Source organism: Mustela lutreola, chromosome 15 (assembly GCF_030435805.1).
Source record: "Mustela lutreola isolate mMusLut2 chromosome 15, mMusLut2.pri, whole genome shotgun sequence".
In the NCBI taxonomy this organism is placed as follows: Eukaryota; Metazoa; Chordata; class Mammalia; order Carnivora; family Mustelidae; genus Mustela; species Mustela lutreola.
Window position 1 is genome coordinate 54,003,679 of NC_081304.1, and position 144,179 is coordinate 54,147,857.

At 43.7% G+C, this 144,179-nt stretch overlaps 1 protein-coding gene across 1 annotated transcript; it reads left to right on the forward strand.

The window, feature by feature from the left end:
- Positions 1 to 8,036: 8,036 nt before the first annotated feature.
- On the forward strand, positions 8,037 to 103,051 carry HS3ST3A1 (heparan sulfate-glucosamine 3-sulfotransferase 3A1). Its single transcript, XM_059149342.1, has 2 exons — positions 8,037 to 9,671; positions 100,272 to 103,051. Exons 1-2 carry the CDS (start codon positions 9,073 to 9,075, stop codon positions 100,891 to 100,893), a joined length of 1,221 nt encoding a protein of 406 aa, XP_059005325.1. The 5' UTR covers positions 8,037 to 9,072; the 3' UTR covers positions 100,894 to 103,051.
- Positions 103,052 to 144,179: the final 41,128 nt, after the last annotated feature.

Below are 144,179 nucleotides of genomic sequence, written 5' to 3' on the forward strand. Positions count from 1 at the left end.
AGGGAATCCATTGTCCTAAAGTCTTGAAAACGTGGGATTAAGCGAAATCTGCCTTTACTGAAAAGTCATCTCAGGGCGCCTGGGTGGCTCAGTGGGTTAAGCCGCTGCCTTCGGCTCAGGTCATGATCTCAGGGTCCTGGGATCGAGGCCCGCATCGGGCTCTCTGCTCAGCAGGGAGCCTGCTTCCCTCTCTCTCTCTCTGCCTGCCTCTCCATCTACTTGTGATTTCTCTCTGTCAAATAAATAAATAAAATCTTTAAAAAAAAAAAAAAAAAAAGTCATCTCAGAAACTATCATATGATAATATTTAACAGGAATCCCCCAGACTTCTTCATAGTGCCCTGTCATAATTTTTGTTTGTTTCTCAATCTGGAACAACCACTGCAGTCCTCTCCCAGTGCAAAACTCATACTCCTTCTTCAACAAGGACCTTCTAAATTCCACCTACTATGGGAATTCCTGGTCATCTCTCTATCTGATTTGAACTTTCAATAACCCACAGTGTGGAAATCACAAATTGTTAGTCATCGTCTCACTCGCAATTGGGAAAACCATTTTTCCCCCGGTGTGAGGTGAGTGAGGACCACATCTGACTTAGAGGACAATCGAGAGTCCCTGTGACCTCGTTTCCAGCCTGCCTCATCATTTGCTAAGAATTGACTCGACACCAGGGCTGTATTTTCAATTCTGAACGGGACTTGACCCAGCTTCCATTCCGGCTTGTCCCTTTGACCGCTACCTACCCCACCCCATCTCTCCAATCCTGCTGGCACATCACCAGGTCAATTTAAAGCGAGGAACCAGCCTACATGACTGCAGAGATATAGAGAAAAGCCAACTGGCAAACAAACACCAGACCAGCCAGGGATGGACCAATTCAATGGCAATACTTCGGGTCAGTTCTAACTTCTGTTTCTCCTTCATCTGCTGTTTCTACGCTGTCATGTTTCTTGCTTTATGAGATATTTTAGATTTTCTCTTCCTCTTTGTGCCCCCCTGCAGACACTGTAGTTTGGGATGCTATGATTTCAGGGTGAGTATTTATTTAATTTCAGCTTCTTCGCTGGCTTGTCTGCTTCAAGATTTTCTACCTTATCCAGCATTCAGATCTCAAAGTCATTTTCTAAAATGCTACCTTGATGAATCCTGGGGCTGTGAACAAGAAATCAGGCACTTGAATTTGAGGTATGAAGATCCTGGACCTTCTTATTTATTTATTTATTTTTTGTCTCTTTGTTTTTCTCTGTTTTGATTAGAAGTAAGCCCAAATATGTGGGACCAGGTAGTTTTATGTCCAAGCAGGGATGTATCAACCTTCTATTCTCTTAATATTGTTGTGATTGAAATCAGTTCTGAGAAGCAAAAAAATATTCATGAATGATAAAGCTTTTAAAAACTATATTGGAATGATGTGCACGTAAAAGTCAGAACGATCCGTATATTTGTTGCATAAGAGTCATTGATTATTGGGTTTCGAAAGCAAGAATTTCTATAGCATAGTTAAAAAAAAAAAAAAAAGCAGTAATGTGTCAAACCTCTCATCAGACAAGTACGAAGATGACTTAAAATATCCAGATTAGCCTACCTGTGAGAGCTACACTTTCTGGAATCAGGCCAGGTGGTGAACAGTTGAGGCCTGGCTGGTATGTGGGGGCAGAAGATGAGGGACAATCCGACACCTGGTAGGTCTCACCTCACAAGCACACTAGGTACAGTTCAGGGTCATTAATAAGATCACCAGTGGGAACATCTGGTCATGTGGCAAGAAATTCTGTATGGTGCAATAGGAAACGAGATCTGATTCTCTTGAGGCAAGATATGCTGCCTAAAATCTCAAAGAACATTGGACAGAACAGAATTTACTCCAGTGTGGAGATGAATCAGGACTCAGACCAATTCTCCCAGAACTGACCACTTTCCCTGGCTCACCTTTGTTTCCTTTGATAATTTCTTCCTCAGGCAGGTTCTTCCCTCCTGGAATAAAGGATGGTGGCCAGCAGCTCCAGATTATGTCCTGCCCACCTAGGGCAAGGGCACAGATTTCCAAGAATCCCACCCAAGTCCTGTCCTTGAACCTTTGGGTCTGGCTTATTTACTTGCATTTTGGAAAACTAGGTGCTGCCCTGACCGGGAGACAGATTGCTCTGACATTGAGAAAGTTGCAAGGGGTGAGTTTAGCGGTATTGAGATTTTTATGGCATGAGTGTAAGAAGGAGTTTTTGCCAGCAGGACAACCTGGATGCTGGTTTTAGAAAAAGGGCAGACAAACATCATAGGTGACCACTGCCCTCCTACCTCTGGTACGAATGGTCAGAGGTGCTTTCTGGTCCTTCGCAGGACCTTGTCACAGGCAAACTTCATCCTGGAGACTTCCAGCACCCATCTAAGTGCCCATTCACATTGATTAAGGTGCTTTGTCCTCAAAACACTGTCCCGCCTTCTGACAGGAAATTGTTACAGAGCAGCAATGACTACCATGCTGACGATGTCTCCTGGGATGAATCAAGGTGGGTCAGACCTATACACCCCAAGTACGGCCCATTGCTAACAGTCCTTCAGTCCTCACGTTCCCCTTTCTGATGAACAGTGCATTTTTTAAAAAAGATTTTATTTATTTATTTATTTAACTCAGAGAGGCACAGCGAGAGAGGGAACACAAGCAGAGGTGGTGGGAGAAGGAGAAGCAGGCTTCCCACTGAGCATTGAGCCGGATGTGGGGCTCCATCCCAGGACCCTGGGATCAGGACCGGAGCTGAAGGCAGATGCTTAATGACTGAGCCACCCAGGTACCCCATAACAGGGACATTTTTTGAGGCTATTTTTGACCGAAGTTGATCCCGAGGGGACTTTAAGATAATTCCTGGATGCAAAATGTCTGAGGCAAGTGTTGAGAGGGAGACAACTGAGGGTAACAGCAATGTTGGGTGAGACCATGATAAAAGGAACATGGCTTCTTATCTGGTGACGTCATTCTCAGGAAGGGTGAGTCCCCCAGAGAAAATACAAGAGATGCGTAGTTAAACAGAGACTAGCGTAATTCAGAAGCCCAAGTCAAGTCATGAGGCTACCAAAATCACACTTCTGCTTCTAGGAAACTTTTCTTAAGTGAATAGATAAATATAAATGCTTTCTTGGGGGCTAAAATCAGTCTAAATAAAGATTTGGTCCGTTATTAATTCAACATTTACTACCACCATTGGTTGTGTCCACCACATTTGTACTTACACGCTGCGATCCCTGCTCCCAACCAATTCCTCAGGACCCATTTTGAAATCCACCACCTTCCCCAAGCCCCTCCCCACCTAATTACCAGCTAATTGTGGACTGTCACAATGGCTCTGTTCTAGGAGGGTCAGTGACTGGGCTGGCGCAGCCTGCCCTCCAGTCTTGACCCTGCTGAGAAAGCTTTTATGGGAAGAAGTCTTCCTAAGAAAGCAAGTGTTTTCCTGTTGATCTCCGCAGATGTCCTATAAAAGTAGACTCTCAAGAACTCACACAACGTCCTCAGCATCTGGCTGCTGCTTTCTTCTCTATGGTCATTTCTGGGTCACTTCTGGCTCCCTCCAATGGCTTCCCCAGGCCAAGCCCACGCTTGGTTCATGCTGAAACACAGTTAACCACACACAGCGCCCTGTCTTGACTTGACCTTTCTGTGAGGTGCTCTCAGATAGGAATGCCCAGCTCCATATTTTCCTGGGGTCATTAGTTCGTCCACATACCTTTACTGGGCATCTCCTTATAGCAGTTGATACTACATAGGAACGGTTTCAGGCTCTGTGGGGTGCTTACACTCTCATGGAGAGACGTAGCACAGGCGCGCTCTGATAACATTACAAAGCCCCATAAAATCTGTAGGGACACTGTTGGGGACTGGGAGAATCTGCCTGGGGAGATTTGCTCAAAGCAAGGGTGAGGGATGGACCCGAAGGGATCTTTGAAGATGTGTTGTTCCAGCAGATAGCTGAAGGGTGGAGGGAATGCGTATTATAGGGAGAGACACGGTGCACCTTGAGACAGTAAGGGGAGGGCATAACCAAGCACTGACAATGAATTTGGTGAACACAATGTCAGGTACGTGAGTTGAATACAGTGCCAGTTTGCATTCTAAGGACTGTGTGTATGTGTTTCGTCTCATTCAGGTTATAAGCTCCTAAGGCTCCCGTTTCCCCGTTTGTGGGACATACTCTGCTCTCTGGGATGCGTTTTACTCCCTGTTCCTGCACCTGTTACGTCAGTGGGCTCCCAGCCTCTCTGGCTTCCATGCTGGTGTGGCGAGCGGGGTGGGAAGGACACGGCAGGAGGGCTGGGAGTAAGGGACAGACAGGAAAGGAGCAGGACAGTGGAGGGCCATAGGAATGTCTTCTGGGGTAAGGGAAGGTTAAAAAAAAAAAAGGTCCAAACGAGGTACCCCAAGTTGAGCATTCGTGGGTCTGTTATTACAGGCTAAAGGATGCTATCTATCTATATTGTCCACACTGCTAGAGTGTCTTAGTATTTAAAAAAAAATTAAGATTTTTTTTATTTGTCAGAGAGAGAGCGTGAGAGACCATGAGTAAGGGGAGGGATTGAGGGAAAAAACAGTCTCCCCACTTAGCAAGTAGCCTGATGCAGAACTCGATCCCAGGACCTCAGGATCATGACCTGAGCCAAAGGCAGACACTTCATCAACTGAGCCACCCAGGTGCCCCAAAAGTTTTAGTATTTTTAAAGAACTATGTTTAATTGGGTGCCTCCGTGGCTCAGTTGGTTGGGCGGCTGCCTTTGGCTCAGGTCATGATCCTGGAGTCCCAGGATCGAGTCCTGTATCGGGCTCCCTGCTCAGTGGGGAGTCTGCTTCTCCCTCTGACCTTCCCCCTCTTGTGCTCTGTCTCATTGTCTCCTTCTTAAATAAATAAATAAAATCTTAAAAAAAATTATGTTTATCTATCTCATATATACCTATCCACCTCTCTCTCTATATATTTATCTCTATATAGAAAGAACTTATGTATATAACACTATATAGAAATGCATATAAATAACATATATGATATAGAAATAACTAGCCAATATATTAATCATGGTCATCTCTGGGCAATAAAAATGGAAACTGGGGATATGATTTGTTTTATTCTTGATACCTTTTCATGTACCGCATTTTAAAAATAGCACACATTCTTGCTTCTGGGGCAAGTAGGAGAAAGGCATCTGTAAAGATGTTCTTCCTTCTAAAATGTAAACCCTCTGTGGGTGGGGCATGAGAGAAGATAAGAGGGGGTCCTCTGTACGGTAGAGCGAATGGGTTTATGGGATCCAGGGCTGGGGGAGGCCTGAGGGTAGGCACTGAGTGAGGATGCTGGCACAGGGGTGGGTACCCACTAGGGAGAGAGAAGAAGGAGGCTAGAAGTCAACCTCACCTATTCAACCCTGAATACAATATCAGCTTCTATGGTAACAAAAGCTTTTCCTAGCAGAACCTATCACTTTTTTTGTTTTTTGTTTTTTAAGATTTTATTTACTTATTTATTTGACAGACACAGAGAGAGAGATCACAAGCAGACAGAGAGAAGGGGGGAAGCAGGCTCCCTTCTGAGTAGAGAGCCTGATGCGGGGCTCGATCCCAGGACCCTGAGATCATGACCTGAGCCGAAAGCAGAGGCTTAACTCACTGAGCCACCCAGGCACTCCCACCTTGTCACTTTTAAGGAGTAGCTATGCACTCTAACAAGGAAGGATGGAAGAAAGGCAGAAGTAAGGAGAAATTGCAACACAGTCCATTGTGCTCTTTGGTATTTTCATGGTATGTTCACGTTCCTCTTGGAAAGCGCCTGTTTAATAATGATGAGCTGGAATTGTTTTCCACTCTAGTAAATGCATCGAGTGGATCAAAGACAAAGCATATTATGATGAGTCATAGGGCAGTATGATTCTCATAATGTTATCCGAGACTTTAATCAGTATTCTCCATGTCCTTCTCATGATCAGACATAACGCCACATTCTTCTCACCTGATGTTTGGTCAAGACTCTTTCTTTCCCTCTTTCCCTGAAACATTGTACTTCCTTTGCAAATACACCCCCCCCCATGAGTTATCCTGATTTGAATGTGCTGTTTTCTGTTTAGATGCTGAGAGATACATGTCTTTCACCAAAAATAACATCACCGTTGATGTTGCCCAGCATGGCAGCCAGTAGCCCTCCGTGGATACCGAGTATCTGAAATGTGGCCAGTGCCCATAAAGATGTGTTGTGAAGGTAAAATACACACTAGATTTCGAAGCCTTGATAAGAAAAGAAAGAACGTAAAATGATCATTTTTTTGTATTGGCTACAGGTTGAAGTCATGTTTTTAGACGTGCCAGAGACTATTAACATTGACTTCACCTGTTTCTTTTTTCACCTTTTTCAAGGTGGCTGGTAGAAATTTCAAAGTTGCCTTTAAGGCTTGTATTTGTGGCTCAGAATTTATTTGGGAGGCACAGTGCTGCCTTAGACATTGTGCATAATCCTGAAACCGTGTCTCCTCAACAGTGTAGGTCTTCAACGTTCCTGTAAAGAAAATACCTGTTTGAAACGAGAAAGCATAAATGCATGATCCTGTATCCTGTTGGAGCTTTGGAAGGGAATGTGGAGACCATCATTTTCCCAAGGAGGAAACCAAGGCATGTTTGTTGGCGTTTAGGAGACTCTATAGGCTTTCAGCTTCATTTTAAACTGGACTTTGTTTTTATGTCTTCCTTCTGCAAATCAGACTGAAATATCTAGAGAAAAACTTCACAATATATTACAGCGCAAGACCGTAATAACACAGAACTGGTTTGTCGATATCCAATTTTAGGACACAAAGAGACAGCAGACCCTGGCAGTCCTCGCTGTTCATCCTTGTAAAAGTTCATTGCTTTAAGGCATCGGAAGCTAATAAGCTCTTGGCTGCTTTGTAGAATACGGTGGGATTGGTACTTCATAAACATAGAACCACGTCTGGCAAAGGCACAAATACACCAGCGCCACCCGCCCACAGAGTTAGAATCACTGGATGTTCTTTAAAAGGGTCGGTAGGACTCCCCTGATTTCCACTTCCATGGTGAAATAGAGCACAGGGCGCAGGAAGGCAGGCGAGAAGAAGGCTTGGAAGTCCCAGCAGCGGGCAGCTTAATTCCCTGTGAGGCCCAGGAGCGGTGCTTGCTGGGGGGGGGCGGGGGGGGGGAGTGTCTGGTCAGCGTCTACACTGGGCCCAGAAAGCTGCCAGTGTAACTTAAACGGGTTGGTGCCCAGCGGTCAGGCTACCGCCCACATTGCCTGGCGTCCTGCTGAGACAAGGAAGCTAAGAAATCAGCAACAAATGGAAATGGAATAAAAAACCACCCCATGCAGGGTCCACGGGCCACCTCCCTCCATTAAACAGCAAGGTGATTTGTATCCCTTCCTGACCTACTCTCCGAGGAGCGCGCGAAGAGGATATAGGGTCAGGGGAGGCAAGAGAAAGAGGAAACCGCTGTTTGGGAAAGGATATTTAACTCCTTTACCCAGACGCGTGCGCACACGCCTGTGCGCGCGCGCGCGTCCACACACACCCCTACAAACCCACACGCTGGTACACACAACATAAACAAATTCCTTCATCAAAAGGCATATGGATGTGAAATCGGAGCTTTTTTTTTTTTTTTTTTTTAATTCTTGATTTCTCTCCTTGATTCGTTTATTGGTTCGTTTCCTAAGAGGTTGTTCCTTTCCAGGTCCTGGAGAAACTCTCGATCGTCCTAAACTAATACAAGGCAAAACCGGCAGAAGGAAAGACAAAATAAAATACTGCCGAGAGGCTAAAAGGCTTGCCTCCCGGCCCGCTGCGGACAGTTGGGAGTAGGTGCAAGCCCGAGCGGCCCGGAGGAATTCAGTGCGCCCCAGACAAACGGGGGCGTGGCGTGCCTCGGGGACTGGCAAAGGCCGCCAACAAAACTTCCAAAGGGCCGGGGAGGTGGCAGGGGGCGGGGCAGGGGGGTAGGATGGAGCGACAGAGGCGGGAGCAGGGACTCCGAGGGAGTCAGGGCTGAGCGGAGGCTGCGGGCTGGGTCGGGTGGAAGTCAGGCCCCCGGGGATCCGGCCGGCCCTAGCTGTCACTCAGACTACCCTGGAGCCCCCGCAGACGCCCCGCTCGCCGGAAAGGGGGCGAGGCAGCGGCAGTGCAGGGAGGGTGGAGTGGGGAAGGGGCGTCGCCCCGTTCGCCCCCGCCCTCTCCGATTCATTGGGCCGACGCTGCGGGGTCCGCGCCACCTTTTCTCCATCCCACCGCGTCCGCTCGGCTGCGCTCCTCCGGGGGCCGGTGCGGCCCGGGCCGTTGACGTCACCGCCAAGTTTGCTGCCCTCCGCGCCCCACGTGTGGCAGCGGCGACAGTCGGGAGGCGGCGGGGGAGCGCCTGCGAGCGCAGTGGCGCGGCCGTTGACAGGTCTCGCGCCGCCCAGCTCCGGCACGCCGCTCCCAGGTGGAGACCGAAGGCAGTTTGGAGCAGCCGGGTGCGCGCGAAGAGGGGTGCACGGCCCGCCGCGGGCCTCGGGTTCCCGCTGGGGCAGAGAGAGTCGGTGGGACCTCGCAGCGGGGCGCAGAGGGCGCGCCCGGGCGGCCACGGGCACGAAGGAAGGGACAATCGCTCGCAGCTGTCTGCAGCGCACGGAACTCCGCGGCCCGGGAGCCTTGAGTGCCCTCCCCGTGACCGAGCGAGGGATGCAGGATCGCTGAGCGGAGACCCGCGCCGAGAGGCCGCTCGGGGCCGGCGCTGAGACGCACGCCTTCGCGGCCGCCGCCGCCGCCAGGACCCCCGATCCGGCGACTCTCAGAGAACCGGGGCGACCCCAAGGCTCTGGACTCGGGCGAGTCTAAGACGATGGTTTCTTAAGCACCGCACCACGACCCCCTCCCGCCCCCTCGACCGGAGGCAGGGATCCCGCGCGGGACGCCGGGGGCTCAGTTCCCCCGGGGCAGCTCGCACGGCTGCAGGGACGCACGGGCGATGCGGGGCCCCCCGCAGGAGGTCGCGGCACCCGGCGGAGTCCCGGCCTAGCATGGCCCGCGCGCGGCCCGACGTCGCCTCCGGCTAGGATGGCCCCTCCGGGCCCGGCCAGCGCCCACCCCGCCTCCGCCGAGCCGCTGTCCCGCAGCATCTTCCGGAAGTTCTTGCTCATGCTCTGCTCCCTGCTCACGTCCCTGTACATCTTCTACTGCTTGGCCGAGCGCTGCCAGAGCCTGGCGGGCCCGGCGGTGCGGCTGTCGGGTGGCGGCGACGAGGCGGGGGCCCCGGGACGCGGCGCCCTGGCGGGAGGCCCGAGGGAGCTGGCGGTGTGGCCGGCGGCGGCGCACAGGAAGCGCCTCCTGCAGCTGCGGCAGTGGCGGGGACACCGGCTGCCCGCGCTGCGCGACGACGGCGAGGAGGCGGCCTGGGAAGAGGAGCCCCCCGGGCTGACCGGAGGTCCCGGCGGCTCCGGGGCCGGGAGCAGCGTGGCCGAGGCCCCGCCGGGGACCCTGGCCCTGCTGCTGGACGAAGGCAGCAAGCAGCTGCCGCAGGCTATCATCATCGGCGTGAAGAAGGGCGGCACGCGGGCGCTGCTCGAGTTCCTGCGCGTGCACCCCGACGTGCGCGCCGTGGGCGCCGAGCCCCACTTCTTCGACCGCAGCTACGACAAGGGCCTCGCCTGGTACCGGTGAGCGGTGGGGCGCAGCCGAAGCGCGGGGTGGGGGGACCCCCGCTCCCCTCCCTCTGGGTTTCCTGCAGAGGGCAAAGGGTCCTCAGTGGTTGCTTTAGAGTTGAGGGGTCTCGTCCCCCCGCCCCGTGCCTTCTGCTTCCAGGGAGGTGGGTGTCCAGGAAGACGATGGGAGGGAAATTCTGGCCTTCGTGATTTTTTGTTTAGTCCTGGGGACTTCCTTTCCGTCACACAGCCAATGCCATCTTTTCCTCCTGCTCCCTGAAAGTGACCCTGTTGTTAGCTAAAGGGGGGAAAAAGGAACTTCCTAAGTGAGAAACTTGTTCCCCGATTATTAGCCTTGCAGTCTACTCCATGCGCTCCCCAGAACGCCTAGTTTTTCTTTCTTTCTTATCTGCGGAACTAGCCCCTGCGGCTCCCGCAGTCTTTGCCCTCACGTGTTCATTTACCTTGACCCTTGGCCAGATCATTGTCCAGGGTGGTGAGTAAAATCGAGACTTAGTAAAAGTGTGAAGAACTCGATAGAGTCTAGGTAGTTGGGAAATATATGTCCGCGTAAGTGCCAACAGCCAGTCAGGCTGCTTTAAGGAGGGGCTTCCTGGATAAAATAACTTTTGTTTGTGGTGAGGAATGAGTTTTGGAAAGTGTTCTCTAAATTTAAAGGGAATGCTACCTTGTGTTTTTGGCCTGGCTGAAACTTTCCTAAAGATCTTCAAACAATTCTCTTTACACAAGAGGTAGCCAATTTTTTTTTTCCTTAAAAGAAGAAAAGGGGGAAAAATAAGTGTACTAGTTACATTGTGAAAAAGCCTCCTAATAAAAGTTTAGGAAACAAGTCTGATTCGGATCTCAATCTTAAATTTGCCAGTCTTCTCAAATTTAGACTACCATTAGTAATGGAATCAGCCAAACACCAATAAATCCTGGTGTCACCTGGATTTTATTTGCCATAAAGTATTGGCTTGTTTCTTTCCTCTGAGAACAACCAAAAATCACGTGGCCGGAATTTTCATTTTAGGAAGTCTCATCTTGTTCATTAAGCATGCATTCTCTGTTATTTTAACTGAAAGGACATTGGGAAAGTGATAGCACAATTTAGATATATTTCAAAAGTCCACTAAACAAATAATTCATCTCCCAAACAGAAATGGACATGATCTGACAAGTTTATTTACTTGAGCCTGGTCAGGCCTACCCCCAGGTTGATTTCGGGAGCCGAATTTACAGTAACCCAACTTAGGAGAAAACATTGGGTCCTAAAAGTCAAGTTCAAACATTAAACACTTTTAAAACAGTAACTTTCCATTTGTTAGAAAGAAAAACAAACAACCTTCCTCAATATAGAATATATATCATTTAAAATCATCAGGCACTTAAAAAATCCCCCTGTGTTTCTATCATTTATGTTGTATCCTCTGGGAAGTTCTTATAAAAATGACCTGTTGAATCTGAAAACAACAGGTCCTTCTTTTTAGCACAAAGGCAGCTCTGTTTTTTCCATCAAGGACACAAGAAAGAAGTGATTAAAGACCCCTAAAACTCTTATCTATAGCCGTTTGCATTGAATTGGGCCTCGTATAGTGCTGGAAAGGAACACATTTCAAGTCAGTTTCACAAAAGGCCTAAGACAATGTTTGGCTGTGAGGTGCCATTAAATTCGTGAAATATTTAGTACTAAAACCCTTTATTTTCGTTTTGCCATATAGACCCTATTTCCACAAAGTAGGATTGTTTCTTCTTATTCCAGAAATGAGTATTTGAGGGCACAGGATATCTACAGACCTGGATCTTATTTTCTGTGAGCCTTTCTAAGCTCATGTAAAAGAAGGAAGGTTTCAAGGTAACTAGAAACACAAGTACTAACCAAAAAAAAAAAAAAAAAAAAAAAAAAAAAAAAAAGGGGGACGAAGAAGAAAGGAAAGAGTTATAAACTTTTAGGTCACTCTCTCTTTTGGAAACTAGATGCACGCTGTAAAGTAAATCTCTCCTTGGATTGTTTCTGCTGGATTCCAGCAGAAGAGTGTTATAAAGCAATTTATGGTAGTTACAAAAATAACTGTACGGTAGACTTCATGGTTTGCTGAATTTAATTTTCTAAGTGTCGGAGCAATGTCTTTGTTTTACCTTTTGCAATGGTTTTTATTGGATGCATAAATTTAAGTTGAACTCAATTACATATAAAACTCTTACTTAAAAAAAAAACCCTCCACCTATGCAGCCTGGATTATACAATTATTTAATGAAATTTTGCCACAGTTCTCTTTCATCTTGGCTCTGAACTTGGGAGTTTGATGTTTGCGAGAGAAACTGAAGACTATGAAAAAAAAATCTCTTGTACGGAATACTACTTAAACCTATATTAAGCGCATGTTACTGCTTGTGTTTAGCTAGTATTTACAGTTAGGGATTTAGTGAGACCTTCCTGAGTTAGCCCCAAATTTGTAAGATGGGATTTTTGACCACATACTGCTGACTCCCTGCCCCCCCCCCCAACATGAACAGAAAGAAAACGGCAGCGTTTGCACCCTGAAGTGAATTATGGAAGAAAAAAGTGTGTAAAATATTTTGTAGATGCTCATTGACATGGGACAGTCCTATATGTCCACGCGTGCGTTTTTTCCCCTGGTGACATCTCACAGTTGGCCATAATAGTTCGTTGTGGCAGTGCCCCCTACTGTCCAGACAAAGGGAGAAGTGTGTTGCGAGGAAGGCAGAGGGAAAAGCCTTGGAGAATGAGTTTGAGAATGAAAACAAGGAGGACACCATGGCTGGGCTGTTTTGGTAAATTTCCCTTGTAAATTTCCACTGTGAGAAAACATAAAGTACTTTTCAAATTGCACTGGGAGACCAGTATAATCAATTTCTTTCTTCCAGCAGGTTGGTCGTAAAGGCAAGAAAGTGAGTTCTTTTCAAAATCCCTTAAGAAAGGAAGTTACTCTGAATTGGTTTAAGATGTCCTAATGTTATTCTAGAACAAGTGAAAACAGGCTGATATTTATATGCCAGGAAATTTATTAATGATCACAGGGGATGCTTCACCCCAGTCTTCTGCATGTGAATGAAACTCCACCCTGATAGGGTTTTAAAAAACATTCCACATTACTTAATTTAGCAGACATGATACCAGTGCAACAAATGTTTGTGGCTTGCATGTCATGGGAAAGCAATGCTTTGCAGTGAACAGTCTGCATTTCCATTGTATGGGTGAAGGGTTCATAAAGGAACGTAGGGGATTGTTGCATTCACTTTAAAACTCGGGATCCTTTTCTGGAATGTCAGATGCCTCTATGGTAGTTCAAAAGCAGGTTAGAAGTCATTAAGAAGGCCTCCCTCTCCCTGTGTATTTCTGCGCCAGCAAGGTGTGTTATGTTGGTTTTTTTTTTTTTTTTTAAATATTTTATTTATTTATTTGACAGAGAGAGATCACAAGTAGGCAGAGAGGCAGGCAGAGAGAGAGAGAGGAGGAAGCAGGCTCTCCGTTGAGCAGAGAGCCCGATGCGGGACTTGATCCCAGGACCCTGAGATCATGACCTGAGCTGAAGGCAGCGGCTTAACCCACTGAGCCACTCAGGCGCCCCATGTTGGTTTTTTTTGTTGTTGTTAGACAAACGATACCTATTTATAAAGTATTGAAGATATATGTGTACCCACACATATATGTGTATATATAAATAACGCTATTATTTTCTATAACGTTTCCGTCTCGTTTCGAATTTGGGGGCAAGAGAGTAAGTGTTCCGTGTTTCTGAAAGTGCTAGCACTTTATGTGTTCATGTGTTTTCTTCAGGAATACTGGATAATTTGAGTGGAGAAGAATATCACTAAAATATTTTACTGTATAGCATCCAGGAAGATCAAAGATCACTCAACTTGGGGTTTAGGAGTTGGTTCTCTTCTCCCCCATGTCCACCCCAACGCCATCAAAATTATAAAATTTTCTGGCCTCTAATGATCATTGCCTTGTTTTCCAAATCCACTGAGGAGGCAGATGGAACAGAGGAACTTTCAGTTCCTATCAGGAGAAACCGGCCTTTCTTAGCAGCTGGGAGCAGCTGCAAAGTACCTCCATGTACAGTTTCCCACCCTCCCAAGCGACGAGCCCCTTCTGCACGAAGGGGTGGAAATGAAATTCGAGCCAAGGGAGCTGCAGAGTCTGGCCACCCATGCAAGGTCATAAGGACTGAAGTCCAAAGAGAGCTCTTCTGTCCTTAGAGAAGAGTTAAGAACAGTGGAAAGGGATGTGGGGTGAGGAGGAAAGCGGGCAGAAGTTGCTTTGGATAGCGAGTCTAGGGTGCTCGTCTACAGGGGGAGAGGGTGCAATTTCTCTTGGGCATAAGAGTTCCCAGGAGCTCTCAGGGACGATACACTCTATCCCCCCAGAGGCTGCAAACAGCTCCTTTGAGAAGCCACCGGGCTGTCATTTTGTTAGCTGAACATCTCCGCTCTGGGCTTAGCATCCCAGTAGATGCCTCCCAGCAATACCAGTTCAGACAGCCCAGTTCCCGTGAGTATGTGTGTGTGTCCAAGTGTGCGGGTAAGAACAGGCACTGCATAGGTGTATAAAGTGATGGAATTAGGAACAGGCAAGTTACTAAGTTACTGTCGAACTCCCGAGCACTATCAGACACTCAGGATATGCAACAGGCATATGCAAACAGCAACAACAAAAACCATGTTTGTTATGTCCTGGAATGGGGAATACCTCGCATGCCCCAATATTCCTGTATAACAATGAGATTTATCGTGTGCGGATACGTTTCATGTGAAAGGCATAACTGTCTTGGAGCAAAAAATGCTCCATAATATGGTCCTCTGCCCTCCCCTTGAAAAGAGAACCCTCCAGCCAAAATATGTGTCTCGTATACATAAGTCTGTTGATTGGCCAGCAAGGCATACATGCCGGATCTGTGTTTCGGAGGGGGTCATGGGAATAAAATAATAAGCCTGTGCAATTAATGACATGAGGGGGCTAACCTTACATAGACCAGATGCTCACATTGCGAGGGGAAGAGTGTCACAGAGCAAACAAACCTCCTTGATATAAACAACGAAAGGGCCTCCCATCTCTAAGGGGGGAACCATGTGAACAACTGCAAATTGCAATTAACCATCAGTCCAACTGCCGGGTCCTGCTGGGAATTTAATGCATTTAGCACTTTTCCTTAGGGGGAGGACGTCTTCCTCCCCCAAGTAATAGTAACTTGGCTGATAAAAAGTGTCCTTTCGGGGTGCCTGCGTGGCTCAGTGGTTTAAAAAGTGTCCTTTCTTGGTACGTTTCCAGGTGATCCTAGACTCCCTGCTTTTCGAAAATTGGTTTCTGCTGGGGTGATGAGTTACAATAGTGAAAATGAGATTTCTTTCTGAAGCTATGCCTCTAATAGGGAATCAGAGTGGTACTGTAACTGCATAATGTTATAACTTCCTGCTCCTCGCATTTGTGACAGTGTCTTAAGGTGCTGCACAGCACGTTTGCTAATTTGATACAGTTTTAAGAATCTTGGTGGCAGATCGTGATACAGTTAACAGGTAAACCTGTGTGAAACCAGAACTGAGAAATTGAGGAAATGCAGAGGTCAGTGACCTGACCTGAAGCGTCTTCCCAGTTGCTGGTCTCTGGTGATGCAACACTTGATTTTTTTTTTTTTTTTTTGCATTAGTCAGAAAAGTCATGACCACTGTGCTGCCCCGTGATCCCTTGAGGACAGTATCCCAAAAGTCCAGGCTTGACCTGTTTCAGAAGCTGTCAGATGACAGTAAATGTTAAAAAAAGAAAAAAAGAAAAAAAAGAGGGAGTGTTCATTATGAATGAAATTTAGTACTTGCCACGAGCTGTGTGATTTTCTTGCACAGTTGAAAAATAGAATCCTTTTTTGCAGACGGTGGAGGGCAGCCCACTGTGGAGGTGACATGTAGCGCCACCTAGTGGGAGGGAGAGTCAGCAAGGGACCAAGGCGGAGGCTTGAACTTGGAAAAACCTCAGTTACCAGAGAGAAAGTGCTGTCTTAATTAGGGAAAGCGGGACAGGTCACCTTGGGTAGCACCTGGAGTGCGGATCGCCTGTCTCGCGTGGCTGAGCTGTGCTTTGCCTGTCTGAGCTCACTTCTTCTAGGCAAGGAGTTTATTCTTTGGAGAGAAATAAAAGAGACTTGCCTTCACCATAAACCTCAGAAACAAGATATAAATGATTAGGAGATTTTTATTAGAAATGCGCATGAGTGAAAAGGAACACCAGATGCCCCAGATTAGTTTCGTTAGTGTGTCTTGCCTCTGTTTCTGAAAGCCGGCCTCAAATGAAAATACTTCCAGATGATTTTATTTTGACAGCAGTAATGCAGCCTTATTCCTTCCCCTGCGGTGTACAGGCTCTAGGAGAGTCTTAGGAGAGTCCCCAGATTCCTAACAGGCACCACATAGAAGCATGTTTAATCCCGAATGCACGGAGACACACTATGAAGTTCCCACGCACAGGGGATGGTGTCACAGGAGGTTGCTTTCAGAGTCCCAAAGAGAGAATCCTTCCTGGGACTGCAGCTCCTCTGTGCCCCGGGGAGGGCAGGTTGGGGGACAGGGGCGGTGGTCAGGTGAAAGTTACGCAGGGAGGAGGGAAAATATAGGAACACTACAGAGGAGATCCTGGCAGACCCCATTATAGCCAGGAGTTAAGGTTAACACCGCCTTTTTATCACATGGAGATCGTGCAGATCAGAGACAAGAGACTAACCACTAGTGACTAAACACTGTGTGCCACCCTTGATTAGATCCCGATGGAAGAATGGGAATTATAGGGCTAGTTTGTTCATGGAATGATACCAAGCTGGGGTTTGATCATGGTACGAGAATAATGTGAGATGCTAACTTTAGGGGAGTCTGGGTGGAGGGGTATCTGAGAATTTTCTGCACTTTTTTTTTTTTTTTTAATTTTTGTAGAGAGAGAGCGCACGCATGAGCAGGGGGGAGGGTCAGAGGGAAGATGCCCAACAGTCAGGCGGCTCAATCCCAAGACCCCGGGATCATGACCTGAGCCAAAGGCAGACGTTTCACCAACTGAGCCACCCAGGTACCCTGGTGGTTTTTTTTTTTTTTAACTGTCTTGCTATCTAATACTCCTTTAAAACCAAATAAAAAATAGCCACATCCACAAAGAAGAGGGAGGAGATGCCTTATGGCATCATGGGCGAGGGCTCTGATTGCAGGACTCCTCTGCTCTGCCCACCGGCTCCCGTCTCTGCCCTGTTCCTTCTTTCCTTCAGAAGGCCCCCGGCGTGGGCCTGCCAACACCGCTCGCTTCCAGACATGCTGATCCTTCCCTCAGCTCATTCCCCAGTAGAACCGGCTCCCGGCTCCCCTCCTAGTCTCCTGTCCCTGAAACAAACACAGAGACTGTTTCATGTTTCCTTGCTTCTCTTCTCTTAGGGCTGGTGCATGTCAATGTGAAGACAAAATAAAAAGTCACCCACCCCGACTGAATCCTGCTTGTTCTGAAACTTTGGTGATGTCCAGGACAGGTTTAGAGAGCACAGAGAATGGCAGTTAGGGGTCACAGGCAAATCCGTCGTGGGCGTCTGGCTTTTTGGCTGCAGCATAGGAGAAGCGGTTGTTCAGTAGGGAAGCTGGTCATGGGGCTGACTGGTTACTCTCGTGGCTGAGGTCTGGCATGTCTCAGATCTTCTTGCCAGCTTCCCTTTTCTGTCTGCTCACTTGACCTGGTGCCTTTGGTTTACACACCGTGGCTTAGGGGACCAGGCGTGGGAGCAACACAGACACGGAGCGATCCCAGGTTTCAAGGACAAGGAAGGACCGGAGAAAATCTAGCTTCTAGAACACTGGAGAACCAGGACCTGGGCACCCAGGGGGGTTCTTTCCGCTGGGACTACTGAGCCTGGATGTCCCGCGCACCATCAGATTCAAACATTCCGCGTGGGGGACACCCTCCTGGCATTTTCTGCTTCTGGTTTTAAAAACACAGTTGTGCATTGGAGATTCCGGTTTACCAGAGTAATGAAAATTTCCCTTGAAACATTGCCTTTGATATTTTTAACAACTGTAAAAATAGTGTTATCCACATTACATCTTTACTTAAGCAAAACAAAATCGGGCGTACTGACTCTTGAGACACGAAAAACCTAGTGTTTCCTTTTAGTCGTTATTCTCTTTCCTGATTGGATCAGTTTTTTTGTTTTTTAGAGACCTAGAGAGTGGTGGGGAGGGGCAGAGGGAGAGGGAGGGGGAGACTCCTATTAAACAGACTCCACAGACCCCAGCACAGAGCCCCACGCAAGGCTTGATCTCAAGACCCTGTGACCATGACCTGAGCCAAAATCAGGAGTCAGGAGGCTTAACCAACGGAGCCACCCCAGTGCCCCACTGACTGGATTAGTTTTATGAACCCGTTTTGTGCAAAGAGCAGGCTACTAATGCTTGTGTAGATAGGACAATTTCTGTGATTGAATACCATTCTCCACTTGGGTGTTGGCATCTTTCCATCATAGTCGCTCTATACTTTTCTTCGTGCGTTTTGAACCTTTCTTAAAAATGGCAAAATATTTGAACCTTGAAATGGACATTTGATGAAATATCTCCTCCTAGTCTCTCGTCCATTGATTTCTGCTCTGCTCTTTCTTGCCTTTCTTCTGCTAACTTTGGGTGTGGAGGTTCTTTTCCTAGTTTCTTGAGATGTCACGTTAGGTTGCTCATTTGAGAACTTTCTTTCCTCTTAACTTAGGCACTCGTTGCTCTAAACTTCGTCTTAAACCTGCTTTAAGAGTATCTCTCCGTATCTCTCCATATCCATAATATTTCCAGTTTTCCCCTTGTTATTGATCACTAGTTTCACACCATTTTGTTGGAAAAGATACTTGGCATGGTTTCAGTCTTCTTAAGTTTGTGAATACTTGTGTCGTGGACCAGCACATGATGCGTCCTGGAGAACATTCTTCGTGTGCTGGAGATGAATCTATATTTTTGCTACTCTGGTTGGAATGATCTGTGTATGTCTGTGAGGTCCAGCTGGTCTAAAGGATCGTCAAGGTCAGTGTTTCCTTTTTGATCTTCTTTCTGGACGGACGATCTTTTATTTTAAATGGACGGGAATGATTTAGTGACGTTTGGTGAGGCCTTACCTTGTGCTGGATGTTACCGCATGTAGTCTGGATATCTTATTAATATGATGACTGTTATTAGATAAATCCTATCACTTTTTGCCTTCTAGAGATCAGGAAAGAGAAGCCCAGAAAGGTGAAGTAATTTGTCCAAGGTCATACAGCCAAGTCAGTGGTAGAGCTGTGCGGGATCCTGGGCCAGCCCCTCCCCACCAGGGTATTTTGATGGGTTCTCAGAATTACCCCTTGTGGTTCTGCCAGTGGCTCCAAGATTGTGGGGATGGAAAGGCTGCCCATAGGATGGGACATGTCTGATCCTGGTCTTGGACCTTTCATTAGAAAATTGGGCAACGTACCAACATATGGTTGGAAAAATAAATTTTTCAAGGTAGTTCTAGACCTTTGTGAATCTTTTAATCTGTATGGAAAAACTAAACCACTTGCGTGTTTGCTCAACTTCTCTCTCTCCATTTTTTTTTTTTTTTTTTTTAACAAAAGTAATCTGATGACGAAGTCCATCTTCCTGAGCATAGCAAAATCCTGGCCGTTCACTTGGTCCCCCCCCCAACCCGTTAAATACAAACAATTTAACTATGAGAACTAAAAAACAAAAAAACAAAACCTCTTAACTATGAAGTGGTCCACATGAGTAAGTTTCCTCCTCAACGGCTGTATGGGAAACCCAAGATGGTGTTGGACAAGCAGTCGGAAGGCTGGGAAGGCTGCTTGCTGCGTGTGGCAGTTGGGGCCGAGTGAGCTGGGGGCTGTGTCTGGTGGCTCCCCTCATCCTGTCATTATGTCCCGTCCCGTCATTGCCTTTAAGAATCCACTGAACACGTGCCTGGTCCTCCTGAGTAAGGCTGAGTCACTGCCAACGTCCTGATTTCTCACTGTTCCCTGTGTGTGTACATTTTTTCTCCCTCTCTCCCTCCCCCTCCCATTCTTCCTTCCTTCCTTGATTTTATTTATTTGGGAGAGAGACCGAGAGAACAGGGGTGAAGAGCACGGGGAGAGGGAGAAGCAGACTCCCCATGGAGCAGGGAGCCCGATGATGCTGATGATGCCGGGGCTTGATTCCAGGACCCTGAGATCATGACCTGAGCTGAAGGCAGATTAACCGACTGAGCCTCCCAGGAGCCCCCCTGTGTACACCTTTTGATTGACGTTTCTTTTTTTTTTTTAATTAATTGAGGTATGTTAATACTGCCCATCAGGGCACAGCCTAATTGTCACCCCAAAGCATGATTCTGTCTATCTTCATTATTTTATTAATCACCATCATCTAATTGTTTTGCTAGCAGCCGGTCATCATGAGCACCAAGCCCTTTACTCTAGCGGTCAGGTCATTGCTTCGTAAGACATCACTGGTGATGTGAATTTCCTTTGGTTCCAGCCGGATAGGATCATAGACTTCAAAGGTTGCTGGAGTCAGAGGGTATCTGGGAAATAAAGATTGTCTTGTTTACAAAGGGTCCGCCATGCCTTGCTCAATGTTCAGCTAAAAGACAAGAAGGGGCTTCTAATTCTGCACTACCGTTCTGGAGAGTACAATTAAGAAACAATTTGGGGCGCCTGGGTAGCTCAGTGGGTTAAAGCCTCTGCCTTAGGCTCAGGTCATAATCCCAGGGTCCTGAGATCGAGCCCCACATCGGGTTCTCTGCTCAGCGGGGAGCCTGCTTCCCTTCCTCTCTGCCTACTTGTGATCTCTGTCAAATAAAGAAAATCTTTAAAAAAAAAAAAAAAAAAAAAAGGAAAGAAAGAAACAATTCTGTGTCCAGAAGATACAAATTCGGTTTTGGAGACTTGGCAACTATGACAGAAAAGTTCCAGAGAATGGAACAAGTTACAGCATTACATTTTGCTCTTTCCAGAATGCATGATTTAAAGCATTGAATTGAATTGAGTCAACAGTCAATTTGTCTTTCAGTGGCTGGTTTTCATCTCAGATGACTTACTTCCCCAATATTTTGGTGCATATAGATTTGGGGACCCAGATAGCATGATTGGCTTGTGGATCCTCATGAGTAATTTGTATTTTATGGTTGGTGCCTGCTTGGTAAAGATTAGTAGGGAAAATTGTAGTACCGACAGGAAGAAGTTTGCTTTTTCTTTCTTCTTCTTCTTTTTTTTTTAAGTTTGCCTTTTCTCTCTTGAGTGTTCAGAGTAGGAAGTAATCAATCAAATTATGAGAATAAAATTCCTTTACCCGTTTTCAGTGTTCTTACTTGGATTAGATCTCTCCTTTCGATAAGAAATATCAAAGTTGCCAGGCTGGTTTGAAGGACCAAGTCAAAAACGATGAATGTGTTTGGTATGGTCATAAATCTTTGCAGATTCTTACAAAGTTCATGTAGTTTTAAAAAAGAAAACCAAACCAAAAAATGGGTTAAGCTATAACCAAAGCTAATTGTGTGCCTCATCATCTTTCCAAACAGGAGCCTCATCTGTTCTACCTTGATAGGTTAGAAGGTTGTGGCTCTAGGAAAATGCTACAGAGATGACATTATTTTATTTCCCAAACACAGCTTTTGAGCAAACAAAATCTGGCCTCTGTTTCTTTTTTTTTTCTTTTTCTTCTTTTTTTTTTAAATTTCCTGGTAGACTCTTAATTATTCTTGTTATTTGATCAAATGCTGTGGGTTTTTCTTTGCTTGCTTTCTTTCTTCTTCCTTTTTTTTTTTTTAGAAGTAAAAGAAGAAAAGCTACTTGTTTTTCTTTCTAATGAGATCTCACTCTTTCTTCTATGTGTGGGAGGATTTGGGATACAAAAGTATCTGTTAAAAAAGTCTCCCCAAAGCCAGAGGGTTAGTAGAAAGCCCTGCTATGGTTTAATGATGGAAACAAAACAAATTGGATCTGTTTTATATTTATCTTGGGGGGAGGTCATGGGGAGCTAATGCCTGTGATGAAAATTCTTGGGATTTTCAGGTGCATTTGCCCTGTGGCAGAGGGTGGGGAGTTGGCAGGAATCGCTTCTCAGCTTTAGCTGGTGGTTACCAAGTAAGAAAGTCGACTCATTATTGCCATGCCCTCTGATTTTTCAGAATAATCTCGGAATACTGACTTTTTAAAAAACATAATTGAGAAATGACATAATGATCATGAGAAACCCAAAACAGTCCTAAAAACAAAATTGTATGTTGGGGGGAGCTGGTTAGTCTCATCTGAAGGTGAATGGTGGCTAGTTAATAACCTTTGGTCTGCGGTGGAGATGGAAGAAAGACCATCAAAAAAGCTGGGGTTAAACCCAGAGTTTCCTAAACTGTGAGTCATAAGACATGAATTTATAATAAAATCCATAGTTATTTTTTTTAAGATTTTATTTGACACAATCAGAGAGGGAACACAAGCAGGGGAAGTGGGAGAGGGAGAAGAACAGAGAGCCCGATGTGGGGCTCGATCCTAGGACCCTGGGATCATGACCTGACCCGAAGGCAGGCGCCCAACAACTGAACCATCCAGGGCACCCCCATTGTTAGTTTTTTAAATAAAAGGCACTACGATAGGATGAAATAGGAGTGTTGATCCCATATAGTAATAAGCAAGACAAGGGTTATCTTGACAAAATTGGTTCCGATGTTTATATAGGCATAGATGAGTGGGTGTAGAGAGGGTTAGGTGTAAAATGTATTTGTTACAGTGCCTCTTGATGGGGAAAAACGTTTGGAAGATGCTGGCTAATGTGAGCAGAAGTCCTGTTAGAGAAATCCAAAATGAATGTGCTTCCGGGTCTCTCGAGAAACTAAGTGGGAGTCGTGCTCCAAGCTGTGGAATCACCACCTTAGGCTTCTTCAACCTTGTTATCTCCAGGGCGTGAAGCTCTCTGCCTGCCTCGAGAGAGACTGACTGCTAATTTATGAAAAACTGGCCCTTGGGTCAGAGGTCAGCAATATACTATCAGAGGGCCTGATAGTAAATATTTTAGGTACACACACACACACACACACACCGAAATGCCATGGGCGGAAGCTCTCAACCCTTGAGCCATACTTTTGTCCTGGAAAAAGCACCCTGAGTTAGTGAATAAATGAACAGTCTGGACTGTGTTCCGATAAAACTTTATTTGCCAAAACAGATCTTTGGCTCACTGCCAAAAGTTTGCAGCCTTCAAGGGTGGGCGCAAGGCTTCGAACTGGTTGATTTCCCTTTCTTTACTTAATCTTGTTACTGGCTGGTGAGTGGCCTCCACCGACCTTCATGGCCGCCATGCGCGCATGGTGTGGAAGTAACCTTGCACCTGAACCCAGCTCAGACAGAGCAGAGCTCCTCCTACCTGCAGAGCAGTGAACTGCGGAAAGTTGGGTGAGATCTGCAGGTTTAGGATGGTGGCATTTCACGTCAACGGAGCTGATCATACACTCAACTACACACATTTTTTTTTGGAAGAGAGACCACATGAACAAAAATCAAAAGGAACCTTTGGTCATTTTTCCAAAAATCTTAAGAATCTGTTCTGATGTTTCCTTGACCTTGTACTTGAGTGCATTTTCTGTTGATAGATCTACCCCTGTGTCTCCATTTTCCCTTTAGTCTTCTGGGTACCCAGTGCATCCTGCAAAGCCTTTAGAGGGAGGACACCAGGAGGTCATACTTCCCCAGCTTATCACCGTTAGGAGAAAGCATCCTGCCTTGTGGTTGAATTCAGTATTGTCTTTGCAGATGAGGGGTGAGACATCATGGCTGGAACCAAGCATGGGGAAAGAGTTGTGAGGATTAGTAATTGGTGTGTGTGGGGAGATGGGCTTTCTTCTAGATCAGCGCTAACAGAAATATAATGGGAGGGGCGCTTGGGTGGCTCTGTCGGTTAAGTCTCCGATGCTTGACCTCAGCTCGGGTCTTGATCTCAGAGTTACGAGTTCAAGCCCCACATTGGGCTCCTTCCTTGCTGGGTGTGGAGTCTACTTAAAAATATATATAATATATTTATAATAATAATCAATGTCAAATTAAGTATTTATCATTTAATGATAAATGATTAATATTAATGATCATTTATTGATTGTTAAATTAGATGGCAATTTATATAAATAATTATTAATATTATAATGAATATTATACATAATAGTATATATATAAATGGGAACCACATTGGGCATATTAAATTTTCTAGGGGCCACCTTATAAGTAAGACTTAAGGGGTGAAATTAATTTCAGTAATATTTTGATTGAAAGCCAAGATGTCAGAAATATGGTAATTTCAACAGGTGATCAAAAACAAAGCCTTCTAGATGAGCTATTTTGCATTTTTCCTGCGGAGTCTTCCAAATCTGTGTGTTTGATGCTTGCAACATGTCTTCCTGAGCCCCATGAGGCTGGTGGCCATCATATTGGACACCACAGCTCAGGAGGCAGGAACGGGGGAGTAGGTAGTGGGGACTTCTAGCGGAGGACTGAACAGATGACCTCAGGTTCTGCTGTGGAAAAAGGGGGAAGATGCAGACAGAGCTGGGTGGCTGTCTCAGAATCCAGAGGACAATGACGGAGGCTTGATCTGGAGCTGGGCAGTGGGTATGGGAAACGGGAGAAAGATTTGCCAGAAATTTTGGTAGTAGGGATTAGAAAACTTGGTGTGGGCCACAAGGCATGAGGGAAGGAGGAGAAACTGGAGGGTATTTGAAGATTTCTGGCTCAGGTGTATTCCTGAGGACCTGCGACGGTGGTAAGGAGCATGGGAAGAAGTAACGGGCACCGATGAGAGCAAACATCTGTGTGTTAGGCATGAACGGGAAGGGCTTCAGGGTAATAAGCAGGAGCTCATGAGTGAGGTCGGATTTGGGAGCCACGTAAGGCATGACTGCTAAGGTTTGGTCAGCCATCACACAGCCGAGAGGTGAAAATGTGCAGCAGAATGCAAGGAGTGGGGCAAAGAGAACAGGACCAGGAAAACGTGTTTATATTTTTTAATTTTTTTTTTTAGATTTTAATTATTTATTTGGCAGACAGAGATCACAAGCAGGCAGAAAGGCAGGCAGAGAGAGAGGGAGAAGAAGGCTCCCCGCCGAGTAGAGAGCCCACCAGATGCAGGGCTCGATCCCAGGACCCTGGGATCATGATCTGAGCCGAAGGCAGAGGCTTTAACCCACTGACCCACCCAGGCGCCCCCGTGTTTATATTTTTATCCCAAGAGCATATAGTTTCTATCATTTATGCTGTGCATGCAGGAAGTGTAGAGTGGGAACTATTAATTTCCTTTGAGACACATTAAAAAAGGTAAGAGGGTCGATGGATAAGGTGATGATACAAATAGAGGTTTTTAAGGAAAATACATATTTAGGATTTAGCTGGAAGGCAGAGAGCATTTGCTGCAGCATTCCTTCCAGTTTTTGCGGTGTCGAAAATTTTCCCCACAACATGTTAGCCGTAGAGGGGATATGTTTTACGATCAGCGGTATCAGATGCTGTGAAGAGGGGGAATAGAGGTTTGGGATGATGGAGGAGTGTTTGGTCATCAGGTAGGAAGTTACTGGTGACCCTGCGACCTGGTGGGTGGCTGTCACATGACAGACGCCAGCCAGTGGTAGGTTGATGAGTACATGGAAATGTGCCACAAGATGCAAGGTAGGTAATGAACTTGGGCCCTGTGTCTGTCTCCCTCTTCTTGTCTGGAATGGAGTCAGCGAGTGGGGTCTTCGTACAAGGCTTTCTGGCCATGACAGAGAGTCCTCATGTAGCTAAAACTGCCCTTTGTGAAAGGAGGGCTTAAAACGTGCTCAGTGGGCTTTTCGTTTGGTGGTTGTATTTGTACATCCTGCCTTCTGCCCGTGGTTACTTAGGTGTGGTGACCTGATCATGACTTTCTTTTATCAGAGGCTCTTAGCTAGGACTTTTTGTTTTTTAATGGATGCTTAAGGCTCTCAGCATTGATTATGGAACACAAGCAGTGTTGATATGCCTGTTTTCTTGGAAATCTTGGTAACTTTCCAAGGTAGTGCTGCACCAGCCTACTTTAAACACCATTGCAAGTGTGGAAGGGAAAATGGACTTGCTTTACGAGCCTCCTTTCGCACACTCGCTTGAAAGTTCCGTCAGAGAAGCAAGACATTTAACAGCTTCGTGTTTCCTTGCTCTCTCATCAACGCTGAATTGTTTTTTTGAGTTTCAGCCATCAAATTGTCTTCCCCATCAATGACATCATCTCATTTTTTCACTGTGCACACCAGGTAACAGATGAGTCGTGTCTCTCTCCTGATATTGTCTCCATGGTCAGATGATGATTCTTTAAGCCAGGGGTTTCCAGGAAATTTCCTGAGACCCTCAATTTACTCCCCTTTCAGTTTCCCCCATAACTGTTGTCCACTCGATCTTTTTCAAAAAGAAACATTGCCCCTGTTTTTGGATACTGAATGGCTACACAGTCTTCATAGGATCTCATGAACTGTGTCATCTATGTACACATTATCAAAGCCGGCACCCAGGGTTATTCTGTATGGTGATGCTAGTTTAAACATAAGGCATTCGGAAAGATAAGTGGTATTTCAAATGTGGTTTCTTATAATGATTGATTTCTCAGAGAGAGGAAACATGAAAATTACTAATCAAATGATACGATGTATGAGTCATGCACTGCAAAAGGTGATGTTTATGAAATGCTTAGAAATCCATTGGACATTAACCTCATTCACAGTCAGCATCAGATGGATACATTTTAGTTTGGCTCTATTTTTAAAAGCATGCTTATCCTTCCTTTATAAAAAAAAATACAGAAACAAAAACAAATAAATAATAGTTCATTTAAAGGACTCTCTCCCCATATATCAGCTTGAACATGTGAATTGTGTGTGCCTGTTACCATAACCATTGGAAAGGTTGGGTGAAATCATTGCCCTTCAAAACAGGAAGTTTTTAAAAAAATTGAAAAGTAGTGAGCTATGGAAGCAATTTCGGTATAATGATTTGGACGTTTGACTTAGGTATGCCTGTTATCACAATGTTGTAGAATATGCTAGCTTCATGTTGAAGGGTTGGGCAAAATCATTTTCCTTGAAAACAGAAAGTTCTTTTTCTTCCTCCCCAAGGCCTCTAAAAATCTGAACTATTGAACTCAGATTTGAGTAATGATGTACGATACTTTGCCAAATGAGTCGCTTCCCTTTTTATAACATCCATCAGGAAAACGAGGAAGTGTCTCACCGGACAAACTGTTTCCCAGGAAAAGCCTTTTTGTGTGTTTGCTTAAGTCAAGGTAACTTTTTAAAATCAAAGGAAAACTTGATATGGTTCTCGGGTGACATTTACAGAGCGAAAAGGCTGGAGTTTCTGGCTTCTCTTCTGTAGCCACAGAGAAAGTAAGACAGTAGTTAAAGGAAATTAGTGTCGTTTGTAATCAAAAGAAAGCAATTTGCACTGTTTCACAGCATGTGTTCATATAAAAATGACAGAGATAAGAGATATTTCACATATTTGTGGTTGTTTAAAACGCTGCTTCAACAAAACATCAAATGTATTTTAAATATTTTTGTGTGTGTGAAAAATCTGAAATATTTAGGCTCAGAATGGCATGACTGGACTTGACCGTTATTATATTCAGTTCCTGTTTGGAATGCATGGAGCTCGCTAGTACTAAATCGCCACCCCCTGGAACGTGAGCTTGTTTATTTTTGGTGCCCAAATAAATACCTTGTTATTAAGAAAAAAAAGCGTCCTGTCGTAAAATCTCATCATTAGCATTGGAAATGACCCCCGGGTTATCTAGTGCAATAGTTATCTGATAGACCAAAGTTTATTAAAACAGCTTCAGGGCTCTTATCAAGGAGTGCGGTACAGATAGGGCTTCAGAACATTGATAAAACACAACTTCTTTGAAAAGCGAAATATTTAGTCCCTCCGTTGCTGTTTTTGCAGACACAGCTGTCAAGCTGATTCACATTTGTTTATTCTTTGTTCCTAGGACTAGGTGTTTTGAGACAGTGTAGGGTGTGTAGACGACTTTACAAATAGGATTTTATTAGCTCGTATTAAAGTTTATTTGCCTATTAGCAAGATAATACGATCCGAGGCTTGTTTTGGAAACAGGAACGTGTGCCAACGGAATTAATATATTAGGAGCCCATTGTCGGATGATGCCAATCACGTTTGCTTATGCAGATTTTGGGGCACGAGAAGCGTGGGATGAATGCAGAAAACAGCAAGCACTCAGCTGATGCCAGCCGTGCAGGAACGGGCGTGCCCGTGTGCACACACATGAGCTCAGCTCTTACCAGCTACGTCCGTTCACTGCCCCCTCCCCAGTCACACCCACCCCTGCCCGGTAACCTGCTAGATGCAGCCCTCTGGTGCCCACTGCCACAAGCAAACTTTAGGGCTCTGTCAAGGTCAAGCCCTCCTATTGTAGGACGTATGACTTTCTTAACCATGGAAGTGTGTAAAACTGTACTACCGTTATTACTGGGTTCGTATCTTTTTAAAAATATGGCACGGATAAAGTTGAGAGCGTAATACCCTAACTCTGCTATCCCCACGGGCCCTGCGGTTTTTACTGTGTGATTTTATATAGTGCGGTGATTTTAGGAACGCGCCTGTTGGAATTAACAGCGGCCCTGTGTGTGCGCTCACCCATTGCAGAAAATGTAGCAAAGGCACTAAAGACTGTCCTGGTAACCAGTCTGAAGTGCTGACTCCCAGAATCCCAGACATTTTATTCATTGTCACGCAGTTTAAAAAAAAAAAATGGTTTACCTAATTTGGTTCAGGGTGTATATATAATTTCTTATGAATTTATCATTTACAGGAACAGTTTAAATATTTTCTTTTGAAGATTTTATTTATTTATTTGGGGGCGCATGAGCTCTGGGGATAGGGGCAGAGGGAGAGGGAGAAGCAGACACCCCACTGAGCAGGGTGCCTGATGTGGAGCTTGATCCCAGGACCCTGAGATCATGACCTGAGCCAAAGGCAGAGGCTTAACCAACTGAGCCACCCATGTGCCCCTAAACATTTTTTAACTATATTGTTAGTCCTTTTATAAATACTGTGATGACTTCTAAATTCCCCTTTAAGAACATATCATAGGGTTGTCTGGATGGCCTGCTCTTTTAATTGTTGGACTCTTGATTTTGGCTCAGGTGGTGATCTCAAGATCCTGGGGTTGAGCCCCACCTCTGGCTCTATGCCCCGCATGGAGTCTGCTTGGGATTCTCTCTTTCCCTGTCCCTCTGCCTCTATCCGTGTGCTCCCTCTCTCACAAATAAATAAAATAATTTACAAAGAACACCTCATTTACTTGTCATTTAGCCTTCAGGTACTTTTTAATTTGGGGCTGCTATAGGATAGCACTGTGATGGCTATCTTTGTTTATAGTTCTGTTCCTTCTGTTCCTTACATGGAGTACAAGTTGTTTAGAACGAACTTCCAGAAATAGCATCTAAAGGTCAAAGGCTATGGATGTTTGATACATTTTGCTAAGTCGACTTTCAAAGTGATTGCACGAATGTATACTCCCAACAGTATTGAACAGGTGGAGTGTGGCAAACTTCCTATGTGTCCACGATTCTCAAACAACAGAGAGAAAAATTTCATTTAAATGGAAAAAGGTGTTCAGTTATACAAATGTCTTACATTTATTTTTATAAAAAGAGACACAGTGCTGGGCATCTGGATATTTTAGAGTGTATCATTGTGCGGGATGGTCAATGAGTCTCCAACATATCTAATATTAATATTAAAATATTTTTCGGGGCACCTGGATGGCTCAGTGGGTTAAGCCTCTGCCTTCGGCTCGGGTCATGATCCCAGGGTCCTGGGATCGAGCCCCGCATCAAACTCTCTGCTCGGTGGGGAGCCTGCTTCCTCCTCTCTCTCTGCCTGCCTCTCTGACTACTTGTGATCTCTCTCTGTCAAATAAACAAATAAAATCTTAAAAAAAAAAAAAGGATTAAAGTTGCCTGGTTACCTTTTAAAAAATATATTAATATTAAAATATTTTTCTAGGTATTTAGACATCCTACAGCTCATACATTTTGTATACTTAATATAAATGGCGAATTTCACTACCATAACGATGGAAAATCAATTTTTTTAAGATTTTATTTATTTATTTGAGAGAGAGAACAAGTGACAGAGAGTGCATGAGCAGAGGCGGGGGGGAGCAGAAGCATAGGGAGAAGCAGGCTTCCTGCTGATCAGGGACCCCAATGTAGGGTTCAGTCCCTGGACCCCAAGATCATGACCTGAGCTAAAAGCAGATGCTTAACTGACTAAGCCACCTAGGTGCCCCCAATTTCTGTTTATAATACATGAACTAATTAAAATGATTGCCATACTTGCAAATAGTTATTTATGTTGCCATGCTGTTAATTGGATTCTGGTATTTTACTATAACAAAACTGTGGTGAATTCTTCTTTACTAATCCTTGAATGCTCACCCATGATTATTTCCTTAGGATAATTTCTCAGGAGAAAAATGTTGGGTAAAATGGCATATGCATTTTTTAAGATTTTTTTTTTAAGATTTTATTTACTTATTTGATAAACAGAGATCATAAGTAGGCAGAGAGGCAGGCAGAGAGAGAAAGAGGAGGAAGCAGGCTCCCCACTAAGCAGAGAGCCCGATGCAGGGCTTGATCCCTGGACCATGGGATCTGACCTGAGCCGAAGGCAGAGGCTTTAACCCACTGAGCCACCCATGTGCCCCTTTAAGGGTTTTGACAGAGAGTGCAGAATTAGCTTTGGGCAAAGTTACACCAAATGCTCCTGGTGGTGGTGTGAGAGAGTACGTTTGATAGGGTTCTAGATTAACGGCCATTCTGAGAAATTCGTGGGTGTGTATACAGAAGAAATACTTTACAAGAGTCATCAGACATGAAAGTTGAATTAGACTGTACCTGAACTTGATGTCTATGGCAGTCATACTGACTGGGGTGGAAAAGCATTTTGTGGTGAAGAAGTCTGGGTCTACTCCTGGCTTTGTCATTGATTAGTGAACTCATACCAGGCACTTGATTTCCCTGAGACTGAGTTTTGTCAAAATAATGTCAAACTATGTGATTTCTGTTCACTCCCTTGGTCTACAGTTGTACCATTCTATGGGTATTCTGGACTGTTCTGTGTGAATAGAGGGGAAGCTTTTGGATTTTTCTCTCATGACCAGTATTCTCAAGCTCCCGTTCTTCCTTTCTCTTAGGAGGGCACAGTTGGCTTGGCTGGTTCCCTCCACAGCCAGACCTAAAGGTTCTTCGAGGTGAAAGGCTGTGGGGAAGACATCTGGAAAACAGCCCTGTGGGCCTGTTAGAAACACAGCCCATAGTAGCTTAAAGGATCTCTTGCCTAGTCCAGGCTAGGCTGAATCAGGAGTAAGATACCTAAGTTCCACTAATTACCAGCATGCTAGGTGGGCCATTGCCCCAACACATGCCTGTTCTAGCATCTAATACTAGATAATGGAAATTGTGTTAGTGGCATTGGTCCATTTAATGGCCAAAGAAGAAAAAGTTAAAGTAATGGCTTGTACTCAGAGTAACTGAGTCTTACAGCATCTCTTGATCTCATATTCTGGGGAGATCTTAATTAAAATGGGTGCTCGGTGCTGTTAATGGTTGTGGGATACGTCCAACACTGCTGTGGTGGTTTTGAAGATAGGTCTACACGTTCTTGATACACCTTCCTTTAAGAGATGGATCTTGGTCCTCCTCCTCTTGAATGTGCTCTGGGCCTGGTGACTCACCCACAACAACAAATTCAGTATGGCAGAAGGGATAGAATGCTGCTTCCAGGGTTTCCTCATTCAGCGACTACACTTTCTAACTTGGGTATGTTCTTTGTCTCCCATGACGTGGCACGGGGAAGTGAGCTGCCATGCTTTGTGAGTAACCCTGTAGAGATGCCCATGTAGCAGGGAACTGAAGCGTCCTGCCAGCAGCCCCATTAGTGACTTTAAAATGGATCTTTCAGCATAATCAAGCCTGTGAACTGCCGCAGCCCTAGCTGATAACTCGCCTGCCATCTCAAGGGATACCCTGAGCCAGAATTACCCAGATAAGCTGCCCCAGGACTCCTGTCCTGTCAGAAGCCCTGTGAGATAATCAATCCCTGTTATTCTGAGTCACTAAGTTCTGGAGTCATGTTATGTGGCCGTTCCTAACCCAACGCTCCCTTCCCCGGCACCATTTGTGAAGCCAGGATTTCTCAAATCTAAGTGGGCATCTGAATTATCTAGAGAGTACCTTAAAACACAGATTCCTTTGATGAAAGAAATTAAAGAAGACACAAAGAAGTGGGAAGATAGTCTATGTTCATGGATTGGAAGACTTGATACTGTTAAAATGTCCGTATTACCCAGAGCAATCTATAGATTCGGTGCATCCTGTATCACATTTCAGTGGCATTTTTCACAGAAATAGAAGAAACAATTCAAAAATTCATATGTAGCCATGAAGAACCCTGAACTGCAAAAGCAATCTTGAGAAAGAAGACCAAAGATGGAGGCTTTCCAGCTCACTCTTTACCAATACAGTCTCTCTCCTTTCTTTCCTTTTATTGGCAGGCTCCTTGCTAATCCTTGGCATGGTCTTGCACCGTCTGGGAGTGGCTCAGGCAAATGCAGAAGGAGCTAAAATCTCTGAATGACCCATTGAATAGGCTATCAGGTGCATATCAGGTGAGGGAGTTGAAGGTTAGGAAAGCTTTTCTAGGGCGCCTGGGTGGCTCAGTCGGATAAGTGTTCACACTCTTGATTTTGGCTTAAGTTATGATCTCAGGGTTGTGAGATCAAAATCCGTGTCAGGCTCTGTGCTCAGTGGAGAATCTGCTTGAGATTCTCTCCCTCCACCCTTCTCCCCTCCACTCACGCTCTCTCAAAAGAAAAAAAATCCGACTTTTTTCTCTGACAGAATCACCATAATTAGAGACAGAGAGAGAGCAAGAGCTCCCTGACTGAACTAGAAATCCACTGGGTGTGAACTCCTTTACACATTTCTGTGGTCTGGCTCCTTCTTGAGAGTGCACGCAGTTCCACTTATGATGTCTTGCAAATTTAGCAAAGGATAAAATCAGAACGGGAGTCTGGGAATTTCATTTCCTTCTGATCTCAAGCATCATGATCCAACTTTTTGAGCCTCCAAAAGATACCTTCTGCCCCCTCAGCACAGAAGCTTGCCATTCGGTGGGGGGATTTGGGAAAGAGTTGCAGTACGGGGTAGCATACGCAATGTCAGGTGAGGGGGGGCAGACGGCAAATAGCAGAGAATTTCAGAGCTTGAGTGAGCAGGAGAGATCCCTGTGTGGTGGGGCATTGAGGTGAAGCCTCCTGAAGGAGGTAAGATCTTTAAAAACAGGTAGAAAGTAGATAAGCAAGGGGACTTTGGGAAGAATTCCGGGGTGGGGGAGGGAAGTACACGTGGGCACTGTTGCACTGTGGAGGCAATAAGATTCATGTAACTGGGTAGCTGTTTTGTCTATGGAGAGAATTATGAGATAAGACAAGAGAGACAAAAATGAGAACCTCTTGGTGGGAGATCTGGGACGTCAGTTGGAAAGTTCTGAAATTCTTTTCCACGGAAATAGGGAAGCTTCAGAGCAGGGTAATGATGAATGCCCTTACATGCCTTAGGAAGATGGATAGGGCCACGAGTGTAGACCGAGTTAATCAAGGGGGTGTTGGGTATGGGATAAAGCTCCCACCAAGGAACCACTTCTGTCTTCGGGGCTAGAGCTAGTGAAGCGAGCCGTGGTAGGATACCTGTTGCGTGCAAGAGGGCAAATCATCCCCATTTTGGGGTCTAGTTGGCTTGGGAGAATTACAAGGAATTAAAAGCAGCTCTCCCCAATTTCTCATCCCAGAGGTATGGCGACGGGTGAAGGCAAGTGAGCGTGGGTAAAGAGTTGTCGTTGTAGATGCACCGAACAGTCTGGGGATGATTTCTGGGGGAGCTTTCATCAGACAGAGGGGTCACGCTACAGTGCAGACTTGGAGCGATCTGTTGGAAGTCTGAGAACACATCAGGCATGGATCGCACTTTGAAGAGAGGACGAGCAGGAAGCCTTGCAAGAAGTCTTAGTGGAGCCATTGGGATATTTTAAAATGCGTCCAGGAGGTCAGATGGAAGCTCAGTGGGATGCCAGGGAGGACGGTGTTCATCTTAAATGCAGACAGGCGGGAGCTAGGAGAACCAAGAACAATAAAGATCGAATGGGTCTGGCAATTAGGAGGTCAGGGTGAGCAATCTGAGGGGCAATCAGTATTTTGACTGAAATCCAAATGTAAGAGGAAAACCTTTAATGGAGCGGGTTGTGCTCTTTCCCCAGGACCTCCCGAACTCCAAGGCCACACATAAAAATCCCCTCCTGCCCACTGGGATTGGGCTATTAAATAAGCAGGGTCTTATGTAAAGGGTCATCACTGTTCTGCAATTCAATACGTAACCTTTTAAGTTACTCTTTTCATGTCTCCTATAGCCTTAACAGGATGGTGATTTCCTCGAGTCAGTATTTTGCTCAGTTTTTAAAAAAAATATATATGTTTCCTGTGGTTTCTGGCCCAGTGCCTCACACCTGGTAGGAAATCAGAAACTAGCTGTGGAATTCCCTGGCTCCTTTATTCCTGCAAAATAAGAGCTTGATCTGAAGATCAAGCAGGTGAGGTGACTTTAGCAGATGAAGATGACCTTAATCACTGCTGGGCAGTCTGGACATCTCCTCCAGGGAGCCCAGCCTCTATGAACAGAAGCCAGAGGTTCAGTAACAGCCCTTTATTAACCATAGAATCGAATTCACTGGGGCAGCTCTCCCATACCCTTGGCTAGCTCGTGGCTTTCCTCAGCGTCCTAACTTGTTTTAAGCCTCCACTGAAAGTTTCCAAACACGTTAGTTCTCCAGTTCCCTTCAGATTAAAGTCCCACAAGAAGGAGGTCAACTGCTCAACCCCTAGGAAGGAAAGTGTATAGGGATACTGTGTCTTCTGGAACACAGGACACCTGTGTTCTGACCCTGAACCGGCCTTGGCTTGTGCAATGGATTGATTTGGAACAAGTCAGTTCCCCTCTTTAAGACTCACTTTTGTCCTCCCCAAAACGGGTTTGGCTCAGTACTTATGGGCCACATTTGGTCATCTTTAGGGACATGGTCTGAAGAAATTCATAGAAGTCAAAAGAACAGGGTGAGAGGGTGAGGAGAACAAAGCTGAAGAGACGTGGGAAAAAAGTACCCAGCAGCCTTTTGTTACTTAGGAAAGCATTTTCCTGGGAAGCTCGCTCTCTTCTCTTCTCTTTTCTTCTTTCTTTTCTTACCTTTTCTTTTAAAGATTTTATTTACTTATTTGTCAGAGAGAGAGAGAGAGAGAGCACAAGCAGGGGGAGCAGCAGGAAGAGAGAGAAGCAGACTCCCTACTGAGAAGAGAGCCCTTTGCGGTACTTGACCCCCAGGACTCTGAGATCATGACCTGAGCCGAAGGCAGAGGCTTAACCCACTGTGCTACCCTTGTTTTCTTTTTTTAAACAGCATTTTAGTATGAAAAATTGCAATATGTAGCAAAGCTGAAAGAATTTTACAGTGTGTGTGTACCAACTCATTGTCTAGATTGTCCTTAACATTTTATTTTACTTGTTGTATCACCTATCTTGCCATCTATTGGTCCTCTGTCCACTGAGAATTCTCTTCCATTTTCATGATCCCTCAGGGCACTGGGAATCCTCAGGGCCATTGGAAAATTAGGGCAAGTTGTCAGTGAACCTCTGAGGCAAATTGGAGTTGAGCGCCATCTTGGATGTCCTCCAAGGGAGATTTTCTTCATGCAATCTTCAGAGGAGAGCGTTTGCTAGAGTAGTGCATCAACTGTGTAATATAAAATATAAAAATAAAGACACTGCGTTTTTTTATAATTTGTCCTTTTAAGTGAGTGAAGTTCAAAGCAGCCTCCAGTAGAGAGATATGCCTATTCCAATATTGCTGTTATGCAGAATATTGGGGTGGATTTTTTTCTTCTCACAACTGTCCAGCTCACAAGAAAACCAGTTTCATTGCTTCTGGATGGGCACACACTGATTATAGATTCATAATCGACACTTCTCAAAGTCACCCCCCATCCCACCTCTTTCCCCTTAGTCTTGGTGGTGGCTCTCCTCTCAAAACGCATGAGTTTGTGTGGACTGCAGTAGCAAATATGAGCTCCCTGGGCTTGCAGTTGGCCAAGAAGAGCTTTAATAATGAAGGGACACCTCCCGTCTCTCTCTGATGCTCTGCAAAGGGTCAAATGCCCACATCTCCATTTCCTTTTCTGTAAGCTACGGCTAAGAATTTTTACCTTGTTCTAGTTTGAAGGTTGTTGTGATTGAAGAAAGAAAAGAAGAAAGGAGGGGAGGGAAGGAGAGGAAGTTTAAGAACCCGAAACTCCTGTAAACACATGAAAAACTTGAACTGTATTGAAATAAAAATTATAAAGGAAAAAAATGACTGATGTACATTAGGAAACTAGTACGCTAGAATTAGTGGATGAGTGATTATTTCCTCTTCTGGTTTCTAAAATTACTTAGAATATGATGCTGTCATTCAAAAAAAGATAATGCATGAGGACCAAGCATTGTTCTTAGCACATCAAGACAAAAAACAAGAAATGATCTCTACAGTAGATAGTTGAAGAGGAAAATGACCAGTCATTTGGGAGACAAATTGAAATATTATAGAGATGAAACTTTTTTTGCTTAAGAGGATCAGTGACTGCTGATTTAGGGCTTCCATACCTTAAGAACATTCCTTTACTTCGCACCCTTGCAAAGGGGAAAGAGCAGGAATCTCTCAAATGTGTTGAAAAATACTTGAATGTCAAAACTTCTAGCAGATTTTATCACTTTTGAGCTATAAGAAGACTTTTGTGAGGTGAGGTTAACTGTTGGGTAACGGGCTAACTGCTGTCTTCTGCCCTGAGCTACTTTCCGAGCAGGATTAGTGGTGACTCCCAGAATAGAATTTCCAGTGTACCCATCTAGGACACAGTTTATGTGAGCAGGAAGGTGGGAGGAATGTGGAATGTCTAAAGATCCAGTTTAGATTTCTAGAACATGCAACGCAAAAACCAGGGGAGGTCCCAAGGGAGGTGTCATTGAGATTCTTTGGGTGTGTATGATTCAGAAGTTCCATTTTTACCTTCCCCCCCAACTCCCATTTCCAAGGGATTGAATTTCCTTCCGAATCTTACGTTCGGTCTTGTCTTCTGCATTAAAGTTTCAGAAGCCGAGAGCTGTGAAAAACGAATGTCTTAAAAATCATGAATGGTTATGGAGGAAGCTAGAAATTGCCGGAGTGGGCAAGGCATAGCTTGGGAACATGAGCAGTGAATCATCTGATTGATTTCATATCATCTCAGAACATCAGGCTTTGTGCACGGAGCTGCTAGATGCTTAGCCTCTCCGCTTCTGAGATATGGGACAAATATAACCTTGTCATTAAAACCTTTGACTATCTCAGAAACACTTCTGGTGATGAGATGGACAGAGTGGAGTAAAGATGTGGTCTACTTCCCACCTCTTTCTGACTATTAACAATAAACACATAGGAATGTTGCATAAAATAGAACAACAGTCACAGTAAAAACAAGTACACTCAGTCAAAGTTTAAAGAAAGGGAATTCTGTCAGAACAGCAAAGAGAGCTCGGGGCTGCAGGAACCCACAGAGGATAAGCAGGAAAAAGGATCTGCAGGCAGAAGGCTGGGGTTCTGGGGTTTGACCTGGGTTTACCAAGAGCTACAAATTTTGCCCCACACATACTTAAAAGCAAATGCTTTGACACACCCTATGCTCTTTGACCCCATGGGTTGCCTGCCGGCTCAGACAAAAGTGCTGAGGAAGCTTTCCCTCTCTATAGGATTTTGGACAAAAGAAAAAAAAAATCACCCACAAGGAATTAAAACCACAGGTAATAAGAGTTGTATATTTGCACGTGGTCTGAGTTTACACTTCCTGTAAGGTGGTAGAACCACAAGTCGAGAAATCAACTTAAGAACGGGACTCAGGACCATGGAACCCCCCCCCCCCCAGCCTTGCCCCTGTAGCTTTGGCAGAAGAAAAACTGAAACTACTCTGGATGATTTTCATAACTTAGTTCCCCTGGTTTCCTAACTTCCCCCAGATGAACAACCATGATTGAGTATGCACCATTAGCAATTTCAGTCACTTGAGGAAAGATACCAACCATGAGGGAGAGGCTATAGCCCTAACAGATACTCTAGAGTGCTTGGGTGGCTCAGTCAGTTGGGTGTCTGCCTTTGGCTCAGGACGTGATCCCAGGGTCCTGGGATCGAGTTCCCCATCGAGCTCCCCACTCAGCAGGGAGTCTGCTTCTCCCTCTGCCCCTCTCCCTGGTTATGCATGCACATGATCTCTCTCTCAAAAAATAAATAAGATCTTTTAAAAACCCAGTACACTAAAAGATACAAATATGCTTATTTCAAATTATTCAAGAAATAAGATTTAAAAACCATAATGAAAAAGCTGACAGCACAAAGAGAATTGGAAAAAGAACCAGAGAGAATATGAAACAAGAAGTAGACATGAAATGAACAACTAAATGGATAGGATAAGCTGCAGATTAAAAGAGCAGAAAAACCCAGTAATAATAAAAGATGAGTCTGATAAGTTTTCCAAACAGGAGAGCCAGACAGTTGAAAAATAAGAATAACTAAAAGATTTGATAAAATTATTAAAGAGATAAGGAACTAGAAACTAAAAACGGGCAGTTTAGAGGCAAGAAGAGTAGGCTACATAGATCCTAGATCCATTTAATAAGATTTCCAAGGGACGGGACACAGAGAACATGGACAAGGTGTTAACTACACACAGCCGTTGACCGAGACCACTACTAGATGGCATACTTTGGCAAGGAAGACTTGTATCCAGAAGGGAAATGTGATGTCATACAGCAATGTTAAGGCAAAAGATTGTTAAATGTGGTAGTACATCTAAATGAGCCGTGAGTATAAAATTAACAAAGGGAAGAAATTGTTGGGATTATTAGTGAGAATGAAAGGAAGGTGAAGTGAGGGTCAGCGTCAAGGCATCTTAAAGTCTTTGTGTGGATTACAAGAAGGATAAGGATAGCAATCATTAGTTTTCCGATTTTCTTAAGTCCTTCATCATACACATTTTGTGTAACCACTAAAAGAATTAGAAGAATTGCCAGCTGGAGAGACAGTAGAACAGAATACAAATAAACATGATCGTTCCAGTAGAAGTTAAGGAAGGAGCAAAGAAAGAGACATAGGAAGTAAAAAGTGTCAAAGAAGATGGTAGAACACCAGTGCAGATTTATAACTTAACCGAAATAAATGTAAATGGGTTAAACCCAAACATTGAAAGATTCACAGATTGGGTGATCTCTGTAGAAATACAGGTCACTGTCAAAAGGATCCTGGATCTTTGGGGAAGATCCTTAACTCTCTTCACAGCTTGGCAATGCCTTCCACTTCTCGTGTTTTCCACACCAAGGGATAAAAATACATGTTGTGCACAGGCATAATAAAATCAGCATATAGAAAAAAAAAAAAAAAGGCACTAACACATGTCCTAAAGTGTTGCTGATGGAAGAACAGCTTTTCTTGGATTAACATTAAAAACTTCCTAAAACCAATTCCAAGCTCAAGCTTCCTACAGAGAAATGGTAAGACAGCTTTTCGGTCAATGGGACGGGTCCAAAAGTTTCTTTGCATAAAAGACGATTGAGCTCTAGCTCTAATAGTTGCCATGTTGTGATTTTCACATTGCCCTCTGACCGTTAATTAAGAGCATTTAAAAAGTTCACAGACTTATACTCAGGAAAGGAAGGAGCTCCAGCCATGTTGTCCAGGGAGAAACATCCAGAAGGGGAGGGAGAAAGAGAACAGTGGTCTTCAGCCTCACGGACAAATAAATATCTTGAGGGGAGGACATTTCCTCATGCTCTGATGGGCTTAAAAAACAAAACAAAACAAAACAAAATCCCCAAAAACCTCTGGACTCCACTTAGTGATTCCTAGAGGCAGAGAGCATCGGAGCTGGGAAGAACTTTCTGAATTTCCAACCCACCAACCTGCTACTGGGATGAAGAAAACTTTTTGTCCTCCTACCCTGAATGCAATCAGCAGAACAGCTGGACATAATTGACAGGTTCTTTGTTTGCCCAGATTCCTACTACGAGATGACCTGCAAAAAAGTCCTCCTTGGCTGCCCTGTCTCCAGCTGACCTAAGGTCCCCTAAGGATGCATAGGGACCGAGTGATTCATGACGTTGGTACAGACCCAACACGCAGACACTTAAGGTTCCTGAAAGAGCAGAGAATTAGCTCCCTCCCTTCGAGGGCAGGTGGCACCCCTGTCATGTCCCCGCTCACACTGTGTTTTGATTTTACCCCCTTCGAGTACCCTTGCCACCCTGAAAAGATGATCGTGCCTCTAATCTGTCCCAGGGTTCCGGTGGCATGTTTGAGACATCCACAAACTGCCTTTCTTCCTTTCTAATTGGGATTCACGCGTCCCTGGAGGAAGGGGGGTTAGAAAGGTTGGGGAATGTGTTTGCCTTCCTCCCACCTTCCCTTCCCTCTGCAGCACGCCCAGAGCAGGTACATGTTTTCCCACTTCCAGCTCAACCCCTGACAATCCGTGGATTCTTGTTGAGGGACCGTTTTAAGTCTGACTTTGACTCCTCTACCCCAACCAAGTGAGCCAACAGCAGCTGGCTGACTGAGCTTTTCAGGCTCTGTATCCGCTCCCTGATACACAGTCTCCTTGTAAAAAGAAGCTAAGGCCTTCCGGGCAACCGAAGTTCGACAAAAACCATCTTTTTTATGAACTCAAGTACTGTCCTGTCGTCGTAAATATAAGACAGTTTAGGGTCTTGGGGTCCATTGATGGGCCTCATAAACCCTGCCTCCCGGAGCCCAGCTGGGTGCCTTGATATTTGACGCTTTGGATGGAGTTTGGGCCAGTGGAAATGTTTGCCAGCGTTTTCCATCAATGTAGAAAAACAGGACTTACAGCCCATAAATTCTCTGCCCGGCTGGGGGTTGGAGTGGGATAGGGGTTGGGGGGTGGGTAGGTATGGTGGGGCCCCCAGGGAAAGGGCCTGAAGACAGAGGACGTTCAAGGACTGCCATCAGGATAATGTTTCTTTGGTTTCTGAATCTGTCTTTCATGCTAGACATTTTTATAGGGTCATTCAATCCCAGGATGTAAGGGAGATCAGAGGGGGCGGGAGGGGGCCGCAGTGTCAGGAGTCAGATAGGGTTACTGTCCTGGCTCCGCTGTTTTCTCTGTGTGTGCCTGGGGCTGTCACACTGGGGACAGGATGTGAGGTGTCACAGAGTGGCCTGGGGGTGTCCCTACCTCTTGCTGCTTGAGGCCACGCCAGGGTCTGACTCATCTCCTGGCCTGTCGCATGGTGCAGAGCTCCACTTCCCTGGAGAGGGAGCCAAAGTTACCACTTGCCTATTCCAGAAAAGACAGTGTGGCCGTGGGGATGGCCAGAAGGGTAAAAAGGGACAGAGTCCCATCTGTCCTGTGTTCTCATTTTTGGGTACTTGAAACAGCACAAACACGGGTCTTTGCTGGGGAATCCAACTGTCCATAAGGGACACTTGGGTGTCTTTGACAGCTACCAATTTCTCTTGCGGCTGAGCTCTCTGGCCCACTCATCACGGCCAAGGACTTCTCTGTGGAAGCTGTCTCTGGCCCCACATTGCCCAGTACACGGCGTCCTCAGTGGGCCCTTGGTTCCTCCTGTTCCCCAGCCTGCGATCTGGGCATTTGTGCTGGCAGGATGCACGGCCCCATGTATGCAAAAGGGCTGCCATCGACCGCCATGTCCCTCCATCCTGCTCGAATTCCCCAGAGTCTCCAGCCTGGTGGGAGGTCTGCGGCCAATGTGTGGAGGCATGGCCCCGGCCTGGCAGCCGGTCAGGGTGAATGCTTGCGAGAAAATCAGCAGCGGGGAGAGAAGAATGCAGGCCGGTGTTACGCACTGAGACGAGAGACTCCATGCTTGTTGGAGACGGATGGAAACGCACAGCTGTGCCCTGCCTGTGCCTGAGCTCCCGGTCCTCCAGGCCCGGGGTCCCCGTGCTCGATGCTTAGTAAAATCCCCCGGGACACCTGTCCTGGCCGGAAATGCCTATTGAATGGGCCAGAGGTGGGCTCCAAGGAGCCTGTGTGTCATTGACAAGGTCCCAAGACCGCTCCAGCGTGCACGAGGGACGGGGCCCCTCTGCATAGATGAGTTAGGAACCCAAACAGGGACCTGGCAACCGTTTGCTCCTGGCCTCGTAACGAATCTGTTACACCCTCGTCCCCGCAGTTCAAGTTTGGGGCTCTGCCAGATGATACTGCTGGAATTTCAGTCTGGATTTCCCCTCAGCCAGTGACCTTGAGGAATGTCACTTTTAATTTCCTGAACGTTGGGAAAAAAAACAAAAAACAAACAAAAAAATTTACAATGTTGTCCCTGAAGTGTGTGAGTTCGAAGTCCGTTTCTCCCGTGGGACTTGTGCTGTAGTTGTACTTTGAGTAAGATAGAATTATAATATTTAATATTATCTATGATATCATTATTATATAAGACATAATATTTAACTACTTAGAGGTTCTTCTCCTTGGTATGGAGAGATGGAGCCGTCTGGTTTTGCCCCAGAAGAGGTCAACTCGCCCTAACGTGGGCAGAATACACAAGAGTATGCAGGTTAATGAAAACCCTATATTCTTTTTTTTTTTTTTTTTAGTTGTAAATATCAATATTTTTTTTATTCTTATGTTCACTTAGCCGGCATATAGGACATCGTTAGTCTTTGATGTAGTCTTTGATGTAACAATTCATTAGTTGTGTTTAACACCCAGCGCTCATCATAGCACATGCCCTCCTTAATGCCCATCACCCCATGACCCTATAGTCTGAACCCAAATCCAGACACATGTTATGACATATAATGGTAATAATAATAAATTGTCTCGATGTTAATATCTAGAGTAGGATCATGGTTTGGTTATGTGGGAGAATGTTTCTGTTCTTCAGAAGATACACTCAGGGGACATCTCATGGGTGGCTCATGGGGGTCAGTTGGTTAAGCATCTGCCTTTGGCTCAGGCCATGATCCCAGGGTCTTGGGATCGAGCCCTACATTGGGGTCCCTGCTCAGTGGGGAATGTGCTTCTCCCTCTGCTGCTCCCCCTGCTTGTGCTCTCTCTCTCAAATAAATAAATAAAATCTTTTCAGAAGAAGATGCACCCAGAAGTATCTAGGGGTGTCTGGGTGGCTCAGTCAGTTCAGCATCCAACATTTTTTTTTTTTTTAAGATTTTATTTATTTATTTGACAGAGAGCAAGAGATCACAAATAGGCAGAGAAAGGGGGAAGCAGGCTCCCCGCTGAGCAGAGAGCCCCAAGTGGGGCTCGATCCCAGGACCCTGGGATCATGACCTGAGCCGAAGGCAGAGGCTTTAACCCTCTGAGCCACCCGAGCACCCCAAGCATCCAACTTTTGATTTCAGCTCAGGCCATGATCTCAGGGTCCTGGGATCGAGTCCCGCGTCGGACCCTGTGCTCTGCGGGGAGTCTGCTTCTCCCTCTCCCTCTGCCTGCCTCTCCCCCTGTTCACTCACTCTCTTGCTCTAAAAATAAAGAAATAAAACTTTAAGAAAAGACCATTAGTGTTGGTGGAATATAGCTTTCCTGAGTCTTCAATACTTTCTCCAGAAATCCTGCCGAAATCGGATTCCCGGCCTTAACAGCGCTTCACCTTGTGACAGAGATGCCTCTGACCATTTGCTGTGTCTTCCTTTCAGATGACTTATAGGATTCTGTCTGTATTCTTAAAACTCAGAACGTTCACTGGGATACATTGCGTGATTGTCCTTTTTCGGTAAGTGTGCCTCCTCGATGGCAAATCTCTTCCTCTCTGAGATCCCAGATTGTGAAAGCTTTTTCCAGAACATGAATTTGGCCTCTGACAATTACCTTTTCCACTTGTTTTGTCTCTTTTAATGATTTTTTTCACGTATCCCCTTTTTTCCTTCTTTCTTTCCTTTCTTCCTTCCTTCCTCCCTCTCTTCTGTTTCTTTTCTTTCTTTCTTTTTTTTTTTTTAAGATTTTATGTATTTATTTGAGAGAGCAAGTGACAGAATGAGCAGGAGGGAGAGGGGCAGAAGTGGAGGGAGAAGCAGGCTCCCCAGTGAGCAGGGAGCGCTATTTGGGGCTTGATCCCAGGATCCTGAGATCATGATCCGAGCTGAAGGCAGATGCTTAACTGACTGAGCCACCCAGGCGCCCCTCACCTATCCCCTTTTCATTTTTGTCTTTCGTCTGAGCATTTCACATTTTCTGTCTGCTTTTATAAAGTCCTTCCTCTATCTGGGCACGTTGGGCGCACCTATCACTTAAATCTCATTTCGGGTTTTGTCGGTTTGCTGTACACTCTTTTTTTCCTTTCCAAAATGTACCTTTGTTGTCTTCTTTCTATTTAGGTAGGGCTTTGTTCCTTTCCTTTAATTCTGTGGCTTCCCTTTCTAGAGCTCGCGCCGGTGGTTATCTGTTGACTCATACTTGACGGTTGAGCCTTTAATTTGCTCAAAAGACAGGGTGCGTGATTCACCTCAGATAAACAGGAGGTCCAGTTAATGGAAAACATTCTGATTTGGTGATTCAGCAGCGGTGAGGAGGGGGAAAGAGGCCATGGCCCAGAGCACCCACTGGGAAAACATTTCTGGGCTGTCCCTCTGATCCCTGGCCGTCTTTGTGACTCTGCTGGACAAGATGACGGGTTTCTGCTCACTGGGGCTGTGTGGGTTTTGTTTGACTCGCTGTGCTGAGCCCTGTCCCTGGATATACAGTGCCGACTACCTGATCTTCCTATCCTGGCTGCTACCTTGAATTCCGGGACAGTTTCTGCCATTCTGTGGATTTTCTGCTGGGTGCAGACCCCAATACCATTGTGTTTCTGAGTGTGTGTGTGTGTTTTAGGACTTCTCCCTGTGTTCTAACCCTCCCTAAATTGAGGGGGATTCCCCTTGTTGTTCTTTTTTTTTTTTTTCCCCCAAAGATTTGACAGAGAGAGATCACAAGTAGGCAGAGAGGCAGGCAGAGAGAAAGGAAGGGAAGCAGGCTCCCTGCTGAGCAGAGATTCCCAATGTGGGGCTCGATCCCAGGACCCTGAGATCATGACCTGAGCCGAAGGCAGCGGCTTAACCCACTGAGCCACCCAGGCGCCCTACCCTTGTTGTTCTAAGGTAGATTCTGTTTACTGCTGGCCGCAGTGCACTGCTGTTCAGGGACGGTATGAGGTACCGTAACCCCACGACCAACCCCTAGCTTAAGTCCGACTGTGTCCGCTCTGCGGAGGAACCTGGACATGAGCTTTCTATGAGGAGGGAGGTTTCCTGCATTTTGATCTTCCTGGGGTCCTTTTGCCTAGAACGGATGAAGGATCTGAGAAGGAGGCGTTTTCACGAAGCCCGAGGTCTCTTCTCCTCTCATGGCTTGTTTCTGTGCATTTACACTGAGAAAAACTTCTCCAAGAATATCCGTGCCCTCGTCTCCGTTTCCCAGTTCTTGTATATTAACATACCACAGGCCCATGCGCATTTACCTCTTCGCACACCTTGAACTAAACTTTGCCGTGTGCTTGGAGGGGCACATGGAAATTTGTGTCTGATTTCAAAGTTGCATGGTCATCCCAGCCCCTTGGGCTGAAAAGAAATATTTTCATTTTCATTATTTCTCACTAAAAACTGCCACATTTGGGACGGCCTGGGGGGCTCAGTCGGTGAAGCATCCGCCTTAGGCTCCGGTCATGATCCCAGTGTCCTGGGATCGAGCTCTGCATCCGGCTTCTTGCTCAGTGGGGAGCCTGCTTCTGCCTCTGCCTCTGCCCCTTCCCCTGCTTGTGCTCGCTGTCTGTCAAAATGAACAAATAAAATCTTTTTTTGTTAAAGTGCCACATATATGTCGTAGGGGATTCATGTCTTGTTGGGGTGTTAGGTCTTAAACTCCGTGGGGAGGGGAAGTTCTTAGAGACTTAGATATGTACCTGAGACTCTCCTTAAGGTCTGGAGTGCTGGCTCGGGAGGCGATCCCCCTGGAGGGGTCCTGCCGGAAGCCAGTGAGCCTGCGGAGGAGGCGTGGACAGCATCAGCTCCTCTGCCTGACTTCCTAGGGCCTGCAACCCCAGCCGAAGGTCAGTGTGGATCCCCTGCCCTATTTCGCTCATGCTTTTTTGCTGCCGAGTTGAATCTAAGTGAAATGGGCATTATTTAAGGGGAGGGTCATGCTTCTCTGTCTGCCTGTTCTCACTGCAGTCCTCCATACTGCAGGAAGCGGTGGGTTTAGAAGAGCAGGGAGCTGGGGGAGGTCTCCCAGAATGGAATCAGGGGGACAGGGAGTTCCAGGCAGACACAGGGCTCAGCAAAGAAGGAGGGTGAAGGTTCTTTCTGTCTGCGCTCAGGGAGCCGTCGGTGTTCTAGATCAGCAGAAATGTGGGTCGCACGCTGGGGAGGGGTCCGAGATAGGACTAGAGAGGGGCGGGCAGTCTGGGACTCCGCAGGGGATAGCGGTGAATTCCAGACTGAAATGTTCCATCAAGATCTGCTCATCACCGAATGATTTGGAGTAATAATGCCCTCCCCAGGGAAATTAAGGAAGACAACTTTGACAGAACCCAGATGCAAGACGGACTAGAAAGAGGGGCGGTCTGCCTTACAGGGAAGCCACTTAGGAGAATATTGTCATAGTGTTGTTTCGAGATAGTAAGGCGGTCCTGGAGTTGGAGGGATGGGAGGGCAGTGGTACCTCGTAGAACCTCAGGGATGGCATCTTTTCCCACGCTGGCAGGTTTTGAAAATCTGGGTGAACTTTCCCCCCTCTTGGTTGAAAACTGGCACCCTGGCTCTCTTTCGAAGGAAGGCTGAACGTGCTTCAAACTAGATTGGCATGGTGGGTTTGGGACTTGACTGGTTTCTGAGTCACCAGCGCTCAGCAGGGAAGGCTTTGATCACGGGGCGGGGCTGCTCCCTGATCCCTGAGCCTCCATCCCTCAGGGACCGCACCCTGGTGACATCAGTGCCACGTGGGACCTTGCCTGACGGGACAGCCGATCTGGTGGTGGTGGTGGTGGTGTCTGGGAGAACTTAGTGGATTTGCCATGTCCCTTGTGATCACTTTCTCGTTTTTATTTTTAATAAGCTTGATACATTTTTTTAAAGATTTTTTATTTATTTGACAGAGAAAGATCACAAGTAGGCAGAGAGGCAGGCAGAGAGAGAGGGGGAAGCAGGCTCCCCACTGAGCAGAGAGCCTGATGCAGGGCTCCATCCCAGGACCCTGGGATCATGACCTGAGCTGAAGGTGGAGGCTTTAACCCACTGAACCACCCAGGGCCCCAACTTGATACATTTTTACATTGCTCCTTTGCTACTAAAGTTGGAACTAGTAGAACAATAACTGGCAATTACTTCTTAGAATGCTGTGAATTTCCCTGCTGTTCTTCCGCCATCAGCAGAAGGCTCGGAACTGGGCAGACTGCTGTCCTGCCCAGAGCACAGGCTCCAGAAACCCCAGAAACAAGCAGAACAAACACCCTCCCCCTGACCACCCCACTCCAGAAATAAACCTACAATCGGATGGATAAGATGTCTTATTCCTGAGGCCAGAAATCCCCTGCTCTGGTTAATTCACCAAGAATGTTGTTTTTCCTTCTGAACCTCTGATTTTCCTGGCAGGGTCCAGCCCCCCATCCTTGCAGGCATTCGTGTCAGCCACGTCGTGCATGGATCTTGGGGGCTCCTTTTCCTTGAGATGCTTGCCTAAATTTTTCGTAGGAGAATGATTAGATCATCCATTGCTCTGAAGAGCCTATCTGTAAAGGGCATCAAAGGAATAAAATTCCCTCTGGATATCGTGTTAGAGGACATTTGATAAAGACGTGGGCAGGTAGTCCCAAGAGTCTACTAACAGTTTTAAAAGGAAGTATTTGGGGGCCTGGGTGTCTCAGTCAATAAGCATCTGCCTTCAGCTCAGGTCATGATCCCGGAGTCCTGGGATCGAGCCCTGCATCAGGCTCCCTGCTCTGCAGAGAGTCTGCTTCTCCCTCTACCTCTGCCCCCCCCCCCAACCCCATGCTCTCTCTGTCAAATAAATAAATCTTTCACCAGAAAAAAAAAAAAAAAAAAAAAGTAAATACTTGAGTGGGCGCCTGGTGGCTCAGTCGATTAAGCATCTGACTCTTGATTTTGGCTCAGGTCATGATCTCAGCGTTGTGAGATCGAGCCCTACATTGGGATCCGTGCTGGGCGTGGAACCTGCTTGAGATTCTCTTCCTCCCCCTCTGCACCTGCCCCTTCACTTATGCTCTCTCTGCCTCTCTCTTTCTTAAAAAATAAAATAAAATAAAATAAAATGAAGTACTTGAATGAGTTAAGAGTGGGGGTTAGGGATAAAGAGCTTGATTTTTTATTTTTTTAATCTTTTTAGAAATCAGTCCTGTTCATGTGCCTAGAAAGAACTCCAGGAGCACTGAGAATAGCAATGAGCTTGTCCAGGGCACCTCGGAGGAAAAGTCTCCAAAGCCAAAGTGTGCTGTGGATGGGAACGTGGAGATGTCATCTCCGAGATTTTTAGGGAGACTTGAACTGCTGCTTAGAATGTTGGTCCACGGGTGGTTTCTTGAGGAAGCAGTCTGACCTGGAGAGGATGCTGTAGCAGGCACAGGACACAGGATATGAGTTTTGGCAGCTAGGAGAGAAAGCAAGCATGCAAGGAATCTTCCTCAGAGGATCTTTACTGGTGGTTTTGTAAAACCACCGAACAGTGAGGGCCTGTGGGAGCTCCCACATCAGCAGGTGCAGCAGCAGAGAGCTGCACCTTCCTGCAAACCAGGGCTGCACCTGTTGGGGGTGGGAAGGTGTTTCTGGGCCAGGGACTTGCGGTGCCCCCCCGCTGACTCTCCTGTCCCATGTGCACGGGGAGTGCCTGGAAGGAGCCAGAGGAACGGGGCTCCAGCTCAATGGTGGAAAATCTACTCACTTGTTAACAGGGCTCTGGAATTTGTATGTGCCTTTGCGCCAGTAATAATTCGTGGTTACTGGGACGCCTGGGTGGCTCAGTTGGTTAAGCAGCTGCCTTCGGCTCAGGTCATGATCCCAGTGTCCTGGGATCGAGTCCCACATCAGGCCCCTTGCTCAGCAGGGAGCCTGCTTCTCCCTCTGCCTCTGCCTGCCATTCTGTGTGCCTGTGCTCGCTCTCTCCCCCTCCCCGTCTCTGATAAATAAATAAAATCTTTAAAAAAAAATAATTCGTGGTTACTGTGTAGACCCTGCCTTGTGGGAATAAAAAAAAAAGAAGAAGAAGAAGAATTTAAGCTAACTCAATTGTGGAAAGACTAGGAAGTCTTAGACCCTGGGAACTGGAAGTTCCAATGACACTAAAAGGCCTCTTTTAGAGGCAATCGATAGATCACTGTTCTCCCTGATAAAAGGGAAGGATAATGGCAGAGTCAGGAACCACAGAGGGAAGAACTCCTTGACTGGGTTTGCTCAAGGTTCAGATTGTTTGCTTGCTGTGAAAAGGTAACTCGTGGGAAGCCCTCACCCTAACCTACTGTTTTGATTCCCTCTTCTCAAAGACAAGGGCCGCTGATGAGGCTGGAAGTTGAAAAGTCTTAGCTACACTTTTCTTTGCTTTCATTTGCATTTGAAAGGGTCCCCCAGATCCCCCCCCCCCCCCCCCCCGGGATGTTCCTAACAAACTGTGCACTGAGAAATCCTGAAGGTGAATTTTAACACTGTTTGTCCAGCTAGTAGGCAGAGTTCTGGAGAAAAATGCATTTCGGTACAGATGGGAACTCTTTTTTTTCCTTTCTTTTTTAATGTATATAAATAAATTTACAAATGAGAAAACAGAAACAGGCCCTCCCCAGTGTACGTATCCCCTTTTGATATTGCCCTTGAGAATGCTCTCGTGGGGAAGCTATATTGATCAATGCCGCGATCGTATTTTCCCTGACGTACCTAGCACTCAGATTATAAGTCTTGTGGCCAGCCAAGGGAAAATGAAAGTGTTCAAGAAGCAAATCCAGCAGTTGCCAGTCAGACAGCCACAAAGTGAAGGCGAAATCAAATCAGTACATGCCGATCAATGGGCATCTGTGGGTGTGGGGAAAGAAGGAGTACCTAGACAGGATTCTTGACTTTCTCAAAGCCTTCCGCAGAGTGGGATAGAGTAGACTCAGACCTGGAATGTTAAGTAGTGATTCCTGAGTTCAATCAGATATGGAGAACATGAAAACGAGCAAGGAAGTGCCACAAGGCAAATAGATGATAATGATAAAGTTGGTGGAGTCTGGTCCTTCCCTGAGGAGGGTTCCGGGTGATGGAGAAGGTTAAGAAGGAGCAACTACGGATGGGAGGCAGTTCACGTACCAACGTACCACATAAAGATGGAAGCAAATGCAATTTATTCAATAAAATGTCTTTAAAAAAATTTTTTTTTTTTTTTTCCAGAGAATGAGAGATCTGTGTAAGCAGGAAAAAACAGTTTGGAGCCTGAGAGTGAAGGACTCTAGCTAAGCGGTTTACAATTACCTGGGTGCCCTTTGCGTGGGACAGTTAATCTACAGCTGTGTGCACGGTGGGAGAACCCTCTCTTAGTTTGGGAAACAAGCTGCTGGAGCAAAGAAATGGGTGTTCCTGTCTTTCTTTAAAATGTTGATAGTTTGCTCACGATGGGTAATTTTTTGCACCAATTCTGATTTTTTAAAAATGTAAATGCATTCAAATCTTACTTTGATTACTAATTTGGGGGTGCCTCCTCATAGGGTGTACCTTTTGAAAATTGTGCACCCGTCTCAGCCTGGTCCCGGCCTCGAATAAATCCCCAAATAGGATTGTCTGCATGAAACGGGGGTTTATTTTTCACTCAGATCTCTGACACTGCAGGTGTTTCGAATCAGGCGACTCTGCTCCACACAGTGATTCAGGGACCAAGGCTTCTCATCTGACACATGCCTCCAAGCTTGCTCTGGGGCTTATCCCCATTCCAGGAGCCAGAAATAGAAGAGCACTTGAAGGATAGTGGAGGAGAAGTCTTCACAAGCCAGGCTCAGAAGTGATGCACGCCATCTTTGCTCTCCCATTGTTGGCGGGAGCTCAGTCACATGCCGTACCATACTGGATTGGGTGGGTGAAAAATATCATCTTGTCAAAAAGCAAAGGGGATCAGGGGGTGAACTGCTAGCAGACTCCTGTGTCACAAGTTCTAGAACGAAAATGTAACTGGAAAAAAAAAACAAAATTTCAAGAGCAAAAGAAAAGAAAATTTAAACTAACTCTATTCTGAGTTTGGTTCTTGCGTTCTCAGTTTTAAAAAAAAATTCTGCTACCACCAGGTAGGAGTAGTGTCCTGGTAGATTACTAATAAATAGGTTTGAATATTGAATAAACTTCTAAATGTTTAATACTGCTGTATTTTTTAGCAGCTTTATAATGCATATTAGCATTTTAAAACTCTGAGAATAAATGAAACAAGCTTGTTTTAGTGACTTTATGTTCCCCCAAACATATATATGACCATGGACTCTTCTTTTCATAGAATATCCATCAATATCCTATGGACATTTGGGGAAATGGTGTGTCTAGAGAAAAGGAAAGTTTTCAGATAAAATCAATAAGAAATGAATAGAAAGCCCTGTAAATACCATTAGCCATTAACAGTCCTATTAAATTTGTTGAAAAGAATTTATGGAGGGGGCACCTGTCTGGTTCAGTTGGTAGAACATGTGACTCGTGATCTCGGGTTGTGAGTTTAAGCCCTGTGTTGTGGGTAGAGAATACATAAGAAAAAATAACAAAATGTTTTTTTTTTTTTTTTAAGAGAATTTATAGTGAGTTAAAATAGGCAAGTTTTGTGACTTTTTGCGGTAAATTTCCTAGAAGCTGGAATGGAAAAAGACCTGACTAGCAAGTTCCAAGTATGACAACTACTAGAGCAAACAGTAAACTCTTCATGGGGGTTGAGGGGATTTGTGAATGGTCCAGCTACAGAACCCAACAGAGTGAGGAACAATGGAGTTGGTTCGTGGAGAGGGATCAGTGTCAGGGAAATCTCCCTGGGTCAGGATTGTTGAATATTGGGGAGCCAAGGGAATGCAGCAAGAGCAAATACCGCCATAAGAAGCAGAGACTGAGCAATGCTGTACATTAACTAAGTTTGTGCCATTGTTGACGGGTGACAGGTATAGAGTAGAGGCTGTCAGGGAAGTCTTAGTCAAGACGGTAGAACAAAGGTCAAGGTTGTGTGTGGTTCGCTCAACTGAATACTATTTAGGATGTTAAGAAACATGGTGGTTATATGTTATGGACTGAAGGTTTTCATCTCCCTCCCCCATCCTGTATCTCATATGTGATGATACTTGGAGGGAAACTTCGGGATGTGATTAGGTTTAGATGAGGCCATGATGGGGGAACCATCCAGGTTGGTATTCGTGTCCTTACGAGAAGAGAAAAGACAGAGCCCTCTGTCCCCATGCCGTGAGAGGATACAGTAAGAAGGTAGGTATCCGCAAAACAGGAAGAGCGCTCTCACTAAACACCAGCTCTCCTAGCACCTTGATTTTGGACCTTCCAGTTTCCCAGCTGTGAAAAAGTTTGTGGCTTCAGCCACCCAGCCTGTGTATTTTGTTATAATAGCCCGAACTAATAAAGACAATATATAAAAAGCAATACAGGTACAAAGTCATTAAAGACTGTGGAAATGACTATTATTGGAAACCATTAGAGTATGAAAAGGAGACTTGGACTTGTTAGTATAGTTCAATAATAGGGACTGTTAAAGGCAAGACGTGGGGTTAGGTGCTGAGGGGAGAGATTGAGCTGAAGACTCCTTTCCTTCCTCTGTCATGGATGGGGATGGAGAGGGACTTCTACGTGGGACACATGGTCCTGGATTCTAATAGGTCATAGAATCTAATAGAGTAAGAAATTTGGTAGTCACTGAGTCTAATGCGGACTCTGAGAGGGCTGTCTACGAAACTTGCAGAACATGAATCCCCCAGTTCAATATGTTTGCTTAATGTTCCATATCATATATCTTGGAGTTTCGTGTTGCTTATTAGCCCGCTACAGGGTCTGAAAGCCTGAGAGTCAAGATTAAACACATTTATCTCACCTCTCCCCAAACTTATTTGCCTATGAAATCCATTTTTTTTTTCATGGTACATGTATTTTCACTCATTGAACACATTATTTACCAAACCTCTAGTCAGCACTATCACTGTGAAAGGCTGGTGTTCTAGAGGACACAGTTTGAGAGATGATGATCTTGTCCAACCTCTCCGTTTTTCAGATGAGGAAATTAAGCCTGTGAATAGTCAGTCGAGAGAGGTACAATCCCCTCCCCTAGGGAAGTCAGTGGCACAATAATGGAAATTTGAGACGTGTGATACGGAACCAGTAGAAACAAAATTTGGGAAACAGCTACTTTTTTTTTTTTTTTTTTTTTTGGAAGATAGAGGGATTGGACAGGTGAAAGTACACACATCTTAGTGGTGAGAAGAGGGTCTACCTTTTAGTGTCATGAACTTAGTGGAAAAGGACTGGTGGAAATTAAGTAGAGAACTACACCTACGTGATCGCCCCAAACGTGTCCATTTATCTGAAACTTTTTGAGTTACTCAGCTAGATACTCTGCATGACAAAGATACCAGGAAGAGAGCATCTCTTCCGTGGAAGAGAGAGGTCTTTTCTGTGACCTCCTGGAAGATGTCATGCAGCCTCCGGTCCAGGCTCGCCCACCTTCTGTGTCCCAAGCACAGCTGGGTCACTGGGGAGATCACCAAGACAGACCCCCAGTTCTAGAGCTCAGGGGACTGAGACAGAAAGTAAAAAACCTCTTCCCTCCAGAGAGATGCTTCGTTCCCGCGCGGAGATAGGCAGAAGGGAGAAAAGGTTTCTCAGATGGTGAAGGCAATGCAATGGAGGAGAAAATCGAGGAAGGAAAGCTCTGCCATGATGACAGGCAAACCCCAGGACGAGCCACCGAGTGAGCAGAGAGCCTTGATGTCTCCATTCATTGTGCATGGTCCCTCTCGTGGTGCTTTCATTATTTGAACACTATCTGGTGTCATTAAGATATCAGTGTTATTTAGGTATATCTGCATTGGCAGTTTAATTATGTCTGGGCAAGGCTCGGTATTTATTCATGGGGATCTTGGGGAGTTGTCAGACACCAGCCTGGAGATAAAGACGAGGTGCCTGGAGAATGCTAATGGCCCCCAGCTTGCCACTTGACAAACCCACACGCCACTTATTCCCAAACTGATTATTTCGATCATTAACAAGCCATACATCAGCCTCCTTCACCCGAGATCGCCACACGCATTCATCTTTTCATAAATGGTTATCTGACGAGGGCGCTGAGAATTGATGTTCTGGGGAGTGGGGGGATTGCCCGGTGCGGGTCAGCCGTGGGGTGCAGCGAGCTAGACACCCTGTTAGCGACCCCCTTTCATTAATCAGATTAGGACAGTAAAGCCGTGGAGGGGACACCATGTTCCTAAACAATAACCAATCGGGGTGCCTTTGTGTTGCCCGCGGCAACAGCTGCCTTGCCTTTTAAGAGGATGTTGCTTTGCAGATCCCCGTGGAAAACCTGCATCTTTGCTCATCCTATCACTGCCTGCTCACAATCATTACTCTTGTTCCAAGGAGCGGGGCACGAGGAGAGGCTCTGGGCTTGGGACACACCATCTGCTCCTCATTGCTCACCTGAGTCTGAGCTCCTGACATCACTTCTACGCAGCAGCGTGAGCCAAGCAGAGCGAATAAAGAGGCTGGGTTTGCACCAGACACTGCGGGGCTTGGGAGTGATGAGCCAGAGCCTTGGGGGAGAGCAGATCCACTCCCGGGCAGGGAGCCCTTTCCTTCCAAGGAAAAGACAGAACGGGCGGTTATGCTCGAGCTAGAAAGGACGCCCTCGACCCATCTAATGAAGGGCTCATGTGTGTTTTCTCTGTGTCCGGATCTGGTTTGGATGGTTCTCAACGGGGAGGAACCCTCCGTCCAATTACATTTACAAGGATGATGTTTCCATGTAGACGATGTTCCACTCATACGGTCTTTGATTTTCATGAGAATTGGGCTTGCTGTAAAAAAAATTTTTTTTTTTTTTTTTTTGGAAACTAAGTTTAAGAGACTTTATGCAACTTGCCCAAGATCACAGGCTCGTTAGTGATAACCATTCCCGAGAGATCTCCTTAGTCTTCTTTTACCATCTTGACACTGTCATAGAGTCCTATTAGTGCGACATTACAAGATCCTATTAAATAGTGACTCGTGTCAGGGCGTCCTGTTTTTTGGGGGTATATAGTTTGTTTTTCTTTTGGATACCTTCAGCAGTTAAATACTCTTGTTTTATAATAAAGCCAAAGTCAGGGCGCCTGGGTGGCTCAGTGGGTTAAAGCCTCTGCCTTCTGCTCAGGTCATGATCTCAGGGTCTTGGGATCGAGCCCAACATCGGGCCCTCTGCTCAGCAGGGAGCCTGCTTCCTCCTCTCTCTCTGCCTGCCTCTCTGCCTGCTTGTGATCTCTGTCAAATAAATAAATAAAATCTTTAAAATAATAATAATAATAAAGACAAAGTCTTTATCCTTCCCCGCTCTTTCTAGAGTTCTTCCATGGGACACATAGAAAAATCTGATTCTCCACATGGTAGCCCCTCAGATATTTAAAGACAGAGATACGAGTCTAGAATTGTCTCCGCTTTAGGCTGATTCCAAGTATGGAGGGATGTGCTGTCTCTGTCTTCTATGGTGGCCATAATGAAGTACCACAGAGATCTGTTGTCTCCCAGTTCTGGAGGCTAGAAATCCAAGCTTAAGGTGTCTCTAGCAGGGCTGGTTTCACTGTGTCCTCACATGGCTTTGCCTCTCAGTGTGGCACCCTGGGGTCTCTCCCCCTTCTTACTAGAATAGTCTCTAAGTCTTATTAGGACCTCATTTAACTCTCATCACCTCCTTGAAGACCCTATTTCCGAATACATCACATTGGGGGTTAAGGGTTCGACACGTGAATTGGCGACACCATGACTCTACCCGTAATAGGTACGATTAAGTCAAAGCCTCCCGTTTCTTCAGCCTAGTTTGTGACCTGTACAGGAGGCAGAAAGCCAGCCCCATTCACTGGTGGAGAAGGACCTGAGCTGTCTGTCTGTCGTTTGAGTAGCCTTCCGGATCTGTGTCCACTGCATGCATTCTGTGTATAGCCAACGGATGGCTACTTGGGTGTGACGCCCAAAGGCTCCACCGAAGTCAGCGTTGAAAACCGTCACCCCTAAGGAAAGGGGTGTGATTCAATGAAGGGAAGAGAGCTGTCAAGGAGCACGAGTCTCCCAGAGCTGGAGATTTTGCAGCGCAGGATGGAAAATAGGAAGACTTGCCCTCTCATATCTCAAAGCAACTAGACGCAGGCCTTGTTTTCTCAGAGTCCGTCTGGGAAGGTGGTGAGGGTAATTTGAGCTACTGGCCCTTCCATTCCCAACGTGGATACCAAGAGTGAGTGAGACAGTGATGAATTACCCAAGATGAGGTTAGAATAATTTAATAAAAAGAGGTGGAAATGGGGTCTTTAATTCCTAACCTTTGGAGCTGTGGCTAAAATCCATTAATAGAACATGGATTAAGAAATCCAAAGTAAGATTAGTCAGCATCACCCACCAGTGAATCACTCTGGAGCTCGGGTCAGAATTAACATCTGAAAATTCTTTAAAACTTTACGGCGGAGATCCCCCCCCCCACCCCCTTGGCCTGACTTCTTTTGTAGTCTTGGCCTTTTTAGCCGGGGAGATAGAAAATGTTTGGCATCCATTCAAAGCTCATTCAAGCCACAGCGTGGAATTATAAAGGAGGTCTTTGGGGATATGTAGGGTCAGCGTGAATAGTTTATGCTGTAGCTTTCAGTTAAAAAAAAAAAAAAGAAGGGAAAAATTCTTTTACAGCATCAGTAGGGAGAATTATATCACAATATATAAGTAGCTTTAGCAGAATTTACAAATCCACATGTGTTCCCTTAAGCAGTAGTTTTCAAATATTTGATGACCTTGGAACTCTTGGCTCAAATGAAATTTTACACTGAAGGAAAACGGAACCAAACTCATACAAAGAAGTTGCTTTGCTCACAGAAGGATGTGGGGTCTCAGAGACCCTAGTGTTTCCGTTGCACTCTTTTGGGTAGCCCTTGATGGGAACAAATGCCAAGATCGTCCAAGAAGATAGATTGAATACTTTTTCTCTTGGAGAGTCTTACTCTATGGTGAATTTCTCCCCGTGAACCACAGACTATGTGTGAACGACAGCCGATCATTAAATAGTAAGTCACACCTCTCCTTGAGTTTTGAAAAATATTTTGAAAGCGATGTGGTCTTCCAACAAAAATGTAGACATTAAAGATGATGACTTTTTCCCACAGCAGGAACATTTAAAATGCAGACTGTTTAAAACAAACTGCTAAAAAAAAAAAAAAGCGAATTTTACCAACCGAGCATGTATTATGTATTTTCTTAAATCATCAAATCATACACCATCGAAGATGGAAGAGACCCTGTATATTGAAATCAAATGAAATAATTACATAAAGGTGCCTTTAACCTATAAAACATTTTGCAAGAGTAAATGTTGATGGTGATGATATCCATCTCCTTTCCTTTAACCAGGGCTTTCGTATTTCTTTCTAAATCCCTTAACTGGAGCTCAGAAAGGGCAAAATATCGTGCCCAGCGTCAAGTGGCTAGACGCAGATAACACTAGGATGTAGATTTTTGTTTGAGGGCATTTAGATCAAGTCACAAAAGCCTAGTAATCAGGGGCCAGTCAGAAAGTACAATACTTTATCTTGTGTAAAAATGCATGTTAGGGCACCTGGGTTGACTCAGTCGGTTAAGCGTCTGCCTTTGGCTCAGGTCACGATGTTAGGGTCCTGGGTTTGAGCCCCACACTGGGCTCTCTGCTCAACAGGGAGTCTGCTTCTTCCTCTCCCTCTGCCTCTCCCCCTGCTTGTGCTCTCTGACTCTCTCTTTCAAATAAATAAGTAAAATCTAGGGGGGAAAAAGGCACTTTATCTATACCTGAGATGGATCCCAAGAAACTGTTCAATATTGGCACACAAAACACAAGTCTATCAGTCTGGACCTGTAAGTTTAAAACATGTTCATGGAGGGAATGAAAGCTTATTTGCCTAACCCCAAATTGGGGGGGTGTGTGTGCAGAGGGGCACCTCCTCTTTACAGCTCTTGAGTGAAATGTTTGGAGAATACCAAGTGGGCTTTCACCTTACATAGTTGGTGGTGAGTTTCTAAAATCAATACAAAAAGCTAAACATAAAAATAAAATCAATATAGGCACTGGTTCCGCTGTGGAGCATGCGATTCTTGATCTCGGGGGTTGTGAGTTCAAGCCCCACTGTGGGCGTGGAGCCTACTTTAAACAACCCTGAACAAAAAAATATATCTATGTTCTTTGCCACAGTGTAAGTGGCAAAGATCCTGCAGAATCAAATGATCTCTGAGAATCCTTTGGGCTCTTACAAACTCAAAGACATATCATCTATTACTTTTGTCTTTGGAAATTTGGCTGAGATGTTCCTTTTCCTGTGATGTTGGAGGCCAAGGTGTCTTTTGAACCATGCAACATGGCCTACATATGTTCTGTGTGACCTTGATCGGCTGACTATGTGGAAGGAATTGCATAAGCTCTGATTCCGCTGTACAGATTTTCTGCTCTTGTCGCTGATTGATGGTGATCGAACTGTCCAGTAACTTAAATAAATTCGAAATGAGGACATGATAACAAATACACAGTAATGTGTAAGTTTATGTTTATGTTTAGTTCTTTGGTAGTGTTTCTAACTTGTTGTTTTTTTTTTTTTTTAAGATTTTATTTATTTGTCATAGAAGCGAGAGCAAGCACAGGCAGACAGAATGGCAGGCAGAGGCAGAGGGAGAAGCAGGCTCCCTGCCAAGCAAGGAGCCCGATGTGGGACTCGCCAAAGGCAGCTGCTTAACCAACTGAGCCACCCAGGAGTCCCCTGTTTCTAACTTGTTAATTGAAATTATGGAGAATCACCATGTCTTCCCCTTCTGCCGCCCACAAACTGGCCATTAGTACTCTCCCCTGAGCTAGGATCTGGATTTAGAAGAACACTGAGGATGGTTATGGGCTTATCACCAAGGATGGCTACTAGCATTTCCTGCCATCTGCATTCGTACATTCTACTTCTCCCATGAAGAATTGAATTATTTCCTCCCCCTTGGAGCTGAGCTGGCCTGTGACTTGTGGTGATCCGTAGAATGAGACAGAAGGAGTTCTGTGTTGGTTCTTGACTTAGCCACGTGGAGGCCCAGTGATTTTCTCTTTTGCTCCCTTGGAGCCCTGAGCTACTGTATGTGGAGGCTGACCACCCTGCTGGAGAGAGAGGTCAGCCATCGCCCAGCTCTTCAGCCTCCCCACTAAGGAGTCAGATGCATGAGGGAAGCCATCTTGGTCATTCTCGCCCCACCTGAGCTCTAGGAAGAATAAAACTCAGTGACTACAATTGACATCCCATGAAGCAGAAGAACCACTCGGTCCAGTCTTTCCTATAATACAGAAACATGAGCAAATGAATGTTTTGAATTTTTTTTTTTACGTTCCGAGTGCTTTGTTAAACAGCGGAAGATCTTTGAGACAGTTGGCCAGGAAATTTCTAGGACATTGGGTTTCGTAGACCCTTGCTGGCTATTTTTCCTTCTCCCAGATTGATTCTTCTGTTTTTCTAACCTCTGATGCTGCCCAGACTTTTGGTGAAGAAACGTAAAACAGTCAAAACCACGTAAACCAGAAGGGACTTCCCAGGATCCTGTCGAAGCTTCCCTTCTGCTCAAACATGGTGGAGCCAGTGGACGTGGCCACTGTGTGTCGATGAGGCCCTCAGCTTTGTAGGTCACCAGTGCTGGGCGTGGTTTCATAAATTTCATTTTCCATATTATTTTACTGGTGCTTGGTTTTCAATTCCTAGCTTGGAGGGAGACAGGGACAGGTGGCACACAATTGCTTGCCAAAGGGTTAAAATCCTCGGGGAGAAGGAGGCAGTGATAAGGATCAGAAATGGGAAATTGGACACTTAGAGGGAAAGGAAGAGTAAATGAGTTTCTAGGAAAATGAAGGACTACCACGAAAAACTCAAAAAACAACCTTTCCATGGCTTGCAAAATGGTGTATCCATCTCTCCTGGGCTGCTCAGTTTTCCATCCCGATAGCTGGGAATAAGTCAGTCATAGAGTCACATCAGCCAACGATAAAATGTATTTTTTCTTGGGAGGGAGGTGGAATCACCATCTGTAAACACAAAGGATGGCTTACTCATGAAGAACCCCAGTGAGTTTAATTCCATGAAACACAGTTGCTGGATGTCTGAAGATTAACTAAGGAGACATGTCACTTCTGCTGGATAGGAAAACACTCCAAAATTGATGTGTCACTTAAAATACACAAATGTAGCACTTACAGGCCAAATAGATATTTCTTGATAGAAAACCTCTTCTAAGAGCTTGGCAGGGCCAAGCAATCTGCCCACGAATGTTTATTGTGTTAGTGGGAAACTCAGTCAAATTCAGCCACGTTGTCACCCAAGAAAACACGAAAGCCCAGATGTTAACCTTACTGAAATACTGATGGCAAAAGTGGAGGCTGATAAGATAAATAATTCCTATGACTTTCAGTGCTTTGGAGTAACCTACCTGTGCAGGAGAGGAAAATGTTTCCCTCCCCTCTCCCCAACTCCCCCCCATCCTCTCTATCTGGGGCAAGAGTCTACCCTCTGTTGACAAGTGTCTGATGGAAGTTTTATAAGATTTTTTTTTTTAGCGAGGCACCAGTTGTCTTTAATAGTTGAAAGAAAATTGAAGAGCCGGATCCAGTTACTTCTATGAAAAATGAACGTTCTCCCCGAGCTTTGGCCACTGCTGGTAGGCTTGTTTTAAAACTGAATTATAGGCGTAATACATTTGCCAGAGACACGGGCATTAATTTTTCTCGAGCCGTTCAAGATCGGGAGGACAGAACAGGAGGGAGCAGAGAGAAAATAAGATAATCAGAGTTTCACGTTGATTTATTCCTCCGTGTGCAAAGGAATGGGGGCACGAGGGAGACTATTCTGGGGGCCTGAAGGAGATGGGGGGGACTGCAGAGAGAAAGCAGAGCGAGGGACGGCGGGGCAATCTGCCAAACCCCAAGTCCCATTGTTGTTCTTCGATGATATAAGATTACTTTATTTCTCGAGATGCTTTATAAAAACCCGTATGCATAAAACATGCCACGCTGTGGATCCGGGAAACGACTGTGTTCCTAACCTGCCTGGCTCATTCCTTGAATAAAGATCAAGTGGATCTGTGCAGAGCTGGGCAGAGGCTACGATTCCAGAGTGTTCAAGAGAGCTTGGCTCACAGCCTGCTCCGGGCAGATGGGTGGGCCCTTGAGGCCCGAACTTGACTCCACTCAGAAGTCTGTGTGACCTGTCTCGCAGCCCTAATGTCGAATCACTTGGTGGAGGTGGGAGAAACCCTTAAACCAGGGATCTGTGGCATCCTCCCTCCGTCGGCGATTAGCTGCATGCTGGACCAGGTTTCTAATTTGTGAGTCTTCATGCACGATGAAAGTGCAGGGCTTTTGGTTAAAAAACTGAATTTTGGGGGAGAGAGGGATGGCCGAGCATGAAACAAAGAGGGGGGCTCTTCCCAGCGTGGAGTCTGAGAGGGGATACTGGATTCCTGCCCCAAAAGACCATCCAGGCTCCAAGACGTTGTGATAAGAACCTTCTCTCTCTCTCTCTCTCTCTTTTTAAATTTTATTTTATTTTTTCAGTGTTCCAAGATTCATTGTTTATGCATCACACCCAGTGCTCCATGCGATTCGTGCCCTCCTTAATACCCACCACCAGGCTGACCCAACCCTCCATGCCCCTCCCCTCCAAAACCCTGTTTGTTTCTCAGAGTCCACAGTCTCTCATGGTTCGTCTCCCCTTCTGATTTCCCCCAATTCACTTTTCCTTTCCTTCTCCTAATGTCCTCCATGTTATTCCTTATGCTCCACAAATAAGCGAAACCATATGATAATTGACTCTCTCTGCTTGACTTATTTCACTCAGCCTAATCTCTTCCAGTCCTGTCCATGTTGATACAAAAGTTGGATATTCATCCTTTCTGATGGAGGCATCATACTCCATAGTATATATGGACCATATCTTCTTTATCCATCCGTCCACTGAAGGGCATCTTGGTTCTTTCCACAGTTTGGCAACCGTGGCCATTGCTGCTGTGAACATCAAGGTACAGGTGGCCCTTCTTTTCACGACATCTGTATCTTTGGGGTAAATACCCAGTAGGGCAATTGCAGGGTTATAGGGTAGCTCTATTTTTAACTTCTTGAGGAATCTCCAGACTGTTTTCCAAAGTGGCTACACCAACTTGCATTCCCACCAACAGTGTAAGAGGGCTCCCATCTGAGTTGTGAGTTTCCAGGTATTAAAATAAACCGATGGCGGTGGGGGAGGAGGGCGTGGTGAAAGCTTGGTGAAGTCAGTTAGCAGTCATACTAAGTTGGATCTTCTCTCTTTTATGGAATTCGGGTCTTCGTTCCAAAGAACCTCTCCCCATCCTGTTCTTTAAACCATGTGTCTCTGCAGAGAGATGTGCCTCTGGGACCTTCTTGGGTACCCAGGAGGTGGGAAACAGAAAGCTTGTGGCCATTGTTGTCTTGTAGAGCAAAAAAGAACTTAGGTCAAAAAAAAAAAAGAAAAAGAAAAGAAAAGAAAGAAAGAAAGAAAAATAGCACTGGGGTGTCTGGGTAGCTATCGGTGAAGTGTATGCCTTCAGCTCAGGTCATGGTCCTGGGATCCTAGGATTAGTCCCACATTGGCTCCCTGCTCAGTGAGGAATTTGCTTCTCCCTTTGCCTCCTGCTCCCCTAATTGTGCTTGCTTTCTCTCTGATAAATAAATAAATAAAAACATAAAAATTTTCTTTTATCATATCCATAAGGTAAATTCAAATCCATTCACTTGCCTTAAAAATGACTCTTTGGGGGCGCATGGGTGGCTCAGTGGGTTAAAGCCTCTGCCTTCAGCTCGGGTCATGATCTCAGGGTCCTGGGATCAAGTCCCGCATCGGGCTCTCTGCTCAGCAGGGAGCCTGCTTCCTCCTCTCTCTGCCTTCCTCTCTGCCTACTTCTGATCTGTCTCTGTCAAAGGAATAAATAAAATCTTTAAAAAAAAAATGACTCTTTGCCTTTCTTCTAAGACCATGTAAACCTCTTCTCATCCCTCACACAGAAATTTAAAAAAACAAAAAAAAGCATAAGTTCATCTGTCTTAGAACTGACTTTGCAGACAATGTTGGTAAGTTTATCTGTTTGAAAAGAGACCTTGAAACCCTAATGCCATCTTTAAAGCCTGGGTTCTCAAGCTGAACCACGGGGAGATGAGAGAGGGGATTTGGTAGAAGTATAACTTTTTTTTCTTGTTCAAAGCATAAAAGAATCACTAAACTTGAGCATACCGATTTGGCTTGTGAGTTTGAGAAACATCACTCTGTGTCTGACAGCTGAAAAGTGAGGAACGTTGTGGTTCTCCAGATCACTTGGGGAAGGTTTTGGAGTCCCCAGAAAAACATGCTTTTTTCCGTTTCTGGTCTTGAAGAGAGACTCTAACACAGTTCAGTGGACCTGCTATTTTTTCCCCCTTTTCTTGCCCGGGAGAATAGACTATGAGGTCAGTGAACCCACTCGTTAGCGTAAAGAAAGCAGTTTGACGTCAGCTTGCTATTTTGTAGGAATGGGTGTGTTTCTGATTTGTAGCTGTTTTGCTTTTTTTGCAAGAAGGGAAAACCCGATTTGGAAGAACAGAAGCCCCGCGATACATTGGGTCTACTTCTATACTTTTTTAATTTCTTTTTTCTCTTCTGCTGTCTAATCAATACAGCTGACCTTCACTGCCCATAGGTTCCTCTCTGTGAACTCGTCCGCTTGCTAAAATTGATTTGCAACCCCCAAAATTAATACCTATCTATCAGTTTTGGACATGCCCAGAACAACAAGAAATTTGAGTCACTTGAATGCACGTTCCCAGCCGAGGTCAAATAAAGCGACCTTCTGCCTTCCTGTTTTCAGCTCTCCTATTGTAAATAAGAATCCTTTTTCCCATCTTACGCAGTGCTGTGTTTTTCACATTCTTGTGGGTTTTTTTGTTAGTTGTGATTTCACTGTTCAAAGCGTCCCCCCTTCTCCCGCCCTGCCCGGGAGTGCTGAAGAACACCCTTCTGTTTCTAAGCAAAGGACGGCTGTGTTGTGATCTATGGAGAAAATACGGGTGTTAGATAAGCTTTGTTCAGCAGGAGTTACAGTGCGGTTGGCTGTGAGCTCCGTGTTAATGGGTCAGTAGTGCGTATTAAATAAGGGGGCTTTAAGCAGAAACTCATACAAGATTTTGCATTAATTGGTTGGCAAAAGTGTGACACCAGGCTCATGAGAACCTAACCCTACATTTCCCCTGGGATCGATGGTTCAGTATACCCTAATTCAGCATATCTGGGGACTTTATGGAATACAAGGACCTCAGATAATGAGAATAGATTATATGGGTTGAGGCCCATCTTGGTCAGGAACCCTAAAGTGTCACAGAATGAACCCCATCCTCAAGGAGTGTGTTTAATGGCAACAGGGACCATGTTTGACTATTACTTATTCCAGGCACCTGAATACAGTATCTGCTTTAAATTATCTCAGTGATACTGTAAGCTGGGCATTAAACCATCTATAGGAACAAAGTCTCAAGCTGCCCCAGCTCCTAAGTCGAACAGCCAGCATTGGGACCTGATTCGATTCATTGACTCCCCAAACTCATTCTCCCACATGCTTCTATTTAACTAGTCAAGAAGAAGACAAGTGCGGTCACTCTTGGACCCAGAAAGGGAAGGAACCAAAATAGATATTTCTGGTTGGTTTTCTTGACAACACCAAGTCCATCCTAATTTCTCCCTCTGGCTTGCTTTGAGAGAGCTGCAGAAATGTTCTCAGAGAAGCTTTTCTAGAATTTATAGTCCTTAATATAAGTCCTTTGTCTTCTGTTTTGTTGCAGTAAATATCAGATACAAATTTTAAACAACAAAAGAACTTTATTCTCTAGTCTATGATGCTCTGTTAAAATAAATAGCATTTAATGGTTTGTTTGGGGTTTTTTTTGGTTATTGTTGCCCTGTTCGACCAATTTATAGACCACATCTAAAGCATTAGGAAGTTGTTTCTGTGAAAGCAACATCTTTTTATTACATACAGATTGCTCTTATTACTTATTATTTTGAATTAACCTGTTTGTGATGGATGTAAGGAAGATCCAATAACAGATACAGAGTGGTTTCCGCTTTAAAGAAAAGTTGAGTAACTTTTCAGACTATGAGTTATTTGGGGGTTTTGCTGTGGTTACTGTTGTTGCCTTGAAAAGTCTGGGAACACTTTTTTTTTTTAAGAATTTTTATTTATTTTAATTTATTTATTTGACAGAGAGGTAGACAGCACAAGCATAGGGAGCAGCAGGCAGAACAAGATGCCGAATCCCCGCCAGGCAGGGAGCCCGATGTGGGACTCGATTCCAGGACCCCGAGATCATAGCCTGAGCCGAAGGCAGATGTTTAACCAACTGAGCCCCCCAGGCATCCCATGGGGATTTTTTTTTAAAGTAGGGTCTGTGTGTCAGACCTTTCCCTTCCAAACAGAACTTAGGACAATGCCACTGTTTCCATGTTCTTCAAAGGTCGCTGTTAAGGACAGAGCAGGATACATAAAAATCGCCTTCAGCACTACCCGTGTTAATCATGGGGCGCCTTCCATATGTGTTCCTTTTCTACTCTCCTTATTAAATGGTTATTTTTCTTTAAGAGTTGGGGTCTTTTATAAGGCTAGTAGGGCACATGAGCAAGCCTATCTTGTACAGCTCTTACCATATATAATAACTTGACACATGTAGAATTTTCTCTAGCTTACAAAGCTTCCTCTCACTCTCAGATGTATTTCATTCAATGTGATCCTTGCAGCGGCCCTGAGAAAAGAACAGAGCAGGTGCCATTGCCTCCTTCTAGGTAAGATGATCAGGCAGGGGTCTAGAGAGGGAGAGGTTATTGATTGCCGATATCCCTGAAAATAACTCAGTATCATTCTTCCGTGATCATTACGGGTCCAGGTAAATAATGTCACCATACTGCTCCCTTGCCGCAAATGTTTCTTGGACACACAATCACCAAGACTCTAAAAACCGCCAGCACTGGACTGTAGCCTGCTACTGTTATCTCATGCTGCCCAGATGGCCCAGATTTCAGACTCGAATTCGAGGACGCCGGAGGAGCCTGTCTGCAGAACCCCGAGAATTTCTTAATCCTCTCCGACACTCTGAAGATCCAGCTTCCTCTTCTGGGCGGATCGCTGCTTTTCTGCATTCATTCTGACCCCTCGGGCTGTGGAGGCTCCTGGAAAACTTCTTTCCTGCCATTTTATGGTCTCCCCATCTCCTCGGTGCCAGGTCTGCTGCCTGCTTCTTCTGGAATTGGCTTCCGGTCCCCCTCGGACGACAGCCCAAGGACCGTTTAGTGGCCAGTTTGAGATCTTAAGGAGAGCAGGGGAGCGCCGATGCCCCCCCCCCAAGCTCCCGGGATCTTGCCAAAGAAGTCACTCCCGGGTCCATGCCGTCCGTGGCCTTTCCAGTTGAGCGTGGGCTGGCTGGGCTCGCAAAGGAACTTGATTCTCCACTCTAATTACAGCCGCTAATTCAGGCCTGGCCTTCTGATCATTCATCTTTTAAGTGTTCAGCTTCTGAATCCCATTTGGTTCTCTGTCCCCCTCTCTTTCCTACCACCTCCCCTTGATGTGGGCAGAATAGTTAACTCAGACAATTAGTAAATGCTGAATCATTGAGTCAGTGAATAATGCAAGTGTCTGTGTGAGGTATACAACTTCCTGAGTGGGTTTAATGGAAGTCTAAAGAGATTTTTCACAGATTCATGGGTTTTCAAAGGAGAAATTTGCATATTAATAAGAAGCTGTTCAGACTGATTCGCTTAATGTGTTTGGAGTAAGTATAATTAAATGTCAAGGGAGATATATCATGGAGTAATGAAGCTGAAGCCAATTTATCAAAAATAAGGTCTAGGGAGAGACATTTCAAATAATAAACAGTTCTCTAACCTTCCTTTTTAAGGTGATTTGCTTAGTCTGGGCCAAGATTTACATGTTTTTTGAGGCTCGTGCAAACAAAGATTCCGGGAACGGGAGTGGGGGGCGGGGAAGGAGAGTGGACATTTTTCCTATTCAAGTTTATAACAGATTCAAGGAGGTCTTTCCTGGCTGAAACACTTTTTAAAAGGGACCAAACCTATTTAGTTTTTCCCCTCGCAGATCATTGAGATGTGGTTAGGATCGGACCCCCAGCCCACCCCCTCACATATGGCTGCCAGTTGCAAACCCAGCCGGGGGAAAGGCCAGCTACGGAGGTGGTGGACCGCTCAGAATTGCACCTAAAATGGAAATTGATGGGAAGTGGGAAACCCAACGCTGGGTTCTGGATTCTGAGCCCCGAGCCTGTCCGAGGCGTTGGCCATTCTTGGAACAACACTCCGTCCACGCTGTGCTCTGAATTCACTTAGGAGAGAAGTCATGATAAAATTACACGAGGCCTCTTTGCATCCTTTATTCCTTAAGTGTTTGATTGAGTTAATCAGGAAGTTCGGGCTCGTGCAGAGGATGGATTCTCTTCAGTCGTCGGTGACACCAAAGTGACCTCGGGAGAAGCTGCTTTCAAGCGGGGTCCAGTGGAAGTAAATACTCACAAGTGTTTGATTCTGTTGATGTGCATGTAAAAGCCGGTGAGTTGGGTCCTGGGCAGAGCGGAGCCATCAGGACCCTCCCTGATGTCTCCGGGAAAGAGAAGAGGGTTTGAGTCAACGTTGTAAAACCATTGGGTGGAGAAGAGCAGATGCCTCCCTCACACTCTCTTGTTCCACTAACCATGTGGAAAGCCACATTTAAAAACAGACATTGAGGGGTTCCTGGGTGGCTCCGTGGGTTAAGCCTCTGCCTTTGGTTCAGGTCATGATCTCAGGGTCCTGGGATGGAGTCCCGCATCCGACTCCTTGCTCAGTGGGGAGTCTGCTTCTCCCTCTCCCTCTGCCTGCTGCTCCTCTTGCTTGTGCTCTCCCTGTCTCTGTCAAATGAATAAAAAAACCAAACCAAAACAAAACAAAAAACCCAAAACCCTGAGAGATAGCGAGCCGACAATCCATTTTGTCCTATGTCTGGACGGATCATGGTACCCAGGGCTGTCAAAAGTTAGTTAATGTGACCCATGCCTTGGAAATCTGCCTGGCTTGGGTTGAAGTCCCAACACCCTTCCTGATCCCCTGGGGCAACTCTAGACAAGCGACTTAGCCTCTGTGAAAATGGAAGTCGTGAAGTCTGCCCTGCCTGGCTTTGGTCAAGAGTAGAGGTGGTGTGTATGAATTACACTGTTTTGATTATGGTGGTTTTTATCATTTGACCCTTGAGCTCACGAAGCCATCCCTTTTGGACACATCATTTGCGAGCGTCCTTCCCTCTTACAGTGACGAGAGACATTGGACCCTGCAAACTCAACTTATTTTCAAGTTAAAGTAAGAATAATATGGTAGGTGGGGTTTGTAATATGGAACCGGGATAATTCCTTGGGAACTTTGTTTTGGATCTATTCACAACAATGATAAGGAGGGCATTTCTTTACCAGTGATCAAGCCCCTGGTCATGACTCTTTTTCCAATGACTGATTTACCTTCCTCTGTGTGTTTGTGTAGATACATAGATTAAAGTTGTGGCTTTCAGTGTCTGTGCCACTAGGACTCATTCTTAAATTTAAAAACAAACCCTGTTGCCAACTCCATATAATAGAATCTGGGCTGGTTGGAGGAAGGAGGGGATGTCTAGAATCCACCTGCTTATCTACTCTCTTCCTTAGTTGGGTTTCCCAAAAATATTTCCAGGAAGCCTCAGCCTGGTTTGAATGCATAGCTCACTGGCTTGCATTTTCCCGAGCTTTCCCTGTGTCAGACAGATTTGTATCACTGTTTTAGTAGTGTGTAATTTTTTAATCACATCACTGAAACTTAAAATGAGCCTAAGAATATGGCACTGCAGTCCTAAAAGTCCCTTAGTTTTATAGAATAGGGAGTTCTTTCCCTAGATGGTTGTTCAGTATCTCAGCAAACTGTAGGCCTGGAACGTCTTCAAAGTGGGCTTCGGCTGTGAACTTTTCTCTTTTGATCACAGAAACAGTAAATTGAACATTCCTGTCTCACCATTCACTGGACCTTCGACAACATGATCCGTTGGAAGGACTGTCCTCATAGCTAGCTAGAGACAAACCCCTTTAACTTACTAATCCGTGAGTCCAGAGGCAGCAAGTTCAAGAATAAGTTCAATCCTTTTGTTTATTGCCATCCCGTTTTGATATGAAATGCTTTTGAAACCCCCAAAGTCAGACTATGAAATGTATTCCTTATAATGTTACTTCTAGAGTCTTTGTAGGTTTCATGAAGGAAGAGGGATTTTGCGGTCAGATACGCATGGGAAATGAATTCTTTGTTGAATGAATTTTTTTGACAGTGGACTTTTCATAGTTGTGTTTTAAGGTTCACTGTGACAAGCCAAAAGGGATTCGTCATGGGCAGTGTTTCCCCAGGACAGTGACCATGACAGTCGTTTGTCTTGAAAATCCGTAGGGCTGTGTGTTCCTTGGAACACAGTTTGGGAAATGTTACCTTTTTTAAAATTAGAGCGAGTTGTAATTTACAAAATCACAGGATGGTTACACTTCGTTGTTGGAATTTGATGCTGGTCTTCAGGAGGTTAATTTGGGACCAGTGCAGGTCCTTTTCTTCTCCTGAATAAGTAGACAGAGATAGGAATATTAACTGCCTATTTCTTTCCTGAAAACATTGGGCCTCGGGACTGAATTTTACATGATAGATTGGTATGATGCTATGATTGATTCTTTTGTACCATGGGACAAGCAATTTATTTTCTCCCTAACAAATGGCAGGTGCTGTTCGTTCAAGGAAACCACCTACATAGAAGTAAAATATCATTTTTTTTTAAGGGCTGTCAAAAGTACTATGTTATGAAATTTTCCGTATTTTTATTGCTTTGGGTACCTCATTATTCTCCCACAGTTACCATTTCCCTATATCGGAGTCTGCAAACCATTAAGACTGTATCCATAAGGAGGTTGTGACAGCTGTATATCTTGGACCCCTACTTTCCAGCCACATGTCCCCAGCCCACCCTTCAGCCCCCACCACTGCACACAGCCGTACTCCATTCCTACACATGGCCTGTGACCCCATATCCAGCATCTTTATATCCTTGTGGCTTTGTGCATATGTCCATCCCACTGACTGAAATCCCTGTTCTGTTTCTTCTACTCCCCAACTCCTTCTTGAAAGATAAATTCCGATGCTATTTCCTTCGTGACTTGGCTTGTCCCCGTGTGGTTCCAGTGGTTGGCCTTCCTTTTTGGAGTTAAATGCCACTTTGTTTATAATTTATGCTTTGTCGCCATTTTGGTTTTCCACAAAGCGGATCCCGAGAGGGAATGAGGAGTATAAACAATGTCTTGGGAACCCTGGAACAGGAAAAGGGAAGGAAGCTGGATTGGGCAGACCCAACCCCGACCTGACAGTCTCTGCAAGCCCCACCTGGAGACTTGGAGTGAAGATTGCTCCTCAGGGGCGGTCCCAACTCGGGCAGATAGGGCTCAGCTCCTGTGCCGCTATCTTGTTCGGTCACTGACCAAGAGCCACTTAGAGCAAAGTAGGTGCTCGTTGAGACTGGCCCCAAGGAAGGACTCCAGCAGCTGGAATCAGTCAGCTGATTATACCTCCCGCAGCTAGGCTACAAGTCCTTTCGTGAAGGGGGATCAGAGTAGCCCATCATTGTCTTCTATCTTTTTGGTGCCTTACTGGACTTTTTTTTTTTTTTTTTTAAGATTTTATTTATTTATTTGACAGACAGAGATCACAAGTAGGCAGAGAAGCAGGCAGAGAGAGAGGAAGGAAAGCAGACTTTCTGCTGAGCAGAGGGCCCATGTGGGGCTCGATCGCAGGACCCTGGGATCATGACCTGAGCCGAAGGCAGAGGCTTAACCCACTGAGCCACCCAGGCGCCCCCTTACTGGACTTTTTATTCCACGACCCACATACCAGGAATGCTAGCTTCGAAGGGGCTTTCAAGGTCATGCAGGCGAGGCTCCACATCTTACAGACAAGGAAACCGAACCCTTTGGCACCCCACTGGATCATGATTTCCTTCATTGTATCACCCATCGAATCCCCAGTTAGAAGCTGGTGGGTCAGCCCAGCTAATCCCGTTCCGGTGACACCCAAGCATCTATTTATCTGGTCACCCAGGAAGCACCAACCTTTCTTGGGGGCCAAACAAAATAAATGCTGCTGGATGTTGGTTAGAAAATGAGAAGATTATTAGTGATATCGGTGGTAGGCTGTAGTGATTCCATAACACATTAAACAAACAAAAAACAGCACCGATGCTTTAAATATTAGGCTTTTACGACTCGAACTCCCCAAATTACAGATGATAAAGGGACCTGAAACTCACAACAGGTCAGCAGCCATTGGGAATCTGAACAAATTTTTGTTTGTAGAAGTAAGGAAATCAGTGGGCAGAATGGGACTAAACGGCAAGAGAGCGTCTGTTTTCTTTGCTGTTTATCAGTCGCACTTTCTAGAAGCCGCTGTGGCTCCAAGTGCACTTTTCAAGACTCTGCTCTCACTGGCCCTCGGTGCTGTTTGTGGGGGTCGTGGTGGGGAAGGGGGCTCCCCTCTCCCACAGGGGTCTGCCCCCCGCTAATGGTGACCCATAATGCCTTAATTACCAAACCCAAAGCAGGTGATGTCTGTCTCCTCGGTCCTGAGGGCTCTTGATGACTCAACTCCCTAAAAGGCAACACTTTCCACATCAATAATTAAACAGAGCAATTAGGGGAATTTAAAAAGTATAATTAGACAGAATCAACTCTCCAGTCCCTTGAGCATTCTGTCTTTTTCTTTTTCATGCTCCGTTCCCTCCCTCCCCTTCCCCTAGAATGTTATTTTGTGGACATAGGAGGTCTCTGTTCTGTGTTTTTAAAGCCCAGGCAGAAGGTGGGGGGGAGAATGTTGATCGGAAGGGGAACTGCAGACCCAGACTGCCTGTTTCTAGTTCTTGTGACTTGTCACTTTCTCCTCCCTGCCGGCCCCAGCTCTTGGGGCTGGAGGAGTGGAAAGGGGGTAAAGTGTTTCAGGCTGACCTATCCAAGTTGTGTCGGGAGTCTCTGGAAAGGGGACCCCCCTCCCACCGTCCTTGGAATAGTGACGCATACAGCCAGAGCGCGGTGTGTGGCCACCCCAACGGGGCACCCATAAGACGTTCGTTCACTCTGTTCACAACCTTCCAGTTGACTTTGCTGTGATCTGTTGGGTGTCCTCAGGTGGAGAGAATCCCATTTTAACCCCCTACCTTGAGGTCGTGGAAATCTTTCATGAGCAAAGCAGATAATATGAAAAATATGAAAACTGAAGATGTGTCCTCATTCAGTACATTAATAGGGGTAGAAGTTTCCCCTTCTCCTAAGTCCCCGGTGAAGGGGCCAAAGAAACGGTCAAACATTGTCAGCGATGGAGCAAGAGAAGGTCACCAGCAATGCAAATTCATAAACCAGCAAAAAATTCGTAAACTTCTCTAAGACAGAATGTGGGGAAGTTGGGACAGCCCGTGAAGGGAAGAGAAGGGACCTCGTAGACATCCATGTGCTCAGGCACGGGGACTTACGGGAAGGCCTGATGCTCTGCAGTGACAGGGGCAGACCCATGCCTATTCCGGAGACCACTTGGTCTACACCAAGTGCGTTCATGTGTGCAGACCACAAAGTCAGCCATGGGGCCCTGATCCTGTCCCCGGCTTGTGGCATGTCCCGGCTCAGCACAGCTCATTCCTGCTGTTAGCCTCCCCTGACTTGACTTTCCAGTAGACAAAGTAAAGCCCAGATAATATGTAGCATGTCTCTTCTCCCTTCTTCTGGCCCTGGCGGATCTCAACGGGAATCCAGAAAAACAAAAGCCATCTCAGCCCTAACGAGGGACACATAACAGATTTCACCTCCAGTTCCCTGTAGGGGCAGCCTGCATTCACAGGATCAAGCCCAAGTCTCAGTCTCTTACGAGAATCTAACCAGGTGGGGGAATGGGAACCAGCGTCTCCCTGCCTGCTCCTCCATGATGTAGAGAGCTTTAGCGTGAAATAGAAGAAGACTAGACAAAAATCTCTTATTTATTTTCTCAACAAGATTTTAGTCTTCCAAGGCCATCCAAATACCACACAGAAGTAGTGAACATGGCCTTACAGGTAACCTATAAGAAAAGTTTCCCAAAGGAAGAAGGGAGAAAACAGCAAAACAAAAATCTTACAATCATCTAGACGACAAACACAGGTTCCCCTAAAAGAAGATAAAGAAAGCTTCGGTGAAATGTCTTCCTTAAAATACCGTCTTTTGGAAAGCACTGGACTCATGTTACAGAATTTTGAGGGAGAAAAATGTTGTAACCTAAGAATTTTTAACCATTTAGATGACCTGAGATGGCTAATGTAAGGAAAGTTAAGTTTACTGTAAAAACGAGTGAAGAAAATTGTATAGTGGAAAAGGGAATTAATAATCTGTGATGGCTGTTTGTTGTTTGCAAGAGACGTATGGAAACAGTGTGAAATAATGTTTGCAAATAGAAGAACAGCCAAAGCCAATTCAGATGCGTGGGCGAATGAGAAAACACGGACACGCAGACACACACGTGTACACATGTGTGCATGTGCACATACATGCTTGTGCACGGGGAGATATACACACGTGCATGCACATACACGTACACACACACATACTCCCTCAAAGAAGAGAGAGAAAGGAAATAAAAATAAGCAAAATAATAATAAGCATGACAAAACTTGCTTTAGACAATGCAGAAATCCAAGAGAAAACACTTAAAATGAAACAAAAAGATCCGTTTTTAATAAGCATTCAACCCATAGCTTAATTTCCATGAACCTTTAGGTACCAGGTGGCGTAACCACGTAGCATCAAGATAAATGAAGGGAAAGCTGTTATGCAAATAGATGCCATGGTTTGGGTTTTTTAAATCTTTTTATTATGTTTAAAATTTTTTTTTAAGTTTTTATTTATTTATTTGACAGAGAGAGACAGTGAGAGAGGGAACACAAGCAGGGCAAGTGGGAGAGGGAGAAGCAGGCTTCCCGCTGAGCAGGGTGCCCAATGCAAGGCTCCATCCCAGGACCTGGGGATCATGACCTGAGCTGAAGGTAGACGTTTGACGACTGAGCCACCCAGGTGTCCCCTTTACTTTTTATTTGGAAATAATTATAGATTTGCAGGATTGCAAATAAGTGGACAGAAAAAGTTCTGTGTACCCTTCACCCACCTTCCCTCAATAGAAACATCTTGTATGTTGTAGTACAGTATCATAACCATGACTGACACTGATAAAATTCACAGTACAGAGATTGCTTAAAAGATTACAGTACCTGTAAAATATTCCAACACATCCGTCTGAATCTTTGCCAGAGCAGTTGAGGAACTATGAATAAACACATGGAACCCTTCAAAATACACTTACTTTTTATTTAAAAAAGAGCTATCAGAAGGCTACCTATCCTACAAACAGAAAACAGGTGGTCTTTTCAAAAGCCTGTGAAACATTTGCAGAAATGTTTATATAAGTGTCCATAGTAAGTATCCTAAAAGTTTAAATAATATTAAACTCACACTTTGGCCACAAGTGAAAAATAATAATAAAAGGGAAAATAAAATTAATAGAATGTCGAGATTAAAAACTACTTTCTTTAAAATCCTTGAATGAGAGAGGAAATCAAAATCTTTGGTTAAAGGTCATTAAGATAAAAGCCAAATGATAAATTAAATTCCTACCATACTTGTGTAGTCAGTGATGTAAATAGAATGAATTCACACTCGGAAGGAATGAGCAAAATCAGCATTCAAATCCAAGACCTAGAAAAGGAACAGAATACAAGGAGCAGAGATACGGCCAGAAATATCAAAGACATTAGAAATCATCCAGCATTAACATTAGAATAATGAATTCTAAATAGCCTAGACATAAATTATCTACCAAAAAGTCAGCCAAACCGTCTGCAGGCAACAGAATGGCTTCACCTATTAGTGAAGGACGATCCAAATTCCGTTAAAAACAACCACGTAAGAGCAGACAAAAGTAAGCTCCAAGGAAACCATGCTTTCTGAGGATGACTGCATTCGCCGTCTTTATCATGACTTTGCTGCATTTGGTATTTGACACTTGATCAGAATGAGTTTTTAAAATGCACCCCCTGTGGTTTTTTCCCCCGTTGACTTCACCCTCCTTCTGTGCTGTCTTCTTCCTGAGTTCACCCCACGTGGACCCTCAAAGGTCCAAGCTTCGTCCTACCGGTTGTCAACGCCCTTTGTCTCAAGGAAACCATCCTGTTTTCCTCTCGAGAAAATAAGGGGACTGGCCTGATTCTTTGTCTCTTCTTTATTATTCACCCATTTTCTGTGTAACGACACAACCAGATCTTGAAATTCTTTTTTTCTAGAAAGGAACCTACAGAAGGAGGGAATGGACAGAACTTCCCTTGATCTTTTGCCTAGATCTTAGAGGCTGGACCCTTGAGGTCCAGTTCCTTCTCTCTCCTTTATGAACCTCCTGGCTTGTGTAACTTCTTGCTTTGACCACAACTTCTGCCTCTAGTTCCCATCTCCACCCCATTTCTGTTTTGTTTCCAAATGCTCAACATTTCTACTTCATTCCAGATGTCTGTTTCAGCGTAAGAACGTGCTCTACCACTGCCTACAAAACTCCACTTCCATGTTCTACAGTAATATGGTGTAAGCCAGGAGTGTCCCTCTGTACTCACTGTGTGTGTCTCTGTGTGTGTGTGTGTGTGTGTGTGTGTGTACACACGTGCGGTCTATGAAGCTTGACTTGAAACAAGCTTTGGTGTTGTTAAACATTATTTGATCATTATATACTTGTTTCAGTGTTTACAGGTTTATGTCCTATGTGCCTAACTGAGCAAAAACCATTTCTTCTATGACTCCCATTACTCACCAGCAAATTCTGTGTGATCTCTTGGCAAAGTCAGGCATACATACATGTTACTTACTAGATTTTATATAGAAATAAATGATAAATCCTGACATAGAGAGGTCCGGCTTCACACATTTTCCTTTTGCACATAGTAGAGATGCACTAAATTGCTAGATGATCTGTGACATTCTGTTTTGATAATTTTGTGTACCTAAGGGGCACATATATTACCACAGTTGCCTTAATATGACAGGAAGACTAAATTTCATTAGTTTTGATAGAAAACTATATTAAATTTAAGACAACTCAAAGCATGCAGTAAACTTTTGAGGAAAAATTGGAGATTTTTTAAAAATTTATTTGACAGAGAGAGAGAGATCACAAGTAAGCAGAGAGGCAGGCAGAGGGAGAGGGGGAAGCAGGCTCCCTGCTGAGCAGAGAGCCTGATGTGGGACTCAATCCCAGGACCCTGAGACCATGACAGGAGCTGAAGGCAGAGGCTTAACCCACAGAGCCACCCAGATATTTCTTTTTTTTTTTTTTTTTAAGAATTTATTTATTTATTTGACAGAGAGAGAGATCACAAGTAGACAGAGAGGCAGGCAGAGAGAGAGGAGGAAGCAGGCTCCCTGCTGAGCAGAGAGCCCGATGTGGGACTCGATCCCAGGACCCTGAGATCATGACCTGAGCCGAAGGCAGAGGCTTAACCCACTGAGCCACCCAGGCGTCCCAAAATCGGAGATTTCGAAGTGGTAGATGAATACCCATCTCTTAAGCAGTAACACAAATAAATATTTTTTGAGAGTCAAGATACTCTATCTGTATTTTTCAAACTTTTTAAAAATTGTGATTCATAAATCTCCAAACAAGTATGAAATACATGTTCATGAAAGAAAACTTACTCTTACTTGATTCTGTCTGATAATTTCTATCCCATCCTATTTTTTAAAACCTCTGTTCTTTTTAATGCAGGTAATAATCTTGTAAAGCAATGATTCTGAATAGAGGGTGGTTTTGCTTCCCGGAAGGGGACAGTCGGCAGCGTCTGGAGACATTTTTGGTCATTATCATGGCTCTGGGGATGGGAGGGAAGAAGCGACTGGCATCGGCTGGTCGAGGCTGGGGAGGCTGCTGAAACCCTTCATTAAACCCCACATTACACGGGACAGCCCCACAACAAAGAATGACCCATCCTGAAATGTCAATAGCGTTGAGGTTGAGAGACACTGATCGCGAAGGAGTTGTACACATAAACCTAAAAACACTTCTTTGCTAGCGTTAACCAAGAAAGGGGGAACATTGCTTATAATAATACCTCGGGGTTCTTTCCAGGGGAATCATAAGAACAATTTTTGTCGTTATGGGCTCCCCTCAAAGTAGACCCATTTCTTCTCACTATAGTGCTTAGCAGACGCTTTTTTAGCGTTTATGCCAACTTGTGAGACTTGGGTCATCAAAGCCATGCAGGGCACTTTGAGGTTAAAACGTTAACAAATGCGTCTCTTAAGTGTCCCTGAAAGCTGATTCAGTGTTCGGGGCGATTAGCAATGTTGGGTCAGAGCTAATGAGCTCTGGGTGCCAGTAATTGGTATTTGAGCTTAAGTGGGGCATTAAGACCCAACGGCAGTCAACTTCTTTCTGACCTGCTTGGGCCTCTGTGTCTTCAAAACCCAGTAGGGAAAAAAATCGCTGACATTGCAATTTATTCCCCATCGGGCTAATTACTTCTTTTCCCAAGATCAAGACTATGGTCTGGCAACGCCGTGACCTCTGAAAGCAGAGAACATCCTGCCTACTGGGGTGGGGAAGCCGAGGCAGGTTTTGTGCCCTTCAAAAGAAGCAGGCGATTAGCAAAGACTATGAAAGCGGGGCACATGGTGGAGGGACTTCTAATGTGGTCTGTAGAATGACACGGCCAGTGGGCACATTGTGGCTCTAACCCAGAAGCGTGGGTTTTGGGACCGTGCCACCACGGACAGCTGCACCGTGGAGAAAGGGGACAACAGTTCGTGTGTGCACAATGGAGAGTCTGGAAGGAAGCATATGAAGTTGCTTTTATTTGAAAGGTTTGAGGCTGTCTCAACAAGCCCAGTAGAGAGGGATGTTGTTCTAGTGCTTCTGTGAAAAGCAGTCTGTTTTATTTATCTAAATGGAAATGTTGGGGCGCCTAATGGCTCAGCTGGTTAAGCGACTGCCTTCGGCACAGCTCATGCTCCTGGGGTCCTGGGATCAAGTCCTGCGTTGGGCTCTCTGCTCAGTGGGGAGTCTGCTTTTCCCTCTCCCTCTGCCCCTTCCCGATGTGTGCATGCTCTTCTCTCCAAATTAAATAAATCAAATTTTTTAAAAAATGGAACTATTTTGCATCTTCTTTAGCATTCTTAGCTCTCATCACCATGGATTGCTTCTGCAGACATATATTGGTTGGGGAATGTTGGAGAAGCTGCTCTGGCCTAGACGATGGGGTCCTAGACTTTGTCCCTATTTGACTTCTCTCATGTTGGGCAAATTATCTCACATCTCCTAGTCAGGTACTTGTAAGTATAAATTTACCTTTATGTTTAAATGCAAATGTGAGTGTATGGTTGGGTGGTATCATCCATAAAGGTGTCTTCCCCCTTGACTATATTATGGATTTAAGAGAACTGGGTCTCAGTGGAACTGTCCTGACTATAGCAGATCTTTTATAGCTCCATTCAAGTGGACACTGAAGATAAAGGCATGGCAGGAAAGGGTCCTTAATAATGAATCAAAACTTTCTCCTTCTAAGAGATAGTGAGAGGGGGCACTTGGGTGGCTCAGTCGGTTGCACAATGGACTCTTGATTTTAGCTCAGGTCATGATCTCAGGGTCCTGGGATCGAGCCCCCTAGTGGGCTCCACACTTAGCAGGACATCTGCTGGGGATTGTCTCTCTTTCTGTCTCTCTCTCTAAAATGAATAAATAAATCTTTAAAAAAGAGAGAGAGATGGAGAGTGTCAGTAGCATAGTGCTTCAGTTTTTATTGATCCTTCGCCAGACTTATTTTGAAGGCCGAAGTAAGGAGATGATGGCAAATGAAAATGAATTTGATTTTCATAATGAGAGTACTTTGGTGATTTCCATTAAATGGATGGGGAAACTGAGCCACAGAGAAATTAAGACACTTATGGGTCACCTGCCTGCTGGAAAATGGGGCCATATACTTTTAGTCCCCAAACCTGACCCATTTCCAAGGTATTTTCCCATCCTACTACCTCTGAGTTCTGTGCTTCTCAACAAGGGATGATCCCCTGAGATTTTGGATTTCTGCAGTTACCTGAAATGCTCTGCAGGCAGTTAACTGTACTTGTTGAAGCTTGATGTGGGGAGAGCAATCCAAGCAAATTAATAGTGGTTTGTAATTACTTTCTTTTTTTAAGACATGGTAAAGGTTAAGCATTAACCACATCTTCTTCCAGAGAGTTGGTATGAATGAATGAAATAATGATACACATCAGTATCCAGCCACCTGTAAAACATCTGATTTAATTTGATCATCTGAAAGTCCAAACTAGACCAACCTCAAGGAGTTTAAGAGCTCAGTTAGTTGACCGTTGCTGGGTCTAAAAATACACATGCCATCATCACCATCATCATCGTCATCATCACCATCATCATCATCATCCCCATCATCACCACCATCATCATCACCACCACCATCATCATCGCCATGCTCAGTACTCTCAGATTATTTGCTCATTGGTACAGATTTCAGATAGCTTTCACAGTTTCTCATCATGGCTTATCTCGTTCGTAGCAGACAATGATGATTATCTCAGTGACCCCACCCCCAGCAGAAGCCTCTTGCCTCTTTACAAAAGAAAAATGGGCTAAAAAGTAGAGGTTAGTGGCTCGTTCACCGATGTTCTGTTTGTGTTGCAGACGGGAGCTATTTTAACTATTTTAACACTTTGCGAATAAAGTAAGTGCTGTAACCATTTAGACTTACTCTTCTGGCAGCTTCCAAAATCAGGACCTAGTTTCTTATCTAGCCCACTTTTGACACTGAAAGAACAAGTTAAAGAAGGTAAATGAATCAGATCAGGAGTACCAGTTCTGTTTCTTCGAGAGTACAGCAGGCCTTTCAGTGTTTGGAAGTACAGGCTGACCAACAATTCCATTCCCTAGAGGTAACCACTATTAATAGTTGGGTGTGCATCTGTCCAGTCATTTGGTTAAGCCTGTATTATAGACAAATGCAGTGTATTAGTTATCTATGGCTAAAATAATATTCCATGGCATTACCACAAAACCTCAGAGACATAGAGTTCTTTATTTTACAAGGCTGCTGGGTTCCATGCTTGGTTTGAGATCTGAGCTGGCCTTGTTCATGTGTCTGTGGTCAGCTGTGAGTCGGCCAGATGGTTCTTCTGATCTTGTCTGGGTCTGGTCACATGTATGGGAATCTGCTGGCCGAAGGCTGATTTCGGGTAGTCTTTGCTTGGGTAACTTGGGTGACTCAACTTTGTCCTTCATCTTCCAGAAGCCTGGTCCAGACATGTCCTCATAGTGATGGCCAGGCACAAGACATGAGTGGAATAGACAAGAGGCTTTTTAAGCCTCTTCTTGAAATAACTATACACTCGCTGGTGTCCATTGGCCAAAAGCAGGTCACATGGTTGAACTCAGTATTAGGAATGGGAAAAGAGATTCCACTCACATTGAAAAGCTGCAGAATCCATGGCAGAAGGCAAGGATTGGGGAAAGGGGCAGAAAATTGGGGCCATCAATACAATCAGCCTAATAATCACTGAAACATATTTAAACACACAAGCATTTTTTTATATTGTATGTTTTTTAAAAAATTATGAGATAATATCCTGTTGCTTTATGGCTTATACTATTGCGAAATTTCAGACTCGGATTTTGGTGATCTTACTTAACTTGAAATTGGTTTGAAAAGATCTTAATTTGAAAAGCTGTAATTAATCTTTTTAATGTTGCAAAATGTTCCATTATATGGGTGTACCAGAAGATTCTATCCAGTCTTCTGGTGGTGGACATTTAAATCGTTTCCTGTTTTGGAGACCTTTTTGACAGTGCTGTGGTGGACATGCATTTGCATTTATGCTTGGGTATTTATACTGGTATTTCTGGAAATTTCTGAACCAGCAGATGTAGAATGGTGGGATCCCTCACACTTAATCCTCCAACAAGACTAAGCCACTTGGAGTCCCCCAAACACGCCATGATCTCTTACACCTCTGTGTCTTCAAATGCTTTCTTCTAGAATCCTCCTGCCTCTTCTACTTGACTTTGATAAACTGTCCTGAAAGCCATGATAAAGAAAGTCTGTATATAACTGGTGATGGGTTCCTAGGCTCCATGTCACGCTCACTCTTCAATAACCTCAGGTCCCAGCGTTTGCAGTTGAAGGGTTCTGCAGGCCACTTAGAGCTCTGCTGTCATCAACATTCTCATCTGCACTCATGCACCACTGTATTTGGGGAGTTTTCTCCACAGTCTGCAGGAGATCCAGTGCTCCTTTTCTGAACTTAATGAACGGAGACTCCCATTCTGGAGTTTCTCCCACTGAAATACACTTGCTATTATGTCTTTGCAGAAACATTGCAGTTCTACCCAAGTATTCTACTTGGGTGCTTGGCCAAAGCAGGCACTCAATAAATGCTAAATAAAAACCTTAAACTTGAGGTCAGACCCAAAGTTTTACTGTATCATAATAGTTCAAGAAACATATATTTGTTCAGTCATTCAATAAATATTTATTGAATGTGTACAGTGAGTTGGATATGTTTGAAATGAGAGAATGGGGAGAACGTGAGTGTGCCTTCTTGGAATAGAATGGTATTTTTAGAGAGTCTGATGAGATTTCAGACTTTTTACCCAGGGTAATGCACATATGCTCACATTCACATTTTTGTACACACTTAACAGTGGTTTCATTACCTCCCAATACTCATTCTTGGAGCTTAGGTTAAAAACCTCTGACTTCAGGTGGTGGGCAGGTGTCAGACTTAACTACCCAAAGGACAGATCTGAGGACTTAAGGTTAGACCATCATTGTGACTGACCCACCCATCACAATCCTCATTCTTACCTCATTCCAAGTGTCCCAAGTGGCCAGAATATATGGATTCTGCCTTATCTATCTATAGATACCTATATATCATCATCTATATTTTTGATATCTTGCCTGCCCCTAAAATATTTTTTGACACTCACATGTTATTTTTATGAGACACATATGAGTGGAAGCATCTATTGCATATATGCCTCATGACTTATTTGCCATTACATGACCATAATTCTGTGTAAACATGCGATCTGTTCAATTTATTGGAAGAAAGAAATTTGAAAAACATTGCCAAATAAGAAATACGATTTTTGCATCTTCATTTTAAGGTAGAATTTAAATAAAGTGAAAAATCAGTAATCCACTTAAAATAGCAAGAAATAGAAGCTATTCAGGGATAATAGCAACAAGAAGTATACATCACTAGTCTGTAAAAAGCTTTACTGAGGATTTGTAACCAAGAGTCGTAGACATGGTACCAAAAGTATAATCTGTGAAATACATGGGTAAATTGAACTACATCAAAATTAAAACTTTTGTTCCACCAGAATCATTGCTAAAAGAAAGACAAATACTGTGTGGTATCACTTTGATGATGAATCTAAAAAGAAAAGTAAAAATTGTGAAACAGAGAGTAGAAAAGTACTTACCAAGTGCTTGGGGTTGGAAAGTAAGGACAGGCTGGCAAAAGGATACAAATTCTCACTTAAAAGATGAGTAAACTCTGAGAATCTAGTGTAAAACATGGTGACTATAGTTGGTAACACTGTTGAAATTTACTAAGAGAGTACAACTTAAATGTTCTCACCAAAAACCAAAAAAAAAGTTGGGGGGGTGGAGACTAAAACAGTGTTCAAAATTTAATCATCACAGAATAGTCAAGCAGTTATGAAAAAAAATAATGAAAAGACAAATTGCAGACTGGGAAAACATTTCAAAATTCTGTTGCCAACAGAGGATTTCTAGTTACAATATACAAAGAACTTTCAAAATTCAGCAGTAAGAAAATTAATAGCCCAATTTAAAAAATGGGCAAAAGGCTTTCACAAACATTCAACAAAGAAGGGTATTAAGTAAAGGAAAAGATGTTCAATAGCACTAGCCATTAAGAAGATGTAGATGAAAACCAGTATGAGGTATCACTGTGTATCTATAAGAAAGGAAAAACAAAGAAAGTCTGACACTACCAAGTGATGACAAGGATTGGAGCAAATGGAACTCTCATACATTGCTTCGGGAATGTGCATGGGAGGGCCACTCTTTGAAAATGGGCAGTTTTTTATGAAGTTAAATATATAACTCATCGAATAACCCAGGAATACATCTTTTTGCTAGTTACCTGACAGAAAAACTGCTATTCACACAAAAAACTATATGCCAAGTGTTTTTAGCAGTTCTGGTCATGATTGTTGAAAGCTGGAACCAAACCAATTGTCCTCAATGTGTGAATGAATAAAAAATATGGTATGCCCATACAGTGGAATACTATGCAGCAGTGAAAAGGAACAGACTCTTGATGCATGCAGGAGCTTGAATGGATCTCAGAGACATTAAGCTGAGTGAAAGAAGCCACGCTCAAAAAATTAAGTGTCATAATTCTGGGGCGCCTGGGTGGCTCATTTGGTTAAGCATCCAACTCTTGATCTCAGCTCAGGTCTTGCTTTCAGGGTGGTGAGTTCAGGCCCTGTGTTGGGCTCCAATTGAGCATGGAGCCTACTTCAAAAGAAAAGTTACTCGTCATAATTCCATTTATAGGATATTTTCAAAAAGTCAACACTATAGTGATGGAGAACAGATCAACATTTGCCAGGAGGTGGGGAGGAAGAGAGGGTAAGACTACAAAGTAAGAGCACAATGTGGGAGCAATGGATCTGTTTTACACTCTGATTGAGGTGGTAGCCAAACAGACCTAGATACACACTGAATTTGATAGAACCCTGCTCCAAAAAAGTCAGTTTTCATACATGTCCATTTAAATATGAAGTTTTATTAGGAATGTAAAGATCTGTGCACATGAAAACCATGTCGTCTTTCTAGACTGACAGACTCAGTATAGCAAGATGTCCTTTCTTCCTGAATCAGTACTTAGCATGTAATGACATTCCAGTGCCAACTGGAAGTGAAGAGGGGAAGGGGAGTTGATGAAAATATTCCTTCTTTTGGAAGAAAACCCACTTAATAAAAAAGACTCAAGAATAGAGGCACCTGGGTGGCTCAGTGGGTTAAGCCTCTGCCTTTGGCTCAGGTCGTGATCTCAGGATCCTGGGATCGAGCCACGCATTGGGCTGTCTGCTCAGCAGGGAGTCTGCTTCCTCCTCTTTCTCTCTGCCTCTCACTCTGCCTACTTGTGCTCTCTCTCTCTGTGTCAAATAAATAAATAAAATCTTCAAAAAAATACTAAAGAATAGAATATACAGGCAATTTCATGTGAGATTGGAGACATAGCCTAAAATTACAATAATTGAAAACATGTTCTCCTGGTGCAAAAATAAATCTAGAACAGGTTATAAACTTTATGTATAATACGAAGGTTACATAGGAATTCAGTATATGGAGTAGATGGCCTATCAGAACTGGATAAAAAGCCAATTATCTGTCATTTTTTAAAAAGGAAAAAAGTCTAGAATTCAGTATCAGCAAGCATTTCAAGTGAATTTCAAAATAAAATGAAAATCAGTGGTGAATATTTATTTAATGTTAAAGGAAAAACAACCTTACTTAGAAAACATTGTGAGGGAAGTAGAGGGAGCAGAGGGAAGGTCGTAAGAAAAAATCTGACAGATTGGAGAACATTACAAAAATTTGAAGTACTATAAACAAAGAGTACATGAAAAATGATAAACTGGAATTTTTGCTACATTAAAATGTGTAAATATCATAAATAAAATTTAATGATGATTAAATTAAATCTTACTAAACATTTTTGGAAAATTGGAACTATTCTGAAGCCTAGCTTTCCATGTCCCATCTGGCTTCCCAGGGAAAGACTACAGCGTTGTGCTTTTCTGCCTTTTTGACCTTGAACTACACATTTAAAAAGTTTTGCATAGCCCCTTTTGCTTAATAGTACAAAATGTCCCTCTACCTCCGGGTGCAACTCTTGTGAGCTGCAGGCTAGTGTGTGAGCACCTCCAGGACCATGAATTGGAACAGGAAACAAAGCAAAGGAATGATCGCTCAGTAACACTAGCAAATGATACTTTCATACCAAGAAGGGATGCCATGCTCTCTGATCTGCTCTATTTGATAAATGAATTGTTCTTTCCCTCCATGATCCACTTCGCTCACTCAGATCTTCCCCAAAACGGATCCGTGTCCCCCGTCCAGTGTCCGCAGTGACTCAGCCATGTCCCATGTCAGCATTCAGACATTTGCTTGGAAGACACAGGGTAAGAGTTAGGGAGAAGCTTTTCCCTGGAACCTGAGTAGGGTTAGTCACGAAAGTGGATGCCTAGGGTCACGGGTTGCCTAAATGGGACCACAAAGTTAGGTCTGTCACAGGAGGACCTCCTGCATGGCGGGGCTCTGAGCAAGGCTGCTTTTCGTCCAAGGGCGTCCTTGCTGATGCTGTGCCCCGGGGTCCCTAGTAGAGCGAAGAGAGTGCCCTGTGGCATATCCACACTGACGGACTGTGTCTAATGGATGCTCATTGATTGCTTTCCCGAAGTTTGTTTTGTCTGCACGCCTCATTTCACGATGAGGTCATATTCTGGAGGCTTCTCTATAGCATACAAGTGAGATGATTTGGGAAGTTCCATTGGCAGGACAGAAGGTATATCTTTTTCTGCTGTACGAAACCAGGGAAACTGGGGACTGGGTCACCTGCTGGCAATTTTATTTATTTGTCTATTATTTATTTATTTCTTTGAGAGAGAGAGAGAGAAGAGAGCACGTAGAGAGGGAGAAGCAGGCTTCCTGCTGAGCAGGACCCTGAGCCCGATGCTGGACCCCGGGGATCAGGACCTGAGCCAAGGCAGAGGCTTAACCAACTGAGCCGCCAAGATGCACACCTGCTGGCAATTTTGGAAAGAACATCCAGGCAGTCTGGCACCCTGGACCATGTTAAAACCACAGCTCCGAGTCGCCTTTCCTGTTTTAAACTTGAAAGACCTACTGACTTAGCAGCTACTCTGCGTCCAGAACCTAAAAAAAAAAAAAAAAAAAATAACAGAAGGAAAAAAAAATCAAAGACACCAAAAGAAGCACATGTCCCACTGTTTCCAAAACGTAACAAAGGACCTCCTTCAGGTTTCCCTGCACCTGTGCTAGTATCCCCCACTGTCCTTAGTTTCCATTCCCAGGCAAGGAAAGCATGATTCTTCCCTTATCTCCAGCAACACATCTGCAAAGAGCTGATAATTCCGGGTTAGGAGAGGGCTCTGCTCGGAAGCAGCTGTCCACAGTAGCACGGAGCTGATAGCCCGGCTCTCCCACATATCATTTATAAAACTCCCGTCATGGCCAAGAGGAGCCTTGATGGGGCTTTGTGGGGGCGGCTGCCACAGAGCGAGGAGGGGGTGCCCACCCTCCGCGCATGCCTGCCCACGTCCATGAGGAACTCCATATTCCCCTTCTAGACCTTTTATCTTCTACCGTCGGTTAAAGTACCAGATAGGAGGACCAAGAAAACCCGATTCTCCTTTTAATCAGGGCTCACGTTCAAGGTCCTTTTCCGGCGTCAGACACAATGGAAGGGAATTCATTCTCCACCAGGGGAAGTTTCTTTTCCAGGGCCTTGAAATGAGAAGGTGGTCCAGCCCGGTGCATCTTGTTTCTAGAAACAGCGAAGAAAGCTCTGTCACAGAAAGGGAGTGAACCAGCGACAGCGGAGGGTAGCCAGTGGACCAGCATCTAAGCTAAGCTTTGTGTCCCCTGCTTGGCCTGACTTCTCGGACCTTATGCATCTGAAATGAAGGGGGATGGATTAGGGGATTTCTGAGACTCCTCCCATTCTCACGTCCAGGGGTTCTGCTGCCGAGCAGAGCGGTCCTCCCACTTTTCTTTTTCCAGAACATTCTTCTCCTTTTAATCCTACCTTCGTCTTCTCTGTAATTTGTCTCTTCCCCTACCCACCCCACACCTCTCTTTCCCTCTCCCTCTCTCTCTTTTCTTTCTTTCTCTCTCTCACACACTCTTCTGAGGGTTTGTAAATATCTATCAGACTTCCGATCCCAACTAATTTAATCACACTTCATCTCTGCTCTTTGTAGTCATTTTTTTATAACTAGCTGCCGAATCATTCTTTGAGACATTTCTATTCTAACTGATGGTAGATGTCCCCTTGGTTTCTTATACATGGACTTCTTTATTCTTGAGCTTTTAATTTGGCTCTGTTGTTCAACCAAAGTGAAACTTCAGGGTTTTTTCCCCCAAGGTCACATCGATGCTAAGGTTTCTGAATCATTGCATATCTGAAAATGTTATATTGCTATGACTTTAAATGAAACACCGCTTAGCTCAGGAAAGGAGTTCTTCTCTTTTTAATCTATAACAACCTTTGGGTGCTTCCTACAGAAGTGCAATTTCAACCCTCCCCCCACCCCACGCCTTGACCTTTGTTTTTCAAGTAGCTAGTTCTGGTGTTACTGCGTTTGCCTTTCTATATAAATGCCTATGAAATGCTTTCTTTTTTCTCAAACACCCAGAATTTTGCAAATAGTTTTCAAAGCGTGGATCTCTAGGAGGGCTTTTTGTGATAGTTGTCACTTTTTAGTTTGGTGCCTCAGGAGTGTCTGAGGTTCAGGGTCCTTGGTGGCGTAGTCTGACTGGTGATTGTGACTCAGGTCATGATTTCATGGGTAGTGGGATTGAGCCCCTTGTCTGTGTGTATGTGGGCTCGGGGGTTCCATCCTTGGTGGGGGTTCTGCTTGTAATTCTTTCTTGCCCCTTTCCTCTGCCCCCCCCACTGGAATAAATAAATAAATCTTTAAAAAATATATTTAAAAAAGAAAAGAATATCTAAAGTTCAGAGACAGACCCACTGTGGAGAGGCTTGACAGGTTCCTGTCTTTCTCTACATGATTCCTTAGAAAAAGAGAAAGCTGTATATGAATTTCAGTTTTTATTGTTGTTAGGTTTTGTTTTTGTTTTTGTTTTCCCCCCCTGGATATTTTTTGGCATCTTGATAGGACATTGGGAAAAGCACATCAGTTCCCAAGAACCAGACCCCTTTTTAAAACAGAATTTGGGATCCATGGATATAGAGTTAAAAATTATATTTTAAATCTTACGAATGCACAAATTCCCCCAATGCAGTAAACCTGGAAGGAGAAAATCAGGGTGAAGCATGGAGCCTTGGGAAACACTGGTCTATTTCTGTATCTGCTCAGAGTCCAGGGATGAGAGAATTCGTGGCCTGGCTTGGGGAAAGTAAGGCCTGCAGAGGCATAAAGGGTTCGTGCTGGAATCTATGATGTAAGATAACTCTTGTTCCTTCCCTGTCAGGGTTCTTCTCCTCTCTGTCCCAGATACAGATGTTTTTTCTGCCCTATTATGATGCCCCCCCCCCCGAAAAAAAAAACGATCAACCAAGAATGCTTGACTTCTCTCTCCTCCCCTGGAGCACCAAGGAACATAATGGGGCTTTGTTTGTTTGTTTGGTTGTTTTTCAAAGAAGCTTTCTTCCTTTGTCATAGAGCCTGGGGAGAGTTAGAAAGCTTCCTCTTTCTTCACTTGATCATTCACAGTTTTACCCGGAGTCGCCCATCAACGACCATGGGACACGTACCAGACTTTACGCGTGATGTTGACGTGCCTTGACGAGGGTTGGGTTATTAGAATCGTACATCTAGACGGGGTCAGCATGGGGGCTGGTTCAGAAACATAAGCCTTCCTCCCCGACAGAAGTCAACTCAAGGGAGTTTTCTTTCCAGCCTTGCAAGTCACGTTTGGAGTGGGGTCCCACATCACAACAGCAGGAAAAGAAATACTGATGCGGTTGGACCTTGGCCCGAGGGATGGCGGGCTGACAGCGCGGGGAGTTTGCTGGAAACTTCCCCTGCTCCAGACTCACGCCATCAGGGACCCCTGGGAGCCACCTTCGCTCCAGGGCCATGCAAAGAGCATGTTTTTCCTAGAATTTCCTGCTGCCAGAGGCTTCCAGAAACAGACATGTTGTTTCTGTTGGGTTGTATGGACAAAGCAAATGTGTGCTTGCAAGAGCCAGATTTATTGACTCCTCAAGGTAAATTACCTTTGTGTTACAACTCCGGGGACTTTTCCTTGCAGCGTGACCTTCCCTGACGGAAGAAAGCCTTTGACAAACATGTTCCGCCTCTCGCCTGTTTGCAAGATTCCAAGCAGAATGATTTGCACTCTGCGATGCATAGAGAAGTGAGTGCATTGAATGCTCATTTGTTTTGACAGAATATCAAGATAGCCAATAACCCCCCACCGCAGGGGTCCTGCTCGTGCCGCCTGGCTGTCTGGGGGAGGTTCAAAGCACATGAGAGCTGAACGAACCTAGACTTTCATTCTGTCTTTTTCCCTCATTGCTGTGTGTCTTCGGACAAGTCGCATCACCTCTCTGAACCTATCTCTGCAACCATGCAATTACATTAGTAATTCCAGCTTTTCCCTTGTTTTTAATGACGCGAGAAATCTTTATCGGATCCGGGTCTGTGGTAAATGCGTGGTGAGTGTCCATTGGCTTCTGTCTTCAGACACCTCCATTTGAATTCTTGGTTGCCCCTGCTTTGAGACCACTCATCTCCTGGACTTCCTGGTCTTTCTTCTGCCTCCAAGCACCAAGGGAACAGCAAGGGAATCTTCATTGGGACTAACCCCATTCTTTCAGATCTCATTGATTTTGAATGAATCCTGTTGATGCAGATTTTTCCTAATGATTTATACAATTTTTTTTTCGATTTTTATTTATTTATTTGAGAGAGAACAAGAGAGATCACAGAGGGAGAAACAGACCCTCAGCTGATCAGGGAGCCCCATGCGGGGCTCGAACCCATTACCCCTAAATCAAGACCTGAGCCGAGGGCAGATGCTTAACCGACCGAGCCACCCAGGCTCCCCTGATTTATACAAATCATTTGATGTGGTTGATGGGGTCACACTTCAGAACAGAGCAGTTGTGAGGCTATGCAGAGTCGTAAGCCTGAAAAATTAACAATAAATTTAACTTCTGAGCCATACATGGAGTCTTGGAGGTGGGAAGGCCCTAGAGACCTGGAGGACAATAGTGTTACTGTTTTGCTTGTGAGGCAGCCAAGGCCCAGAGAAAGAAAATTATTTGCTCAAGATCACACAGTTTAGGAACAGCAGGATCAAGATGGGTCCACATTCCTATTCCCAGTTTTGAGTTTCCTATAAAATGATGTTGTCTTTATGGAGACATAGGTGATCCCTCAGTATTGTATTTTATAATAAAATCAATAATGTTTTGCCCTCATGAGAATTCTTAGGCAGAAATCTTAACTTAAAAAAAAAAGGGGGGCGCCTGGGTGGCTCAGTGGGTTAAGCCTCTGCCTTCGACTCAGGTCATGATCTCAGGGTTCTGGGATCAAGCCCCGCATCAGGCTCTCTGCTCAGCGGGGGGCCTGCTTCCCCCTCTCTCTCTTGCCTGCCTCTCTGCCTACTTGTGATCTCTCTCTCTCTGTCAAATAAATAAATAAAATCTTAAAAAAAAAAAAAATTAGCCTCTTGGCACCTGGGTGGCTCAGTGGGTTAAGCAGCTTTAGCCCACATCATGATCCTGGAGTCCTTTAGTCAAGCCCTACGTCAGGGTCCTCCCTCAGCAGGGTCCTTGCTCCCTCTCCCTTCGCTGTTCCCCCTCCTTGTGCCGCTCACTCTTTGCCAAATAAATAAATAAAATCTTTTTTAAAAATGAAAAAAATATATAAAAATTGGTCTCAACTCTCCTTAAAGAGAAACATTTTCCCTCCCCCCCTTTTTTGAGAGGAAGGGGAGCTTCCTTCTTTCTTCAAAACAACTTTTTATTGGTATAACCAAATTCAGAAAAGAACACAAATCCCACGTTACGGAGTGGGACATGCCCACCTCTCCAGAAGCACCTTGTGCCCACTTCCAGTCACTCATTCCCCTAAGGGTAGGCACTGTCCCTGATATCGAACACTGTAGGTGGGGTTTGGCTGTTTTTGAAATTTTATAAGAGAAATCATACAGTACATACATTTTTGTGACTGGCTATGTGTGTCAACATTGTGTTTACGGGATTCATTCACAAATGTTGAGTCATTCATGCCAATTCTGTATTTCATGTATATCTTATTTATATATACATATATGTATGCAATACATTGTTTATGTAATCAAAAAAGATAGACACACACACACATATATATAGACATGTATCTACATATACATATATAAATATATACAAACATCCTTCTGTTTTTGATGGGTCTTTAGGGAGCTGGCCTTTGGGGCTGTGATGATTAACTATGAGCATTCATGACCAGGCCAGGACTTTTTTTTTTTTTTTTTTTGTAGTTCAATAAATGTATTTTATATTTTAAAAGACATACTGTATTTATCAACTTCAGTAAAGCCAAACCTTATACATTGCTTTAGTCTAAGCTGATCTTTGATGCTGCTAAGATAAGAATTTAAAGATGCTCTTTAAAATTACTTATTTCCCAACCCATGTTGAAAAACAGTTTGGGAGATATTCTCTCTCACAAGCCAGGAGAGGATTAGTCATATTTCCTAATTAGTACAGAAGGAAGGTCATTTTTTTATTTAAAAATTTTTTAATTTTTAAAAATTCCAGTATAATTACACTGTTACATTAATCCCAGACAGACGGAAGTTCGTTGACCTTTCCTCTGCCACAATCTCATCTTATGGCCCAGCTGAGAATTTTGCTCCACAATTAACTGTGCTATTATGGGCAGCAGAGAAGAGTTACTATGCTCTCTCATATTAGAAGGCACATGCATGACCAGGACTTTTGATGGGCATATGTATGATGTCTGTCTATATTTCCTGGGAGCAAAATAGCTGGGACTTATGTATATGTATGTACACACATATATATGTGTGTGTATATACATATACATATACATATACATATACATGCATATGTGTGTACATATGTGTACATATATACACATATATGTGTGTACACATGTATATATATATATATATATATATATATATATATATATGCAGCTTTGGTAGATCGTTCCAAATAGTTTTCCGAAAGTCATTATGCCAGTTTATACTCAGACCAACAGTTGTTCCACATCTTTGCCACATTTGGAATTCACTGTGGTTTTTATTTTAAGCCATTCAGGTGGGTGAAGGTTATTGTGTTTTAATTTGTAGTCCCTTGAGGACTAATGAAGTGCAGTATGTTTTCATACGTTGATGGACTCTTTGATACTGCTTTTCGTGTGCAGTGCCTATTCAAGACATTCGCCCATTTCTCTTTCCTGATGTCTAGTTTTTTAACTCATTGATTTGTAGGAACTCTTTACATATGATGGATGTAAATCTCTAGTCAGGTATATGTATTTTAAATATTTTCTATCATTCTCATGCTTGCCTTTTTACTCTCTTATTGGTATCATTTGGTGAACAGATATTCTTATTTTTAATATAGTCCAATTCATCATTCTTTTCTTTGTGGTTCTTCCTTTAAGAAACTTAAGATGCTCTCCTAGGTCTCCTTCCAAAAGTTATATTATTTTATCATTTGTATTTATATATACCAGCCATCTGGAGTTGATTTTTCCATATGGTGAGATATCAAGATTTATTTTTCCATGTGGATAATGCAATGAGGGATGGTAATTTTTTAAGGAAGACCTGCAGAGAGGGCTAATAGTTCTGGTGGAAGGGTGCAGGCACGGGAGGACAGTATAAGGACAGAGGGAATTTGGAACAAAGGAGTAGGGTGAAGCACATGAGGTAGGTTCTTTCTTACCCTTTCTTGAGTGTGTGGTATGTGCAATGAATATGTGTTGTTCATTGCCTTTGAGGGCTGCCTCTTGGTGGTGCCACTGACCACGCGGATGAGGGTGATGCAGATGGTGGTGACCTTGCCTCTGGGACTATAAGTGGGGCGCTGTCATGGAGGCAGATCTGTCCTGTCCACAGTGTGGCAGGTGGAAGGCCTTCTGGGTCACCTTTGTACTCTTACCATGAAGTACTCAGTCGGCTTAGGGCTTAAGAAAAAATAAATTATTTGGCAGGTGTCTCATGGTTCATACTTGGCTGTTTCCTATACTAGAGACCACTAGAAAACTGTTCAAATAATTGTAGGCCCACAATGATTCAACCCAATGTGATTGGTTGGATCCAAAATGAAACCCCCAGGACATCCAGGAGGCACAATATCCCGAGTCACGTGGAAGTGTTACCAAGCAGTTCCCTTCCAGAAATAACTGTGCCACATGGCATGGGAAGAAATTGATTCCCCTTAAAAACTGAGCTCCCCTCTCTCCCATCGTAATAGGCAAATAACTTGCTTTTGCCAGTTTGTGGCCTTCAAACCAGGCACTGTCACTGCTGGAATGTCATACATATAGGGTCTCTAATGGACAGGTGTGTGGCTGTCGCAGGAATATTTCAGAGGGGTTCTGACCTTCTCTGGACTCTTGTGATCTGGACTAGATGGGGTTCTCCTGGCAGCTGGAAATTCTAAACACCAAGCATCACCTTCTTAAGGAACAGTTCTTGGTATGCTCCTTACCCTAATGGTCATGTCAACTCTGCTTATGGTCCAGATTGCCCAGTCCCTTGGCTTGATTTTTTGGGTAAGGTGAGCTGAGATTGGAGAGGTTGGATGACTAGCTCGTGGTCACCTACCCAGTGGTGAGTAGATGCAGGCTAAAGAACATTATTTCCTAATCAGACAGTTCCATAATAGCACATAAATTATTATATTCCCCTTTGGTCCAGCAAGAGGAAAGCAAAACTGTAGCCTCTTTCAGCACCTTGTGCTAAATGTTTAATTATCTGCAAAACCAAAAAGGATTTTTCCTAATTAAATTCTACTAATGCAATTGAAGACCTTATCTTCTTGGTGAGTTTTATTTTTTAATTGATAATACAGTAAAAATAGACGTCACGTAATGTTTACCATTTTTAAGTGTACCATTCAGTAGTGCTGAGGGCATTCACACTGTGGAGCAATCATTTTCTAGAACTCTACCTCTCGCAAAACTAAAACTCAAGCCATTAAACAACTCCCTCCCCATCTCTCAGCCCCTAGTAACTGCCATTATACTTTCTGTCTTTATGAACGTGACGATTCTAGAGGCCTCATATATGTGAAGTCACATAATGTTTGTCCTTCTGTGACAGGCTAGTTTCTCAGAGCAGGATGTCCTCAGGGTTCCTCCATTTTGGAGTAGGTGTCAGAATTCCCTTCCTTTTTAACGACTGAATACTATTCCATTGTGTGATATGGAGCATATTTTGTTTCTCTGTTCGTCCGCTTATGAACTGTTGGGTTGCTTCCATTTTGGGGCTGTTGTGTTCTTTGGGGAGAAAGAGCACATGTGTGCAACCCACTCTGTAATAATCCTTTGCTTGTGAGATCCCTTCTAACCCTTGCCTTCCTTCAGAGCAAAAAATAAATAAGTTTTCCTGATTTTTCCTTATCATTTTGATTTCTATCCATTTCCACATCCCCATACCTACTCTTAACATCTCCAGATCTGCATTACTATTTAGAAGTGAAGTTATGTTAGCATCACCTGGTGAGCCAGGAAATTAGGGCCTCCTAGGAGCCACCCCTCCCCTCGTCTAGTCGTATTTCCCACTCCCCACCCCAACTTGTCCCATCTTTAGGGAAACTTGATGTATCTTACTATACACACCTTTCTTTTCCCTTATTAGCCTGTCTGGTATCTTTTCCAAGCTTTCATGATAACTGGGGTGGCTTTTTCTCTGCCCATTCGGGCCCAAGTCCTGGCACAGAGTAGAGTCACAGTGTCTGTCTCACTCAGGTAAGGAAGGGCGATTTGCAAGTTCTCAACACTTTGAAAAACGGTATTCCAAGTGACACACGTGTTTCGGTTTCTGTGATAGATGAGCTCTGCTCTAAACATGGAGATTCAAATTGCGGTAAGAAAATGAATAAAGAAATGAAAAAGGAGATGACGATTTAAAGAATCCTATTGTGAGTCCTTCTACAATATAAGCTTCATTAAGGATTTATTTAGACTATCACTTCTTCCTTTTTGAAAAAACCGGCTTGCAGGCAGCTTCCGGTTTGCTAGGACTCCCCACTGTCGCCCTCTCCCCCCACCACCCCATTGCAAACCAGTCCGTTTTCCGCATCCCAGAGATGACAGTCATTAATGTGTTTTTCTTCTGAAATCCTATTTTAGCTGTTTCCTCTTCAAATGCCTATTTTGGATTGCTCTTTCCCTGCCTCTGTTGAAAGGATGGAAAATGTGGTTTCCTTTTTCAGAGATGTTAGTGGGATTTCCTCTCATGCAGCACAATCTCTAGCCAGAATCTGGGCTGAAAAGGGCTGCTGGAGATCTCTATGTTCCTCTGAGACAGGAGAGAGGAAGATTGAGATCCCCAACCAGTAGCTTCTGAGCGAAGTATTTTCTCTCCATCTTATGGGCCAAAAAAAAAGAGGTTGACTAGTTAAAAGTCAGAGATCACAGGAAAAGAGGCAAGAATGCGGACTTTTTTTTTTCTTTTTAATCACCAAATATTCTTTCTTATCACTTTTGCTGGTGCTTAGTATTTGCTTTTGCTAACCCAGACTTTTTTCACAGAGTTGATCAAATTTCCTTCACCGAATTATTCCAACAATGTCTGGATGGATCTCCTGGCTCATCTCATAAAGGTGTAAGCTAAGCTTCCACAGTGGGTTGGCCTCGCCAGTTTCTCAGTTCTCTGTGGGGAGAGGCACGGTGATGAGGCCATGAATTCAGGTCGTGCAGTGACACCAGTGTGAGCATGGGCACTGACCGCTACCTGGGTCTGCTTTGCGGCAACACTAAATTTTGGTTGCTGCTTGATCTTCCCCAGACCCAAAGGTATATTTAGGGAGTGGGGGATGGGTGACATAAAAGGTTCTTTTGCAAAAAGAATTGCAGGTTTCTGGAAAGAACAACAAAGAGCAAGAGAAATCAGATATCTAATTATCATGTCCTTCCCTAAGGATAAAAGCAAACATAACCAGACTAAAATACCAAAGACAACAAAAATCTGAGAATCCCAGCATCACTGAACTAGCCAAGGGTCAATGGCTTATTGCTACAGATGTTGAGGAATTTGTGCCAAAAATAATGACAATGGGAAGCAGAATGGGTCTTTTAAAAGTTCTTACATAAATCCCATTTAGGTAACATATGGTGTAATATTCCTTTCAGGGGTACGCGAGAGTGATACAGCACTTCCATAGGTTACCCTCTGCTCATCATAAGTGCGCTCCTTAATCCCCATCACCTGTTTCATCCACCACCCCCCCCACCCACCTCCCCTTTCAGTTGGTTCTCTATATTTAAGAGTCTGTTTCTCAGTTTGTCTCCCTCTGTTTTTCCTTTGCTCATTTGTTTTGTTTCTTAAATTCTGCATATGAGTGAAATCATGTAGTATTTGTCTTTCTCTGATTGGCTTATCTTCCTCAGCATAATCCTTTCTAGTTCCATCCACATCACTGCAAATGTCAAGATTCCATTCTTTTTGATGGCTGCGTAATATTCCACTGTGTGTATCAATCACATCTTTAGCCATTCAGCAATCATTGGACATTGGGCTACTTCCATCATTTGGCTGTAAGCATGGACATGCATGTATCTCTTTGAAAATTAGCATTTTTGAATTCTTGGGGTAAATAGCTAGTAGTGCAGTTGCTGGGTTTTAGGGTAGCTCTATTTTTAACTTTTTGAGGAACCTCCATTCTCTTTTCCAGAGTGGCTGCAGCAGTTTGCTTTCCTACCAATGGTGCAAGAGTGTTCCCCTTTCTCTGCATCCTCCTAACACCTGTTGGGGGACCAGAATGTCTATGAACTAGTTGATGTGATGTCTGAGACAGACTTGAAAGTAGCTTATTTGTGGAGGAGGGAGTAGAAAGGGAGAGGGTTATGAATGAAATGAAATTGGCCACCAGTTGTTTTTTGAAGTTGAATGTAAGGTACACAAGATTGACATTACAATTCTCTCTACTTGGGATTGTGTCTGAAATTTTTCTTAATATAAAGTTAGCATATAGTGTAAGTGGGACTAAATTATAGGAAGTCAACAAAGACAAATTCACATAACACAAAGTACATTATTTTCCAACCATTAGAATTAAAAGTAAAAACAAAAGCAATCCTAGATCACACCAGGGCTATAAAGGAGATAAAAAGTACAAAACACAATTAACTAAGTAAATATTTATGAAAATGACAACAGTACATGTCAAAACATGAAGTTTGACCAAGTTTTTAGGTAAAGAGGTAAATAATAGCTTCAAAATGCTTTTATTACTTGCAAAAAGGGATTGAAAATAGTGAAGCATCCTGCTAAATAAATTAGGAGAACAGCAGATAGATAGAAGAAGAATAAAGGGGAGCATTAGGAAGGTAAAATGCAAATAAGTGAATTTAAAAAGATAACAGAACAGGGCGCCTGGGTGGCTCAGTGGGTTAAGCCTCTGCCTCCAGCTCAGGTCATGATCTCAGGGTCCTGGGATCAAGTCCCGCATAGGACCCTCTGCTCAGCAGGGAGCCTGCTTCCTCCTCTCTCTCTCTCTGCCTGCCTCTCTGCCTCCTTGTGATCTCTCTCTGTCAAATAAATAAATAAAATTTTTTAAAAATAAAAATTAAAAAGAAAACAATCTAGAGAGCAGAAAGAAAGTGAAAAAAACAGGAAAACCCTGGGGACTATCAAATCACAGTCCAGACTGCTGATGTAACTCACTGCACAAATGGGTGATTTTTAGAAACATCAGTTGCCAAAATTGACACAAGACAAGGCAGAGTATTTACCAGAAACCAATTACCATGGAAGAAACTGAAAAGATAGGTTTGAAAATTCTCCTTTCTTTCCTATCCTTACCCTCAAAAGCATCAGTATAAGATGGCTTTGAAGGTAATGCCCACCAAATTTAAGCAACAGAAAATTAGGGGCGCCTGATGGCTCAGTGGGTTAAGCCTCTGCCTTCAGCTCAGGTCATGGTCTCAGGGTCCTGGGATCAAGCCCCACGTCAGGCTCTCTGCTCAGCAGGGAGCCTGCTTCCTCCTCTCTCTCTCTCTGTACCTGCCTCTCTGCCCACTTGTGATTTCCTGTTTGTCAAATGAATAAATGAAATCTTAAAAAATAAGAAAGAAAGAAAGAAAAATTATTTTGCCAGGCACTTGGGTGGTCCAGTCAGTTAAAGGTCTGATTCTTGATTTCAGCTGAGGTCATGATCTCAGGGTCTTGAGACTGAACCCCAGGTTGGGCTCTGAGCTCAGCTGGGAGTCCACTTCTCTCTCTCTCCCTCTGCCCCACCATGATCTTTCTCTCTCTTTCTCTCAAGGAAATAAATTTTAAAAATCTTAAAAAAAAATTATTTTGCTACCTACACTCTTCTAGGATAAAGAAAAATGTGAAACATTTCTCAACTCATTTTATTGGTGGAATAATTCATATTCCAGCCAATGATTAAGCTATTGATCTCAAGAAAAACTACAGGAACATCCCATGAGTGAATATGAATGAAAAATCTGGAACAAAATAATGATGAACCAAATCCAGAATGATATTAGAAGAAAAATCTATCAGAATCAAATGGAAATGGCTTGTATTCCAGGAATAAAAGTGAATCCTGTATAAGAATATGTAGAAGTTTGATCCTTCTCCCAATGGATCAGAGGACAAATTTAGTGTGGTTATTGAAATAAGTCCCCAGCTATATTTATTCTAATACTGATTTGAGCCAGAGCTGTTTCTTATAAAACTTGGGATTAGAAAGACAGTGGGGTAATATCGAATAGTGGATGTAATGGTAGTATGTTTAAATTGGAAGAGTAAATAGGTTTTTTCTCTCTGGTTCATCCTTTTTGACTGGCCCTGACACCCACCAATTCTCAGTAGGTACTGTTTGCTTGACCTAGGTGGGAACGTCTGCTCTGTCAAGACCCCAGTGGCGTATTTTTCTTTCCACGGGGCAAAGTGATCCTAACATACATTCATCAGGAAAAACAAGCAGACAAGAATCAAGAATGTTTGGAACAGCAAAGAGCCAGAATTCACTTTGTCGTGGGGAAAATACATGATAATAACAACAACTGGACCCAGTTGAGAGGAACCAAGATCTACAGACTGTGCAGTGATGGCGTTTCACGTTCGATAAACGATGGATTATTTAATAAGTCTGGTTTGTTAACAGGAAAATTCAAAAATTCTAAAGAAAAGTAGTGTTGCATACCAGGCAGTGGCTTTATATTAAATAGAACTCCTTTGTTTGTAAGAAAAGTACAGAATAGGGGGTGCCTGGGTGGCTCAGTGGGTTAAGCCTCTGCCTTCGGCTCAGGTCATGCTCTCAGTGTCCTGGGATCGAGTCCCACGTCAGGCTCTCTGCTCAGTGGGGAGCCTACCTCCCCCTCCCTCTCTGCCTGCCTCTCTGCCTACCTGTGATTTCTGTCTGTCAAATAAATAAATAAAATCTTTTAAAAATACATTAAAAAAAAAAAAGAAAACTGTAGAATAGGCTCAGGATATTTTAATACCATCTCCTAGTAGTGTGATCGTGTTATTATTAGGATAGTCTAATTTACCAAAAGAATTTGATGAAGGTGACTTTCTGACAGCAGTGTGGGTTAAGGATAAAAATAAAATAAGAAATTACGTAGCACTTAAATTCAGTGCCAGGCCCTCTTCGGAAGTATTGAAGGATATTATATTAATTTAATCATCCCAACAATCGTGTGAGATGGATATTCCTATTTCCCATTAAATACCCAAGGAATGGGCACCTGGGTGGGCCAAGGGTCTGCCTTGCGCTCAGGTCTTCACCCCAGTGTCCTGGGATCGAGCCCCGTGTCGGGCTCCCCACTCAGTGGGGGAACTTGCTTCTCCCTCTCCTCTTGGCTGGCGCGCTCTCTCTCTCTCTCTCTCTCAAATAAATAAATAAATAAATAAATAAATAAAATCCTAAATAAATAAATAAATGAATACACGAGGAACCTGAGAAGTCTGTGCAACTTCTCCATCTAGGAAGTGGGAGGGTGGGCACCGCAGCCCAGGCACCCCCTCCCCCCCCAGGCTCCCGAGTCTGTAGGACACTCCTCTCCCTGCAGTGCGCGCTCTCTCTGTACAGCAGGGAAAGCGCTCCCTTTGCAGCCTCTAACAGGCCCTTTTGCTTCTTCCCCAGGGAACTGATGCCAAGGACCCTGGAGGGCCAGATCACCATGGAGAAGACCCCCAGTTACTTCGTCACCCGCGAAGCGCCCGCGCGCATCTCGGCCATGTCCAAGGACACCAAGCTCATCGTGGTGGTGCGGGACCCGGTGACCCGCGCCATCTCGGACTACACGCAGACGCTGTCCAAGCGGCCTGACATCCCCACCTTCGAGAGCCTGACGTTCAAGAACCGCACGACGGGCCTCATCGACACGTCGTGGAGCGCCATCCAGATCGGCATCTACGCCAAGCACCTGGAGCACTGGCTGCGCCACTTCCCCATCGGCCAGATGCTCTTCGTGAGCGGCGAGCGGCTCATCAGCGACCCGGCCGGCGAGCTGGGCCGCGTGCAGGACTTCCTGGGCCTCAAGAGGATCATCACGGACAAGCACTTCTACTTCAACAAGACCAAGGGCTTCCCCTGCCTCAAGAAGGCCGAGGGCAGCAGCAAACCCCACTGCCTGGGCAAGACCAAGGGCAGGACCCACCCCGAGATCGACCGCGAGGTGGTGCGCAGGCTGCGCGAGTTCTACCGGCCGTTCAACCTGAAGTTCTACCAGATGACCGGCCAGGACTTCGGCTGGGATGGATAACCGTCTAATTTAAAAAGAAAAAAGAATATCAAAGTATAATATATTTTTTTACCAATCGGTAGAGGAAAGGCAGTTTAATATTTGTGCTGAAAATGTTTGTTTCAGTATTTTTTTGTTTTTTGTTTTTTTTCCCCAATGAATGTTAAGAGTGTTCTCACCTCTGCCCCCATCTTTGTGGGTCACGGGCATGGAACATTTGGATAAACAAAGAAGGAAAACCTCACGCATCGAAATACTTGCAATTTTTGATTTCTGTTTTATGTTTTATATGCACAGTTCTAGACTCTGAGCGTCGGTCGCCGTGAAAACTTTCAAAGAAGTCCTAAGGGTAAATCTGTCTCTGTTTCTGTCTCTGCTTCTCTCTTTCTGTCTCTTTCACAGGTCCCAGATAAAACTCTCTCTCTTTATATTTCCTCCCTTTTCGTTTTTTTCCTTTTCTCGAAAACCATTTCCCAGTTAATAATACTGCACGTTTGCCCACCATCTCACAGCTAACCACAGTGTTTTCAAATAAAACACCTTCCGTATTTATGCGGTGCGGTAGAAGAACATAGCAGAGATGATGATCCCCATTTTACAGATAAGGAAACTGAGTCTCAGGGAGGTTGGGCAAAAACCCCACCGTCCACTTGTTCCCTTTCCCATGCCCCTTTTTTCAGAGATAATGAGAAGTAACACAGCTCTACTTTTAGAAACGGTTCACTAGTTTGGGGATGATTGGAGACAGGACAGAGAGGGTTTCCTGTTGCCTTCGAAAGTTCCTGGCCAGCCCTATGATGCTCTGTCATGAGGAATCACCAGGGTTCAAGGACACCTGGGCACATTATCTTTTAAGAGCCAGTCTTGGCAAGTTGAAATGCCCTGAGGTTGGAACTCTCGGATTGACTGAGGCTCAGAGAAATTACTGGATTCTTATTTGGAGAACGAGATGGACAATCACACTAGGAACAAGACAAAAAGTATTAGGAACTAATTAGTAGTTTTGGTTTTGACTTTTTTTTTTTTATATAAGAAAAACACACTTTAGTAAGGGCTTACTGAATGAATCTCATTTTCCTTTACCATGTTTTTTTTTTTTTTTTTTACCTCTTTTTTTAACAAAGAAAATCTGCTTCTCTTTGTAATATCTATTTCTCATCCTGGAGCTAATACTAAAAAGATGAATAAATGTTATTATTTTTCATGAGTGGAGGACTGTCACTTTGTCACTTTACTTTCCCCCACTTCCTGTTCGCACCAAGAATAACGGAATATTCATGAATATTTGGAAAATATTCTAAGAAATACAGATGTGAGTAAAACGGAGGTTTTTCTTCTCCCTTCTAGTTCTCTCGTTCCCCATTTAAATAGCTCGAATAAATCAATAGTTTATTAACAGTATTCCTTTCCTCTCTGAGTGGGCATTAACAAGATTAGCATTAATGGGAATTAAATTGGTTTAGAGAGAAGCACATATGCACAAAATATATAAAACATTTATAATTAGTCTGTCAGCAACATTTTATTACAGGTTTAAACCCAAGAGGAAAATGTCTCCTATCTTGTGGAAGTTTTTCATATCTACTGAAAATTTAAAGGCGCAGACACTATGGTATTCTTAAGTAGTTATTCTTTATTTCTCCAGGGTTGTCAGTCCAAGGAAACTAAAGTTGCTGGAAAACACGCAGAGTGCAAATGGGCATCAACCCTAAAAGCTGCATCAGGTGAAATAAATCTTCCTGAGAGGGCTAACACGGGATTAAAATGCAGGCAAAAAGGGGAAAGATTTCTTAAGTGTCTAGATATTCCAACATTGCTCCAAACCTTTGAATTTCTGTGTGATTATTCCATTTATGAGGATTGAAAAGAAAAATAATTCCCCGGTCTCCTTTGCCCAGTAGATTTTCTTCCCTTCTGGTGCCCTTAGTTTTCCAATGCAACACCCTGTTTTCACTGTACTTAAATCATCACTTCTAGAAACAAGATACTCCTCTTAAACTCTTTCCATTTTTTTCTCTTAACGCATTTTGTTTGTGCCTCTGATCCTTTTGTAAGCATTTGCTTGGCAATAGGCAGACGAGGCTTGCACAAGGAAAGGAGTGCATCTAAAAATTGTATTGAACAATCTTCCTCTTTCTGTGTGAAGAAATAATAAAAGAACAGAATTGAGTTCAAAGCACCTCTTCTTGCATGTAGATTTTTTTTTTTTAAATTCTTATGTTTTAAATAATGAATGACTCTAGAGCCTTTTAGGAAAACTTTGTAACTTAAAGTTCATACGAGTGTCAAAAGTTCTAGATCACAGCAGAACATCTAGAGACCTAGAGTCCATTCACTCGAGTTCTTCCAGAACAGGAATTCTACTTAGTCCTGCTATGTGTGGCTTCAAATTTCTTTTGTCCATGTAGCTGTACCAATTAAAAGGTACGGTTCTTGATTCGAATGTCTTAGCCATGCTTCCTCTGAGCCATGGGCTCCATGGCCACGCCACTGACCTACGTTCTTGATAGAGGTAGAGCATTCTTTCTCTCTAAAAGAGCAACTAAGGTCTGGAGTTTTATCCTGAACAGTTTGCCCTTGAAGCCCCATCTATGGTGTAAAAACTTCTCTCAGTCACTTAGTAACTTTTAGGGGAAATTCATTGATTCTAAGAACTGGAGGTTAATAAGCTGCTAGAGAATGAATATTTGTTACCCAAGGAGTATTGCTCCTCCGTAGTTTTCTTAATTTCCAAGATCTTCAAAGTTAGAATATACCTAGTGGATCAAATTGCCATTTGGCCCTCAAATCCTTTCTTTAACCAGTCGCACGGCAGTTTCGAACACGAACGTGTCTGGGAATTCTCCTCTCTCAATTTTGCTGTTGTAAAGACGATCAGCTTCAACACCATCATCCGGTTCCGCGGGCTGAGATCGGCCAAATCTGTTACACATGAAGATACTTACACTTCAACGTGTGGATATCTACAGGTGCACATATTAATAATGGTGCATTACATTCATCTAGCAGATTATCCTTTCATTGCCCCCTTAAACCGACAGCCACTCTCTTGTTCTCCACGAGTTGTATTTTCCAGACAAGCAAGTGAACACTTGGGAGAACAGTGGTTCCCCACCAAAGACCACTCTGCCTCCCAAGGGGATCTCTGGAAATACTTAGGTTTTCCCAACACTGGTGGAGTGTAGGGTGCTTCTAATGGGCGGTGATGCCCAGGAGAGCCCCCCGTAGCACGAATCATCCTACACACCACCAGCTAGTGCGTGTCTGAAACAGGTCTACAAATTCTAATGAATGCTTGGCTGGGAATTCTTCCCCTCATCACCCTAAGTTTTTCCCTTGCAACCTTTCATTCTCCCTCTCACTCCGTGACTGATTCCATCATAGTAAGCAGATGAATGTTGACCATCCTGTCTGGCCAAGAGGAGCACTAACAAGAAACTTCATTGAACTGGGTTTTTACAGCCAAGATCCAGGAACCGCTTCCAACAAACAGATAATTGAGTTTCTGTGAAGTGGAATCTGTCAACTTCGAGTGGGAACCTCACAGGGTGATAAAACATTTCTAAAGGTGTTCTCAAGTTCAAGTCCTGCAGTTTCAATTTGCCTCCACAACAGTGCTGTTGACTGTATTTCTTGCTACCTGACACAACCATCATGTTGAGAGAGCAAAAAGTAAACACGTCCCACTTCTGTTAAACAGCAGAATTCAGACGGATGTGTTAGGGCTTACAAGGGCCCTGAGCTTCTGAATAAATTGCAGAGGAAGGCAAATTCTTTCTGCCGTATTTTCTAGAAACCCCAGAACTTTGTGTCTAATTTCCATTGAATCAGGGAAAGGGAAGAGCTTATGATCGCCAAACATGGGGAAGTGCGGCTGGGATTCTGTCCAAGAAAATTCTTCTTGTAGAAATAAAAGACCCTACCTATTCTCCTAGTGTATCCTGTAATCACAGAAGAAAAATGACTCTTTCCAAACCCAAACCTCAAGGCCTGTTGGGGAGCCTGTCTGGTCCTTGAAACATCTTCAATGTGCAAACGGATTTGTATTTTAGAGTCTCAATTCTCTGGGTGAAAAATAGAGAGGGGGAAATCTATAAACCTGTGTGTCCCATCATGGAATGTTGGAGTGGTAGTCCTTCCCTTTAAAGCTTGAAAAAAGGATGAATTTGGAGAGTTCACAAGGCAGTGCAACTTTATACGCAGTCGTAAAATTGTGGATTTTCACTATGCCAGGAGGAAAGAAAACTGAAAATAAAAATTGCTTCTAATATATGGACCCATTGTGGCGTATTGGGAAATGTCAGTATGTCTCAGACTCTTTTCAGTTCCTTTTAACTGTCCATTGTGTTCTTTTAAGAGCGATACGCTCAACAACTTAGCCTCCTTCCGTTTTACCGTCAAAATAAAAGCTAGCAATAAATGGGGAACGTGCTTTCTGCTAGGACTCCTTTCCATCCCACAATTCCTGGGTCTGATGTTTCAGGTGGTTCTGAAGGACCAGATGTGATCAGGCTGGATTTTTAGCGTGGTGTTAGCTGATGACTCAGAAGACGTTTAGGGCACCGACTGGTTCATGTAGGGTCAAGCAAGCACTAGTCTCTGCTTCACATCCCTCGCAAAGTCACTTTCTAGTAGGCCCCAAGGGTTTAGACACCCCTGGGGGGCTGTCTTCATTGAAAACAGGACCAATGTGCCTTTTTCCCTTCTCACTTCCTCTCCATGCTTCCTACGCTTTCTAGTGCCTTCTCTCCATGTCCTGCCTGTGTCCTGTGATTGCTTGCATCCCAGCCTCTACCGACCTAAGCCCTTCTATCTTCAAACGCACTGTGCTCTATGGTGTCCACTTCCTACCTCAGATTCCTGGGGGGAAATTGCTCTCAGCTTTGGCAGCTCTAGAGAAGGTAGTTGGACTGACACCAGGATGGGTGGAGAGCAGATGGATTTAACTTTCCCCAAGGGGCACCTGAGTGGCTCAGTGGGTTAGGCCACTGCCTTCGGCTCGGGTCATGATCTCAGGGTCCTGGGATCGAGTCCCACATCAGGCTCTCTGATCAGCGGGGAGCCTGCTTCTCTCTCTCTCTGCCTGCCTCTCTGCCTACCTGTGATCTCTCTCTCTGTCAAATAAATAAATAAATTAAAAAAAAAAAAAATCTTTAACTTTCCCCAAGAATGTCTATATGAGGAGAAGAGGGCCCAGAGGAAGACAGATGAAACGAAATGTGAACCAGGGCACTTTTTTTGACAGGGGATGGAGGTGCTGTTGGAAGGACACTTCCCAGTCCTGTGTCCCGCGCCCCACCCCTCACCACACACCTGAAGAACAGGGTTGGCACCTTGGCTTTCCCCTTCTGAGGCCCTATTTGCCTCTGGTCTGGGCAGTGGCATTTTTCCCCCGCCTGTTTTCCAAGAAGTTTTATCCAAGCTCCTACTTCCTTATTTCAAGCCCACAACAGCTGGTCAAAGGATAGGAGGAAACAAAAAACCTTTCGCTGCCATTTCTTAACATGAACAAAAGTTCTTGATCACTCCCATCAACTGAAGCCTTTAGAGCTCCAACCCAATTCTTCTCTCAGACTATTTGATACTACTCTTCGAATCCCAGATCGGTGCTCTGTTAGGAAAGATGCGACTAACTAGTCTATCATAGCAACAACTTACTTTGAATAAAATGATTCAAAGCATTTTTATATACAACTTTAGCCTGGAATATCTTTTCCTTTGTTGGTTTTCCTCTATTTTCCAGAGGAGGAAAAAAAAGAGTTTATAATTATCACATTTTCTCATTTCTAACCACATTTCCCCTTCAACTGAACGACTTGCAAATCATATCATTTCTTCTGACAGTATCATTTTTCTTCTGCCTGAAATTTTACCCTTTAACATTTTCATATTTTCCTTCAGTGAAAAGCCATCTTATGTCTTTATTTTTGTGTATTCCTCTTTGCTTTTCAACGAGACTGGTAACTGTGTCTTCCCCCACTTTTTGCTAACCATCTGGCCCCAGAATTATACCTTATTTTTCATTTCAAAAGTTGGCCATCATTCTATCTGCTTGGATTCCCCTTTACTTTTGCTCAGATGGTGCCTCTCCATTTTAGGGCACGTTCTCTTTAGAGAACCACTTCCTTTCCACCAGCCTTCCACTCCACTTCCATTTGGAACTCTCTGGGGCTGGAGATGCGTGACCCTCTCCTTACCCATGAAAGCACAGAAGAAGCAAGCAGCATTGGCTTCCAACTGTAAAATGATTTCCGTTCTTGAACACCCTCCACTCTTCTACCTAGCCATAAATAATGAGCTCTTTTTCAGGACTCTTAAGCCCCTGCTATTTGAGGAGGCCATCAAAAAGAAATTCTGTATCAAAAGAATGATAAACCCTACTTGCCCAAGCCCACAGATAATGAATATCCAGAAAAAATTGGAAGCAGATCTGGTTCTACCAGCTGCATCTTGTCTTCTAACTTGGGTTGCAAATCTCCCAGGTGGTATGGAGGCCCAGTGTCTGGTTTTCAAGTCAGTCCTTCAGCGTGTGTGCCGAGGTTTCCCAACCAGTCTTCTGTGCTTTTCCATGCTCATTTATTCCCACCATGTTTTCACTGAATTTACTCTAGCTCCCATTTCTCCAGCCCAGTGATCACCCATTTCAGAATCATTCCTTTATTTCTACTCTTACCACTATGACAACTTTTTAGGTGTCTGTGCTGACTGTGCCTTTCCTGATGCTCTCGCATCTTCACCAACCCCTCCTTCATCAACATCAAATAAAGAAAGTATTTAAAATGTTTGTGCATTTGCTGAGTCCTGGGATCCAACCACATGATAAACATGTGATTATGTATTCATTAGACTTTCCTGGCATGCCACACCTCTATGGGCCTCGAAAGGAAGACAGACTTTGTCCAAACCACCCATTTTCTTGATCCTACTTTTTTTTTTTTTTTCAAAAGATGATGTTCCTTTAATCCATCAGCTCTTCCTGTGTCTTAATGATGAAACCCCATATCTTGTGGATAATTGGGGGAATAGTCTTAATTTGACCACAAATAAGGAAGTCTTACATGAATCATTCAGACTGCTGAACTTCAGTGTGTGTGTGTGTGTGTGTGTGTGTGTGTGTGTGTGTGTGTTTTAAATAAATTTAAAAATGCAGAAAATAAACTGTGTTCATTGCAATCAAAATGTCTGGAAACATTTTATGGTAGGGGTCGTCACTAATTATTTTTCTTCTCTCTTAAAACGGTTATCATTAGATCAATCACTTTACCTCTTTACCATAGGCCACTGGAAACTATAACCAAACTGTTTTTATTAGTAAGATTTAGTGCCGGCTGGCCACCAAAATTTTCTTCCCTCTACCACTTGGGTCACATTTGTCAACGTTGGAGGAGTGTAACTGGATTTGAATTGTGGGTTTCTTCCTACTTTCCTTAAAGTCCGGGCATTATCATTGCTTCTCAACTCTGAGGCTGTATCTTTTCCGGATTTTGAAAAAGTTTTGTTGGGGAAAAAAAAAAAAGTCCTTAATCATAGTTTCTAAATTGGGCCTATCTTAATCCATCCATTTTAGCCTCTTTAATTTACAGACCACCTCTCACCTGGAACAGTAAAATATAAAGAAACTCATTCCTTCTTGTGCTAACCATTGCCTCCATCATTACTTTGATCTGGTCCAGATAAAACATGTCTTCCCTTGGACATCTGCTATTTTCTGAAAATTTTTATACCATGTTTTCCCCACCCCCTGCTCCCTTCCTTGCTTTTGCAAAAGAAGGATGTAGCTCTCTTCCTCTTTTTTAACCTTTTATAACAACTTGAAATTGGAGAGAGTGCTTCTGGCTTCCTGGTCAACCATCAAAATGCCTTCTGAGTCTAGGATTTGCACAAGGAGTGTCATCGATTAATAGAAAAGGCAATTATACGTTGCTTTGGGGCCTTGCCTATATGGTCCCTACAATGAAATCCAGCCAGCTTTCATTTGTGGGAATTTACTTAGGTCCCAATGTGTCTTTTGAATTCCCTTTTTTTTTTTTTTTTTAAAGATTTTATTTATTTATTTGACAGAGAGAAATCACAAGTAGATGGAGAGGCAGGCAGAGAGAGAGAGAGGGAAGCAGGCTCCCCGCCGAGCAGAGAGCCCGATGCGGGACTCGATCCCAGGACCCCGAGATCATGACCTGAGCCGAAGGCAGCGGCCCAACCCACTGAGCCACCCAGGCGCCCCTTGAATTCCCTTTTACAAAGAAAGGAGGGTCATTTAAAAAAAAACTGTGTAAAATACACATCCTATAAAATTTACCCTCTTAACCATTAAGTGTATAATTCAGTGACATTAAGTACATTTGCCGTGTGGTTCTGCAGCTGTCACCCCCATCCATCTCTAGATCTTTTTCGTCACCCCTAACAGAAATTTTGTACCCGTTGGACAATTACTCCCCATCCCACGGCTTTCAGCCCCAGGTAATTTCTATTCTACTTTCTAACCCTAACCCTTCCTTCCTTCCCTCCCTCCCTCCGAAATAATTGTCATCATCCTAGTAGGTTTGAAGAAAAAAGGTGTTTGTTGTTGTTGAGAGGTTGTTTCCTGTTCTTATTCCTTAACTTAAAATCTTCGGATGCCTCTTTACTTCCTCGTCTTCTTCTTGATCATTTTTTTAAAATAATACTATCCAGACTCACCTCTCATTTTCCTTGCTTTTTTGTGCCCCCCTTCCCCTTCCCTCGGATGAAATAAGCTTCTCCCTTTTCTTTCAACAGCAGGAAAGTGCAGCTGCTCTACTTTTTAAAAACTGCTTCCTCCGCTTTCTCTCACGCTCCCCACACCGTGTAACCTCCCCCCTGGTCATCGATCATGAAAGCATGTGGTGGCTTCATTTGGATGGATCCTGATTTCACCCCGTTCTGGACTCCTGAAGCTGACCAACTTGTCCCTTGCTCCTCATCACAGGAAGCCTGTGGTAAGGGTACCCACATTCATGAACCCACACGCAGCCTTCCCCCAAAGACCACATTCAGTCTCACTTTTACTCCAAGTATTGCCAGATTCTTGTTTTAAACATTGGAGATGATTTTTTGTTGGTATAAAACACTCAAGAGACCTCTTCAACCTCCTCTGGACGTTGAGTCCATTAATGACTGAGTAGTCTAGGTCTTTGACTACCAGCCATAACCAAGCAAGTTCCAGAGAACAGACATGATTTCCTTCCTGCCACATTCCTTTTGCATGTAATATATTCATCAATACAGTCTCGAGGATGACTTGTTGACCTCACCAGAATTGTAAACATAGTCAGTGCTTCTTTCCTGGGTCACAGTGTCTCCTTTATTCTGAAGGGATAAGCAAAATTTAAACCTACTTAGTAGGATCACTATGAATAGAAGTGATTCATCATTTTCACTTAAAAACAACCAAGTATTACCATGAATAAAGAATCTGCATGAGGGGCACCTGGGTGGCTCAGTGGGTTAAGTATCTGCCTTCGGCTCAGGTGGTGATCTCAGGGTCCTGGGATCGAGCTCCACATAGGGCTCTCTGCTCAGCAGGGAGCCTGCTTCCCCCTCTCTCTCTGCCTACTGCTCTGCCTAATTGTGATCTCTCTGTCAAACAAATTTTAAAAATCTTCAAAAAAAAAAAAAGAAGAAGAAAAATCTGCATGAATTATTGCTGCTGTCTCTTGAAAAATGTATCTCAGAAAAATGCCACTAGGAACAAATTCAGAGCCACCCAAGGTTCATAGCCCAATTCTGTCTTCAGATGGGAATAGATGCCTACATCCTACATAGGCAGCCACACCCACTGAGGTCCCACCTGTCTCGACACTTTGTTCAACTTCTGACAAGTAGGCTCATTTTTATTTTCTGTAGTCAAGCTTCCAATCTCAAAATTCAGCCTAGTTCCTAAATGTTGTCTTCTACCTCTACAATTGGGTATCTGCCTTTCTACCCTCTTCCTCCAGTTAGTTCAGGCTCAGGAGATGTGTCCAAATCTGTCTCTTTGACCACATTCCTGATGTCCCCTTCCTAGCTTTATCTACCTAGGCAGGTCAGATGATAGGACAGTAAATTTCCATTTGAGTTTGCTGAGGCACCTGACCTGTGCCTTTTAGTATTCTCTATTTATTTGATTATCTAAGTGATGTCACTGTTGACCTGTGCTAAATTCAGGAAGCCTAATTCTAAAGAGCATGTTTCAATGACCATGGCTCATTTCCTTTCTCATACATTTTCTAAGGCAAATGTGTTTCCACTCTTAAGTTGAATGTTTCTTGTAGGAAACTGAAGGGTAGCTTATGTGGCTTTAGCTCCTTCCAAATTCGTTGATATTCCCTGGGAGGCTGTTGATTCTCTTGAAGGGTGTTCTTGTAGAGAGCTCCTGTCTACCTGGGTGCACAGACCGCAGTGCTTTCTGTCCTCTCCTACCTTTACCCTCGAGCGGGTGAATTTACCATGAAGGAAATAAAACTCAAGCTTCAGGTCCCTCACTGGTGGTAAGACCCTTAAAGAGTCTTTACCCAACTTTAGATCTACAAAATTGTCTGAGTTTCAGGCCCCATGAAACCTGTCTCCACTTCTGCCTGTGTGATTCTGGGGGAGGATACATTTGCCTCATCAGCTGGATGTGGTTTCTTTCCCATCACCCCCCTCTTGGTAGCACACCTCAAATTCAACCCTCCCTCAACCCCTCAGTTATATTGTCTAGTTCCTCATCCTCTCTCTACTGCACCTAGAGATAGCTCTGACTTACAGGGAGACCTATGGGTCCATGTTAGAAACAATAACAGTGGGCTCCTGGGTGGCTCAGGTGGTTAGGCATCTGCCTTTAGCTCAGGTCATGATTCCAGGGTGCTGGGACTGAGTCCCACATTGGAATCCCTGCTCAGCAGGGAGTCTGCTTCTCCCTCTTCCTCTCCCTCTGTGATCTCTCTTGCTCTTGCTCTCTTCAAATAAATGAATGAATCTTAAAAAAAAAAAAAAAGAGTGTGCACTTTTGATTTGAATTCTAAATTTTCCAGTTTCTAGCTGTGTGACTTTGGGAAGCAAAAACTGATCCTCAGTCTTCTAACGTGTAAAGAAGGGGTGATAATAGTAACACTCACAGAATAAGGTTGGTAGGAAGACTGAAGTGTTATGAGAAGTGCTTATATCAATGCCCAGGACATAATAAATAAGATATTAGTTCCAGCTTTTATTTAGAAGATTTATGTGGGTTCCAGAGAATGACTATAGTTTGCATGAATATATTTACACACACAAGCATCTTATCTTCCTGTGCACTCCCAGGCCCCTTCGTATGGAGATTATGCAACCAGGAATCACTGCATTACACTTTAATGTTGTTTTCTCCTGAATTAAAGGACAGTTCAGATATGTACCAAAAGTTTCCAAATCTTAAATCTGCCTAATAACTAGGTAGAAATCAAAAGGAGCAGGAAGGGCAGCAGGGCGGAGGTGGGGGGCAGGGAGAACAGGAGCAAGGAAGAATTTAAATCCATGGCAGAGTTGATGTTTGTCATTCTATATTTGCATCCCCATATTTTGCAGAAACAAGTCATTGGCAGGAAAGACACCAGCTAGGCTTCTTTGTCAAGTCATCCAAGAGAAGGGGAACATCTGGGGCCCCGGGCTGGCTCCATGGGGAGAACATGTGACTCTGGATCTCAGAGTTGTGCGTTTGAGCCCCACTGTAGGGGTACTACTTATTTTTAATTAAAAAAAAAAAAAGAAGAAGAAGGCAAACACTCGGGGATACTTGGTAGAGTCACCCATGGTTCTCCCCACTACAAAGCTGTGAGGCTCTGCATGGAGAAGCCTGTAACCAGTTCTGGAGTTTTGCTCTGTCTGGCATGATCCTGTGACTTTCCATAAATCCTCAGAGTTTCCGTTTGCTCATCAGGGAGTAGATTAAATAGTTTCGAAGGTCCCTTCCAGCTGTGAGTAAATATAAATGCAAGTTTCATCAAACTGTTTGCTTGGGGAATTCTAGTTGATGACACATTTCATTTGTAGAACACTTCAGGGTTTGCACAGGTCTTTAAATGGCACAGGCTACAGTTTTTTCTTTCTTTAAAAAGATTTTATTTATGGGGTGCCTGGGTGGCTCAGTGGGTTAAAGCCTCTGCCTTCAGCTCAGGTCATGATCTCAGGGTCTTGGGATTGAGCCCCACATCCGGCTCGCTGCTCAGTGGGGAGCCTGCTTCCTCCTCTCTCTCTGCCTGCCTCTCTGCCTACTTGTGATCTCTGTCAAATAAATAAATAAAATCTTTAAAAAAAAAGATTTTATTTATTTAAGAGAGAGCGTGCATGAGCAGAGGGAGAGGGAGAAGCAGACTTCCTGCTGAGTGGAGAGCCTAATGTAGGGCTCTATTCCTGGGATCATGACCTGAGCCAAAGGCAGATGCCTAACCAACTGAGCCACCCAGGCAACCCCCATTCCCCTTTTTTCTCTCACAGTCAGTGTCCCTAAAGCTGGGATATTCCATCTCCCACACTCTACACTCCTAAAACACCTGAGTTCAATATTTCTCTGTAATGCCTTGGTAGCAATATAGCAGAGTATATTCTTTACTTTAAAAATCACTTCATAGGGGTGCCTGGGTGGCTCAGTGGGTTAAAGCCTCTGTCTTCGGCTCAGGTCATGATCTCGGGGTCCTGGGATTGAGCCCCGCATCGGGCTCTCTGCTCGGCAGGGAGCCTGCTTCCTCCTCTCTCTGCCTGCCTCTCTGCCTACTTGTGATCTCTGCCTGTCAAACAAATAAATAAAATCTTTAAAAAAAAAATCACTTCATAGGCACAACAATCAGGTAGATTAAACCATCCATGCCACACCATAGTTCCGCAATCATCTAGTCTAGAAACAACTTAAATGCAGATTGTATATGTTGGTTAGCAGAGGAAGAAAGATGGTGATACTGAAGTTAAAAATCTGTTGATTTTTCAAGTGATAAGCTTTAGGGGAAAAATGAGTGATGGGATGTGATTCATATTCTGGCAAGGGTGTTGTTCAACCCCAACTACTATAAAAACTACCTTAATCAGGATGTCTGGGTGGCTCAGCAGATTAAGTGAGAGATGCTTGATTTCAGCTTGTCATGAACTAGGGTCCTGGGATGGAGCACGCATCCCATCACCTTACGTCGACTCTGTGATCAGTGGAGAGCCTGTTTCTCCCTCTGCCCCTCCCCCTGCTTGTGCACTCTCTCTCTCTCTCTCACAAATAAATAAATAGAAATCTTTAAAACTAGGTTATTTAAATGCGGATGCTCTGTTTGTCAGAATGTTTTGAGGTCATGGAACAAATTCACACCCACAGTTGCACAATTTCCACAGGACAAAAATAGTTGTTAGCAGTGGTTTCATAAGATGACAATATTTACCATGAAGTCAGACTTCTATGCTATGAAATAAAGCTTTACAGGGCTCCCAGCTTTATAGTCTAGGGAAATTAGCATTTTATGTATCTATCAAGTTGGTTAAACAGTTTTAGCTTCCCTCTCTTTTTTAAAATTAAAAGTTACAGCTTTCCAAAGGCAAATGTGGGCATCCCAGGGATTTTTGCAAATATATTAAAGTTCATAAAAAACAAGCAAATTAATAGTTTCCCTTAATGGTTTGGTTCAGTTAAGCCAATTGTGCATTTTTGTTTATTTTCTTCCCCCTGTAGTGGAAAAGGAACTGAAAGATCATTTGTGGTGGTGGATGGTGATTTGATGCAATTTGTTTTCTCATATTTGTTTTTTTTTTTTTATAATTTTTTTATTTTTTATAAACATATATTTTTATCCCCAGGGGTACAGGTCTGTGAATCACCAGGTTTACACACTTCACAGCACTCACCAAATCACATGCCCTCCCCAATGTCCATAATCCCAACCCCTTCTCCCAAACCCCCTCCCCTCGGCAACCCTCAGTTTGTTTTGTGAGATTAAGAGTCACTTATGGTTTGTCTCCCTCCCAATCCCATCTTGTTTCATTTATTCTTCTTCTACCCACTTAAGCCTCCATGTTGCATCACCACTTCCTCATATCAGGGAGATCATATGATAGTTGTCTTTCTCTGCTTGACTTATTTCGCTAAGCATGATACGCTCTAGTTCCATCCATGTTGTTGCAAATGGCAAGATTTCATTTCTTTTGATGGCTGCATAGTATTCCATTGTGTATATATACCACATCTTCTTGATCCATTCATCTGTTGATGGACATCTAGGTTCTTTCCATAGTTTGGCTATTGTGGACATTGCTGCTATAAACATTCGGGTGCATGTGCCCCTTTGGATCACTACATTTGTATCTTTAGGGTAAATACCCAAGAGTGCAATTGCTGGGTCATAGGGCAGTTCTATTTTCAACATTTTGAGGAACCTCCATGCTGTTTTCCAGAGTGGCTGCACCAGCTTGCATTCCCACCAACAGTGTAGGAGGGTTCCCCTTTCTCCGCATCCTCGCCAGCATCTGTCATTTCCTGACTTGTTGATTTTAGCCATTCTGACTGGTGTGAGGTGATATCTCATTGTGGTTTTGATTTGTATTTCCCTGATGCCGAGTGATATGGAGCACTTTTTCATGTGTCTGTTCGCCATCTGGATGCCTTCTTTGCAGAAATGTCTGTTCATGTCCTCTGCCCATTTCTTGATTGGATTATTTGTTCTTTGGGTGTTGAGTTTGCTAAGTTCTTTATAGATTCTGGACACTAGTCCTTTATCTGATATGTCGTTTGCAAATATCTTCTCCCATTCTGTCAGTTGTCTTTTGATTTTGTTAACTGTTTCCTTTGCTGTGCAAAAGCTTTTGATCTTGATGAAATCCCAGTAGTTCATTTTTTCCCTTGCTTCCCTTGCCTTTTGCGTTGTTCCTAGGAAGATGTTGCTGCGGCAGAGGTCGAAGAGGTTGCTGCCCGTGTTCTCCTCAAGGATTTTGATGGATTCCTTTCGTACATTGAGGTCCTTCATCCATTTTGAGTCTATTTTTGTGTGTGGTGTAAGGAAATGGTCCAATTTCATTTTTCTGCATGTGGCTGTCCAATTTTCCCAGCACCATTTATTGAAAAGGCTGTCTTTTTTCCATTGGACATTCTTTCCTGCTTTGTCGAAGATTAGTTGACCAAAGATTTGAGGGTCTGTTTCTGGGCTCTCTATTCTGTTCCATTGATCTATGTGTCTGTTTTTGTGCCAGTACCATGCTGTCTTGATGATGACAGCTTTGTAATAGAGCCTGAAGTCCGGAATTGTGATGCCACCAACGTTGGCTTTCTTTTTCAATATCCCTTTGGCTATTCGAGGTCTTTTCTGGTTCCATATAAATTTTAGCATTATTTGTTCCATTTCTTTGAAAAAGATGGATGGTACTTTGATAGGAATTGCATTAAATGTGTAGATTGCTTTAGGTAGCATAGACATTTTCACAATATTTATTCTTCCAATCCAGGAGCATGGAACATTTTTCCATTTCTTTGTGTCTTCCTCAATTTCTTTCATGAGTACTTTATAGTTTTCTGAGTGTAGATTCTGTGTCTCTTTGGTTAGGTTTATTCCTAGGTATCTTATGGTTTTGGATGCAATTGTAAATGGGATTGACTCCTTAATATCTCTTTCTTCTGTCTTGCTGTTGGTGTAGAGAAATGCAACTGATTTCTGTGCATTGATTTTATATCCTGACACTTTACTGAATTCCTGTATAAGTTCTAGCAGTTTTGGAGTGGAGTCTTTTGGGTTTTCCACATATAGTATCATATCATCTGCGAAGAGTGATAATTTGACTTCTTCTTTGCCGATTTGGATGCCTTTAATTTCCTTTTGTTGTCTGATTGCTGAGGCTAGGACCTCTAGTACTATGTTGAATAGCAGTGGTGATAATGGACATCCCTGCCGTGTTCCTGACCTTAGCGGAAAAGCTTTCAGTTTTTCTCCATTGAGAATGATATTTGCGGTGGGTTTTTCATAGATGGCTTTGATGATATTGAGGTATGTGCCCTCTATCCCTACACTTTGAAGAGTTTTGATCAGGAAGGGATGTTGTACTTTGTCAAATGCTTTTTCAGCATCTATTGAGAGTATCATATGGTTCTTGTTCTTTCTTTTATTGATGTGTTGTATCACATTGACTGATTTGAGGATGTTGAACCAACCTTGCAGCCCTGGAATAAATCCCACTTGGTCGTGGTGAATAATCTTTTTAATGTACTGTTGAATCCTATTGGCTAGTATTTTGTTGAGTATTTTCGCATCTGTGTTCATCAAGGATATCGGTCTATAGCTCTCTTTTTTGGTGGGATCCTTGTCTGGTTTTGGGATCAAGGTGATGCTGGCTTCATAAAATGAGTTTGGAAGTTTTCCTTCCATTTCTATTTTTTGGAACAGTTTCAGGAGAATAGGAATTAGTTCTTCTTTAAATGTTTGGTAGGATTCCCCCGGGAAGCCGTCTGGCCCTGGGCTTTTGTTTGTTTGGAGATTTTTAATGACTGTTTCAATCTCCTTACTGGTTATGGGTCTGTTCAGGCTTTCTATTTCTTCCTGGTTCAGTTGTGGTAGTTTATATGTTTCTAGGAATGCATCCATTTCTTCCAGATTGTCAAATTTATTGCCGTAGAGTTGCTCATAGTATGTTCTTATAATAGTTTGTATTGCTTTGGTGTTAGTTGTGATCTCTCCTCTTTCGTTCATGATTTTATTTATTTGGGTCCTTTCTCTTTTCTTTTTGATAAGTCGGGCCAGGGGTTTATCAATTTTATTAATTCTTTCAAAGAACCAGCTCCTAGTTTCGTTGATTTGTTCTATTGTTTTTTTGGTTTCTATTTCATTGATTTCTGCTCTGATCTTTATGATTTCTCTTCTCCTGCTGGGCTTAGGGTTTCTTTCTTGTTCTTTCTCCAGCTCCTTTAGGTGTAGGGTTAGGTTGTGTACCTGAGACCTTTCTTGTTTCTTGAGAAAGGCTTGTACCGCTATATATTTTCCTCTCAGGACTGCCTTTGTTGTGTCCCACAGATTTTGAACCGTTGTATTTTCATTATCATTTGTTTCCATGATTTTTTTCAATTCTTCTTTAATTTCCCGGTTGACCCATTCATTCTTTAGAAGGATACTGTTTAGTCTCCATGTATTTGGGTTCTTTCCAAACTTCCTTTTGTGGTTGAGTTCTAGCTTTAGAGCATTGTGGTCTGAAAATATGCAGGGAATGATCCCAATCTTTTGATACCGGTTGAGTCCTGATTTAGGACTGAGGATGTGATCTATTCTGGAGAATGTTCCATGTGCACTAGAGAAGAATGTGTATTCTGTTGCTTTGGGATGAAATGTTCTGAATATATCTGTGATGTCCATCTGGTCCAGTGTGTCGTTTAAGGCCTGTATTTCCTTGCTGATCTTTTGCTTGGATGACCTGTCCATTTCAGTCAGGGGAGTGTTAAAGTCCCCTACTATTATTGTATTATTGTTGATGTGTTTCTTTGATTTTGTTATTAATTGGTTTATATAGTTGGCTGCTCCCACATTGGGGGCATAGATATTTAAAATTGTTAAATCTTCTTGTTGGACAGACCCTTTGAGTATGATATAGTGTCCTTCCTCATCTCTTATTATAGTCTTTGGCTTAAAATCTAATTGATCTGATATGAGGATTGCCACTCCTGCTTTCTTCTGATGTCCATTAGCATGGTAAATTCTTTTCCACCCCCTCACTTTAAATCTGGAGGTGTCTTTGGGCTTAAAATAAGTTTCTTGGAGGCAACATATAGATGGGTTTTGTTTTTTTATCCATTCTGATACCCTGTGTCTTTTGACAGGGGCATTTAGCCCATTCACATTCAGGGTAACTATTGAGAGATATGAATTTAGTGCCATTGTATTGCCTGTAAGGTGACTGTTACTGTATATGGTCTCTGTTCCTTTCTGATCTACCACTTGTAGGCTCTCTCTTTGCTTAGAGGACCCCTTTCAATATTTCCTGTAGAGCTGGTTTGGTATTTGCAAATTCTTTCAGTTGTTGTTTGTCCTGGAAGCTTTTAATCTCTCCTTCTATTTTCAATGATAGCCTAGCTGGATATAGTATTCTTGGCTGCATGTTTTTCTCGTTTAGTGCTCTGAAAATATCATGCCAGCTCTTTCTGGCCTGCCAGGTCTCTGTGGATAAGTCAGCTGCCAATCTAATATTTTTACCATTGTATGTTACAGACTTCTTTTCCCGGGCTGCTTTCAGGATTTTCTCTTTGTCATTGAGACTTGTAAATTTTACTATTAGGTGACGGGGTGTGGGCCTATTCTTATTGATTTTGAGGGGCGTTCTCTGAACCTCCTGAATTTTGATGCTCGTTCCCTTTGCCATATTGGGGAAATTCTCCCCAATAATTCTCTCCAGTATACCTTCTGCTCCCCTCTCACTTTCTTCTTCTTCTGGAATCCCAATTATTCTAATGTTGTTTCATCTTATGGTGTCACTTATCTCTCGAATTCTCCCCTCGTGGTCCAGTAGCTGTTTGTCCCTCTTTTGCTCAGCTTCTTTATTCTCTGTCATTTGGTCTTCTATATCACTAATTCTTTCTTCTGCCTCATTTATCCTAGCAGTGAGAGCCTCCATTTTTGATTGCACCTCATTAATAGCTTTTTTGATTTCACCTTGGTTAGATTTTAGTTCTTTTATTTCTCCAGAAAGGGCTTTTATATCTCTCGAGAGGGTTTCTCTAATATCTTCCATGCCTTTTTCGAGCCCGGCTAGAACCTTGAGAATTGTCATTCTGAACTCTAGATCTGACATATTACCGATGTCTGTATTGATTAGGTCCCTAGCCTTCGGTACTGCCTCTTGTTCTTTTTTTTGTGTTGAATTTTTCCGTCTTGTCATTTTGTCCAGATAAGAGTAAATGAAGGGGCAAGTAAAATACTAAAAGGGTGGCAACAACCCCAGGAAAATATGCTTTAACCAAATTAGAAGATATCCAAAATCGTGAGTGGGGAGAAAGGGGATAAAAAGAGGTTCAAAAAGGAAGAAAGAAAAAAAAAAAACAAAAAGAAAAGAAAAAAAAAAAGAAAAGAAAAGAAAAGAATTTTTAAAAAAAGAAAACACCTAAGAAAAATGTAAAAAAGAAAAAATATATATATTAGATAAACTAGTAAAAAATCGTTAAAAAAGAAAAAGGTAACAGTTAAAAAAAAAATTTTACCCGAAGGCGAGAAAAAAAAAATGAAAAAGAAAAAATTAAATTACCTGCAAGACTAAAAAAAATCACAGGAAAAAAGCCATGAGTTCCGTGTTTGGCTTTCTCCTCCTCTGGAATTCTGCTGCTCTCCTTGGTATTGAAACCGCACTCCTTGGTAGGTGAACTTGGTCTCGGCTGGATTTCTTGTTGATCTTCTGGGGGAGGGGCCTGGTGTAGTGATTCTCAAGTGTCTTTGCCCCAGGCGGAATTACACCGCCCTTACCCGGGGCCGGGGTGAGTAATCCGCTCGGGTTTGCTTTCAGGAGCTTTTGTTACCTGAGCGCTTTCCGTAGAGTTCCGGAGGACGGGAATACAAATGGCGGCCTCCTGGTCTCCGGCCTGGAGGAGCCGAGAGCCCAGGGCCCCACTCCTCAGTGCGCCCTCAGAGAACAGCGCCCAGTTACTCCCGTCTGCCTGACCTCCGGCCGCGCTCCGAGCTCACCAAGCCTGCGATCGGTTCAAGGTAACACCGAGCTGCGAGCTTACTGTCGGCTCTGTCTCTGTAGCCGGCTTTCCTGTTCCAATACCTGCAAGCTCTGCGACACTCAGAAACCCCCGATCCTTCTGTGACCCTGCGGGACCTGAGGCCACGCTGACCTCGCGTGGGTTTCACCCCGGTTTAGCCTCTGGAGCGATGTCCCTCAGCGGAACAGACTTTTAAAAGTCCTGATTTTGTGCACGGTTGCTCCGCTGCTTGCCGGGAGCCGGCCCCTCCCCCCGGGGTCTATCTTCCCCTCGCTTTGGATTCACTTCTCCGCCGGTCCTACCTTTCAGAAAGTGGTTGTTTTTCTGTTTCCAGAATTGCTGTTCTTCTTCTCTTCGATCTGCCGATGGATTTTCAGGTGTTTGCAATCTTTAGATAAGCTATCTAGCTGATCTCCGGCTAGCTGAAGCAGTCTCAGCTTGCTACTTCTCCGCCATCTTGACTCCTCCCCCTCCTCTCATATTTGTTGAAGTAGTAATTATATTTATGCATATGCTATATTAAGGAGGCACTGTATTTGAAGTTCCAAGTTGTTTGACCATATTTGATGATGATTTACATTTTTAAAAAGCTCTTTTCAAAGCTCCTTTAAAATATTTTTCTATGACTAAGTCATCAAAAAGGCTGCTTTCATGTGTTTTAAGTCTTTGATTTTTTTTTTTTTTAAGTATTGCAAATTTTGTCTCACCTGAGAGAACTCACCAGTTTCTTTCTCTGAGGAAATATAAATTTTTCTCCTGTTTTATGTTGATCATTCTTTTTTTTTTTTTTTAAAGATTTTATTTATTTATTTGACAGAGAGAGATTACAAGTAGTCAGAGAGGCAGGCAGAGAGAGAGGAGGACGCAGGCTCCCTGTTGAGCAGAGAGCCCGATGTGATGTGGGGCTCGATCCCAGGACCCTAGGATCATGACCTGAGCCAAAGGCAGCGGCTTAACCCACTGAGCCACCCAGGCGCCCCTATGTTGATCATTCTTGATTATTTCTTACAATAGTTGCAAAGGTCTTTTATTCAAAATGCTTCTCTGAGAATGTTCTTAATTCGGTGACTTTTCCACTCCAGTAATTTAAACTGGGAACTGTCTCATCTATTAAATGTAAATTCACTGTGACAAAACTACCAAGAAAAGTATAGACAATAGCAACAAATTACAAATTTAAACTTAATATTGGAAAAATCCCATTTTAAATGTATTTATTAAATTGCATCATGACACAAGGTTTTCTGTGTCCTCTTACGTAAACAAAAAATATGTATGCTTTCTATGATAAAGGTTTAAAGAGTTTAAAACATGTGTCTTCATATAATGTTTTGTTGGACATTTTCCCTCAGAGTCATTTCTGTTTAAGAAAATAAATTTGACTTGTGTTTTTATTTTATTTAATAAAAGGCACCTGTTCAATACAACACAGTTTAGTTGTTCTCATCTATTGATTCCTGTTTATACAACATAATGCTTAAGGATCCTAATATTACTGCTGGGGTAAACATTATTTCAAAATTAAAATTAATCTTACGTTCTTTGAAATGAAAATTACCAGAACTTTAGACTTGCATATATTCTTATCCTTCCTTAAAATCAGCTGTCTAATTTTCCTTTGACCCAAAAGCAAGACATGGGAGCATTTGGGGTTTTTGATAAAGCAAAAATTAATGTCAATTTATTTATTTTTTGTTCATGCTATTCTTTTGGATTTCAAAAATACTTTTTAACAGCTCTATTGAAATACAGTTGAATGTAATAAACTATGCATATTTAAAGCATTTGACCTGATAAGTTTTGAGATATGTAAAAACCCATGAAACCATCTCCATACTCAAAATTAAAAAAAAAAAAAAAAACCAACATTCCAAAAAGTTTTTTATTTCTTCTTGTAGTTCTATCAGATTTTGTTTTATACATTTTGAAGTTATGTTATTAGGTATGTGCACATTTAGGATTATTCTATACCTTTGATGAGTTGACTTTTTTACCATTATGAAATAGCTTTCTTTATCCTTGGAATATTATTTTCTTGGAAATAAATTTTGTCTAAAAGTAATAGTCACTCAAGTTTTGTTTTGATTAGTTTGGTAAGCCTTCCCCGCACCCCAATCTTTTTCTTTTAATCCATTTGTGACAAAATATTTCAAATATTTGTCTTGTAGGTAGCATATTGTTGGGTCTTCCTTTTTTAGCCATTATGACAGTCTCTGGAGTTTGACTAAGGTAGTTAGACCATTTATATTTAATGTGATTATTGATATAGTTAGGTTAAAATCTATCCTCTTGATATTTGTTTACTATTTGACTTTTCTTTATGTAGTTATACCTTCTTTTGGATTAGTTGACTATTATTTATGATGCCACCTTGTCTTTGTTGGCTGTTGGAGTGGATTATTTAGCATAATGAGTCTTGTTTTCTTCTTATGTGAGATGTCCACGAAGTGGGATTGTCACATTGTCTAGTCTTTATAGTTTCATGACAAAAATATTTCTTCCATGTGACATCTGGCATTAAATCCTACCTTCCCATCTACTCCTTATTGAGGTTGATTGCATGTGGTTTAAATGAACATGTGTACATATACACGCACACACACACTCACACAATTTATCTCCCCACTGCTCTCATTTGGTCTTGCACATCTCTAACTCTATCCTGGGATCTCATCACTTTAAAGAACTCAGACTAAGGAACCTTGAGAATTGGGGTCAGTAAGCTTACTATCATGGTATTAAGGCTTCCCTAACAAATTACCACAAAATGAATAGCTTAAAACAACAAAAATTTATTCTCTTATACTTAAGGAGTCCAGAAGTCTGAAACCAAAGTTTTGGCAGAATTAATTCCCTCTGTAGACTCTGAAGGAGAATCTGTTCCATGCCACTCCTAGGTTCTGGTGGTTTCCAGAATTCGTGCCGTTCCTTGGTGTATCACTGAAATTTCTGTTTCTGTCTTCATATAGCCATCTTCTCTCTCTCTCTGTCTGTATCCCCTCTTTGTCCAAATTGCCCTATCCTTAAAAAACACGAGTCATTATATTCAGGGCCCATCCTAATCTAGTATGCCCTTAGCTTTTCTTTTTTAATTGATATATATATATATATATAACTTACATATATCTATATCTATACATATATATAAAATATATATAATATATATAATTGATATATAACACTATGTTAGTTTTAGGTATACACCATAATAATTCAATAATTATATATATTGTGAAATGATCACCACAATCAGTTATCACACAACCATAATCAATTAATCTAGCTAACACCCATCATCATACACAGTTAAAATTTCTCTTATGATAAGAACTTTCAATGCTCCTGGATTGGAAGAATAAATATTGTGAAAATGTCTATGCTACCTAAAGCAATCTACACATTTAATGCAATTCCTATCAAAGTACCATCCATCTTTTTCAAAGAAATGGAACAAATAATTCTAAAATTTATATGGAACCAGAAAATACCTCGAATAGCCAAAGGGATATTGAAAAAGAAAGCCAAAGTTGGTGGCATCACAATTCCGGACTTCAGGCTCTATTACAAAGCTGTCATCATCAAGACAGCATGGTACTGGCACAAAAACAGACACATAGATCAATGGAACAGAATAGAGAGCCCAGAAATAGACCCTCAACTCTACAGTCAACTAATCTTCGACAAAGCAGGAAAGAATGTCCAATGGAAAAAAGACAGCCTTTTCAATAAATGGTGCTGGGAAAATTGGACAGCCACATGCAGAAAAATGAAATTGGACCATTTCCTTACACCACACACAAAAACAGACTCAAAATGGATGAAGGACCTCAATGTACGAAAGGAATCCATCAAAATCCTTGAGGAGAACACAGGCAGCAACCTCTTCGACCTCAGCCGCAGCAACATCTTCCTAGGAACATCGCCAAAGGCAAGGGAAGCAAGGGCAAAAATGAACGATTGGGATTTCATCAAGATCAAAAGCTTTTGCACAGCAAAGGAAACAGTTAACAAAATCAAAAGACAACTGACAGAATGGGAGAAGATATTTGCAAACGACATATCAGATAAAGGACTAGTGTCCAGAATCTATAAAGAACTTAGCAAACTCAACACCCAAAGAACAAATAATCTAATCAAGAAATGGGCAGAGGACATGAACAGACATTTCTGCAAAGAAGACATCCAGATGGCCAACAGACACATGAAAAAGTGCTCCATATCACTCGGCATCAGGGAAATACAAATCAAAAGCACAATGAGATATCACCTCACACCAGTCAGAATGGCTAAAATCAACAAGTCAGGAAATGACAGATGCTGGCGAGGATGCGGAGAAAGGGGAACCCTCCTACACTGTTGGTGGGAATGCAAGCTGGTGCAGCCACTCTGGAAAACAGCATGGAGGTTCCTCAAAATGTTGAAAATAGAACTGCCCTATGACCCAGCAATTGCACTCTTGGGTATTTACCCTAAAGATACAAATGTAGTGATCCAAAGGGGCACATGCACCCGAATGTTTATAGCAGCAATGTCCACAATAGCCAAACTATGGAAAGAACCTAGATGAATGGATCAAGAAGATGTGGTATATATACACAATGGAATACTATGCAGCCATCAAAAGAAATGAAATCTTGCCATTTGCGACAACATGGATGGAATTAGAGCATATCATGCTTAGTGAAATAAGTCAAGCAGAGAAAGACAATTATCATATGATCTCCTTGATATGAGGAAGTGGTGATGCAACATGGAGGCTTAAGTGGGTAGAAGAAGAATCAATAAAACAATATGGAATTGCGAGGGAGACAAACCATAAGTGACTCTTAATCTCACAAAACAAACTGAGGGTTGCTAGGGGGAGGGGGGTTGGGAGAAGGGAGTGGGATTATGGACAATGGGGAGGGTATGTGCTTTGGTGAGTGCTGTGAAGTGTATAAACCTGGTGATTTACAGACCTGTACCCCTGGGGATAAAAATATATGTTTATAAAAAATAAAAAATTAAAAAAAAAAAAGGAACAAAAGGTAAAAAAAAAAAAAAAAAAAAAAACTTTCAAGATCTACTCCCCTAGCCAACTTTTAAATCTATAATACAGTATGATTAACTTAGTCACCATGCTGTAAGTGACATCTCCAAAACTTATTTATTTTATAACTAGAAATTTGTACCTTTTGATCACCTTCATCCATTTCACTTACTCCCCACCCTCTGGCCTTGGCAACCATCAATCTGGTCTCTGTATCTGTGGGCTTATTTTGTATTTGTTTGCTTGCTTGCTTAGATTCCACATATAAATGAAATTATATGGTATTTGTCTTTCTCTGTCTGACTTACTTCATAATGCCCACTAGGTCCATCTGTATGGACAGAAATGGCAATATTTCATTCTTTTTTTAGGGCTTTAGAGCATTCTATTGTGCATGTCGTCCACGTTTGCTTTATCCACCCCTCTATTTATGGACACTTAGGTTGTTTCCATATCTCAGCTATTGTAAATAATGTTGCAATGAACACAGAGTTGCACATATTGTTTGGAGTTATTGTTTTCCTTTTCTTCAAATAAATACCTAGAGGTGGAATTGCTAGATCATATGGTGGTTCTCTTTCAATTTTTTATCGTTTTTAAATAGGATGACCTCTTCTTAACTTGATTATATTCTCAAAGACCAAAAAGTCCTATTCATAGGTAAGTGGATTTCAACAGATCTCGATGGGGTAACATAACTCAGTCCCAAGCAGTACCAAAAATTCAGAGGACTTGAAGTAAATATTTACTGAGTTACACTGAATTCACCATAGACTAATGATTTATTCTTTGGGGCTGTGTGTGTTTGTGTGTGTGTGTGAGCACATGCGCACGTGTGTGTGTGTGTGCGTGTGTGTGTGTATTATCTATTGCTGCAGAACAAGTTGTCACAAGTTTATTATCTCATAGTTTCTGTGGATCAGAAGTCCAAGCACAGCTTAGTTGGGTCTTCTGACTGGAGTCTCACAAAGTCGTAATCAGGCAGGTTGCCCTCTTATCTGGAGGCTAGTCTGAGAAAGGATCTGCTTTCAAACTCATACAAGGTGTTGGCAGAATTTTTTTAGGTGAACCAAGGATCCTGCTCTTGCTGTCAGCTGGAAGTCACTTAGCTCTTAGAAGCCACCACAGTTTCTTGCTGTGAAGATTTTCTCAACATGCCTGTGTACTTCATCAAGTCAGGAAGGAGAGTCTCGAGAGTGAGTCAGCTAGCAAGGTGAAATCTTATATCGTGTAACATAATGACAGGAAGGAGATCCGTAACCTTTGCCATAGTCTGTTGGCTAGAAGGAAGTCCTGACCACACTTGAGGGGAGGGGATTACCAAAGGCATGTACACCAGGAAGTGGAGGTCTTGGGGGACCCCTTAGAGTCTGTCTGCCATGTGTTTCCTCACCTGATGAATGAAGGGACTAAAGTTGGTGTGAAGATTTCCTTCAGCCCTTGTATCTAAATGTCTAGGGAGATCCTTCACCCCTAAGTTTGCATCTGCTGGTAACCTCTTCCTCCATCCATCACGTCCCGCTTTTGACTTCTAAGCACAGAGCCATTCATAACCGTGTCCATGTTTTCATCAATAAAAGACTCAGACTTCTCAGCTACATTTGCTAAGATGGGTAAGCATTCATAGAAAGGCTTCTTCAACCAACATATGGGGATTTTTAATTTCTGCATAAAACAAAACTTTCACTTTCCTCTGACTGAGTGGAATAACTTAAATTTGGAGCACTCTTGACTTGTTTATTTTTTTTTCTTGATATGCTCTCTTGTGTAGTCTCTTGAGGAATACGAGCACTTTTTTTGCTGATCTGAGGTTATCCTCAAATCCCTTGCTTCTGAAAAGGTGAATTACAGAACTACGACTTTTTGAAATAACTTACTGATGGTCAAGAAGGTCACTATCATATTGTTTTTCCTCTCCCTGGGCTGTTTTTAATCAGACCTCGTCTCCACGTGACTCTTGTTTAGAAGGCTTGTTTCATAATCCTCCTCTGGTCACTTGCCACCAGATTCCCTTTGCTTACTCTGCTACCTTCTTTCCCCCTATTTTCTATTCTCTCTAGCTACAGAATTCAAATAAAAACAGCAGCAAAATACACACACACACACACACGATCCTGAAGTGCCCGCTGCCTTTCTTTATCTTTTCTTATATCTGTGTTGGTGTCTTTGTTCATCACCCTTTCCCAGCACTAATCCACCTAGTTATATGCCCACCCTTCTTTTTACTATAGCATTTCTGAGTTTAAATGATGCTCTCTGGGAGAGAAGAGCTCAGAACTGACATGTCCCCACCCCCACCCAGGACACTAGGTTCTTTAGTGCCTAGTTTAAGTTGACATGGCAGTTCCTGAAGCTCTAATACCTTCTTCTCTCCTCCTCAGCCTGCTCTACACTCCATGCTTACCCCCAACCTACCTCTTGCCTACTGGTAATAGAAAGACATTCTCAAACCTGAGATACAACAATACAGAGCTGGATCAGTTTTACCTCGAGATTTCAGTTGAATACTTCCAACCGGGGGGTCAGTATCTGCTGAAACTCTTTTTTGAATTGCCAACCTTACAACAGTGAACCCATACCTCAGTGTAGTATATGAGAGTACCTTCATAGGATGGATAGGGTTATCTTTTTTAAAGAAGTATTTATTTATCTTAGAGACAGAGAGTGGGGGAAGGGGCAGAGGGAGAGGAAGAGAGACAATCTTGAGCAGACTCCCCACTGAGTGTGGAGCCCAACATGGGGCTCGGTCTCACTCCCTGAGATCACGACCTGAGCCAAAGTCAAGAGTTGGACGCTTAACCAACTGAGCCACCCAGGTGCCCCTGGATAGGATTATTTTTGGTGGTGTGAGGGCAGCAGACAGTGTAGTACCACCACAGAGAAGCTTCTCAGAATACATAAGTTAATAAATGAGATTATTGTCTCAGGTCACTCGTGAACCATAAACAGAGATACAATGACACCGCTGTGCGAATGGAGATTCCCTGGGTCACCTGCATCGTACTTTTCCTCCATGACCGCAGAAGACTTTGCTAACTGATCACAGTACTTTGACATACTGAACCCCTGATTTGTCCTGAAAATCCTCCCCCGCCACATACTTTGGGAAACTACTACCAATTGATTAAAGCTGGCACGCACGATGAAATCTCTTTGCCATCCTTGCTCTACAGCTCACGGTATATAAAGGGATAAAATGCAGAAGGGAAACTTATAAAGGAAAATGGACAGGATTACAGGGATCTCAAATGACAGCTCACTCTTTCTTATAGTATGATTAACTTCACCGCGCTTGAGCCTTCCAGCCCTACAACTGAAATACAGGCACCCAGAAGATATCTGAGTTCATGGAGACTGCACAGCCAGATTATAGTGTTTTGCTTCATTTTCCTTTGCAAAAATTTCCTTTGCAAACGAGGAGTAACAATGGTTTCAAATCAAGAATTACTGAAGTCATCCAATCAAATTATATACAACAGGTTCTTAAGAGTAGTGCCTGGTATGGAGTAGGTACTTGATAGATACTAGCAATATACATTGATATTGATATTACTTAGGATTTCCAAGAAGTTACCCTTTTGATGAAATTAGGAAGTCTTTTTTCCCCACCAACACAGCCTCCCTTGTGTGGGCTGGGAGGAATTCTGCCTCTGCCTCAGGGACCAGCCATGGGAAGGAACTGGCAATCTTGCTTCCCTCTACATTCACCGTGTCCCGGCAAAGTGGCTATGTCGGCCAGGTCCACAGTGTTGTGTGAATCATAATAAACTTCCCGAACGCAACCTGACCCTGGCCCCTCACTGTGCTTCCCGTTAACTTTTACTTCACCTCAGAAAGACCTTCGTGGGAAATGTGGTTTTAAAAGTGCTGGAGGAATTTGTCATGAGGGACCTCTTCGTTACAGAGCCCAAGTGAAGTAACCAGGGCAGGAAATACATCTGTTCCGCAGCACCAGGTTGCCCCAGTGGGTGCACCGCCCTCCAACTCCAAGGGAACTTTTCCTAGCGGTATCCCACGTCATAACCATCTGCCCCAATAAATCCTCCACCTCGGGCTAGTTAAAACCCATGGTATCCAGGGACGGAATGCTCGATTCATTAGCTACCGATGAGGCTAAGAGTCGAAAACCTTCTTGGAAATCCTTCCCTTTTCTGCTGCATTGCATTCAAGAGCCATTAAGAAAAGTAATTTTGTCATCGCGCTCTTGGTGACGCATGGCAGTTTCGGTGGGCTTAGCTGTAGCCTTGAAGCAAAAAAGAATGCTGGGTTTCTATCACGTGTTCAGGGTAGAGTGGATGATGGTCATTGCCTCAACCTCTTTGCCTACCTTTGTCTCCATGTCACTGCCTAAAACTAAAAAGAATGAATGAAACATCATTTCATTGCTCCTTTCAAAAGAGCAATGAAAGATGGAGCCAGCTGGCCCTCAGGGACCTTCTTATGGCATAATGGGGTCATGCTACTGATCTGAGAGCCTTGGAGGCAAGGTGCTACTCAATCTGGCTGAGGGATTGGAGACTAAGTGTTGCCAACAGGCATAAGGGAGAACCATGTCCCCCACCCCGCCCCCCAGATTTATGAAATGTCCTGAGATTTCAACTTCCATTCCAGACGTGGAAGGAACATCATTCCCTCCTCCTTGTTCCCTTGGGCCACTCACTGTAACATTCCAAAGGGCCATAATAGGAAAGGTGGTTTGATTAAAGAATTCGGCAAATCACAGTGTCTGTGTGTGTGTGCATTCTCTAAATAAAAAATATATATATATATTTGAAAACAATGAAAAAAAACTCAATGAACTCATTGATTCCAATTATTGCCACTAAAAATGTTCTGTTTAGATCCTAATTATATCCACAACCTATACTACTCTCTTTCATGAAAAACAGAAGATGCATTAATTTTTAAAGTTTTCCAACTACTTAGAATTTTAAAGACAACAAAACAATCTGATCTTTTTCCCAACCCCCTGGACCCAAATCCAAGAATTCAATATGATTAGTCAGGGGCATCAACAAATGCACAGAACTGTCAATAAAATGTCAACTGTAATATAGAAAATCTTAATTAATTTTCAATTCAATTTGATCTTGGAATTCAAAGAGATCTATGGGGTTAGCCATTCCAGCTTTGTTAAGACCTACACAATGCCCCCCACCAAGGGCCTATCTTAGTCCTTTTCTCCTGTGGTCACATCCTGATTCTCTCAACCTTCTAAGAGAACAGAGGAAGAAATCCTTTCAGCCCCTCTTGTTCTATTAACTATTCCAAATTAAGGGAGATCCTAGATGCACCCTCCACGGCAGAATAGGAGATTTTAACTCTATTTCTACAACTTCAAACACTGCATCCAATAGCACCATGGAAACTTTTTTTTTTTTTTTTAAGATTAGAAGGGGTGGGGAGGGGAGAACCCAGTACTTCCAGTGGAAGTTGCTCGTTACCACAAACAATTCCATCCTTCAGTCACTCTTGGCTTTGCCCTCTGGGTGTGCATCCAGACCTGCTTTGGTGGAATCTATAATTTGTCCAAGTAATACCATTTGGTCTGACTTTCTTGCTAATCACATGTTTAGCTCCTTGCCCCTTCTCCTGGCTGCTATGCTCCTAGCCACAATGTCTGTAGCCTGGAAGTTACTTAAGCTGTCTGCTCAGTTCTAGGTTCTTTCTGAATTCTCTTGGGACTCAACACAGAAAGCATCAGAGCATTCACCTGCAGGAAGTGGAGCTTCAGAGTCGGAGGGAAGAAATGGACACCACTGCATTGTGTAGCATGCTGGGCTCAGCTCAAGGGTGGGCACGAGACATTCTTTCTGATATTAATGCAAACCACATGTGGGATAGGGACAGAGAGAGGTCTGATCCAATTCAGAGAGCCAGAGTCTAGTACAAATAAAGCGCTGGTTATAGCAAACAGAATGCTCAAAGTTTGAAGGAAATTTACTGTAGGCCAAAATCACTGATGAGGGAGTGGCATGAGGTGAGAGAAAGCCAAGAACAAATAAAGATAAAACAGTGTGCAAGAATCCCCAAAGGGACTCGGGAAGAGATGAGAAGATCAAGATCGTGACATGTGGGTTGATTTCATCAGTAAGGCTCTACTCCTTAACTCCTGGCATATTCCAGAAGGATATTCTCTCCAGCCACAGGATGTCACTCCCACAATCCCGGAAGTTCCCAGCAGATGGAATGACTAAGGTCTCTCTGCAAAGAGTCATCCATAGAAGAACTGAGTGTACGGCCCAACTGAGTAAATTAGGAAATTGCATTTCTTTTCAATCTATCTACACAAGTATTCCAAGGAGTTGTAGTAGTAAACCTTGATAGATGGGAGACTGGCCTTATTTTTAACACTTTACCTGCCTCTAGAATGATCATTAATACTCTTGAGTTCTGACCCTAGCAGATGTGTGGTTGGTTTCTTTTGTGAGTTCTCCACAGTTTATTTCTGGCTTCAGTCTACACTCCACTCATGACATCCTAACCCATGACTATCCTAAAGGATATCACTCTTTGGTGGTGGCAGCTATCATCCCAGGCACAGTCCCCAGAGGCCACACCCCCATTCCAGGAAATGTGCCCACCCACAGTGCCTTCTGCAAACCCTTAATCCTGAGTTATTGAGCTATCATGCTGCAGAAAGCTGAGTATCAACCACTAGCAAGCCTTTTGGGAGATGACATAATATCCTATTTCTGCGTTTGCTTTCCCACACATCAAAACCTTCATTTCTCTGGTTCTGTAACTTGATCTACCTTCGGATTACTCTTGTAGCCCCAACATTTTCTTGAACTATAAATTCTCACTTCAGTGAATCCCATCACCATGTCTCTGAAGGGAGAAACCGAGCTGATACCTTTATAACATCAGTGAAATGAAAGGGGTTATCAATGACAACTCACGGGATTCTGAAATGGTTCATGTCAACGCTCTTTGGCACCAAAGGACACATGCAAGAGGTTCCCCAACTCCTGTTCCCCTCCATCCCCTCCAGGGTCTGATGTTCCCCCCTCTTATCTGGGCTGGTGGTGGTTCTGGGGCATTGCACGGGCAAGGAGAAGACAGAGACTGGGCAAAGGTCTTAGAGTCTAGCTAAATGTCCCTCAGGGTGAGCAGTCGCAAGATGAGAACATTAGAGTCTCATCAGTGACCAAAGATGTGATGTTTGGTGCAAAGGATAAATTCTTGGAAGACCTGCATACCATAAGGCAAGAGGAATACACCCCTGGATTCCACAAATCTACAATCACTGAAAAAGGTTTTGTTGTCATGCTTCCAGTCCTCCTCCAGTACTATCGAATATTCTGTAGAGGTCTTTTTCTGAAGAATAACTTGACGTAGCATAGGGCCTATCTGGCCTTTTTCATAGCAATGTGTACCACTTAAATTCCACACCTAACCTTCTGATTTTCATGTGCGATTTTTGGAATAGCATTAGTACTACCACTTAATGAATGTTCAAAGGACACCTTCACGAGATTAAAAAGGATTTGGGGTTGGACTTACATTGCATGCTAAAACAGAGGCATACCAGTTAACTAGTATTGCTTTAGGCACAGAAACAATAGCAAAGCACAAAGAACGTGGACAGAAAGTCTCACAAATGTCTGTTTACAGGTGAAATAGGATTGCTCATTGTAATGGGGATGGTACATGGGGGCTTTCGGAGTGATGTGGTTCTTCATTTGATTTCTCCTGCGATTTTTCAAAATTCGGCTCTTCAATTTATTTTTTCCGAATAAAGTGCAACTAGATCAGTAATGCGTTCATAGGCTATCTCAGTATGCACAAATGGGAGATGCTCTGCCTTCCGTGACAGGGAATAATGTTCAATAGGGAAGATGGGAGAATCCTAAGGCACCGACTCAACTCCCATCACCTCTCTGCTCTTTGGGAGAAAGTGCCCCTGGTGGTCCCCTGCCTGGTCTAGCCCGCCCTCCAAGCAAGGAGTCTCCCCTTTCTTAAGCATCTCTTTGGCTATGCTCTGCAGTCCTGGGATGCTTGTCTAGTAACTGCTCTTTTGTCATTGTTTTCGTTTCTGTTTTGGCTCATAAACTTTATTGATGCAAAAATGAATCTCTTCCAAGAGCAAGATAATGCCATACCAAATATGCTCAGAAAAGCAGAAAAACACATGGGATGTTCCGACCTTTTACAGCGAGAAGCAAACGAACTTGAACTGAGTCCTTGTTGAGAGGAACATCTTAGAAGAGAATTCAAATCTCTTCTCTCTCTTTCCTGTCTGTGTCAGTCCAGAAAAATTTCAATCTAATTTGGTGAAAACCCTTCTCCTTTCTCTCCCCTCCACACCCTCATCGAACAGTTTGGGCTATACCCATGGATCACATGTGTCTGAGTATCACTATCACCCTGCCCCTGCTAGCATTCCAGAAGGTAATGGAACTTAGAAAGGCGTTCTAACCTCTGGGGAAGGACAGTGAGAGGGGTAATGGATGCCCAGAGCAATTTTCCAGCGGTATCCTGACAACCTACTGGGAGCGGGCCATGTACAGTAGCTCACATCACTCTGCATTGCCGGGGGAAATTGCCAAATGACGTCAAAGAAACTCTTAGAAGCAGTGTTCCAAATTCTGTATTCTTCAGAACTCCTATCTGCATGGGGCAGGGGTTAGGGAGGAGAAGAGAACCTTATAACACATTATTTTTGCTTCCGTCCCATTTTGCATTCCCCACACCGTAAGCCTGCCTCCCACTCTGTGAATTAACTCTGGTACACCTATTAATTTGGTCTTTTTTGAGAAACGTATTTAGGAAACTGTATTAAAAAAAAAAAAAAGAGATGAGACTTACTTTGGACTATGGGGAATTTCTGGAAGAAAATTCTCCTATCCTCATTCTCCCTATAACTGGAGAATGACATTTCATTCCCCCCCCCCCATTTTAGTGATTATATAGTTGACATATAACTTTGTATTAGTTTAAGGTATAACATAATGATTTGATAAATACCTATATGATGAACAAATCACCATAGTAGGTTTAGTTAACGCTCATCACCCCACATAGTTACAATTTTTTTTTAAGATTTTATTTATTTATTTGACAGACAGAGAACACAAGTAGACAGAGGCAGGCAGATAGAGAGGAAGGGAAGCAGGAACCCCGCTGAGCAGAGAGCCCGATGTGGGACTCGATCCCAGGACCCTGAGATCATGACCCGAGCCGAAGGCAGTGGCTTAACCCACTGAGCCACCCAGGCTCCCACAATTTGTTTTTTGGTGATGAAAACTTTCAAGATCTATCATACACTATTGTTAACTGTAGTCAGCATGCTATGCATTATGTACCCCTGACTTATTTATCTTAAAATTGCACTAATGGCAGGCATTTTTGAAGAAAGCTGGACTGAGTTGGAAGGTTCTGGGGATAAGTGAGAGATAGCACATTTTAAGTGAGGAACAAGTAGATAAAATGAAGTCTTCTCATGAATTGTATATGCACATTGGTTTAAGAGAGAGAGAGAGAGAGGAAGGCAAATATATATATATTGTCTTGGAGTAAAATCAGCTGCAGAATAGAAAGTACTATGGATTGGAGGTGAGAAAAGACACCCGGAGTTCTTTCATAGGTGTGTTGTTGGGCTATCCAGTAGCCATGGAGATGGTGGCACAGACCTCTGTAGATCTCCTCGTGTTTCTCATGCCCAGTAAGACACACCAGCACACAATGAAGCATCTTTAAAGACTATTTATTTATTTATTTATTTGACAGACAGAGATTACAAGCAGGCAGAGAGAGAGAGGAGGAAGCAGGCTCCTCCCTGAGCAGAGAGCCCGACACGGGGCTCGATCCCAGGACCCCGGGATCACGACCCGAGCCGAAGGCAGAGGCTCCAACCCACCGAGCCACCCAGGCACCCCAAAGCATCTTTGAAGTTTTGTTTAAAACCCCGTTACAGATGTTGGAGGTGGCCTAAAAATGTAAAAGAAGAAGGAGGAGAATGAGGAAGAGGGGGAGGAGGGAGAGAAGGAGAAGAGAAAGAAACAAAGAAGGAGGGAAAAAAGGCAAGCAGGCAGGCAGGCTCTAGCCGCATTTAAAGGCCCACTTAGACCATAAAGGAGAGATGTTCTTGGAAGAACGAGGTGAAGACTCAGGAATTCTTTATGCTCCTGTTAAAGAATGTGCTTCCAAATGCATTCTCATTCCCTCTTCCCATCTGCCCGTGCCGTGCGGGGAGGAATTTAGCTTTGCACGGTATAGGGGAAGGGCATGCTCCGTGGTCTAGAGCAATTCAGAAGACCTTCTGGGAGTCTAAAGGCTCCAGAAAGACCTCCAAAGACTACTTTGACAAGAGAGCAATTAAAAGCCCTTATTGTCCACAGACTAAGATGGGCATCCATTAGACAACTTCTCTTACGAGCATCAACACCGCCGCAGGTAGAATCTGGAGGTGTGACCGTATCCCGCCTCCATTCTGGATGTTTCAGGATATTAAGAAATGTCCAGCTGATATAAACAAAGGTAAGTGTTCAGTAAAGAGACGTTGATAGGTATCACTGGCTAATATTTATTAAGTGTTTATTATGTATTAGGTTCTATTCTGATTTCACATGTGGGTTCACTTAGCATTCCCTTAGCAACTCAGCATGAGTTGCTGGAAGAGGAAACTGAGTCATTGAGTAGCTTGGTGCGTGTTTAAGTTTCCAAAGGATGCAAGCGATAGCAAACCAGACAGTCCGGCTCCAAAGCCTTCACTTGTAGCCCATTGCTCCGCGACCCCCGGTACATGACAGGTACCTCATCACAGAGGACTTTGTACTTGAAAGTTTCAAAGTCGAATGAGTCATGTTTGGAAAGCATTTCTAAGCTGTTCCTCTAGTTATGGTGCTAGATGGTTTTATATTACTTATTTTTAGCAACCCTCTGATGAATCTATTGCGTTTCTTCCAAATTGTGTTCTTGGGAGAGAAGGTTGATGAGAGAAGGGATCTCGTTTCCTCTGGAGACTGCACTTTTATAAAGAAAACCCAGAAGAACAATTTAGCGAGTGAATCCTATTATCTCCACTTCCTTCGATTACCCATATCTCATTCATACTGTCGTAGGAACCGCATTTCCCCCATGGCAGTTACCCAAGCCCTGGCAAGATGTCCACGCTGGGTTAACTTACCTCCAGAGCTAGCATTCCACATCTCTCATATCCTTTTCATCGATGCCAGATACCCTATCTGTGGTCATCTTTTAATACAAGCGGCATCCTGATCAGAAAAAGTTTCAGTGTCAGATTGTTTCTGGGTGAAATAGGATCTTACTTCTTTTATGTTCCTGGCTTCACACTATCACCACAGTCATCTTCCAGACATTCTTGGAGGGACTCCCTCCTGCTCAGAAATTTTCATTAGCTCATGATTCGTCTTCCCATGATCCAGTCTGGGTTTTTTTTTTTTTTTTTTTTTGATGTTACTTTTTGTGATTTCTTTCTACTTTTCCTGTGCCGCATCTTACTCTTCATGCCTACCTGGTTCTTATCTGCTGGCTCACGCTTTCTGGAATGTTCTCCCATTCTCCCCACCTCCTAATTTCTCTGCAGGTCTTCCTACTGTGAACCCTTCCAGGCCAGGTTGCAATGCTGTATCTTCCATAATTTCTTCCCCGATCTTCCATACTTCTAGCTCTTCACCCTTGCTCTCACAGTCTTTAGCAGACACTTTGGGGATGAGTTCTAGGCTGTTATTTCTATACTAGTTATATATAAAACTTATATTCCTAAATTACAAGTTCCTTAAGCACAGGGCTGGCTTCACTCTGTGATAGAGATGGACGTGGGACTGTGAGAAAGGACACAAGAAAGGAGAGCCAGGCTATGGCCATTAGTGCACTGGATGCGCATCCCATCTCACAAAGAACCACAAGAGCGCATTTTCACATTTCACAGAGAAACATCTGAGGGCAAATGACTCAAATCTTTTGTGTTTACATTTCTATGCTTTCCCAAAAAGGACCTGATTGGGTCATTTTGTCACTAAGCTGTATAAAGCGCCTCCCACAGGCTGGTGTTTGTCCCAGATCACCCCAGAGGCCATTGAGTTCCAGTGGCCCTGCCCCATATACAGTTACAATGAATCAAGCACAAATCCTAAATCAGTGGTGAGCAGGGAAGTTCAGAGGCTTCATGCGACTTTACTTTGGCCATAGCAACTTACACACAAAATGACTAGCGAGGATCCTTTTTCTTCAAAGGCAGTTAGATTCATTCTCCTGCCTGCTCAGCACAAGACAATCTCGTGGTTTTTGTTTTTGTTTTTGTTTTTCAAGGCTGGGTGAATAAGGGTTGGTTCCCAATTCTGGGTTTCTTCATGGTATGGCCAAGCCTAAGCAGGAATTTGAGGGTCAAGACCGGAGAGTTTGGCCTGTTCCCCCTTGCCCGAGTCAACATCTTGAATGGCCAATGAATGGTTCCTCTTCCCTGTTTGGTCTCAGGCTGGAGTAAAATCCATTATGTCAGCTAGATTGAGCTACAGCCAGTCACGCCCCACGTCCTCCCATTCCCACCTCCTCTGTCACTTGGATTAAGAGCTTTTATTATCTGTGCTGGCTTGAAGAATACAGGTCAAGAAGAAGTTCCTTTGCCTGTACCCATCACACAGCTTTGTCTAACCAGCTAACAGGTTCATGGGCTGCACTGGAGCTGACTCCTATTGGCTCACTGGAGGAATTCTTTGCATCTTTTCCCACCTTCGTGGGCTCTGCATTCAGTGATGTCATGCCACTGCTTGAAATCAACCATGGTGGGAGTATTCCATGAGTGTGGAAATCAGCAAACACTACAAATATGGCTTGTCTTCCTTTCTTCCTTCCTTCATTCCTCCTTTCCCTCCTTCCTTTCTCTCATTCTCCTTTTGAAGAGAGTTGTTTGACCAAATGCCACTGAAGTAAGCCCAAATGACTATTCCAAACAACAAATATTAGACAGAACACACGCCACAAAAGCTTTATCCCATTTCTCCAAACACAGAAAATGCATCCTGTTTCTTCGAGGCCAAGCCCAGATGAGGAAGGTGAGACACAGCTGATTGCTCCCAGGGAAAGAACATGGAACGGGGCTCTAGAAATTAGCTAGATTGGCTCAGTTGGCATCTGAGTTCTAGCCAGAGCCAGCCTAAGATACCAAGTCTGTCTTCCCCAAAGAGTCAGAAGAACCTAACCAAGAGGGGGAAGAAAGAGCCAAATGGACTAATTAACTTTTTTAAAAGGATAAATGAAGTCAATCAATGTTTGGAATGGAAAGTGCTGCTCCTGTTCCAGGCCTCCAGGAGCCCCTAGTACATTTCCATGTCATGCTGGCTGTAATGGGAAGTGACAGCTGATGAAAGCTGCTATTCACGGTCATCTGAAACAGCTTTTCCTCCCAGATGAAATTCGGTGTGGCATGAGTCTAAACACAGACCAAAGGCCGGGCGAATGTATTCCCCAGGTCCCCTAGGGCTGGCAGAGGCGACTGTTTGTGAAGGGGGCTTCCTGACCGGGCATCAGAGAGGCCCAGCATAAACAATAAGAGTCTTTATGGCCTTCTCTGCTCAGGCCCGAGATGGTGGTCCCGACCCTACACTCTGCCCATCTCACGCCCTCCTCTTTGTCTATAACCAGCCACAGGCACTCGGGGTGGCTTTGGAGTTTTGTGACCAGTATTTTCCGCCCCCATAATGAACAAAGCCCAGATTTATCCTCACTGCCTTCTAGGTGAACCATTTTCCTGGAGGCAGCAATGTCAGGGTGGCTGACATGATGCGTGAACTGCTTCAGTTTTGAGCTGACTGGTCTGACCCCTTGTCTGGAAGTACCAAGAGCAAATGCAAGTCTAGCAAAAGGGTTTTTGTATGGAGTCGGGAACGCCAAGTTATCCCAGCAGCCTAAGGCGAGCAAACACTCTTTGGAACAAGAAACCATAGCTTCCACTCCATGTCTTGCCATCTGACACTGACATGAAGTTACAAGCATATGGTTTCCATCAAAACAGAGCTGGCCGAGTTCCATTAGCCTCAGGGAGCTAGGGACTTACTAACTAGGGTAGCTGGTAGCTTGGTTGCTAGAGACTGGGCACTTGGAATAACAGCATCTGGGCCAGAAGACAACTCCTCCCTGAGAAGCCGATACACAAACTACATGGGGGTGAGCACTGGACAAAGTGGCAAGATCAAGAGTCTAGGATGAAGCTATCTAATTTGGTCCCAGAGCTTCTGCTTCTGTTCTGAGCCACCTATCAAGATGGTTCTTTCTTGCTCTGAGGTTAAACTACCAGAGAGCTGGCCCTAGGTTGTCCGTCAGTGCTGGAATTCATTGAGCTGACCTGGTTCTCATCATTCCTGCAGTTACTTGAACACTTAACTTGTTGCTTCATCTTTCTTGTCCCTGCCAAAAGGCCTCTTCTCACACAGTCATGTGTCTCCCTGGTATTGGCTGTGGTTCGCTGGACAATGCAAGGCAAACATTCAGTCATTCTCCAGTGCCATTCTTAAGCCTCAAGGACTCTAAGTAGTTGGGACACACACTATAGCCCCATTGCTGTGCTGGGTGCCAGAGGACAGGGTTGTCATCTCGCCAAGCTCCACAGGGAATGGAGTCAAAATGCCTTACTTCTCCCGACCCATCTATAGGTGTTGTCATGCTGACCTCGCCTGAGGTAGGGAGTGTGGCAGGTCAACTCCTAATTGATCTATAACTTCTTCCTAACCTCCATTTCCCTCTCCCCTCCTAGCCTATGAAACCTGCCCAATGTATGCGCAGGATAACCCACTCTTCATCTACTCTTTAACAGCAGAGACATTTATGAGAATATTTGCTATACCATGCATGCCCCCGAAACTCATCATTTTGAGGTCCTTGTGACTTAAAAATCTTTTTTTTTTTTTTTTTTCTTCCCCCGAAGACCCTTGTTCCTGCCAGGAGCTTCAAAAGTCAATTCTGGTCTGAAACTGACTCGATTTTTCTTCCTCTTGGCGTAGCTGTTGAAATATTCCCCTCCTAAAACATGGAAGGGGAATGTTCTATCTGTCCAGTTACAAGAAGTATCACAGAGTAAAGAAAGGTGAGGCAAAACCTTTGGCCAATACTTCAAAATGTTATCCCATGTTATATGGTCCTTTTGATCAGTGGGATGCGGTAAGCTTCCCACATTTCATTGCCTGTCCTGTGGCTGCCACTCCTGTGACTCCAAAGGGCCCTCAGGAATATTTAGGAGAATGGTCTGACATCTATTGCCTATATTCCGAGATTAAAAAGAACCTGAAAAATAAGGATCCTGTCAAAAAGTTTGGACAAGAGATAAATGGGCTCTGCATTTCTCTTGCAGTCTCTCAGAATGGGGGCTGGGGTGGTGGCAGTCTTCCCATAGCACATTTTACTGAGGAACAGTTCAAGAGTCTTAGGCTGCCTGTCATCTTAGTACTTTGCAGTACTTAACACTTGAGGGAAGGGGGCAAGATCCTTCTTTCCAAGGTTTGTGGATTTCAGGGTCTCTTCCCACTGGTGGGGAAAAGAAATAGGGATGTTTATGCCAGTTTTCCTTTCTCATAGAACTTTGGAGTGGCGAGGCATAAATAACCAAGATTTAGTCCTGTATTTCAACCCTCCTTACATGTTCATATTACTGTCTTTTATTGTCAGGATATCCACTGGGAAACTTGATGGACAACCAAAAGACTAACATCTAATCCAGGAGTTAGCAAACTTGCTCAAGTGTATCAACAAGACCATTGTCTATTTCAGAGCAAGCAAGCACGTGAGTCTCAAGATATGTACGGGTGGGTGGTTGGGAAGGGTGGGGTGTGTGAGTGCGTGTGGTGAGTCAGTGATAGATATACGATGATGCCAGGAAAACCACTTTTTAAAAATCTTCCGAAAAAAAAAATCTTCTCAGTATGGCCTCAACACTACTGGACAGTCTTCACTCCTGTCAACAGATGGGCTGAATGCAACCATTTACAGGTATCTTTTAAAATATATATAAAGAGGGGCTCTGGGATGGCTCAGTTGGCTAAGCATCCAACTCTTGATTTTGGCTCAGGTCATGATCTCACGGTCATGGGATTGAGCCCTGTGTTGGGCTCCCTGCTCAACGGGGAGTCTGCTTGAACTTCTATCTCCCTCTCCCTCTGCCTACCTCCCTGAACATTTTCTCTCTCTAAAAAGACAAATAAATAAATAAATCTTAAATGTATACATATATACATATGTGCATATACATATATACATATATATGTACATATATAAGTACACACACACATACGTGCCTAATTGGCTCAGTCGGTTAAGCATCTAACTCTTGATTTTAGCTCAGGTCTTGATCTCAGGGTTGTGAGTTCAAACCCTACACTGGGTTCCATGCTGGGCATGGAGCCTACTTTCAAAATCAAAAAAGGAAAAAAAGAAAATATATGCAGACATACAAAATCTCTATATTTATATTTATACATTTAAATAAAAATATATATTTATCCCAGAAATGTAAAGCAAAATTTCAGCCATTCATATGAACTCGTTTCTCAAAAAATGCTTTAAGTGTACAATAAACATTATAAACTAGATGAGAAATTGGAAGCCAAGGGAAATGAAACTATTTATTCAAGATCTTCAGCTAGTTAAAGGTGGCCTCCCAATTTCCATCGAAATTCTCTTCCCACATTGAGTTTAATCAAATATCTGGCAGGTGGAATAATGGGCACTCATGGAATAAGGGTTTTTAAATGGATTTTAGATGAGCACCAAGAACACATTTGGGTGGTGAGAGTTCTGATTTGTGCATGGTAGTCAAGGTCTTAGAAAATTCCAGAAGGAAGCTGGAGGTCATTGGATACCAGAACGTGCCTGAGGGATTATGTAAAGAGCAGTGTGTGTGTGTGTGTGTGTGTGTGCACGCATGTGTGTGCGTGTGTGTGTGTGTGTGTGTGGTGAGGGGGGAAGAGCAGACATAAATTTTGTGGGGTCTTGATTCACCAATGACTCCAACTCTATTAGAGCGACTCCAGGTGCTAGAAATGATTAATATAAAGAAGAATAAAATCAGATCAGGTAAAATTTAGATACAGCAGCCTATAAGTGTTTCACCTATTTTTTGCAAAGTTCATGCCAATTTTTACTGTTTTCTTAGCTTCATTAGAAGGGTCCCTCTGGCCTACGAGGGAGTGGAGGAAGGAGCACAAAGACCTACCCTGCACAGAATAGAGACCAGGAAGGCAAACCAGTTGTTTTGCATGTGTTAATGATTTAGGCTTAGCTCGGTGGGATATGTATTTCTTTCTGATCTGCCACCCAAAAAGAAAATAAGGAAATAGAGCTATTGCGTGGGCAGATATAGGATGTGTGGCTAGGAGCCTGGAGGAGAATGAAGAATGAGCGTAAGAAGGAAGCGGAAATTTGGAAATCAAGTCTGTCGATTCAGGTTGTCTGGAAAGCAGACACTAAAAATGGAACAGAAGGAAAGATTTGGGGGGATGGGGAGCAGAGGGTGGGATGGGGTGCCTGTTCATCTTTTGGTGAAGGGGGAGAACTTTGTCAAAGAGTCTGGGTAGGAAGAACCTCCAGCTTCACTGTAACCCACTCTAATGGGAAACCCTAGAGCAGAGACTCCCATCAGAGGAGCTCCATGTCAGGAAGAAGTGACCCACCTCCATCTACCTTCCTCTCCTGCCACCATACACAATCATCTGCCGTGGGCAGCCTGGGGAGAGCAAGGTCTCAGCACACATGCTGCAGTGTGTCCAAAGTGGACCTCAAGGCTCTTAGCCAACCATTCTCCACTCAGTACGTTGCCCAAAGGGAAATGTGAGCCATGCACCTTTATGGAGACCATACCTGGTGTGAGTCGAACCAGCACAGGGGGTCCGAGAGTAGACTAGCCCCCTAGAAGTGCTGGGTGAGGAACCCAAATGTTGCCCTTTGCTAAAAAGTGCTGCTCAAATGCCTCAAAGCCATGTTGGCTCAGAATCTTTGCCAGCCAGCCATGCAAACCTTCAAGGATAGGACCTTCACACCAGTCCTGTCACAGGAAGCCATTGAGAGCTGGCTGGAAGAGGAGGAATTTCTGGTGACACCACAGATCTTCCCTTGTTAACAACCAAGGGACTGCTGTGCATGGATCCGAAAACCAACGAACCCCTGGGGGTACCTTCACAGTAGGCAGTGGACATCTCTTTTTTGGCTATTTACAGTTTCCATGCAGACTGTAGAAACCAGATTGCCCCATCTGGCCATGTGAGGTGATGGATTTAGAATTCATGTGAAGGAAAGGCAGTTGAAGGGCCAAAACACACCTGAGAAATAACGCCATCACCCTCATTGTGCCCTCCCTAGAATGAGGATAAGTCAGCAATGCCTGAGAAGACGTTGGCTCCCAGGACACACTTAAGTGATTTTGTGAGGTAGCCCTTCTACTTGGGGGGAAGGGGGAGAGAAGGCGTAGACCAGTGAATGAGTCAACTCCTGAGATCCATCTGTCATAACTCCTGGGCATTTGACGACAGGGCAATGGAAGGTTCAGGTGAAAATGGTATGATCAACTAGAAGTCTATCAAATGTACAGGTAGGTTACCACAATGCCTCCCACTTCAAGAGAGAACATCTACCACAATCAGAAAGAAAATTACATGCTTTAAAGTCGTGAGAGCTGACATG

What these genes read in the sequence shown, in the direction of transcription:
- HS3ST3A1 (XM_059149342.1), top strand. Translation starts at nt 9,073, where the DNA reads ATGGCCCCTCCGGGCCCGGCCAGCGCCCACCCCGCCTCCGCCGAGCCG. An exon ending in AAGGGCCTCGCCTGGTACCG is followed by an intron (nt 9,672 to 100,271) that starts GTGAGCGGTGGG and finishes CTTCTTCCCCAG; the next exon opens with GGAACTGATGCCAAGGACCC.